The sequence below is a fragment of the Hemitrygon akajei genome, chromosome 17, assembly GCF_048418815.1.
Source record: "Hemitrygon akajei chromosome 17, sHemAka1.3, whole genome shotgun sequence".
NCBI classification, from domain to species: domain Eukaryota; kingdom Metazoa; phylum Chordata; class Chondrichthyes; order Myliobatiformes; family Dasyatidae; genus Hemitrygon; species Hemitrygon akajei.
The window spans coordinates 17,340,300-17,484,478 of NC_133140.1; positions in this window are offsets into that span (position 1 = coordinate 17,340,300).

The window sequence follows — 144,179 nt, forward strand, 5'->3', positions numbered from 1 at the left end:
GGATGGTGAATTGCTGGTACTCAGATGCTGGCTGGATCACTCTGGTGATGGAAGGTGAATCGCTGGTACTCCGATGCGGGCTGGTTCACTCTGGCGACGGAAGCTGAATTGCTGGTACTCAGATGCTGGCTGGATCACTCTGGAGAGAGAAGGTGAATTGCTGGTACTCTGATGCTGGCTGGATCACTCTGGAGAGGGAAGGTGAATTGCTGGTACTCCGATGCGGGCTGGGTCACTCTGGCGACGGAAGTTGAATTGCTGCTTCTCCGATGCGGGCTGGATCACGCTGGTGACGGAAGGTGAATTGCTGGTACTCCGATGCAGGCTGGATCACTCTGGTGACGGAAGATGAATTGCTGGTACTCCGACGCGGACTGGATCACTCTGGTAAGGGAAGGTGAATTGCTGGTACTCCGATCCGGGCTGGATAACTCTGGTGAGGGAAGGTGAACTGCTGGTACTCCGATGCGGGCTGGATCACTCTGGCGTCAGAAGGTGAATTGCTGGTACTCAGTTGCTGGCTGGATCACTCTGGAGAGAGAATGTGAATCGCTGGTACTCCGATGCGGGCTGGGTTACTCTGGCGACGGAAGGTGAATTGCTGGAACTCAGATGCTGGCTGGGTTACTCTGGCGACGGAAGGTGAATTGCTGGTACTCAGATGCTGGCTGGATCACTCTGGAGAGGGAAGGTGAATCGCTGGTACTACGATGCGGGCTGGGTCACTCTGCCGACGGAAGGTGAATTGCTGGTACTCCGATGCGGGCTGGATCACTCTGGTGATGGAAGGTGAATTCCTGGTATTCCGATGAGGGCTGGATCACTCTGCAGAGGGAAGGTGAATTGCTGGTACTCCGATGCGACCTGGATCACTCTGGTGACGGAACGTGAATTGCTGGTACTCCGATGCGGGCTGGATCACTCTGGCGACGGAAGGTGAATCGCTGGTACTCTGATGCTGGCTGGATCACTCTGGAGAGGGAAGGTGAATCGCTGGTACTCCGATGGGGGCTGGATCACTCTGGTGACGGAAGCTGAATTGCTGGTACTCTGATGCGGGCTGGGTCACTCTGGCGACGGAAGGTGAATTGCTGGTCCTCCGATGCGGGCTGGGTCACTCTGGAGAGGGAAGGTGAATTGCTGGTACTCCGATGCGGGATGGATCACTCTGGTGACGGAAGGTGAATCGCTGGTACTCCGATGCGGTCTGGATCACTCTGGTGACGGAAGGTGAATCGCTGGTACTTCGATTTGGGCTGGATCACTCTGGTGACGGAAGGTGAATCGCTGGTAGTTCGATGCGGGCTGTATCACTCTGGCGATGGGAGGATAATCGCTGGTACTCCGATGCGGGCTGGGTCACTCTGCCGACGGAAGGTGAATTGCTGGTACTCAGATGCTGGCTGGATCACTCTGGTGATGGAAGGTGAATCGCTGGTACTCCGATGCGGGCTGGGTCACTCTGGCGACGGAAGCTGAATTGCTGGTACTCAGAAGCTGGCTGGATCACTCTGGAGAGGGAAGGTGAATTGCTGGTACTCTGATGCTGGCTGGATCACTCTGGAGACGGAAGGTGAATTGCTGGTACTCCGATGCGGGCTGGGTCACTCTGGCGACGGAAGTTGAATTGCTGCTTCTCCGATGCGGGCTGGATCACGCTGGTGACGGAAGGTGAATTGCTGGTACTCCGATGCAGGCTGGATCACTCTGGTGACGGAAGATGATTTGCAAGTACTCCGATGCGGACTGGATCACTCTGGTGAGGGAAGGTGAATTGCTGGTACTCCGATGCGGGCTGGATAACTCTGGTGAGGGAAGGTGAACTGCTGGTACTCCGATGAGGGCTGGATCACTCTGGCGACAGAAGGTGAATTGCTGGTACTCAGATGCTGGCTGGATCACTCTGGAGAGAGAATGTGAATCGCTGGTACTCCGATGCGGGCTGGGTTACTCTGGCGACGGAAGGTGAATTGCTGGAACTCAGATGCTGGCTGGATCACTCTGGAGAGGGAAGGTGAATTGCTGGTACTACGATGCTGGCTGGATCACTCTGGAGAGGGAAGGTGAATTGCTGGTACTCCGATGCGGGCTGGATCACTCTGGCAACAGAAGGTGAATTGCTGGTACTCAGATTCTGGCTGGATCACTCTGGTGATGGAAGGTGAATCGCTGGTACTCCGATGCGGGCTGGGTCACTCTGGCGACGGAAGTTGAATTGCTGCTTCTCCGATGCGGGCTGGATCACGCTGGTGACGGAAGGTGAATTGCTGGTACTCCGATGCAGGCTGGATCACTCTGGTGACGGAAGATGATTTGCAAGTACTCCGATGCGGACTGGATCACTCTGGTGAGGGAAGGTGAATTGCTGGTACTCCGATGCGGGCTGGATAACTCTGGTGAGGGAAGGTGAACTGCTGGTACTCCGATGAGGGCTGGATCACTCTGGCGACAGAAGGTGAATTGCTGGTACTCAGATGCTGGCTGGATCACTCTGGAGAGAGAATGTGAATCGCTGGTACTCCGATGCGGGCTGGGTTACTCTGGCGACGGAAGGTGAATTGCTGGAACTCAGATGCTGGCTGGATCACTCTGGAGAGGGAAGGTGAATTGCTGGTACTACGATGCTGGCTGGATCACTCTGGAGAGGGAAGGTGAATTGCTGGTACTCCGATGCGGGCTGGATCACTCTGGCAACAGAAGGTGAATTGCTGGTACTCAGATTCTGGCTGGATCACTCTGGTGATGGAAGGTGAATCGCTGGTACTCCGATGCGGGCTGGGTCACTCTGGCGACGGAAGCTGAATTGCTGGTACTCAGATGCTGGCTGGATCACTCTGGAGAGGGAAGGTGAATTCCTGGTACTCTGATGCTGGCTGGATCACTCTGGAGAGGGAAGGTGAATTGCTGGTACTCCGATGCGGGCTGGGTCACTCTGGCGACGGAAGTTGAATTGCTGGTTCTCCGATGCGTGCTGGATCACGCTGGTGACGGAAGGTGTATTGCTGGTACTCCGATGCGGGCTGTATCACTCTGGTGAGGGAAGGTGAATTGCTGGTACTCCGATGCGGGCTGGATCACTCTGGCGACAGAAGGTGAATTGCTGGTACTCAGATGCTGGCTGGATCACTCAGGAGAGAGAATGTGAATCGCTGGTACTCCGATGCGGGCTGGGTTACTCTGGCGACGGAAGGTGAATTGCTGGAACTCAGATGCTGGCTGGATCACTCTGGAGAGGGAAGGTGAATTGCTGGTACTACGATGCTGTCTGGATCACTCTGGAGAGGGAAGTTGAATTGCTGGTACTCCGATGCGGGCTGGATCACTCTGGCAACAGAAGGTGAATTGCTGGTACTCTGATGCTGGCTGGATCACTCTGGAGAGGGAAGGTGAATTGCTGGTACTCCGATGCGGGCTGGGTCACTCTGGCGACGGAAGTTGAATTGCTGCTTCTCCGATGCGGGCTGGATCACGCTGGTGACGGAAGGTGAATTGCTGGTACTCCGATGCAGGCTGGATCACTCTGGTGACGCAAGATGAATTGCTGGTACTCCGATGCGGACTGGATCACTCTGGTGAGGGAAGGTGAATTGCTGGTACTCCGATCCGGGCTGGATAACTCTGGTGAGGGAAGGTGAGCTGCTGGTACGCGGATGCGGGCTGGATCACTCTGGCGTCAGAAGGTGAATTGCTGGTACTCAGTTGCTGGCTGGATCACTCTGGAGAGAGAATGTGAATCGCTGGTACTCCGATGCGGGCTGGGTTACTCTGGCGACGGAAGGTGAATTGCTGGAACTCAGATGCTGGCTGGATCACTCTGGAGAGGGAAGGTGAATTGCTGGTACTACGATGCTGGCTGGATCACTCTGGAGAGGGAAGGTGAATTGCTGGTACTCCGATGCGGGCTGGATCACTCTGGCAACAGAAGGTGAATTGCTGGTACTCAGATTCTGACTGGATCACTCTGGTGATGGAAGGTGAATCGCTGGTACTCCGATGCGGGCTGGATCACTCTGGTGACGGAAGGTGAATCGCTGGTAGTTCGATGCGGGCTGTATCACTCTCGCGATGGAAGGTTAATCGCTGGTACTCCGATGCGGGCTGGGTCACTCTGGCGACGGAAGCTGAATTGCTGGTACTCAGATGCTGGCTGGATCACTCTGGAGAGGGAAGGTGAATTGCTGGTACTCTGATGCTGGCTGGATCACTCTGGAGAGGGAAGGTGAATTGCTGGTACTCCGATGCGGGCTGGGTCACTCTGGCGACGGAAGTTGAATTGCTGCTTCTCCGATGCGGGCTGGATCACGCTGGTGACGGAAGGTGAATTGCTGGTACTCCGATGCAGGCTGGATCACTCTGGTGACGGAAGATGAATTGCTGGTACTCCGATGCGGACTGGATCACTCTGGTGAGGGAAGGTGAATTGCTGGTACTCCGATGCGGGCTGGATAACTCTGGTGAGGGAAGGTGAACTGCTGGTACTCCGATGCGGGCTGGATCACTCTGGCGACAGAAGGTGAATTGCTGGTACTCAGATGCTGGCTGGATCACTCAGGAGAGAGAATGTGAATCGCTGGTACTCCGATGCGTGCTGGGTTACTCTGGCGACGGAAGGTGAATTGCTGGAACTCAGATGCTGGCTGGATCACTCTGGAGAGGGAAGGTGAATTGCTGGTACTACGATGCTGTCTGGATCACTCTGGAGAGGGAAGGTGAATTGCTGGTACTCCGATGCGGGCTGGATCACTCTGGCAACAGAAGGTGAATTGCTGGTAGTCAGATTCTGGCTGGATCACTCTGGTGATGGAAGGTGAATCGCTGGTACTCCGATGCGGGCTGGGTCACTCTGGCGACGGAAGCTGAATTGCTGGTACTCAGATGCTGGCTGGATCACTCTGGAGAGGGAAGGTTAATTGCTGGTACTCCGATGAGGGCTGGGTCACTCTTGTGACGGAAGGTGAATTGCTGGTACTCCGATGCTGGCTGGATCACTCTGGAGAAGGAAGGTGAATTGCTGGTACTCCGATGCGGGCTGGGTCACTCTGGCGACGGAAGGTGAATTGCTGGTTCACCGATGCGGGCTGGATCACTCTGGTGACGGAAGGTGAATTGCTGGTACTCCGATGCGGGCTGTATCACTCTGGTGAGGGAAGGTGAATTGCTGGTACTCCGATGCGGGCTGGATAACTCTGGTGCGGGAAGGTGAACTGCTGGTACTCCGATGCTGGCTGGATCACTCTGTAGAGGGAAGGTGAATCGCTGGTACTCCTATGCGGGCTGGATCACTCTGGCGACGGAAGGTGAATTGCTGGTACTCAGATGCTGGCTGGATCACTCTGGAGAGGGAAGGTGAATCGCTGGTACTCCGATGCGGGCTGGGTTACTCTGGCGACGGAAGGTGAATTGCTGGTACTCAGATGCTGGCTGGATCACTCTGGAGAGGGAAGGTGAATCGCTGGTACTACGATGCGGGCTGGGTCACTCTGCCGACGGAAGGTGAATTGCTGGTACTCCGATGCGGGCTGGATCACTCTGGTGATGGAAGGTGAATTCCTGGTATTCCGATGCGGGCTGGATCACTCTGCAGAGGGAAGGTGAATTGCTGGTACTTCGATGCGACCTGGATCACTCTGGTGACGGAACGTGAATTGCTGGTACTCCGATGCGGGCTGGATCACTCTGGCGACGGAAGGTGAATCGCTGGTACTCCGATGCGGGCTGGATAACTCTGGTGAGTGAAGGTGAACTGCTGGTACTCCGATGCGGGCTGGATCACTCTGGTACGGAAGCTGAATTGCTGGTACTTCGATGCGACCTGGATCACTCTGGTGACGGAACGTGAATCGCTGGTACTCCGATGCGGGCTGGGTCACTCTGGCGACGGAAGCTGAATTGCTGGTACTCAGATGCTGGCTGGATCACTCTGGAGAGAGAAGGTGAATTGCTGGTACTCTGATGCTGGCTGGATCACTCTGGAGAGGGAAGGTGAATTGCTGGTACTCCGATGCGGGCTGGGTCACTCTGGCGACGGAAGTTGAATTGCTGCTTCTCCGATGCGGGCTGGATCACGCTGGTGACGGAAGGTGAATTGCTGGTACTCCGATGCAGGCTGGATCACTCTGGTGACGGAAGATGAATTGCTGGTACTCCGACGCGGACTGGATCACTCTGGTAAGGGAAGGTGAATTGCTGGTACTCCGATCCGGGCTGGATAACTCTGGTGAGGGAAGGTGAACTGCTGGTACTCCGATGCGGGCTGGATCACTCTGGCGTCAGAAGGTGAATTGCTGGTACTCAGTTGCTGGCTGGATCACTCTGGAGAGAGAATGTGAATCGCTGGTACTCCGATGCGGGCTGGGTTACTCTGGCGACGGAAGGTGAATTGCTGGAACTCAGATGCTGGCTGGATCACTCTGGAGAGGGAAGGTGAATTGCTGGTACTACGATGCTGGCTGGATCACTCTGGAGAGGGAAGGTGAATTGCTGGTACTCCGATGCGGGCTGGGTCACTCTGGCGACGGAAGGTGAATTGCTGGTTCACCGATGCGGGCTGGATCACTCTGGTGACGGAAGGTGAATTGCTGGTACTCCGATGCGGGCTGTATCACTCTGGTGAGGGAAGGTGAATTGCTGGTACTCCGATGCGGGCTGGATAACTCTGGTGCGGGAAGGTGAACTGCTGGTACTCAGATGCTGGCTGGATCACTCTGGAGAGGGAAGGTGAATCGCTGGTACTCCGATGCGGGCTGTATCACTCTCGCGATGGAAGGTTAATCGCTGGTACTCCGATGCGGGCTGGGTCACTCTGCCGACGGAAGGTGAATTGCTGGTACTCAGATGCTGGCTGGATCACTCTGGTGATGGAAGGTGAATCGCTGGTACTCCAATGCGGGCTGGGTCACTCTGGCGACGGAAGCTGAATTGCTGGTACTCAGCTGCTGGCTGGATCACTCTGGAGAGGGAAGGTGAATTGCTGGTACTCTGATGCTGGCTGGATCACTCTGGAGAGGGAAGGTGAATTGCTGGTACTCCGATGCGGGCTGGGTCACTCTGGCGAAGGAAGTTGAATTGCTGCTTCTCCGATGCGGGCTGGATCACGCTGGTGACGGAAGGTGAATTGCTGGTACTCCGATGCAGGCTGGATCACTCTGGTGACGGAAGATGAATTGCTGGTACTCCGATGCGGACTGGATCACTCTGGTGAGGGAAGGTGAATTGCTGGTACTCCGATGCGGGCTGGATAACTCTGGTGAGGGAAGGTGAACTGCTGGTACTCCGATGCGGGCTGGATCACTCTGGCGACAGAAGGTGAATTGCTGGTACTCAGATGCTGGCTGGATCACTCAGGAGAGAGAATGTGAATCGCTGGTACTCCGATGCGGGCTGGGTTACTCTGGCGACGGAAGGTGAATTGCTGGAACTCAGATGCTGGCTGGATCACTCTGGAGAGGGAAGGTGAATTGCTGGTACTACGATGCTGTCTGGATCACTCTGGAGAGGGAAGGTGAATTGCTGGTACTCCGATGCGGGCTGGATCACTCTGGCAACAGAAGGTGAATTGCTGGTACTCAGATTCTGGCTGGATCACTCTGGTGATGGAAGGTGAATCGCTGGTACTCCGATGCGGGCTGGGTCACTCTGGCGACGGAAGCTGAATTGCTGGTACTCAGATGCTGGCTGGATCACTCTGGAGAGGGAAGGTTAATTGCTGGTACTCCGATGCGGGCTGGGTCACTCTTGTGACGGAAGGTGAATTGCTGGTACTCCGATGCTGGCTGGATCACTCTGGAGAAGGAAGGTGAATTGCTGGTACTCCGATGCGGGCTGGGTCACTCTGGCGACGGAAGGTGAATTGCTGGTTCACCGATGCGGGCTGGATCACTCTGGTGACGGAAGGTGAATTGCTGGTACTCCGATGCGGGCTGGATCACTCTCGTGACGGAAGGTGTATTGCTGGTACTCCGATGCGGGCTGTATCACTCTGGTGAGGGAAGGTGAATTGCTGGTACTCCGATGCGGGCTGGATAACTCTGGTGCGGGAAGGTGAACTGCTGGTACTCCGATGCTGGCTGGATCACTCTGGAGAGGGAAGGTGAATCGCTGGTACTCCTATGCGGGCTGGATCACTCTGGCGACGGAAGGTGAATTGCTGGTACTCAGATGCTGGCTGGATCACTCTGGAGAGGGAAGGTGAATCGCTGGTACTCCGATGCGGGCTGGGTTACTCTGGCGACGGAAGGTGAATTGCTGGTACTCAGATGCTGGCTGGATCACTCTGGAGAGGGAAGGTGAATCGCTGGTACTACGATGCGGGCTGGGTCACTCTGCCGACGGAAGGTGAATTGCTGGTACTCCGATGCGGGCTGGATCACTCTGGTGATGGAAGGTGAATTCCTGGTATTCCGATGCGGGCTGGATCACTCTGCAGAGGGAAGGTGAATTGCTGGTACTCCGATGCGACCTGGATCACTCTGGTGACGGAACGTGAATTGCTGGTACTCCGATGCGGGCTGGATCACTCTGGCGACGGAAGGTGAATCGCTGGTACTCTGATGCAGGCTGGATCACTCTGGAGAGGGAAGGTGAATCGCTGGTACTCCGATGGGGGCTGGATCACTCTGGTGACGGAAGCTGAATTGCTGGTACTCTGATGCGGGCTGGGTCACTCTGGCGACGGAAGGTGAATTGCTGGTACTCCGATGCGGGATGGATCACTCTGGTGACGGAAGGTGAATCGCTGGTACTCCGATGCGGTCTGGATCACTCTGGTGACGGAAGGTGAATCGCTGGTATTTCGATTTGGGCTGGATCACTCTGGTGACGGAAGGTGAATCGCTGGTAGTTCGATGCGGGCTGTATCACTCTGGCGATGGAAGGATAATCGCTGGTACTCCGATGCGGGCTGGGTCACTCTGCCGACGGAAGATGAATTGCTGGTACTCAGATGCTGGCTGGATCACTCTGGAGAGGGAAGGTGAATCGCTGGTACTACGATGCGGGCTGGGTCACTCTGCCGACGGAAGGTGAATTGCTGGTACTCCGATGCGGGCTGGATCACTCTGGTGATGGAAGGTGAATTCCTGGTATTCCGATGCGGGCTGGATCACTCTGCAGAGGGAAGGTGAATTGCTGGTACTTCGATGCGACCTGGATCACTCTGGTGACGGAACGTGAATTGCTGGTACTCCGATGCGGGCTGGATCACTCTGGCGACGGAAGGTGAATCGCTGGTACTCCGATGAGGGCTGGATAACTCTGGTGAGGGAAGGTGAACTGCTGGAACTCCGATGCGGGCTGGATCACTCTGGTACGGAAGCTGAATCGCTGGTACTCCGATGCGGGCTGGATCACTCTGCCGACGGAAGGTGAATTGCTGGTACTCAGATGCTGGCTGGATCAATCTGGACAGGGAAGGTGAATCGCTGGTACTCCGATGCAGGCTGGATCACTCTGGTGACGGAAGGTGAATTGCTGGTAGTTCGATGCGGGCTGTATCACTCTGGCGATGGAAGGTTAATCGCTGGTACTCCGATGCGGGCTGGGTCACTCTGCCGACGGAAGGTGAATTGCTGGTACTCAGATGCTGGCTGGATCACTCTGGTGATGGAAGGTGAATCGCTGGTACTCCGATGCGGGCTGGGTCACTCTGGCGACGGAAGCTGAATTGCTGGTACTCAGATGCTGGCTGGATCACTCTGGAGAGCGAAGGTGAATTGCTGGTACTCTGATGCTGGCTGGATCACTCTGGAGAGGGAAGGTGAATTGCTGGTACTCCGATGCGGGCTGGGTCACTCTGGCGACGGAAGTTGAATTGCTGCTTCTCCGATGCGGGCTGGATCACGCTGGTGACGGAAGGTGAATTGCTGGTACTCCGATGCAGGCTGGATCACTCTGGTGACGGAAGATGAATTGCTGGTACTCCGATGCGGACTGGATCACTCTGGTGAGGGAAGGTGAATTGCTGGTACTCCGATCCGGGCTGGATAACTCTGGTGAGGGAAGGTGAACTGCTGGTACGCGGATGCGGGCTGGATCACTCTGGCGTCAGAAGGTGAATTGCTGGTACTCAGTTGCTGGCTGGATCACTCTGGAGAGAGAATGTGAATCGCTGGTACTCCGATGTGGGCTGGGTTACTCTGGCGACGGAAGGTGAATTGATGGAACTCAGATGCTGGCTGGATCACTCTGGAGAGGGAAGGTGAATTGCTGGTACTACGATGCTGTCTGGATCACTCTGGAGAGGGAAGGTGAATTGCTGGTACTCCGATGCGGGCTGGGTTACTCTGGCGACGGAAGGTGAATTGCTGGAACTCAGATGCTGGCTGGATCACTCTGGAGAGGGAAGGTGAATTGCTGGTACTACGATGCTGTCTGGATCACTCTGGAGAGGGAAGGTGAATTGCTGGTACTCCGATGCGGGCTGGATCACTCTGGCAACAGAAGGTGAATTGCTGGTACTCAGATTCTGGCTGGATCACTCTGGTGATGGAAGGTGAATCGCTGGTACTCCGATGCGGGCTGGGTCACTCTGGCGACGGAAGCTGAATTGCTGGTACTCAGATGCTGGCTGGATCACTCTGGAGAGGGAAGGTTAATTGCTGGTACTCCGATGCGGGCTGGGTCACTCTTGTGACGGAAGGTGAATTGCTGGTACTCCGATGCTGGCTGGATCACTCTGGAGAAGGAAGGTGAATTGCTGGTACTCCGATGCGGGCTGGGTCACTCTGGCGACGGAAGGTGAATTGCTGGTTCACCGATGCGGGCTGGATCACTCTGGTGACGGAAGGTGAATTGCTGGTACTCCGATGCGGGCTGGATCACTCTCGTGACGGAAGGTGTATTGCTGGTACTCCGATGCGGGCTGTATCACTCTGGTGAGGGAAGGTGAATTGCTGGTACTCCGATGCGGGCTGGATAACTCTGGTGCGGGAAGGTGAACTGCTGGTACTCCGATGCTGGCTGGATCACTCTGGAGAGGGAAGGTGAATCGCTGGTACTCCTATGCGGGCTGGATCACTCTGGCGACGGAAGGTGAATTGCTGGTACTCAGATGCTGGCTGGATCACTCTGGAGAGGGAAGGTGAATCGCTGGTACTCCGATGCGGGCTGGGTTACTCTGGCGACGGAAGGTGAATTGCTGGTACTCAGATGCTGGCTGGATCACTCTGGAGAGGGAAGGTGAATCGCTGGTACTACGATGCGGGCTGGGTCACTCTGCCGACGGAAGGTGAATTGCTGGTACTCCGATGCGGGCTGGATCACTCTGGTGATGGAAGGTGAATTCCTGGTATTCCGATGCGGGCTGGATCACTCTGCAGAGGGAAGGTGAATTGCTGGTACTCCGATGCGACCTGGATCACTCTGGTGACGGAACGTGAATTGCTGGTACTCCGATGCGGGCTGGATCACTCTGGCGACGGAAGGTGAATCGCTGGTACTCTGATGCAGGCTGGATCACTCTGGAGTGGGAAGGTGAATCGCTGGTACTCCGATGGGGGCTGGATCACTCTGGTGACGGAAGCTGAATTGCTGGTACTCTGATGCGGGCTGGGTCACTCTGGCGACGGAAGGTGAATTGCTGGTCCTCCGATGCGGGCTGGGTCACTCTGGAGAGGGAAGGTGAATTGCTGGTACTCCGATGCGGGATGGATCACTCTGGTGACGGAAGGTGAATCGCTGGTACTCCGATGCGGTCTGGATCACTCTGGTGACGGAAGGTGAATCGCTGGTATTTCGATTTGGGCTGGATCACTCTGGTGACGGAAGGTGAATCGCTGGTAGTTCGATGCGGGCTGTATCACTCTGGCGATGGAAGGATAATCGCTGGTACTCCGATGCGGGCTGGGTCACTCTGCCGACGGAAGATGAATTGCTGGTACTCAGATGCTGGCTGGATCACTCTGGAGAGGGAAGGTGAATCGCTGGTACTACGATGCGGGCTGGGTCACTCTGCCGACGGAAGGTGAATTGCTGGTACTCCGATGCGGGCTGGATCACTCTGGTGATGGAAGGTGAATTCCTGGTATTCCGATGCGGGCTGGATCACTCTGCAGAGGGAAGGTGAATTGCTGGTACTTCGATGCGACCTGGATCACTCTGGTGACGGAACGTGAATTGCTGGTACTCCGATGCGGGCTGGATCACTCTGGCGACGGAAGGTGAATCGCTGGTACTCCGATGAGGGCTGGATAACTCTGGTGAGGGAAGGTGAACTGCTGGAACTCCGATGCGGGCTGGATCACTCTGGTACGGAAGCTGAATCGCTGGTACTCCGATGCGGGCTGGATCACTCTGCCGACGGAAGGTGAATTGCTGGTACTCAGATGCTGGCTGGATCAATCTGGAGAGGGAAGGTGAATCGCTGGTACTCCGATGCAGGCTGGATCACTCTGGTGACGGAAGGTGAATTGCTGGTAGTTCGATGCGGGCTGTATCACTCTGGCGATGGAAGGTTAATCGCTGGTACTCCGATGCGGGCTGGGTCACTCTGCCGACGGAAGGTGAATTGCTGGTACTCAGATGCTGGCTGGATCACTCTGGTGATGGAAGGTGAATCGCTGGTACTCCGATGCGGGCTGGGTCACTCTGGCGACGGAAGCTGAATTGCTGGTACTCAGATGCTGGCTGGATCACTCTGGAGAGAGAAGGTGAATTGCTGGTACTCTGATGCTGGCTGGATCACTCTGGAGAGGGAAGGTGAATTGCTGGTACTCCGATGCGGGCTGCTTCACTCTGGCGACGGAAGTTGAATTGCTGCTTCTCCGATGCGGGCTGGATCACGCTGGTGACGGAAGGTGAATTGCTGGTACTCCGATGCAGGCTGGATCACTCTGGTGACGGAAGATGAATTGCTGGTACTCCGATGCGGACTGGATCACTCTGGTGAGGGAAGGTGAATTGCTGGTACTCCGATCCGGGCTGGATAACTCTGGTGAGGGAAGGTGAACTGCTGGTACGCGGATGCGGGCTGGATCACTCTGGCGTCAGAAAGTGAATTGCTGGTACTCAGTTGCTGGCTGGATCACTCTGGAGAGAGAATGTGAATCGCTGGTACTCCGATGTGGGCTGGGTTACTCTGGCGACGGAAGGTGAATTGCTGGAACTCAGATGCTGGCTGGATCACTCTGGAGAGGGAAGGTGAATTGCTGGTACTACGATGCTGGCTGGATCACTCTGGAGAGGGAAGTTGAATTGCTGGTACTCCGATGCGGGCTGGATCACTCTGGCAACAGAAGGTGAATTGCTGGTACTCAGATTCTGGCTGGATCACTCTGGTGATGGAAGGTGAATCGCTGGTACTCCGATGCGGGCTGGATCCCTCTGGTGACGGAAGGTGAATCGCTGGTAGTTCGATGCGGGCTGTATCACTCTGGCGATGGAAGGTTAATCGCTGGTACTCCGATGCGGGCTGGGTCACTCTGCCGACGGAAGGTGAATTGCTGGTACTCAGATGCTGGCTGGATCACTCTGGTGATGGAAGGTGAATCGCTGGTACTCCAATGCGGGCTGGGTCACTCTGGCGACGGAAGCTGAATTGCTGGTACTCAGATGCTGGCTGGATCACTCTGGAGAGGGAAGGTGAATTGCTGGTACTCTGATGCTGGCTGGATCACTCTGGAGAGGGAAGGTGAATTGCTGGTACTCCGATGCGGGCTGGGTCACTCTGGCGACGGAAGTTGAATTGCTGCTTCTCCGATGCGGGCTGGATCACGCTGGTGACGGAAGGTGAATTGCTGGTACTCCGATGCAGGCTGGATCACTCTGGTGACGGAAGATGAATTGCTGGTACTCCGATGCGGACTGGATCACTCTGGTGAGGGAAGGTGAATTGCTGGTACTCCGATGCGGGCTGGATAACTCTGGTGAGGGAAGGTGAACTGCTGGTACTCCGATGCGGGCTGGATCACTCTGGCGACAGAAGGTGAATTGCTGGTACTTCAATGCTGGCTGGATCACTCAGGAGAGAGAATGTGAATCGCTGGTACTCCGATGCGGGCTGGGTTACTCTGGCGACGGAAGGTGAATTGCTGGAACTCAGATGCTGGCTGGATCACTCTGGAGAGGGAAGGTGAATTGCTGGTACTACGATGCTGTCTGGATCACTCTGGAGAGGGAAGGTGAATTGCTGGTACTCCGATGCGGGCTGGATCACTCTGGCAACAGAAGGTGAATTGCTGGTACTCAGATTCTGGCTGGATCACTCTGGTGATGGAAGGTGAATCGCTGGTACTCCGATGCGGGCTGGGTCACTCTGGCGACGGAAGCTGAATTGCTGGTACTCAGATGCTGGCTGGATCACTCTGGAGAGGGAAGGTTAATTGCTGGTACTCCGATGCGGGCTGGGTCACTCTTGTGACGGAAGGTGAATTGCTGGTACTCCGATTCTGGCTGGATCACTCTGGAGAAGGAAGGTGAATTGCTGGTACTCCGATGCGGGCTGGATCACTCTGGCGACGGAAGGTGAATTGCTGGTTCACCGATGCGGGCTGGATCACTCTGGTGACGGAAGGTGAATTGCTGGTACTCCGATGCGGGCTGGATCACTCTCGTGACGGAAGGTGTATTGCTGGTACTCCGATGCGGGCTGTATCACTCTGGTGAGGGAAGGTGAATTGCTGGTACTCCGATGCGGGCTGGATAACTCTGGTGCGGGAAGGTGAACTGCTGGTACTCCGATGCTGGCTGCATCACTCTAGAGAGGGAAGTTGAATCGCTGGTACTCCTATGCGGGCTGGATCACTCTGGCGACGGAAGGTGAATTGCTGGTACTCAGATGCTGGCTGGATCACTCTGGAGAGGGAAGGTGAATCGCTGGTACTCCGATGCGGGCTGGGTTACTCTGGCGACGGAAGGTGAATTGCTGGTACTCAGATGCTGGCTGGATCACTCTGGAGAGGGAAGGTGAATCGCTGGTACTACGATGCGGGCTGGGTCACTCTGCCGACGGAAGGTGAATTGCTGGTACTCCGATGCGGGCTGGATCACTCTGGTGATGGAAGGTGAATTCCTGGTATTCCGATGCGGGCTGGATCACTCTGCAGAGGGAAGGTGAATTGCTGGTACTCCGATGCGACCTGGATCACTCTGGTGACGGAACGTGAATTGCTGGTACTCCGATGCGGGCTGGATCACTCTGGCGACGGAAGGTGAATCGCTGGTACTCTGATGCAGGCTGGATCACTCTGGAGAGGGAAGGTGAATCGCTGGTACTCCGATGGGGGCTGGATCACTCTGGTGACGGAAGGTGAATTGCTGGTACTCTGATGCGGGCTGGGTCACTCTGGCGACGGAAGGTGAATTGCTGGTCCTCCGATGCGGGCTGGGTCACTCTGGAGAGGGAAGGTGAATTGCTGGTACTCCGATGCGGGATGGATCACTCTGGTGACGGAAGGTGAATCGCTGGTACTCCGATGCGGTCTGGATCACTCTGGTGACGGAAGGTGAATCGCTGGTATTTCGATTTGGGCTGGATCACTCTGGTGACGGAAGGTGAATCGCTGGTAGTTCGATGCGGGCTGTATCACTCTGGCGATGGAAGGATAATCGCTGGTACTCCGATGCGGGCTGGGTCACTCTGCCGACGGAAGATGAATTGCTGGTACTCAGATGCTGGCTGGATCACTCTGGTGACGGAACGTGAATTGCTGGTACTCCGATGCGGGCTGGATCACTCTGGCGACGGAAGGTGAATCGCTGGTACTCCGATGCGGGCTGGATAACTCTGGTGAGGGAAGGTGAACTGCTGGTACTCCGATGCGGGCTGGATCACTCTGGTACGGAAGCTGAATCGCTGGTACTCCGATGCGGGCTGGATCACTCTGCTGACGGAAGGTGAATTGCTGGTACTCAGATGCTGGCTGGATCACTCTGGAAAGGGAAGGTGAATCGCTGGTACTCCGATGCAGGCTGGATCACTCTGGTGACGGAAGGTGAATTGCTGGTAGTTCGATGCGGGCTGTATCACTCTGGCGATGGAAGGTTAATCGCTGGTACTCCGATGCGGGCTGGGTCACTCTGCCGACGGAAGGTGAATTGCTGGTACTCAGATGCTGGCTGGATCACTCTGGTGATGGAAGGTGAATCGCTGGTACTCCGATGCGGGCTGGGTCACTCTGGCGACGGAAGCTGAATTGCTGGTACTCAGATGCTGGCTGGATCACTCTGGAGAGAGAAGGTGAATTGCTGGTACTCTGATGCTGGCTGGATCACTCTGGAGAGGGAAGGTGAATTGCTGGTACTCCGATGCGGGCTGGGTCACTCTGGCGACGGAAGTTGAATTGCTGCTTCTCCGATGCGGGCTGGATCACTCTGGTGACGGAAGGTGAATTGCTGGTACTCCGATGCAGGCTGGATCACTCTGGTGACGGAAGATGAATTGCTGGTACTCCGATGCGGACTGGATCACTCTGGTGAGGGAAGGTGAATTGCTGGTACTCCGATCCGGGCTGGATAACTCTGGTGAGGGAAGGTGAGCTGCTGGTACGCGGATGCGGGCTGGATCACTCTGGCGTCAGAAGGTGAATTGCTGGTACTCAGTTGCTGGCTGGATCACTCTGGAGAGAGAATGTGAATCGCTGGTACTCCGATGCGGGCTGGGTTACTCTGGCGACGGAAGGTGAATTGCTGGAACTCAGATGCTGGCTGGATCACTCTGGAGAGGGAAGGTGAATTGCTGGTACTACGATGCTGGCTGGATCACTCTGGAGAGGGAAGGTGAATTGCTGGTACTCCGATGCGGGCTGGATCACTCTGGCAACAGAAGGTGAATTGCTGGTACTCAGATTCTGGCTGGATCACTCTGGTGATGGAAGGTGAATCGCTGGTACTCCGATGCGGGCTGGATCACTCTGGTGACGGAAGGTGAATCGCTGGTAGTTCGATGCGGGCTGTATCACTCTGGCGATGGAAGGTTAATCGCTGGTACTCCGATGCGGGCTGGGTCACTCTGCCGACGGAAGGTGAATTGCTGGTACTCAGATGCTGGCTGGATCACTCTGGTGATGGAAGGTGAATCGCTGGTACTCCAATGCGGGCTGGGTCACTCTGGCGACGGAAGCTGAATTGCTGGTACTCAGATGCTGGCTGGATCACTCTGGAGAGGGAAGGTGAATTGCTGGTACTCTGATGCTGGCTGGATCACTCTGGAGAGGGAAGGTGAATCGCTGGTACTACGATGCGGGCTGGGTCACTCTGCCGACGGAAGGTGAATTGCTGGTACTCCGATGCGGGCTGGATCACTCTGGTGATGGAAGGTGAATTCCTGGTATTCCGATGCGGGCTGGTTCACTCTGCAGAGGGAAGGTGAATTGCTGGTACTCCGATGCGACCTGGATCACTCTGGTGACGGAACGTGAATTGCTGGTACTCCGATGCGGGCTGGATCACTCTGGCGACGGAAGGTGAATCGCTGGTACTCTGATGCAGGCTGGATCACTCTGGAGAGGGAAGGTGAATCGCTGGTACTCCGATGGGGGCTGGATCACTCTGGTGACGGAAGCTGAATTGCTGGTACTCTGATGCGGGCTGGGTCACTCTGGCGACGGAAGGTGAATTGCTGGTCCTCCGATGCGGGCTGGGTCACTCTGGAGAGGGAAGGTGAATTGCTGGTACTCCGATGCGGGATGGATCACTCTGGTGACGGAAGGTGAATCGCTGGTACTCCGATGCGGTCTGGATCACTCTGGTGACGGAAGGTGAATCGCTGGTATTTCGATTTGGGCTGGATCACTCTGATGACGGAAGGTGAATCGCTGGTAGTTCGATGCGGGCTGTATCACTCTGGCGATGGAAGGATAATCGCTGGTACTCCGATGCGGGCTGGGTCACTCTGCCGACGGAAGATGAATTGCTGGTACTCAGATGCTGGCTGGATCACTCTGGTGACGGAACGTGAATTGCTGGTACTCCGATGCGGGCTGGATCACTCTGGCGACGGAAGGTGAATCGCTGGTACTCCGATGCGGGCTGGATAACTCTGGTGAGGGAAGGTGAACTGCTGGTACTCCGATGCGGGCTGGATCACTCTGGTACGGAAGCTGAATCGCTGGTACTCCGATGCGGGCTGGATCACTCTGCCGACGGAAGGTGAATTGCTGGTACTCAGATGCTGGCTGGATCACTCTGGAGAGGGAAGGTGAATCGCTGGTACTCCGATGCAGGCTGGATCACTCTGGTGACGGAAGGTGAATTGCTGGTAGTTCGATGCGGGCTGTATCACTCTGGCGATGGAAGGTTAATCGCTGGTACTCCGATGCGGGCTGGGTCACTCTGCCGACGGAAGGTGAATTGCTGGTACTCAGATGCTGGCTGGATCACTCTGGTGATGGAAGGTGAATCGCTGGTACTCCGATGCGGGCTGGGTCACTCTGGCGACGGCAGCTGAATTGCTGGTACTCAGATGCTGGCTGGATCACTCTGGAGAGAGAAGGTGAATTGCTGGTACTCTGATGCTGGCTGGATCACTCTGGAGAGGGAAGGTGAACTGCTGGTACTCCGATGCGGGCTGGATCACTCTGGCGACAGAAGGTGAATTGCTGGTACTCAGATGCTGGCTGGATCACTCAGGAGAGAGAATGTGAATCGCTGGTACTCCGATGCGGGCTGGGTTACTCTGGCGACGGAAGGTGAATTGCTGGAACTCAGATGCTGGCTGGATCACTCTGGAGAGGGAAGGTGAATTGCTGGTACTACGATGCTGTCTGGATCACTCTGGAGAGGGAAGGTGAATTGCTGGTACTCCGATGCGGGCTGGATCACTCTGGCAACAGAAGGTGAATTGCTGGTACTCAGATTCTGGCTGGATCACTCTGGTGATGGAAGGTGAATCGCTGGTACTCCGATGCGGGCTGGGTCACTCTGGCGACGGAAGCTGAATTGCTGGTACTCAGATGCTGGCTGGATCACTCTGGAGAGGGAAGGTTAATTGCTGGTACTCCGATGCGGGCTGGGTCACTCTTGTGACGGAAGGTGAATTGCTGGTACTCCGATGCTGGCTGGATCACTCTGGAGAAGGAAGGTGAATTGCTGGTACTCCGATGCGGGCTGGATCACTCTGGCGACGGAAGGTGAATTGCTGGTTCACCGATGCGGGCTGGATCACTCTGGTGACGGAAGGTGAATTGCTGGTACTCCGATGCGGGCTGGATCACTCTCGTGACGGAAGGTGTATTGCTGGTACTCCGATGCGGGCTGTATCACTCTGGTGAGGGAAGGTGAATTGCTGGTACTCCGATGCGGGCTGGATAACTCTGGTGCGGGAAGGTGAACTGCTGGTACTCCGATGCTGGCTGCATCACTCTAGAGAGGGAAGGTGAATCGCTGGTACTCCTATGCGGGCTGGATCACTCTGGCGACGGAAGGTGAATTGCTGGTACTCAGATGCTGGCTGGATCACTCTGGAGAGGGAAGGTGAATCGCTGGTACTCCGATGCGGGCTGGGTTACTCTGGCGACGGAAGGTGAATTGCTGGTACTCAGATGCTGGCTGGATCACTCTGGAGAGGGAAGGTGAATCGCTGGTACTACGATGCGGGCTGGGTCACTCTGCCGACGGAAGGTGAATTGCTGGTACTCCGATGCGGGCTGGATCACTCTGGTGATGGAAGGTGAATTCCTGGTATTCCGATGCGGGCTGGATCACTCTGCAGAGGGAAGGTGAATTGCTGGTACTCCGATGCGACCTGGATCACTCTGGTGACGGAACGTGAATTGCTGGTACTCCGATGCGGGCTGGATCACTCTGGCGACGGAAGGTGAATCGCTGGTACTCTGATGCAGGCTGGATCACTCTGGAGAGGGAAGGTGAATCGCTGGTACTCCGATGGGGGCTGGATCACTCTGGTGACGGAAGGTGAATTGCTGGTACTCTGATGCGGGCTGGGTCACTCTGGCGACGGAAGGTGAATTGCTGGTCCTCCGATGCGGGCTGGGTCACTCTGGAGAGGGAAGGTGAATTGCTGGTACTCCGATGCGGGATGGATCACTCTGGTGACGGAAGGTGAATCGCTGGTACTCCGATGCGGTCTGGATCACTCTGGTGACGGAAGGTGAATCGCTGGTATTTCGATTTGGGCTGGATCACTCTGGTGACGGAAGGTGAATCGCTGGTAGTTCGATGCGGGCTGTATCACTCTGGCGATGGAAGGATAATCGCTGGTACTCCGATGCGGGCTGGGTCACTCTGCCGACGGAAGATGAATTGCTGGTACTCAGATGCTGGCTGGATCACTCTGGTGACGGAACGTGAATTGCTGGTACTCCGATGCGGGCTGGATCACTCTGGCGACGGAAGGTGAATCGCTGGTACTCCGATGCGGGCTGGATAACTCTGGTGAGGGAAGGTGAACTGCTGGTACTCCGATGCGGGCTGGATCACTCTGGTACGGAAGCTGAATCGCTGGTACTCCGATGCGGGCTGGATCACTCTGCCGACGGAAGGTGAATTGCTGGTACTCAGATGCTGGCTGGATCACTCTGGAGAGGGAAGGTGAATCGCTGGTACTCTGATGCAGGCTGGATCACTCTGGTGACGGAAGGTGAATTGCTGGTAGTTCGATGCGGGCTGTATCACTCTGGCGATGGAAGGTTAATCGCTGGTACTCCGATGCGGGCTGGGTCACTCTGCCGACGGAAGGTGAATTGCTGGTACTCAGATGCTGGCTGGATCACTCTGGTGATGGAAGGTGAATCGCTGGTACTCCGATGCGGGCTGGGTCACTCTGGCGACGGAAGCTGAATTGCTGGTACTCAGATGCTGGCTGGATCACTCTGGAGAGAGAAGGTGAATTGCTGGTACTCTGATGCTGGCTGGATCACTCTGGAGAGGGAAGGTGAATTGCTGGTACTCCGATGCGGGCTGGGTCACTCTGGCGACGGAAGTTGAATTGCTGCTTCTCCGATGCGGGCTGGATCACGCTGGTGACGGAAGGTGAATTGCTGGTACTCCGATGCAGGCTGGATCACTCTGGTGACGGAAGATGAATTGCTGGTACTCCGATGCGGACTGGATCACTCTGGTGAGGGAAGGTGAATTGCTGGTACTCCGATCCGGGCTGGATAACTCTGGTGAGGGAAGGTGAGCTGCTGGTACGCGGATGCGGGCTGGATCACTCTGGCGTCAGAAGGTGAATTGCTGGTACTCAGTTGCTGGCTGGATCACTCTGGAGAGAGAATGTGAATCGCTGGTACTCCGATGCGGGCTGGGTTACTCTGGCGACGGAAGGTGAATTGCTGGAACTCAGATGCTGGCTGGATCACTCTGGAGAGGGAAGGTGAATTGCTGGTACTACGATGCTGGCTGGATCACTCTGGAGAGGGAAGGTGAATTGCTGGTACTCCGATGCGGGCTGGATCACTCTGGCAACAGAAGGTGAATTGCTGGTACTCAGATTCTGGCTGGATCACTCTGGTGATGGAAGGTGAATCGCTGGTACTCCGATGCGGGCTGGATCACTCTGGTGACGGAAGGTGAATCGCTGGTAGTTCGATGCGGGCTGTATCACTCTGGCGATGGAAGGTTAATCGCTGGTACTCCGATGCGGGCTGGGTCACTCTGCCGACGGAAGGTGAATTGCTGGTACTCAGATGCTGGCTGGATCACTCTGGTGATGGAAGGTGAATCGCTGGTACTCCAATGCGGGCTGGGTCACTCTGGCGACGGAAGCTGAATTGCTGGTACTCAGATGCTGGCTGGATCACTCTGGAGAGGGAAGGTGAATTGCTGGTACTCTGATGCTGGCTGGATCACTCTGGAGAGGGAAGGTGAATCGCTGGTACTACGATGCGGGCTGGGTCACTCTGCCGACGGAAGGTGAATTGCTGGTACTCCGATGCGGGCTGGATCACTCTGGTGATGGAAGGTGAATTCCTGGTATTCCGATGCGGGCTGGATCACTCTGCAGAGGGAAGGTGAATTGCTGGTACTCCGATGCGACCTGGATCACTCTGGTGACGGAACGTGAATTGCTGGTACTCCGATGCGGGCTGGATCACTCTGGCGACGGAAGGTGACTCGCTGGTACTCTGATGCAGGCTGGATCACTCTGGAGAGGGAAGGTGAATCGCTGGTACTCCGATGGGGGCTGGATCACTCTGGTGACGGAAGCTGAATTGCTGGTACTCTGATGCGGGCTGGGTCACTCTGGCGACGGAAGGTGAATTGCTGGTCCTCCGATGCGGGCTGGGTCACTCTGGAGAGGGAAGGTGAATTGCTGGTACTCCGATGCGGGATGGATCACTCTGGTGACGGAAGGTGAATTGCTGGTACTCCGATGCGGTCTGGATCACTCTGGTGACGGAAGGTGAATCGCTGGTATTTCGATTTGGGCTGGATCACTCTGGTGACGGAAGGTGAATCGCTGGTAGTTCGATGCGGGCTGTATCACTCTGGCGATGGAAGGATAATCGCTGGTACTCCGATGCGGGCTGGGTCACTCTGCCGACGGAAGATGAATTGCTGGTACTCAGATGCTGGCTGGATCACTCTGGTGACGGAACGTGAATTGCTGGTACTCCGATGCGGGCTGGATCACTCTGGCGACGGAAGGTGAATCGCTGGTACTCCGATGCGGGCTGGATAACTCTGGTGAGGGAAGGTGAACTGCTGGTACTCCGATGCGGGCTGGATCACTCTGGTACGGAAGCTGAATCGCTGGTACTCCGATGCGGGCTGGATCACTCTGCCGACGGAAGGTGAATTGCTGGTACTCAGATGCTGGCTGGATCACTCTGGAGAGGGAAGGTGAATCGCTGGTACTCCGATGCAGGCTGGATCACTCTGGTGACGGAAGGTGAATTGCTGGTAGTTCGATGCGGGCTGTATCACTCTGGCGATGGAAGGTTAATCGCTGGTACTCCGATGCGGGCTGGGTCACTCTGCCGACGGAAGGTGAATTGCTGGTACTCAGATGCTGGCTGGATCACTCTGGTGATGGAAGGTGAATCGCTGGTACTCCGATGCGGGCTGGGTCACTCTGGCGACGGCAGCTGAATTGCTGGTACTCAGATGCTGGCTGGATCACTCTGGAGAGAGAAGGTGAATTGCTGGTACTCTGATGCTGGCTGGATCACTCTGGAGAGGGAAGGTGAATTGCTGGTACTCCGATGCGGGCTGGGTCACTCTGGCGACGGAAGTTGAATTGCTGCTTCTCCGATGCGGGCTGGATCACGCTGGTGACGGAAGGTGAATTGCTGGTACTCCGATGCAGGCTGGATCACTCTGGTGACGGAAGATGAATTGCTGGTACTCCGATGCGGACTGGATCACTCTGGTGAGGGAAGGTGAATTGCTGGTACTCCGATCCGGGCTGGATAACTCTGGTGAGGGAAGGTGAGCTGCTGGTACGCGGATGCGGGCTGGATCACTCTGGCGTCAGAAGGTGAATTGCTGGTACTCAGTTGCTGGCTGGATCACTCTGGAGAGAGAATGTGAATCGCTGGTACTCCGATGCGGGCTGGGTTACTCTGGCGACGGAAGGTGAATTGCTGGAACTCAGATGCTGGCTGGATCACTCTGGAGAGGGAAGGTGAATTGCTGGTACTACGATGCTGGCTGGATCACTCTGGAGAGGGAAGGTGAATTGCTGGTACTCCGATGCGGGCTGGATCACTCTGGCAACAGAAGGTGAATTGCTGGTACTCAGATTCTGGCTGGATCACTCTGGTGATGGAAGGTGAATCGCTGGTACTCCGATGCGGGCTGGATCACTCTGGTGACGGAAGGTGAATCGCTGGTAGTTCGATGCGGGCTGTATCACTCTGGCGATGGAAGGTTAATCGCTGGTACTCCGATGTGGGCTGGGTCACTCTGCCGACGGAAGGTGAATTGCTGGTACTCAGATGCTGGCTGGATCACTCTGGTGATGGAAGGTGAATCGCTGGTACTCCAATGCGGGCTGGGTCACTCTGGCGACGGAAGCTGAATTGCTGGTACTCAGATGCTGGCTGGATCACTCTGGAGAGGGAAGGTGAATTGCTGGTACTCTGATGCTGGCTGGATCACTCTGGAGAGGGAAGGTGAATTGCTGGTACTCCGATGCTGGCTGGGTCACTCTGGCGACGGAAGTTGTATTGCTGCTTCTCCGATGCGGGCTGGATCACGCTGGTGACGGAAGGTGAATTGCTGGTACTCCGATGCAGGCTGGATCACTCTGGTGACGGAAGATGAATTGCTGGTACTCCGATGCGGACTGGATCACTCTGGTGAGGGAAGGTGAATTGCTGGTACTCCGATGCGGGCTGGATAACTCTGGTGAGGGAAGGTGAACTGCTGGTACTCCGATGCGGGCTGGATCACTCTGGCGACAGAAGGTGAATTGCTGGTACTCAGATGCTGGCTGGATCACTCAGGAGAGAGAATGTGAATCGCTGGTACTCCGATGCGGGCTGGGTTACTCTGGCGACGGAAGGTGAATTGCTGGAACTCCGATGCGGGCTGGATCACTCTGGTGATGGAAGGTGAATTCCTGGTATTACGATGCGGGCTGGATCACTCTGCAGAGGGAAGGTGAATTGCTGGTACTCCGATGCGACCTGGATCACTCTGGTGACGGAACGTGAATTGCTGGTACTCCGATGCGGGCTCGATCACTCTGGCGACGGAAGGTGAATCGCTGGTACTCTGATGCAGGCTGGATCACTCTGGAGAGGGAAGGTGAATCGCTGGTACTCCGATGGGGGCTGGATCACTCTGGTGACGGAAGCTGAATTGCTGGTACTCTGATGCGGGCTGGGTCACTCTGGCGACGGAAGGTGAATTGCTGGTCCTCCGATGCGGGCTGGGTCACTCTGGAGAGGGAAGGTGAATTGCTGGTACTCCGATGCGGGATGGATCACTCTGGTGACGGAAGGTGAATCGCTGGTACTCCGATGCGGTCTGGATCACTCTGGTGACGGAAGGTGAATCGCTGGTATTTCGATTTGGGCTGGATCACTCTGGTGACGGAAGGTGAATCGCTGGTAGTTCGATGCGGGCTGTATCACTCTGGCGATGGAAGGATAATCGCTGGTACTCCGATGCGGGCTGGGTCACTCTGCCGACGGAAGATGAATTGCTGGTACTCAGATGCTGGCTGGATCACTCTGGTGATGGAAGGTGAATCGCTGGTACTCCGATGCGGGCTGGGTCACTCTGGCGACGGAAGCTGAATTGCTGGTACTCAGAAGCTGGCTGGATCACTCTGGAGAGGGAAGGTGAATTGCTGGTACTCTGATGCTGGCTGGATCACTCTGGAGAGGGAAGGTGAATTGCTGGTACTCCGATGCGGGCTGGGTCACTCTGGCGACGGAAGTTGAATTGCTGCTTCTCCGATGCGGGCTGGATCACGCTGGTGACGGAAGGTGAATTGCTGGTACTCCGATGCAGGCTGGATCACTCTGGTGACGGAAGATGATTTGCAAGTACTCCGATGCGGACTGGATCACTCTGGTGAGGGAAGGTGAATTGCTGGTACTCCGATGCGGGCTGGATAACTCTGGTGAGGGAAGGTGAACTGCTGGTACTCCGATGCGGGCTGGATCACTCTGGCGACAGAAGGTGAATTGCTGGTACTCAGATGCTGGCTGGATCACTCTGGAGAGAGAATGTGAATCGCTGGTACTCCGATGCGGGCTGGGTTACTCTGGCGACGGAAGGTGAATTGCTGGAACTCAGATGCTGGCTGGATCACTCTGGAGAGGGAAGGTGAATTGCTGGTACTACGATGCAGGCTGGATCACTCTGGAGAGGGAAGGTGAATTGCTGGTACTCCGATGCGGGCTGGATCACTCTGGCAACAGAAGGTGAATTGCTGGTACTCAGCTTCTGGCTGGATCACTCTGGTGATGGAAGGTGAATCGCTGGTACTCCGATGCGGGCTGGGTCACTCTGGCGACGGAAGCTGAATTGCTGGTACTCAGATGCTGGCTGCATCACTCTGGAGAGGGAAGGTGAATTCCTGGTACTCTGATGCTGGCTGGATCACTCTGGAGAGGGAAGGTGAATTGCTGGTACTCCGATGCGGGCTGGGTCACTCTGGCGACGGAAGTTGAATTGCTGGTTCTCCGATGCGGGCTGGATCACGCTGGTGACGGAAGGTGTATTGCTGGTACTCCGATGCGGGCTGTATCACTCTGGTGAGGGAAGGTGAATTGCTGGTACTCCGATGCGGGCTGGATCACTCTGGCGACAGAAGGTGAATTGCTGGTACTCAGATGCTGGCTGGATCACTCAGGAGAGAGAATGTGAATCGCTGGTACTCCGATGCGGGCTGGGTTACTCTGGCGACGGAAGGTGAATTGCTGGAACTCAGATGCTGGCTGGATCACTCTGGAGAGGGAAGGTGAATTGCTGGTACTACGATGCTGTCTGGATCACTCTGGAGAGGGAAGGTGAATTGCTGGTACTCCGATGCGGGCTGGATCACTCTGGCAACAGAAGGTGAATTGCTGGTACTCAGATGCTGGCTGGATCACTCTGGAGAGAGAAGGTGAATTGCTGGTACTCTGATGCTGGCTGGATAACTCTGGAGAGGGAAGGTGAATTGCTGGTACTCCGATGCGGGCTGGGTCACTCTGGCGACGGAAGTTGAATTGCTGCTTCTCCGATGCGGGCTGGATCACGCTGGTGACGGAAGGTGAATTGCTGGTACTCCGATGCAGGCTGGATCACTCTGGTGACGGAAGATGAATTGCTGGTACTCCGATGCGGACTGGATCACTCTGGTGAGGGAAGGTGAATTGCTGGTACTCCGATCCGGGCTGGATAACTCTGGTGAGGGAAGGTGAACTGCTGGTACTCCGATGCGGGCTGGATCACTCTGGCGTCAGAAGGTGAATTGCTGGTACTCAGTTGCTGGCTGGATCACTCTGGAGAGAGAATGTGAATCGCTGGTACTCCGATGCGGGCTGGGTTACTCTGGCGACGGAAGGTGAATTGCTGGAACTCAGATGCTGGCTGGATCACTCTGGAGAGGGAAGGTGAATTGCTGGTACTACGATGCTGGCTGGATCACTCTGGAGAGGGAAGGTGAATTGCTGGTACTCCGATGCGGGCTGGATCAATCTGGCAACAGAAGGTGAATTGCTGGTACTCAGAGTCTGGCTGGATCACTCTGGTGATGGAAGGTGAATCGCTGGTACTCCGATGCGGGCTGGATCACTCTGGTGACGGAAGGTGAATCGCTGGTAGTTCGATGCGGGCTGTATCACTCTCGCGATGGAAGGTTAATCGCTGGTACTCCGATGCGGGCTGGGTCACTCTGCCGACAGAAGGTGAATTGCTGGTACTCAGATGCTGGCTGGATCACTCTGGTGATGGAAGGTGAATCGCTGGTACTCCAATGCGGGCTGGGTCACTCTGGTGAAGGAAGCTGAATTGCTGGTACTCAGAAGCTGGCTGGCTCACTCTGGAGAGGGAAGGTGAATTGCTGGTACTGTGATGCTGGCTGGATCACTCTGGAGAGGGAAGGTGAATTGCTGGTACTCCGATGCGGGCTGGGTCACTCTGGCGACGGAAGTTGAATTGCTGCTTCTCCGATGCGGGCTGGATCACGCTGGTGACGGAAGGTGAATTGCTGGTACTCCGATGCAGGCTGGATCACTCTGGTGACGGAAGATGAATTGCTGGTACTCCGATGCGGACTGGATCACTCTGGTGAGGGAAGGCGAATTGCTGGTACTCCGATGCGGGCTGGATAACTCTGGTGAGGGAAGGTGAACTGCTGGTACTCCGATGCGGGCTGGATCACTCTGGCGACAGAAGGTGAATTGCTGGTACTCAGATGCTGGCTGGATCACTCAGGAGAGAGAATGTGAATCGCTGGTACTCCGATGCGTGCTGGGTTACTCTGGCGACGGAAGGTGAATTGCTGGAACTCAGATGCTGGCTGGATCACTCTGGAGAGGGAAGGTGAATTGCTGGTACTACGATGCTGTCTGGATCACTCTGGAGAGGGAAGGTGAATTGCTGGTACTCCGATGCGGGCTGGATCACTCTGGCAACAGAAGGTGAATTGCTGGTAGTCAGATTCTGGCTGGATCACTCTGGTGATGGAAGGTGAATCGCTGGTACTCCGATGCGGGCTGGGTCACTCTGGCGACGGAAGCTGAATTGCTGGTACTCAGATGCTGGCTGGATCACTCTGGAGAGGGAAGGTTAATTGCTGGTACTCCGATGAGGGCTGGGTCACTCTGGTGACGGAAGGTGAATTGCTGGTACTCCGATGCGGGCTGTATCACTCTGGTGAGGGAAGGTGAATTGCTGGTACTCCGATGCTGGCTGGATCACTCTGGAGAAGGAAGGTGAATTGCTGGTACTCCGATGCGGGCTGGGTCACTCTGGCGACGGAAGGTGAATTGCTGGTTCACCGATGCGGGCTGGATCACTCTGGTGACGGAAGGTGAATTGCTGGTACTCCGATGCGGGCTGTATCACTCTGGTGAGGGAAGGTGAATTGCTGGTACTCCGATGCGGGCTGGATAACTCTGGTGCGGGAAGGTGAACTGCTGGTACTCCGATGCTGGCTGGATCACTCTGGAGAGGGAAGGTGAATCGCTGGTACTCCTATGCGGGCTGGATCACTCTGGCGACGGAAGGTGAATTGCTGGTACTCAGATGCTGGCTGGATCACTCTGGAGAGGGAAGGTGAATCGCTGGTACTCCGATGCGGGCTGGGTTACTCTGGCGACGGAAGGTGAATTGCTGGTACTCAGATGCTGGCTGGATCACTCTGGAGAGGGAAGGTGAATCGCTGGTACTACGATGCGGGCTGGGTCACTCTGCCGACGGAAGGTGAATTGCTGGTACTCCGATGCGGGCTGGATCACTCTGGTGATGGAAGGTGAATTCCTGGTATTCCGATGCGGGCTGGATCACTCTGCAGAGGGAAGGTGAATTGCTGGTACTTCGATGCGACCTGGATCACTCTGGTGACGGAACGTGAATTGCTGGTACTCCGATGCGGGCTGGATCACTCTGGCGACGGAAGGTGAATCGCTGGTACTCTGATGCTGGCTGGATCACTCTGGAGAGGGAAGGTGAATCGCTGGTACTCCGATGGGGGCTGGATCACTCTGGTGACGGAAGCTGAATTGCTGGTACTCTGATGCGGGCTGGGTCACTCTGGCGACGGAAGGTGAATTGCTGGTCCTCCGATGCGGGCTGGGTCACTCTGGAGAGGGAAGGTGAATTGCTGGTACTCCGATGCGGGATGGATCACTCTGGTGACGGAAGGTGAATCGATGGTACTCCGATGCGGTCTGGATCACTCTGGTGACGGAAGGTGAATCGCTGGTACTTCGATTTGGGCTGGATCACTCTGGTGACGGAAGGTGAATTGCTGGTACTCCGATGCGGGCTGGGTCACTCTTGTGACGGAAGGTGAATTGCTGGTACTCCGATGCTGGCTGGATCACTCTGGAGAGGGAAGGTGAATTGCTGGTTCTCCGATGCGGGCTGGATCACGCTGGTGACGGAAGGTGAATTGCTGGTACTCCGATGCGGGCTGGATCACTCTCGTGACGGAAGATGAATTGCTGGTACTCCGATGCGGACTGGATCACTCTGGCGACGGAAGGTGAATTGCTGGAACTCAGATGCTGGCTGGATCACTCTGGAGAGGGAAGGTGAATTGCTGGTACTACGATGCTGGCTGAATCACTCTGGAGAGGGAAGGTGAATTGCTGGTACTCCGATGCGGGCTGGATCACTCTGGCAACAGAAGGTGAATTGCTGGTACTCAGATTCTGGCTGGATCACTCTGGTGATGGAAGGTGAATCGCTGGTACTCCGATGCGGGCTGGGTCACTCTGGCGACGGAAGCTGAATTGCTGGTACTCAGATGCTGGCTGGATCACTCTGGAGAGGGAAGGTGAATTCCTGGTACTCTGATGATGGCTGGATCACTCTGGAGAGGGAAGGTGAATTGCTGGTACTCCGATGCGGGCTGGGTCACTCTGGCGACGGAAGTTGAATTGCTGGTTCTCCGATGCGGGCTGGATCACGCTAAGTGACGGAAGGTGAATTGCTGGTACTCCGATGCGGGCTGGATCACTCTGGTGACGGAAGATGAATTGCTGGTACTCCGATGCGGACTGGATCACTCTGGTGAGGGAAGGTGAATTGCTGGTACTCCGATGCGGGCTGGATCACTCTGGTGATGGAAGGTGAATTGCTGGTATTCCGATGCTAGGTGGATCACTCTGCAGAGGGAAGGTGAATCGCTGGTACTCCGATGCGGGCTGGATCACTCTGGCGACGGTAGGTGAATTGCTGGTACTCAGATGCTGGCTGGATCACTCTGGAGAGGGAAGGTGAATTGCTGGTACTCCGATGCGGGCTGGGTCACTCTTGTGACGGAAGGTGAATTGCTGGTACTCCGATGCTGGCTGGATCACGCTGGTGAGGGAAGGTGAATTGCTGGTACACCGATGCGGGCTGGATCACTCTGGTGATGGAAGGTGAATTGCTGGTATTCCGATGCTGGGTGGATCACTCTGGAGAGGGAAGGTGAATCGCTGGTACTCCGATGCGGGCTGGATCACTCTGGCGACGGTAGGTGAATTGCTGGTACTCAGATGCTGGCTGGATCACTCTGGAGAGGGAAGGTGAATTGCTGGTACTCCGATGCGGGCTGGGTCACTCTTGTGACGGAAGGTGAATTGCTGGTACTCCGATGCTGGCTGGATCACTCTGGAGAGGGAAGGTGAATTGCTGGTACTCTGATGCGGGCTGGGTCACTCTGGTGACGCAAGGTGAATTGCTGGTACTCCGATGCGGGCTGGATCACTCTCGTGACGGAAGGTGTATTGCTGGTACTCCGATGCGGGCTGGATCACTCTGGTGAGGGAAGGTGAATTGCTGGTACTCCGATGCGGGCTGGATAACTCTGGTGAGGGAAGGTGAACTGCTGGTACTCCTATGCGGGCTGGATCACTCTGGCGACGGAAGGTGAATTGCTGGTACTCAGATGCTGGCTGGATCACTCTGGAGAGGGAAGGTGAATCGCTGGTACTCCGATGCGGGCTGGGTCACTCTGCCGACGGAAGATGAATTGCTGGTAATCCGATGCGGGCTGGATCACTCTGGTGATGGAAGGTGAATTCCTGGTATTCCGAGGCGGGCTGGATCACTCTGGAGAGGGAAGGTGAATTGCTGGTACTCCGATGCGACCTGGATCACTCTGGTGACGGAACGTGAATTGCTGTTACTCCGATGCGGGCTGGATCACTCTGGCGACGGAAGGTGAATCGCTGGTACTCTGATGCTGGCTGGATCACTCTGGAGAGGGGAGGTGAATAGCTGGTAGTTCGATGCGGGCTGTATCACTCTGGTTATGGAAGGTTAATCGCTGGTACTCCGATGCGGGCTGGGTCACTCTGCCGACGGAAGGTGAATTGCTGGTACTCAGATGCTGGCTGGATCACTCTGGTGATGGAAGGTGAATCGCTGGTACTCCGATGCGGGCTGGGTCACTCTGGCGACGGAAGCTGAATTGCTGGTACTCAGATGCTGGCTGGATCACTCTGGAGAAGGAAGGTGAATTGCTGGTACTCTGATGCTGGCTGGATCACTCTGGAGAGGGAAGGTGAATTGCTGGTACTCCGATGCGGGCTGATTCACTCTGGCGACGGAAGTTGAATTGCTGCTTCTCCGATGCGGGCTGGATCACTCTGGTGACGGAAGTTGAAATGCTGGTACTCCGATGCAGACTGGATCACTCTGGTGAGGGAAGGTGAATTGCTGGTACTCCGCTGCGGGCTGGATAACTCTGGTGAGGGAAGGTGAACTGCTGGTACTCCGATGCGGGCTGGATCACTCTGGCGACAGAAGGTGAATTGCTGGTACTCAGATGCTGGCTGGATCACTCTGGAGAGAGAATGTGAATCGCTGGTACTCCGATGCGGGCTGGGTTACTCTGGCGAGGGAAGGTGAATTGCTGGAACTCAGATGCTGGCTGGATCACTCTGGAGAGGTAAGGTGAATTGCTGGTACTACGATGCTGGCTGGATCACTCTGGAGAGGGAAGGTGAATTGCTGGTACTCCGATGCGGGCTGGATCACTCTGGCAACAGAAGGTGAATTGCTGGTACTCAGATTCTGGCTGGATCACTCTGGTGATGGAAGGTGAATCGCTGGTACTCCGATGCGGGCTGGGTCACTCTGGCGACGGAAGCTGAATTGCTGGTACTCAGATGCTGGCTGGATCACTCTGGAGAGGGAAGGTGAATTCCTGGTATTCTGATGATGGCTGGATCACTCTGGAGAGGGAAGGTGAATTGCTGGTACTCCGATGAGGGCTGGGTCACTCTGGCGACGGAAGTTGAATTGCTGGTTCTCCGATGCGGGCTGGATCACGCTAGTGACGGAAGGTGAATTGCTGGTACTCAGATGCTGGCTGGATCACTCTGGTGACGGAAGATGAATTGCTGGTACTCCGATGCGGACTGGATCACTCTGGTGAGGGAAGGTGAATTGCTGGTACTCCAATGCGGGCTGGATCACTCTGGTGATGGAAGGTGAATTGCTGGTATTCCGATGCTGGGTGGATCACTCTGGAGAGGGAAGGTGAATCGCTGGTACTCCGATGCGGGCTGGATCACTCTGGCGACGGTAGGTGAATTGCTGGTACTCAGATGCTGGCTGGATCACTCTGGAGAGGGAAGGTGAATTGCTGGTACTCCGATGCGGGCTGGATCACTCTCGTGACGGAAGGTGTATTGCTGGTACTCCGATGCGGGCTGGATCACTCTGGTGAGGGAAGGTGAATTTCTGGTACTCCGATGCGGGCTGGATAACTCTGGTGAGGGAAGGTGAACTGCTGGTACTCCGATGCTGGCTGGATCACTCTGGAGAGGGAAGGTGAATCGCTGGTACTCCTATGCGGGCTGGATCGCTCTGGCGACGGAAGGTGAATTGCTGGTACTCAGATGCTGGCTGGATCACTCTGGAGAGGGAAGGTGAATCGCTGGTACTCCGATGCGGGCTGGGTTACTCTGGCGACGGAAGGTGAATTGCTGGTACTCAGATGCTGGCTGGATCACTCTGGAGAGGGAAGGTGAATCGCTGGTACTCCGAGGCGGGCTGGGTCACTCTGCCGACGGAAGGTGAATCGCTGGTACTCCGATGCGGGCTGGGTCACTCTGGCGACGGAAGCTGAATTGCTGGTACTCAGATGCTGGCTGCATCACTCTGGAGAGGGAAGGTGAATTCCTGGTACTCTGATGCTGGCTGGATCACTCTGGAGAGGGAAGGTGAATTGCTGGTACTCCGATGCGGGCTGGGTCACTCTGGCGACGGAAGTTGAATTGCTGGTTCTCCGATGCGGGCTGGATCACGCTGGTGACGGAAGGTGTATTGCTGGTACTCCGATGCGGGCTGTATCACTCTGGTGAGGGAAGGTGAATTGCTGGTACTCCGATGCGGGCTGGATCACTCTGGCGACAGAAGGTGAATTGCTGGTACTCAGATGCTGGCTGGATCACTCAGGAGAGAGAATGTGAATCGCTGGTACTCCGATGCGGGCTGGGTTACTCTGGCGACGGAAGGTGAATTGCTGGAACTCAGATGCTGGCTGGATCACTCTGGAGAGGGAAGGTGAATTGCTGGTACTACGATGCTGTCTGGATCACTTTGGAGAGGGAAGGTGAATTGCTGGTACTCCGATGCGGGCTGGATCACTCTGGCAACAGAAGGTGAATTGCTGGTACTCAGATGCTGGCTGGATCACTCTGGAGAGAGAAGGTGAATTGCTGGTACTCTGATGCTGGCTGGATCACTCTGGAGAGGGAAGGTGAATTGCTGGTACTCCGATGCGGGCTGGGTCACTCTGGCGACGGAAGTTGAATTGCTGCTTCTCCGATGCGGGCTGGATCACGCTGGTGACGGAAGGTGAATTGCTGGTACTCCGATGCAGGCTGGATCACTCTGGTGACGGAAGATGAATTGCTGGTACTCCGATGCGGACTGGATCACTCTGGTGAGGGAAGGTGAATTGCTGGTACTCCGATCCGGGCTGGATAACTCTGGTGAGGGAAGGTGAACTGCTGGTACTCCGATGCGGGCTGGATCACTCTGGCGTCAGAAGGTGAATTGCTGGTACTCAGTTGCTGGCTGGATCACTCTGGAGAGAGAATGTGAATCGCTGGTACTCCGATGCGGGCTGGGTTACTCTGGCGACGGAAGGTGAATTGCTGGAACTCAGATGCTGGCTGGATCACTCTGGAGAGGGAAGGTGAATTGCTGGTACTACGATGCTGGCTGGATCACTCTGGAGAGGGAAGGTGAATTGCTGGTACTCCGATGCGGGCTGGATCAATCTGGCAACAGAAGGTGAATTGCTGGTACTCAGATTCTGGCTGGATCACTCTGGTGATGGAAGGTGAATCGCTGGTACTCCGATGCGGGCTGGATCACTCTGGTGACGGAAGGTGAATCGCTGGTAGTTCGATGCGGGCTGTATCACTCTCGCGATGGAAGGTTAATCGCTGGTACTCCGATGCGGGCTGGGTCACTCTGCCGACAGAAGGTGAATTGCTGGTACTCAGATGCTGGCTGGATCACTCTGGTGATGGAAGGTGAATCGCTGGTACTCCAATGCGGGCTGGGTCACTCTGGTGAAGGAAGCTGAATTGCTGGTACTCAGAAGCTGGCTGGCTCACTCTGGAGAGGGAAGGTGAATTGCTGGTACTGTGATGCTGGCTGGATCACTCTGGAGAGGGAAGGTGAATTGCTGGTACTCCGATGCGGGCTGGGTCACTCTGGCGACGGAAGTTGAATTGCTGCTTCTCCGATGCGGGCTGGATCACGCTGGTGACGGAAGGTGAATTGCTGGTACTCCGATGCAGGCTGGATCACTCTGGTGACGGAAGATGAATTGCTGGTACTCCGATGCGGACTGGATCACTCTGGTGAGGGAAGGCGAATTGCTGGTACTCCGATGCGGGCTGGATAACTCTGGTGAGGGAAGGTGAACTGCTGGTACTCCGATGCGGGCTGGATCACTCTGGCGACAGAAGGTGAATTGCTGGTACTCAGATGCTGGCTGGATCACTCAGGAGAGAGAATGTGAATCGCTGGTACTCCGATGCGTGCTGGGTTACTCTGGCGACGGAAGGTGAATTGCTGGAACTCAGATGCTGGCTGGATCACTCTGGAGAGGGAAGGTGAATTGCTGGTACTACGATGCTGTCTGGATCACTCTGGAGAGGGAAGGTGAATTGCTGGTACTCCGATGCGGGCTGGATCACTCTGGCAACAGAAGGTGAATTGCTGGTAGTCAGATTCTGGCTGGATCACTCTGGTGATGGAAGGTGAATCGCTGGTACTCCGATGCGGGCTGGGTCACTCTGGCGACGGAAGCTGAATTGCTGGTACTCAGATGCTGGCTGGATCACTCTGGAGAGGGAAGGTTAATTGCTGGTACTCCGATGAGGGCTGGGTCACTCTGGCGACGGAAGGTGAATTGCTGGTTCACCGATGCGGGCTGGATCACTCTGGTGACGGAAGGTGAATTGCTGGTACTCCGATGCGGGCTGTATCACTCTGGTGAGGGAAGGTGAATTGCTGGTACTCCGATGCTGGCTGGATCACTCTGGAGAAGGAAGGTGAATTGCTGGTACTCCGATGCGGGCTGGGTCACTCTGGCGACGGAAGGTGAATTGCTGGTTCACCGATGCGGGCTGGATCACTCTGGTGACGGAAGGTGAATTGCTGGTACTCCGATGCGGGCTGTATCACTCTGGTGAGGGAAGGTGAATTGCTGGTACTCCGATGCGGGCTGGATAACTCTGGTGCGGGAAGGTGAACTGCTGGTACTCCGATGCTGGCTGGATCACTCTGGAGAGGGAAGGTGAATCGCTGGTACTCCTATGCGGGCTGGATCACTCTGGCGACGGAAGGTGAATTGCTGGTACTCAGATGCTGGTTGGATCACTCTGGAGAGGGAAGGTGAATCGCTGGTACTCCGATGCGGGCTGGGTTACTCTGGCGACGGAAGGTGAATTGCTGGTACTCAGATGCTGGCTGGATCACTCTGGAGAGGGAAGGTGAATCGCTGGTACTACGATGCGGGCTGGGTCACTCTGCCGACGGAAGGTGAATTGCTGGTACTCCGATGCGGGCTGGATCACTCTGGTGATGGAAGGTGAATTCCTGGTATTCCGATGCGGGCTGGATCACTCTGCAGAGGGAAGGTGAATTGCTGGTACTTCGATGCGACCTGGATCACTCTGGTGACGGAACGTGAATTGCTGGTACTCCGATGCGGGCTGGATCACTCTGGCGACGGAAGGTGAATCGCTGGTACTCTGATGCTGGCTGGATCACTCTGGAGAGGGAAGGTGAATTGCTGGTTCTCCGATGCGGGCTGGATCACGCTGGTGACGGAAGGTGAATTGCTGGTACTCCGATGCGGGCTGGATCACTCTCGTGACGGAAGATGAATTGCTGGTACTCCGATGCGGACTGGATCACTCTGGCGACGGAAGGTGAATTGCTGGAACTCAGATGCTGGCTGGATCACTCTGGAGAGGGAAGGTGAATTGCTGGTACTACAATGCTGGCTGAATCACTCTGGAGAGGGAAGGTGAATTGCTGGTACTCCGATGCGGGCTGGATCACTCTGGCAACAGAAGGTGAATTGCTGGTACTCAGATTCTGGCTGGATCACTCTGGTGATGGAAGGTGAATCGCTGGTACTCCGATGCGGGCTGGGTCACTCTGGCGACGGAAGCTGAATTGCTGGTACTCAGATGCTGGCTGGATCACTCTGGAGAGGGAAGGTGAATTCCTGGTACTCTGATGATGGCTGGATCACTCTGGAGAGGGAAGGTGAATTGCTGGTACTCCGATGCGGGCTGGGTCACTCTGGCGACGGAAGTTGAATTGCTGGTTCTCCGATGCGGGCTGGATCACGCTAAGTGACGGAAGGTGAATTGCTGGTACTCCGATGCGGGCTGGATCACTCTGGTGACGGAAGATGAATTGCTGGTACTCCGATGCGGACTGGATCACTCTGGTGAGGGAAGGTGAATTGCTGGTACTCCGATGCGGGCTGGATCACTCTGGTGATGGAAGGTGAATTGCTGGTACTCCGATGCGGACTGGATCACTCTGGTGAGGGAAGGTGAATTGCTGGTACTCCAATGCGGGCTGGATCACTCTGGTGATGGAAGGTGAATTGCTGGTATTCCGATGCTGGGTGGATCACTCTGGAGAGGGAAGGTGAATCGCTGGTACTCCGATGCGGGCTGGATCACTCTGGCGACGGTAGGTGAATTGCTGGTACTCAGATGCTGGCTGGATCACTCTGGAGAGGGAAGGTGAATTGCTGGTACTCCGATGCGGGCTGGGTCACTCTTGTGACGGAAGGTGAATTGCTGGTACTCCGATGCTGGCTGGATCACTCTGGAGAGGGAAGGTGAATTGCTGGTACTCCGATGCGGGCTGGGTCACTCTGGCGACGGAAGGTGAATTGCTGGTTCACCGATGCGGGCTGGATCACTCTGGTGACGGAAGGTGAATTGCTGGTACTCCGATGCGGGCTGGATCACTCTCGTGACGGAAGGTGTATTGCTGGTACTCCGATGCGGGCTGGATCACTCTGGTGAGGGAAGGTGAATTTCTGGTACTCCGATGCGGGCTGGATAACTCTGGTGAGGGAAGGTGAACTGCTGGTACTCCGATGCTGGCTGGATCACTCTGGAGAGGGAAGGTGAATCGCTGGTACTCCTATGCGGGCTGGATCGCTCTGGCGACGGAAGGTGAATTGCTGGTACTCAGATGCTGGCTGGATCACTCTGGAGAGGGAAGGTGAATCGCTGGTACTCCGATGCGGGCTGGGTTACTCTGGCGACGGAAGGTGAATTGCTGGTACTCAGATGCTGGCTGGATCACTCTGGAGAGGGAAGGTGAATCGCTGGTACTCCGAGGCGGGCTGGGTCACTCTGCCGACGGAAGGTGAATCGCTGGTACTCCGATGCGGGCTGGGTCACTCTGGCGACGGAAGCTGAATTGCTGGTACTCAGATGCTGGCTGCATCACTCTGGAGAGGGAAGGTGAATTCCTGGTACTCTGATGCTGGCTGGATCACTCTGGAGAGGGAAGGTGAATTGCTGGTACTCCGATGCGGGCTGGGTCACTCTGGCGACGGAAGTTGAATTGCTGGTTCTCCGATGCGGGCTGGATCACGCTGGTGACGGAAGGTGTATTGCTGGTACTCCGATGCGGGCTGTATCACTCTGGTGAGGGAAGGTGAATTGCTGGTACTCCGATGCGGGCTGGATCACTCTGGCGACAGAAGGTGAATTGCTGGTACTCAGATGCTGGCTGGATCACTCAGGAGAGAGAATGTGAATCGCTGGTACTCCGATGCGGGCTGGGTTACTCTGGCGACGGAAGGTGAATTGCTGGAACTCAGATGCTGGCTGGATCACTCTGGAGAGGGAAGGTGAATTGCTGGTACTACGATGCTGTCTGGATCACTCTGGAGAGGGAAGGTGAATTGCTGGTACTCCGATGCGGGCTGGATCACTCTGGCAACAGAAGGTGAATTGCTGGTACTCAGATGCTGGCTGGATCACTCTGGAGAGAGAAGGTGAATTGCTGGTACTCTGATGCTGGCTGGATCACTCTGGAGAGGGAAGGTGAATTGCTGGTACTCCGATGCGGGCTGGGTCACTCTGGCGACGGAAGTTGAATTGCTGCTTCTCCGATGCGGGCTGGATCACGCTGGTGACGGAAGGTGAATTGCTGGTACTCCGATGCAGGCTGGATCACTCTGGTGACGGAAGATGAATTGCTGGTACTCCGATGCGGACTGGATCACTCTGGTGAGGGAAGGTGAATTGCTGGTACTCCGATCCGGGCTGGATAACTCTGGTGAGGGAAGGTGAACTGCTGGTACTCCGATGCGGGCTGGATCACTCTGGCGTCAGAAGGTGAATTGCTGGTACTCAGTTGCTGGCTGGATCACTCTGGAGAGAGAATGTGAATCGCTGGTACTCCGATGCGGGCTGGGTTACTCTGGCGACGGAAGGTGAATTGCTGGAACTCAGATGCTGGCTGGATCACTCTGGAGAGGGAAGGTGAATTGCTGGTACTACGATGCTGGCTGGATCACTCTGGAGAGGGAAGGTGAATTGCTGGTACTCCGATGCGGGCTGGATCAATCTGGCAACAGAAGGTGAATTGCTGGTACTCAGATTCTGGCTGGATCACTCTGGTGATGGAAGGTGAATCGCTGGTACTCCGATGCGGGCTGGATCACTCTGGTGACGGAAGGTGAATCGCTGGTAGTTCGATGCGGGCTGTATCACTCTCGCGATGGAAGGTTAATCGCTGGTACTCCGATGCGGGCTGGGTCACTCTGCCGACAGAAGGTGAATTGCTGGTACTCAGATGCTGGCTGGATCACTCTGGTGATGGAAGGTGAATCGCTGGTACTCCAATGCGGGCTGGGTCACTCTGGTGAAGGAAGCTGAATTGCTGGTACTCAGAAGCTGGCTGGCTCACTCTGGAGAGGGAAGGTGAATTGCTGGTACTGTGATGCTGGCTGGATCACTCTGGAGAGGGAAGGTGAATTGCTGGTACTCCGATGCGGGCTGGGTCACTCTGGCGACGGAAGTTGAATTGCTGCTTCTCCGATGCGGGCTGGATCACGCTGGTGACGGAAGGTGAATTGCTGGTACTCCGATGCAGGCTGGATCACTCTGGTGACGGAAGATGAATTGCTGGTACTCCGATGCGGACTGGATCACTCTGGTGAGGGAAGGCGAATTGCTGGTACTCCGATGCGGGCTGGATAACTCTGGTGAGGGAAGGTGAACTGCTGGTACTCCGATGCGGGCTGGATCACTCTGGCGACAGAAGGTGAATTGCTGGTACTCAGATGCTGGCTGGATCACTCAGGAGAGAGAATGTGAATCGCTGGTACTCCGATGCGTGCTGGGTTACTCTGGCGACGGAAGGTGAATTGCTGGAACTCAGATGCTGGCTGGATCACTCTGGAGAGGGAAGGTGAATTGCTGGTACTACGATGCTGTCTGGATCACTCTGGAGAGGGAAGGTGAATTGCTGGTACTCCGATGCGGGCTGGATCACTCTGGCAACAGAAGGTGAATTGCTGGTAGTCAGATTCTGGCTGGATCACTCTGGTGATGGAAGGTGAATCGCTGGTACTCCGATGCGGGCTGGGTCACTCTGGCGACGGAAGCTGAATTGCTGGTACTCAGATGCTGGCTGGATCACTCTGGAGAGGGAAGGTTAATTGCTGGTACTCCGATGAGGGCTGGGTCACTCTGGCGACGGAAGGTGAATTGCTGGTTCACCGATGCGGGCTGGATCACTCTGGTGACGGAAGGTGAATTGCTGGTACTCCGATGCGGGCTGTATCACTCTGGTGAGGGAAGGTGAATTGCTGGTACTCCGATGCTGGCTGGATCACTCTGGAGAAGGAAGGTGAATTGCTGGTACTCCGATGCGGGCTGGGTCACTCTGGCGACGGAAGGTGAATTGCTGGTTCACCGATGCGGGCTGGATCACTCTGGTGACGGAAGGTGAATTGCTGGTACTCCGATGCGGGCTGTATCACTCTGGTGAGGGAAGGTGAATTGCTGGTACTCCGATGCGGGCTGGATAACTCTGGTGCGGGAAGGTGAACTGCTGGTACTCCGATGCTGGCTGGATCACTCTGGAGAGGGAAGGTGAATCGCTGGTACTCCTATGCGGGCTGGATCACTCTGGCGACGGAAGGTGAATTGCTGGTACTCAGATGCTGGTTGGATCACTCTGGAGAGGGAAGGTGAATCGCTGGTACTCCGATGCGGGCTGGGTTACTCTGGCGACGGAAGGTGAATTGCTGGTACTCAGATGCTGGCTGGATCACTCTGGAGAGGGAAGGTGAATCGCTGGTACTACGATGCGGGCTGGGTCACTCTGCCGACGGAAGGTGAATTGCTGGTACTCCGATGCGGGCTGGATCACTCTGGTGATGGAAGGTGAATTCCTGGTATTCCGATGCGGGCTGGATCACTCTGCAGAGGGAAGGTGAATTGCTGGTACTTCGATGCGACCTGGATCACTCTGGTGACGGAACGTGAATTGCTGGTACTCCGATGCGGGCTGGATCACTCTGGCGACGGAAGGTGAATCGCTGGTACTCTGATGCTGGCTGGATCACTCTGGAGAGGGAAGGTGAATTGCTGGTTCTCCGATGCGGGCTGGATCACGCTGGTGACGGAAGGTGAATTGCTGGTACTCCGATGCGGGCTGGATCACTCTCGTGACGGAAGATGAATTGCTGGTACTCCGATGCGGACTGGATCACTCTGGCGACGGAAGGTGAATTGCTGGAACTCAGATGCTGGCTGGATCACTCTGGAGAGGGAAGGTGAATTGCTGGTACTACAATGCTGGCTGAATCACTCTGGAGAGGGAAGGTGAATTGCTGGTACTCCGATGCGGGCTGGATCACTCTGGCAACAGAAGGTGAATTGCTGGTACTCAGATTCTGGCTGGATCACTCTGGTGATGGAAGGTGAATCGCTGGTACTCCGATGCGGGCTGGGTCACTCTGGCGACGGAAGCTGAATTGCTGGTACTCAGATGCTGGCTGGATCACTCTGGAGAGGGAAGGTGAATTCCTGGTACTCTGATGATGGCTGGATCACTCTGGAGAGGGAAGGTGAATTGCTGGTACTCCGATGCGGGCTGGGTCACTCTGGCGACGGAAGTTGAATTGCTGGTTCTCCGATGCGGGCTGGATCACGCTAAGTGACGGAAGGTGAATTGCTGGTACTCCGATGCGGGCTGGATCACTCTGGTGACGGAAGATGAATTGCTGGTACTCCGATGCGGACTGGATCACTCTGGTGAGGGAAGGTGAATTGCTGGTACTCCGATGCGGGCTGGATCACTCTGGTGATGGAAGGTGAATTGCTGGTATTCCGATGCTAGGTGGATCACTCTGCAGAGGGAAGGTGAATCGCTGGTACTCCGATGCGGGCTGGATCACTCTGGCGACGGTAGGTGAATTGCTGGTACTCAGATGCTGGCTGGATCACTCTGGAGAGGGAAGGTGAATTGCTGGTACTCCGATGCGGGCTGGGTCACTCTTGTGACGGAAGGTGAATTGCTGGTACTCCGATGCTGGCTGGATCACGCTGGTGAGGGAAGGTGAATTGCTGGTACACCGATGCGGGCTGGATCACTCTGGTGATGGAAGGTGAATTGCTGGTATTCCGATGCTGGGTGGATCACTCTGGAGAGGGAAGGTGAATCGCTGGTACTCCGATGCGGGCTGGATCACTCTGGCGACGGTAGGTGAATTGCTGGTACTCAGATGCAGGCTGGATCACTCTGGAGAGGGAAGGTGAATTGCTGGTACTCCGATGCGGGCTGGGTCACTCTTGTGACGGAAGGTGAATTGCTGGTACTCCGATGCTGGCTGGATCACTCTGGAGAGGGAAGGTGAATTGCTGGTACTCCGATGCGGGCTGGGTCACTCTGGCGACGGAAGGTGAATTGCTGGTTCACCGATGCGGGCTGCATCACTCTGGTGACGCAAGGTGAATTGTTGGTACTCCGATGCGGGCTGGATCACTCTCGTGACGGAAGGTGTATTGCTGGTACTCCGATGCGGGCTGGATCACTCTGGTGAGGGAAGGTGAATTGCTGGTACTCCGATGCGGGCTGGATAACTCTGGTGAGGGAAGGTGAACTGCTGGTACTCCTATGCAGGCTGGATCACTCTGGCGACGGAAGGTGAATTGCTGGTACTCAGATGCTGGCTGGATCACTCTGGAGAGGGAAGGTGAATCGCTGGTACTCCGATGCGGGCTGGGTCACTCTGCCGACGGAAGATGAATTGCTGGTAATCCGATGCGGGCTGGATCACTCTGGTGATGGAAGGTGAATTCCTGGTATTCCGAGGCGGGCTGGATCACTCTGGAGAGGGAAGGTGAATTGCTGGTACTCCGATGCGACCTGGATCACTCTGGTGACGGAACGTGAATTGCTGTTACTCCGATGCGGGCTGGATCACTCTGGCGACGGAAGGTGAATCGCTGGTACTCTGATGCTGGCTGGATCACTCTGGAGAGGGGAGGTGAATAGCTGGTAGTTCGATGCGGGCTGTATCACTCTGGTTATGGAAGGTTAATCGCTGGTACTCCGATGCGGGCTGGGTCACTCTGCCGACGGAAGGTGAATTGCTGGTACTCAGATGCTGGCTGGATCACTCTGGTGATGGAAGGTGAATCGCTGGTACACCGATGCGGGCTGGGTCACTCTGGCGACGGAAGCTGAATTGCTGGTACTCAGATGCTGGCTGGATCACTCTGGAGAAGGAAGGTGAATTGCTGGTACTCTGATGCTGGCTGGATCACTCTGGAGAGGGAAGGTGAATTGCTGGTACTCCGATGAGGGCTGGTTCACTCTGGCGACGGAAGTTGAATTGCTGCTTCTCCGATGCGGGCTGGATCACTCTGGTGACGGAAGTTGAATTGCTGGTACTCCGATGCAGACTGGATCACTCTGGTGAGGGAAGGTGAATTGCTGGTACTCCGCTGCGGGCTGGATAACTCTGGTGAGGGAAGGTGAACTGCTGGTACTCCGATGCGGGCTGGATCACTCTGGCGACAGAAGGTGAATTGCTGGTACTCAGATGCTGGCTGGATCACTCTGGAGAGAGAATGTGAATCGCTGGTACTCCGATGCGGGCTGGGTTACTCTGGCGAGGGAAGGTGAATTGCTGGAACTCAGATGCTGGCTGGATCACTCTGGAGAGGTAAGGTGAATTGCTGGTACTACGATGCTGGCTGGATCACTCTGGAGAGGGAAGGTGAATTGCTGGTACTCCGATGCGGGCTGGATCACTCTGGCAACAGAAGGTGAATTGCTGGTACTCAGATTCTGGCTGGATCACTCTGGTGATGGAAGGTGAATCGCTGGTACTCCGATGCGGGCTGGGTCACTCTGGCGACGGAAGCTGAATTGCTGGTACTCAGATGCTGGCTGGATCACTCTGGAGAGGGAAGGTGAATTCCTGGTACTCTGATGATGGCTGGATCACTCTGGAGAGGGAAGGTGAATTGCTGGTACTCCGATGAGGGCTGGGTCACTCTGGCGACGGAAGTTGAATTGCTGGTTCTCCGATGCGGGCTGGATCACGCTAGTGACGGAAGGTGAATTGCTGGTACTCCGATGCGGGCTGGATCACTCTGGTGACGGAAGATGAATTGCTGGTACTCCGATGCGGACTGGATCACTCTGGTGAGGGAAGGTGAATTGCTGGTACTCCAATGCGGGCTGGATCACTCTGGTGATGGAAGGTGAATTGCTGGTATTCCGATGCTGGGTGGATCACTCTGGAGAGGGAAGGTGAATCGCTGGTACTCCGATGCGGGCTGGATCACTCTGGCGACGGTAGGTGAATTGCTGGTACTCAGATGCTGGCTGGATCACTCTGGAGAGGGAAGGTGAATTGCTGGTACTCCGATGCGGGCTGGGTCACTCTTGTGACGGAAGGTGAATTGCTGGTACTCCGATGCTGGCTGGATCACTCTGGAGAGGGAAGGTGAATTGCTGGTACTCCGATGCGGGCTGGGTCACTCTGGCGACGGAAGGTGAATTGCTGGTTCACCGATGCGGGCTGGATCACTCTGGTGACGGAAGGTGAATTGCTGGTACTCCGATGCGGGCTGGATCACTCTCATGACGGAAGGTGTATTGCTGGTACTCCGATGCGGGCTGGATCACTCTGGTGAGGGAAGGTGAATTTCTGGTACTCCGATGCGGGCTGGATAACTCTGGTGAGGGAAGGTGAACTGCTGGTACTCCGATGCTGGCTGGATCACTCTGGAGAGGGAAGGTGAATCGCTGGTACTCCTATGCGGGCTGGATCGCTCTGGCGACGGAAGGTGAATTGCTGGTACTCAGATGCTGGCTGGATCACTCTGGAGAGGGAAGGTGAATCGCTGGTACTCCGATGCGGGCTGGGTTACTCTGGCGACGGAAGGTGAATTGCTGGTACTCAGATGCTGGCTGGATCACTCTGGAGAGGGAAGGTGAATCGCTGGTACTCCGAGGCGGGCTGGGTCACTCTGCCGACGGAAGGTGAATTGCTGGTACTCCGATGCGGGCTGGATCACTCTGGTGATGGAAGGTGAATTCCTGGTATTCCGATGCGGGCTGGATCACTCTGGAGAGGGAAGGTGAATTGCTGGTACTCCGATGCGACCTGGATCACTCTGGTGACGGAACGTGAATTGCTTGTACTCCGATGCGGGCTGGATCACTCTAGCGACGGAAGGTGAATCGCTGGTACTCTGATGCTGGCTGAATCACTCTGGAGAGGGAAGGTGAATCGCTGGTACTCCGATGGGGGCTGGATCACTCTGGTGACGGAAGGTGAATTGCTGGTACTCTGATGCGGGCTGGGTCACTCTGGCGACGGAAGGTGAATTGCTGGTCCTCCGATGCGGGCTGGGTCACTCTGGAGAGGGAAGGTGAATTGCTGGTAGTCCGATGCGGGCTGGATCACTCTGGTGACGGAAGGTGAATCGCTGGTACTCCGATGCGGGCTGGATCACTCTGGTGACGGAAGGTGAATCGCTGGTACTTCGATTCGGGCTGGATCACTCTGGTGACGGAAGGTGAATCGCTGGTAGTTCGATGCGGGCTGTATCACTCTGGCGATGGAAGGTGAATCGCTGGTACTCCGATGCGGGCTGGATCACTCTGGTGATGGAAGGTGTATTGCTGGTACTCCGATGCGGGCTGGGTCACTCTGGCGACGGAAGGTGAATCGCTGGTAGTCCGATGCGGGCTGGATAACTCTGGTGAGGGAAGGTGAACTGCTGGTACTCCGATGCGGGCTGGATCACTCTGGTACGGAAGCTGAATCGCTGGTACTCCGATGCGGGCTGGATCACTCTGCCGACGGAAGGTGAATTGCTGGTACTCAGATGCTGGCTGGATCACTCTGGAGAGGGAAGGTGAATCGCTGGTACTCCGATGCAGGCTGGGTCACTGTGGCAACGGAAGCTGAATTGCTGGTACTCAGATGCTGGCTGAATCACTCTGGAGAGGGAAGGTGAATTGCTGGTACTCCGATGCGGGCTGGGTCACTCTGGCGATGGAAGGTGAATTGCTGGTACTCCGATGCTGGCTGGATCACTCTGGAGAGGGAAGATGAATTGCTGGTACTCCGATGCGGGCTGGGTCACTCTGGCGACGGAAGGTGAATTGCTGGTACTCAGATGCTGGCTGGATCAATCTGGAGAGAGAATGTGAATCGCTGGTACTCCGATGCGGGCTGGGTTACTCTGGCGACGGAAGGTGAATTGCTGGTACTCAGGTGCTGGCTGGATCACTCTGGAGAGGGAAGGTGAATTGCTGGTACTCCGATGCTGGCTGGATCACTCTGGAGAGGGAAGGTGAATTGCTGGTACTCCGATGCGGGCTGGATCACTCTGGAGAGGGAATGTGAATCGCTGGTACTCCGATGCGGGCTGGGTCACTCTGCCGACTGAAGGTGAATTGCTGGTACTCAGATGCGGGCTGGATCACTCTGGTGACGGAAGGTGAATTGCTGGTACTCCGATGCGGGCTGGATCACTCTGGTGACGGAAGATGAATTGCTGGTACTCCGATGCGGACTGGGTTACTCTGGCGACGGAAGGTGAATTGCTGGTACTCAGATGCTGGCTGGATCACTCTGGAGAGGGAAGGTGAATTGCTGGTACTCCGATGCGGGCTGGATCACTCTGGAAAGGGAATGTGAATCGCTGGTACTCCGATGCGGGCTGGGTCACTCTGCCGACGGAAGGTGAATTGCTGGTACTCAGATGCTGGCTGGATCACTCTGGAGAGGGAAGGTGAATCGCTGGTACTTCGATTCGGGCTGGATCACACTGGTGACGGACGGTGAATCGCTGGTAGTTTGATGCGGGCTGTATCACTCTGGCGATGGAAGGTGAATCGCTGGTACTCCGATGCGGGCTGTATCACTCTGGACAGGGAAGGTGAATTGCTGGTACTCCAATGCGGGCTGGGTCACTCTGGCGACGGAAGGTGAACTGCTGGTACTCCGATGCGGGCTGGATCACTCTGGTACGGAAGCTGAATCGCTGGTACTCCGATGCGGGCTGGATCACTCTGCCGACGGAAGGTGAATTGCTGGTACTCAGATGCTGGCTGGATCACTCTGGAGAGGGAAGGTGAATTCCTGGTACTCTGATGCTGGCTGGATCACTCTGGAGAGGGAAGGTGAATTGCTGGTACTCCGATGCGGGCTGGGTCACTCTGGCGACGGAAGTTGAATTGCTGGTTCTCCGATGCGGGCTGGATCACGCTGGTGACGGAAGGTGAATTGCTGGTACTCCGATGCGGGCTGGATCACTCTGGTGATGGAAGATGAATTGCTGGTACTCCGATGCGGACTGGATCACTCTGGTGAGGGAAGGTGAATCGCTGGTACTCCGATGCGGGCTGGATCACTCTGGCGACGGTAGGTGAATTGCTGGTACTCAGATGCTCGCTGGATCACTCTGGAGAGGGAAGGTGAATTGCTGGTACTCCGATGCGGGCTGGGTCACTCTTGTGACGGAAGGTGAATTGCTGGTACTCCGATGCGGGCTGGATAACTCTGGTGAGGGAAGGTGAACTGCTGGTACTCCGATGCGGGCTGGATCACTCTGGTACGGAGGCTGAATCGCTGGTACTCCGATGCGGACTGGGTTACTCTGGCGACGGAAGGTGAATTGCTGGTACTCAGATGCTGGCTGGATCACTCTGGAGAGGGAAGGTGAATCGCTGGTACTCCGATGCAGGCTGGGTCACTGTGGCAACGGAAGCTGAATTGCTGGTACTCAGATGCTGGCTGGATCACTCTGGAGAGGGAAGGTGAATTGCTGGTACTCCGATGCGGGCTGGGTCACTCTGGCGACGGAAGGTGAATTTCTGGTACTCCGATGCTGGCTGGATCACTCTGGAGAGGGAAGATGAATTGCTGGTACTCCGATGCGGGCTGGGTCAATCTTGTGACGGAAGGTGAATTGCTGGTATTCCGATGCTGGGTGGAACACTCTGGAGAGGGAAGGTGAATCGCTGGTACTCCGATGCGGGCTGGATCACTCTGGCGACGGTAGGTGAATTGCTGGTACTCAGATGCTCGCTGGAACACTCTGGAGAGGGAAGGTGAATTGCTGGTACTCCGATGCGGGCTGGGTCACTCTTGTGACGGAAGGTGAATTGCTGGTACTCCGATGCTGGCTGGATCACTCTGGAGAGGGAAGGTGAATTGCTGGTACTCCGATGCGGGCTGGGTCACTCTGGCGACGGAAGGTGAATTGCTGGTTCACCGATGCGGGCTGGATCACTCTGGTGACGGAAGGTGAATTGCTGGTACTCCGATGCGGGCTGGATCACTCTCGTGACGGAAGATGTATTGCTGGTACTCCGATACGGGCTGGATCACTCTGGTGAGGGAAGGTGAATTGCTGGTCCTCCGATGCGGGCTGGATAACTCTGGTGAGGGAAGGTGAACTGCTGGTACTCCGATGCTGGCTGGATCACTCTGGAGAGGGAAGGTGAATCGCTGGTACTCCTATGCGGGCTGGATCACTCTGGCGACGGAAGGTGAATTGCTGGTACTCAGATGCTGGCTGGATCACTCTGGAGAGGGAAGGTGAATCGCTGGTACTCCGATGCGGGCTGGGTTACTCTGGCGACGGAAGGTGAATTGCTGGTACTCAGATGCTGGCTGGATCACTCTGGAGAGGGAAGGTGAATCGCTGGTACTCCGATGCGGGCTGGGTCACTCTGCCGACGGAAGGTGAATTGCTGGTACTCCGATGCGGGCTGGATCACTCTGGTGATGGAAGGTGAATTCCTGGTATTCCGATGCGGGCTGGATCACTCTGGAGAGGGAAGGTGAATTGCTGGTACTCCGATGCGACCTGGATCACTCTGGTGACGGAACGTGAATTGCTGGTACTCCGATGCGGGCTGGATCACTCTGGCGACGGAAGGTGAATCGCTGGTACTCTGATGCTGGCTGGATCACTCTGGAGAGGGAAGGTGAATCGCTGGTACTCCGATGGGGGCTGGATCACTCTGGTGACGGAAGGTGAATTGCTGGTACTCTGATGCGGCCTGGGTCACTCTGGCGACGGAAGGTGAATTGCTGGTCCTCCGATGCGGGCTGGGTCACTCTGGAGAGGGAAGGTGAATTGCTGGTAGTCCGATGCGGGCTGGATCACTCTGGTGACGGAAGGTGAATCGCTGGTACTCCAATGCGGGCTGGATCACTCTGGTGACGGAAGGTGAATCGCTGGTACTTCGATTCGGGTTGGATCACTCTGGTGACGGAAGGTGAATCGCTGGTAGTTCGATGCGGGCTGTATCACTCTGGCGATGGAAGGTGAATCGCTGGTACTCCGATGCGGGCTGGATCACTCTGGTGATGGAAGGTGTATTGCTGGTACTCCGATGCGGGCTGGATAACTCTGGTGAGGGAAGGTGAACTGCTGGTACTCCGATGCGGGCTGGATCACTCTGGTACGGAGGCTGAATCGCTGGTACTCCGATGCGGACTGGGTTACTCTGGCGACGGAAGGTGAATTGCTGGTACTCAGATGCTGGCTGGATCACTCTGGAGAGGGAAGGTGAATCGCTGGTACTCCGATGCAGGCTGGGTCACTGTGGCAACGGAAGCTGAATTGCTGGTACTCAGATGCTGGCTGGATCACTCTGGAGAGGGAAGGTGAATTGCTGGTACTCCGATGCGGGCTGGGTCACTCTGGCGACGGAAGGTGAATTTCTGGTACTCCGATGCTGGCTGGATCACTCTGGAGAGGGAAGATGAATTGCTGGTACTCCGATGCGGGCTGGGTCAATCTGGCGACGGAAGGTGAATTGCTGGTACTCAGATGCTGGCTGGATCAATCTGGAGAGAGAATGTGAATCGCTAGTACTCCGATGAGGGCTGGGTTACTCTGGCGACGGAAGGTGAATTGCTGGTACTCAGGTGCTGGCTGGATCACTCTGGAGAGGGAAGGTGAATTGCTGGTACTCCGATGCTGGCTGGATCACTCTGGAGAAGGAAGGTGAATTGCTGGTACTCCGATGCGGGCTGGATCACTCTGGAGAGGGAATGTGAATCGCTGGTACTCCGATGCGGGCTGGGTCACTCTGCCGACGGAAGGTGAATTGCTGGTACTCCGATGCGGGCTGGATCACTCTGGTGACGGAAGATGAATTGCTGGTACTCCGATGCGGACTGGGTTACTCTGGCGACGGAAGGTGAATTGCTGGTACTCAGATGCTGGCTGGATCACTCTGGAGAGGGAAGGTGAATTGCTGGTACTCCGATGCGGGCTGGATCACTCTGGAGAGGGAATGTGAATCGCTGGTACTCCGATGCGGGCTGGGTCATTCTGGCGATGCAAGATGAATTGCTGGTACTCAGATGCTGGCTGGATCACTCTGGTGATGGAAGGTGAATCGCTAGTACTCCGATGCGGGCTGGGTCACTCTGCCGACGGAAGTTGAATTGCTGGTACTCAGATGCTGGCTGGATCACTCTGGAGAGTGAAGGTGAATCGCTGGTACTTCGATTCGGGCTGGATCACTCTGGTGACGGAAGGTGAATCGCTGGTAGTTCGATGCGGGCTGTATCACTCTGGCGATGGAAGGTGAATCGCTGGTACTCCGATGCGGGCTGGATCACTCTGGTGATGGAAGGTGTATTGCTGGTACTCCGATGCGGGCTGGGTCACTCTGGCGACGGAAGGTGAATCGCTGGTACTCCGATGCGGGCTGGATAACTCTGGTGAGGGAAGGTGAACTGCTGGTACTCCGATGCGGGCTGGATCACTCTGGTACGGAAGCTGAATCGCTGGTACTCCGATGCGGGCTGGATCACTCTGCCGACGGAAGGTGAATTGCTGGTACTCCGATGCTGGCTGGATCACTCTGGATAGGGAAGATGAATTGCTGGTACTCTGATGCGGGCTGGGTCACTCTGGCGACGGACGGTGAATTGCTGGTACTCAGATGCTGGCTGGATCAATCTGGAGAGAGAATGTGAATCGCTGGTACTCCGATGCGGGCTGGGTTACTCTGCCGACGGAAGATGAATTGCTGGTACTCCGATGCGGACTGGGTTACTCTGGCGACGGAAGGTGAATTGCTGGTACTCAGATGCTGGCTGGATCACTCTGGAGAGGGAAGGTGAATTGCTGGTACTCCGATGCGGGCTGGATCACTCTGGAGAGGGAATGTGAATCGCTGGTACTCCGATGCGGGCTGGGTCACTCTGGCGATGGAAGATGAATTGCTGGTACTCAGATGCTGGCTGGATCACTCTGGTGACGGAAGGTGAATCGCTGGTACTCCGATGCGGGCTGGATCACTCTAGTGACGGAAGGTGAATCGCTGGTAGTTCGATGCGGGCTGTATCACTCTGGAGATGGAAGGTGAATCGCTGGTACTCCGATGCGGGCTGGATCACTCTGGTGATGGAAGGTGTATTGCTGTTACTCCGATGCGGGCTGGGTCACTCTGGCGACGGAAGGTGAATCGCTGGTACACCGATGCGGGCTGGATAACTCTGGTGAGGGAAGGTGAACTGCTGGTACTCCGATGCGGGCTGGATCACTCTGGTACGGAAGCTGAATCGCTGGTACTCCGATGCGGGCTGGATCACTCTGCCGACGGAAGGTGAATTGCTGGTACTCAGATGCTGGCTGGATCACTCTGGAGAGGGAAGGTGAATTGCTGGTACTCCGATGCGGGCTGGGTCACTCTGGAGAGGGAAGGTGAATTGCTGGTAGTCCGATGCGGGCTGGATCACTCTGGTGACGGAAGGTGAATCGCTGGTACTCCAATGCGGGCTGGATCACTCTGGTGACGGAAGGTGAATCGCTGGTACTTCGATTCGGGTTGGATCACTCTGGTGACGGAAGGTGAATCGCTGGTAGTTCGATGCGGGCTGTATCACTCTGGCGATGGAAGGTGAATCGCTGGTACTCCGATGCGGGCTGGATCACTCTGGTGATGGAAGGTGTATTGCTGGTACTCCGATGCGGGCTGGATAACTCTGGTGAGGGAAGGTGAACTGCTGGTACTCCGATGCTGGCTGGATCACTCTGGAGAGGGAAGGTGAATCGCTGGTACTCCTATGCGGGCTGGATCGCTCTGGCGACGGAAGGTGAATTGCTGGTACTCAGATGCTGGCTGGATCACTCTGGAGAGGGAAGGTGAATCGCTGGTACTCCGATGCGGGCTGGGTTACTCTGGCGACGGAAGGTGAATTGCTGGTACTCAGATGCTGGCTGGATCACTCTGGAGAGGGAAGGTGAATCGCTGGTACTCCGAGGCGGGCTGGGTCACTCTGCCGACGGAAGGTGAATTGCTGGTACTCCGATGCGGGCTGGATCACTCTGGTGATGGAAGGTGAATTCCTGGTATTCCGATGCGGGCTGGATCACTCTGGAGAGGGAAGGTGAATTGCTGGTACTCCGATGCGACCTGGATCACTCTGGTGACGGAACGTGAATTGCTTGTACTCCGATGCGGGCTGGATCACTCTAGCGACGGAAGGTGAATCGCTGGTACTCTGATGCTGGCTGAATCACTCTGGAGAGGGAAGGTGAATCGCTGGTACTCCGATGGGGGCTGGATCACTCTGGTGACGGAAGGTGAATTGCTGGTACTCTGATGCGGGCTGGGTCACTCTGGCGACGGAAGGTGAATTGCTGGTCCTCCGATGCGGGCTGGGTCACTCTGGAGAGGGAAGGTGAATTGCTGGTAGTCCGATGCGGGCTGGATCACTCTGGTGACGGAAGGTGAATCGCTGGTACTCCGATGCGGGCTGGATCACTCTGGTGACGGAAGGTGAATCGCTGGTACTTCGATTCGGGCTGGATCACTCTGGTGACGGAAGGTGAATCGCTGGTAGTTCGATGCGGACTGTATCACTCTGGCGATGGAAGGTGAATCGCTGGTACTCCGATGCGGGCTGGATCACTCTGGTGATGGAAGGTGTATTGCTGGTACTCCGATGCGGGCTGGGTCACTCTGGCGACGGAAGGTGAATCGCTGGTAGTCCGATGCGGGCTGGATAACTCTGGTGAGGGAAGGTGAACTGCTGGTACTCCGATGCGGGCTGGATCACTCTGGTACGGAAGCTGAATCGCTGGTACTCCGATGCGGGCTGGATCACTCTGCCGACGGAAGGTGAATTGCTGGTACTCAGATGCTGGCTGGATCACTCTGGAGAGGGAAGGTGAATCGCTGGTACTCCGATGCAGGCTGGGTCACTGTGGCAACGGAAGCTGAATTGCTGGTACTCAGATGCTGGCTGAATCACTCTGGAGAGGGAAGGTGAATTGCTGGTACTCCGATGCGGGCTGGGTCACTCTGGCGATGGAAGGTGAATTGCTGGTACTCCGATGCTGGCTGGATCACTCTGGAGAGGGAAGATGAATTGCTGGTACTCCGATGCGGGCTGGGTCACTCTGGCGACGGAAGGTGAATTGCTGGTACTCAGATGCTGGCTGGATCAATCTGGAGAGAGAATGTGAATCGCTGGTACTCCGATGCGGGCTGGGTTACTCTGGCGACGGAAGGTGAATTGCTGGTACTCAGGTGCTGGCTGGATCACTCTGGAAAGGGAAGGTGAATTGCTGGTACTCCGATGCTGGCTGGATCACTCTGGAGAGGGAAGGTGAATTGCTGGTACTCCGATGCGGGCTGGATCACTCTGGAGAGGGAATGTGAATCGCTGGTACTCCGATGCGGGCTGGGTCACTCTGCCGACTGAAGGTGAATTGCTGGTACTCAGATGCGGGCTGGATCACTCTGGTGACGGAAGGTGAATTGCTGGTACTCCGATGCGGGCTGGATCACTCTGGTGACGGAAGATGAATTGCTGGTACTCCGATGCGGACTGGGTTACTCTGGCGACGGAAGGTGAATTGCTGGTACTCAGATGCTGGCTGGATCACTCTGGAGAGGGAAGGTGAATTGCTGGTACTCCGATGCGGGCTGGATCACTCTGGAAAGGGAATGTGAATCGCTGGTACTCCGATGCGGGCTGGGTCACTCTGCCGACGGAAGGTGAATTGCTGGTACTCAGATGCTGGCTGGATCACTCTGGAGAGGGAAGGTGAATCGCTGGTACTTCGATTCGGGCTGGATCACACTGGTGACGGACGGTGAATCGCTGGTAGTTTGATGAGGGCTGTATCACTCTGGCGATGGAAGGTGAATCGCTGGTACTCCGATGCGGGCTGTATCACTCTGGACAGGGAAGGTGAATTGCTGGTACTCCAATGCGGGCTGGGTCACTCTGGCGACGGAAGGTGAACTGCTGGTACTCCGATGCGGGCTGGATCACTCTGGTACGGAAGCTGAATCGCTGGTACTCCGATGCGGGCTGGATCACTCTGCCGACGGAAGGTGAATTGCTGGTACTCAGATGCTGGCTGGATCACTCTGGAGAGGGAAGGTGAATTCCTGGTACTCTGATGCTGGCTGGATCACTCTGGAGAGGGAAGGTGAATTGCTGGTACTCCGATGCGGGCTGGGTCACTCTGGCGACGGAAGTTGAATTGCTGGTTCTCCGATGCGGGCTGGATCACGCTGGTGACGGAAGGTGAATTGCTGGTACTCCGATGCGGGCTGGATCACTCTGGTGATGGAAGATGAATTGCTGGTACTCCGATGCGGACTGGATCACTCTGGTGAGGGAAGGTGAATTGCTGGTACTCCGATGCGGGCTGGATCAATCTGGTGATGGAAGGTGAATTGCTGGTATTCCGATGCTGGGTGGAACACTCTGGAGAGGGAAGGTGAATCGCTGGTACTCCGATGCGGGCTGGATCACTCTGGCGACGGTAGGTGAATTGCTGGTACTCAGATGCTCGCTGGATCACTCTGGAGAGGGAAGGTGAATTGCTGGTACTCCGATGCGGGCTGGGTCACTCTTGTGACGGAAGGTGAATTGCTGGTACTCCGATGCTGGCTGGATCACTCTGGAGAGGGAAGGTGAATTGCTGGTACTCCGATGCGGGCTGGGTCACTCTGGCGACGGAAGGTGAATTGCTGGTTCACCGATGCGGGCTGGATCACTCTGGTGACGGAAGGTGAATTGCTGGTACTCCGATGCGGGCTGGATCACTCTCGTGACGGAAGGTGTATTGCTGGTACTCCGATGCGGGCTGGATCACTCTGGTGAGGGAAGGTGAATTGCTGGTCCTCCGATGCGGGCTGGATAACTCTGGTGAGGGAAGGTGAACTGCTGGTACTCCGATGCTGGCTGGATCACTCTGGAGAGGGAAGGTGAATCGCTGGTACTCCTATGCGGGCTGGATCACTCTGGCGACGGAAGGTGAATTGCTGGTACTCAGATGCTGGCTGGATCACTCTGGAGAGGGAAGGTGAATCGCTGGTACTCCGATGCGGGCTGGGTTACTCTGGCGACGGAAGGTGAATTGTTGGTACTCAGATGCTGGCTGGATCACTCTGGAGAGGGAAGGTGAATCGCTGGTACTCCGATGCGCGCTGGGTCACTCTGCCGACGGAAGGTGAATTGCTGGTACTCCGATGCGGGCTGGATCACTCTGGTGATGGAAGGTGAATTCCTGGTATTCCGATGCGGGCTGGATCACTCTGGAGAGGGAAGGTGAATTGCTGGTACTCCGATGCAACCTGCATCACTCTGGTGACGGAACGTGAATTGCTGGTACTCCGATGCGGGCTGGATCACTCTGGCGACGGAAGGTGAATCGCTGGTACTCTGATGCTGGCTGGATCACTCTGGAGAGGGAAGGTGAATCGCTGGTACTCCGATGGGGGCTGGATCACTCTGGTGACGGAAGGTGAATTGCTGGTACTCTGATGCGGCCTGGGTCACTCTGGCGACGGAAGGTGAATTGCTGGTCCTCCGATGCGGGCTGGGTCACTCTGGAGAGGGAAGGTGAATTGCTGGTAGTCCGATGCGGGCTGGATCACTCTGGTGACGGAAGGTGAATCGCTGGTACTCCAATGCGGGCTGGATCACTCTGGTGACGGAAGGTGAATCGCTGGTACTTCGATTCGGGTTGGATCACTCTGGTGACGGAAGGTGAATCGCTGGTAGTTCGATGCGGGCTGTATCACTCTGGCGATGGAAGGTGAATCGCTGGTACTCCGATGCGGGCTGGATCACTCTGGTGATGGAAGGTGTATTGCTGGTACTCCGATGCGGGCTGGATAACTCTGGTGAGGGAAGGTGAACTGCTGGTACTCCGATGCGGGCTGGATCACTCTGGTACGGAGGCTGAATCGCTGGTACTCCGATGCGGACTGGTTTACTCTGGCGACGGAAGGTGAATTGCTGGTACTCAGATGCTGGCTGGATCACTCTGGAGAGGGAAGGTGAATCGCTGGTACTCCGATGCAGGCTGGGTCACTGTGGCAACGGAAGCTGAATTGCTGGTACTCAGATGCTGGCTGGATCACTCTGGAGAGGGAAGGTGAATTGCTGGTACTCCGATGCGGGCTGGGTCACTCTGGCGACGGAAGGTGAATTTCTGGTACTCCGATGCTGGCTGGATCACTCTGGAGAGGGAAGATGAATTGCTGGTACTCCGATGCGGGCTGGGTCAATCTGGCGACGGACGGTGAATTGCTGGTACTCAGATGCTGGCTGGATCAATCTGGAGAGAGAATGTGAATCGCTAGTACTCCGATGAGGGCTGGGTTACTCTGGCGACGGAAGGTGAATTGCTGGTACTCAGGTGCTGGCTGGATCACTCTGGAGAGGGAAGGTGAATTGCTGGTACTCCGATGCTGGCTGGATCACTCTGGAGAAGGAAGGTGAATTGCTGGTACTCCGATGCGGGCTGGATCACTCTGGAGAGGGAATGTGAATCGCTGGTACTCCGATGCGGGCTGGGTCACTCTGCCGACGGAAGGTGAATTGCTGGTACTCCGATGCGGGCTGGATCACTCTGGTGACGGAAGATGAATTGCTGGTACTCCGATGCGGACTGGGTTACTCTGGCGACGGAAGGTGAATTGCTGGTACTCAGATGCTGGCTGGATCACTCTGGAGAGGGAAGGTGAATTGCTGGTACTCCGATGCGGGCTGGATCACTCTGGAGAGGGAATGTGAATCGCTGGTACTCCGATGCGGGCTGGGTCACTCTGGCGATGCAAGATGAATTGCTGGTACTCAGATGCTGGCTGGATCACTCTGGTGATGGAAGGTGAATCGCTAGTACTCCGATGCGGGCTGGGTCACTCTGCCGACGGAAGGTGAATTGCTGGTACTCAGATGCTGGCTGGATCACTCTGGAGAGTGAAGGTGAATCGCTGGTACTTCGATTCGGGCTGGATCACTCTGGTGACGGAAGGTGAATCGCTGGTAGTTCGATGCGGGCTGTATCACTCTGGCGATGGAAGGTGAATCGCTGGTACTCCGATGCGGGCTGGATCACTCTGGTGATGGAAGGTGTATTGCTGGTACTCCGATGCGGGCTGGGTCACTCTGGCGACGGAAGGTGAATCGCTGGTACTCCGATGCGGGCTGGATAACTCTGGTGCGGGAAGGTGAACTGCTGGTACTCCGATGCGGGCTGGATCACTCTGGTACGGAAGCTGAATCGCTGGTACTCCGATGCGGGCTGGATCACTCTGCCGACGGAAGGTGAATTGCTGGTACTCCGATGCTGGCTGGATCACTCTGGAGAGGGAAGATGAATTGCTGGTACTCTGATGCGGGCTGGGTCACTCTGGCGACGGAAGGTGAATTGCTGGTACTCAGATGCTGGCTGGATCAATCTGGAGAGAGAATGTGAATCGCTGGTACTCCGATGCGGGCTGGGTTACTCTGCCGACGGAAGATGAATTGCTGGTACTCCGATGCGGACTGGGTTACTCTGGCGACGGAAGGTGAATTGCTGGTACTCAGATGCTGGCTGGATCACTCTGGAGAGGGAAGGTGAATTGCTGGTACTCCGATGCGGGCTGGATCACTCTGGAGAGGGAATGTGAATCGCTGGTACTCCGATGCGGGCTGGGTCACTCTGGCGATGGAAGATGAATTGCTGGTACTCAGATGCTGGCTGGATCACTCTGGTGACGGAAGGTGAATCGCTGGTACTCCGATGCGGGCTGGATCACTCTAGTGACGGAAGGTGAATCGCTGGTAGTTCGATGCGGGCTGTATCACTCTGGAGATGGAAGGTGAATCGCTGGTACTCCGATGCGGGCTGGATCACTCTGGTGATGGAAGGTGTATTGCTGTTACTCCGATGCGGGCTGGGTCACTCTGGCGACGGAAGGTGAATCGCTGGTACTCCGATGCGGGCTGGATAACTCTGGTGAGGGAAGGTGAACTGCTGGTACTCCGATGCGGGCTGGATCACTCTGGTACGGAAGCTGAATCGCTGGTACTCCGATGCGGGCTGGATCACTCTGCCGACGGAAGGTGAATTGCTGGTACTCAGATGCTGGCTGGATCACTCTGGAGAGGGAAGGTGAATTGCTGGTACTCCGATGCGGGCTGGGTCACTCTGGAGAGGGAAGGTGAATTGCTGGTAGTCCGATGCGGGCTGGATCACTCTGGTGACGGAAGGTGAATCGCTGGTACTCCAATGCGGGCTGGATCACTCTGGTGACGGAAGGTGAATCGCTGGTACTTCGATTCGGGTTGGATCACTCTGGTGACGGAAGGTGAATCGCTGGTAGTTCGATGCGGGCTGTATCACTCTGGCGATGGAAGGTGAATCGCTGGTACTCCGATGCGGGCTGGATCACTCTGGTGATGGAAGGTGTATTGCTGGTACTCCGATGCGGGCTGGATAACTCTGGTGAGGGAAGGTGAACTGCTGGTACTCCGATGCGGGCTGGATCACTCTGGTACGGAGGCTGAATCGCTGGTACTCCGATGCGGACTGGGTTACTCTGGCGACGGAAGGTGAATTGCTGGTACTCAGATGCTGGCTGGATCACTCTGGAGAGGGAAGGTGAATCTCTGGTACTCCGATGCAGGCTGGGTCACTGTGGCAACGGAAGCTGAATTGCTGGTACTCAGATGCTGGCTGGATCACTCTGGAGAGGGAAGGTGAATTGCTGGTACTCCGATGCGGGCTGGGTCACTCTGGCGACGGAAGGTGAATTTCTGGTACTCCGATGCTGGCTGGATCACTCTGGAGAGGGAAGATGAATTGCTGGTACTCCGATGCGGGCTGGGTCAATCTGGCGACGGAAGGTGAATTGCTGGTACTCAGATGCTGGCTGGATCAATCTGGAGAGAGAATGTGAATCGCTAGTACTCCGATGAGGGCTGGGTTACTCTGGCGACGGAAGGTGAATTGCTGGTACTCAGGTGCTGGCTGGATCACTCTGGAGAGGGAAGGTGAATTGCTGGTACTCCGATGCTGGCTGGATCACTCTGGAGAAGGAAGGTGAATTGCTGGTACTCCGATACGGGCTGGATCACTCTGGAGAGGGAATGTGAATCGCTGGTACTCCGATGCGGGCTGGGTCACTCTGCCGACGGAAGGTGAATTGCTGGTACTCCGATGCGGGCTGGATCACTCTGGTGACGGAAGATGAATTGCTGGTACTCCGATGCGGACTGGGTTACTCTGGCGACGGAAGGTGAATTGCTGGTACTCAGATGCTGGCTGGATCACTCTGGAGAGGGAAGGTGAATTGCTGGTACTCCGATGCGGGCTGGATCACTCTGGAGAGGGAATGTGAATCGCTGGTACTCCGATGCGGGCTGGGTCACTCTGGCGATGCAAGATGAATTGCTGGTACTCAGATGCTGGCTGGATCACTCTGGTGATGGAAGGTGAATCGCTGGTACTCCGATGCGGGCTGGGTCACTCTGCCGACGGAAGGTGAATTGCTGGTACTCAGATGCTGGCTGGATCACTCTGGAGAGTGAAGGTGAATCGCTGGTACTTCGATTCGGGCTGGATCACTCTGGTGACGGAAGGTGAATCGCTGGTAGTTCGATGCGGGCTGTATCACTCTGGCGATGGAAGGTGAATCGCTGGTACTCCGATGCGGGCTGGATCACTCTGGTGATGGAAGGTGTATTGCTGGTACTCCGATGCGGGCTGGGTCACTCTGGCGACGGAAGGTGAATCGCTGGTACTCCGATGCGGGCTGGATAACTCTGGTGAGGGAAGGTGAACTGCTGGTACTCCGATGCGGGCTGGATCACTCTGGTACGGAAGCTGAATCGCTGGTACTCCGATGCGGGCTGGATCACTCTGCCGACGGAAGGTGAATTGCTGGTACTCAGATGCTGGCTGGATCACTCTGGAGAGGGAAGGTGAATCGCTGGTACTCCGATGCAGGCTGGGTCACTGTAGCAACGGAAGCTGAATTGCTGGTACTCAGATGCTGGCTGGATCACTCTGGAGAGGGAAGGTGAATTGCTGGTACTCCGATGCGGGCTGGGTCACTCTGGCGACGGAAGGTGAATTGCTGGTACTCCGATGCTGGCTGGATCAATCTGGAGAGAGAATGTGAATCGCTGGTACTCCGATGCGGGCTGGGTTACTCTGGCGACGGAAGGTGAATTGCTGGTACTCAGATGCTGGCTGGATCACTCTGGAGAGGGAAGGTGAATTGCTGGTACTCCGATGCGGGCTGGTTCACTCTGGAGAGGGAATGTGAATCGCTGGTACTCCGATGCGGGCTGGGTCACTCTGGCGATGGAAGATGAATTGCTGGTACTCAGATGCTGGCTGGATCACTCTGGTGATGGAAGGTGAATCGCTGGTACTCCGATGCGGGCTGGGTCACTCTGCCGACGGAAGGTGAATTGCTGGTACTCAGATGCTGGCTGGATCACTCTGGAGAGGGAAGGTGAATCGCTGGTACTCCGATGCGGGCTGGATCACTCTGGTGACGGAAGGTGAATTACTGGTACTCCGATGCGGGCTGGATCACTCTGGTGACGGAAGATGAATTGCTGGTACTCCGATGCGGACTGGATCACTCTGGTGAGGGAAGGTGAATTGCTGGTACTCCTATGCGGGCTGGATAACTCTGGTGAGGGAAGGTGAACTGCTGGTACTCCGATGCGGGCTGGATCACTCTGGTGATGGAAGGTGAATTGCTGGTATTCCGATGCTGGGTGGATCACTCTGGAGAGGGAAGGTGAATCGCTGGTACTGCGATGCGGGCTGGATCACTCTGGCGACGGAAGGTGAATTGCTGGTACTCAGATGCTGGCTGGATCACTCTGGAGAGGGAAGGTGAATTGCTGGTACTCCGATGCTGGCTGGACCACTCTGGAGAGGGAAGGCGAATTGCTGGTACTCCGATGCGGGCTGGGTCACTCTGGCGACGTAAGTTGAATTGCTGGTTCACCGATGCGTGCTGGATCACTCTGGTGACGGAAGGTGAATTGCTGGTACTCCGATGAGGGCTGGATCACTCTCGTGACGGAAGGTGTATTGCTGGTACTCCGATGCGGGCTGGATCACTCTGGAGAGGGAATGTGAATCGCTGGTACTCCGATGCGGGCTGGGTCACTCTGCCGACGGAAGGTGAATTGCTGGTACTCCGATGCGGGCTGGATCACTCTGGTGACGGAAGATGAATTGCTGGTACTCCGATGCGGACTGGGTTACTCTGGCGACGGAAGGTGAATTGCTGGTACTCAGATGCTGGCTGGATCACTCTGGAGAGGGAAGGTGAATTGCTGGTACTCCGATGCGGGCTGGATCACTCTGGAGAGGGAATGTGAATCGCTGGTACTCCGATGCGGGCTGGGTCACTCTGGCGATGCAAGATGAATTGCTGGTACTCAGATGCTGGCTGGATCACTCTGGTGATGGAAGGTGAATCGCTGGTACTCCGATGCGGGCTGGGTCACTCTGCCGACGGAAGGTGAATTGCTGGTACTCAGATGCTGGCTGGATCACTCTGGAGAGTGAAGGTGAATCGCTGGTACTTCGATTCGGGCTGGATCACTCTGGTGACGGAAGGTGAATCGCTGGTAGTTCGATGCGGGCTGTATCACTCTGGCGATGGAAGGTGAATCGCTGGTACTCCGATGCGGGCTGGATCACTCTGGTGATGGAAGGTGTATTGCTGGTACTCCGATGCGGGCTGGGTCACTCTGGCGACGGAAGGTGAATCGCTGGTACTCCGATGCGGGCTGGATAACTCTGGTGAGGGAAGGTGAACTGCTGGTACTCCGATGCGGGCTGGATCACTCTGGTACGGAAGCTGAATCGCTGGTACTCCGATGCGGGCTGGATCACTCTGCCGACGGAAGGTGAATTGCTGGTACTCAGATGCTGGCTGGATCACTCTGGAGAGGGAAGTTGAATCGCTGGTACTCCGATGCAGGCTGGGTCACTGTGGCAACGGAAGCTGAATTGCTGGTACTCAGATGCTGGCTGGATCACTCTGGAGAGGGAAGGTGAATTGCTGGTACTCCGATGCGGGCTGGGTCACTCTGGCGACGGAAGGTGAATTGCTGGTACTCCGATGCTGGCTGGATCACTCTGGAGAGGGAAGATGAATTGCTGGTACTCTGATGCGGGCTGGGTCACTCTGGCGACGGAAGGTGAATTGCTGGTACTCAGATGCTGGCTGGATCAATCTGGAGAGAGAATGTGAATCGCTGGTACTCCGATGCGGGCTGGGTTACTCTGCCGACGGAAGATGAATTGCTGGTACTCCGATGCGGACTGGGTCACTCTGGCGACGGAAGGTGAATTGCTGGTACTCAGATGCTGGCTGGATCACTCTGGAGAGGGAAGGTGAATTGCTGGTACTCCGATGCGGGCTGGATCACTCTGGAGAGGGAATGTGAATCGCTGGTACTCCGATGCGGGCTGGGTCACTCTGGCGATGGAAGATGAATTGCTGGTACTCAGATGCTGGCTGGATCACTCTGGTGACGGAAGGTGAATCGCTGGTACTCCGATGCGGGCTGGATCACTCTAGTGACGGAAGGTGAATCGCTGGTAGTTCGATGCGGGCTGTATCACTCTGGAGATGGAAGGTGAATCGCTGGTACTCCGATGCGGGCTGGATCACTCTGGTGATGGAAGGTGTATTGCTGTTACTCCGATGCGGGCTGGGTCACTCTGGCGACGGAAGGTGAATCGCTGGTACTCCGATGCGGGCTGGATAACTCTGGTGAGGGAAGGTGAACTGCTGGTACTCCGATGCGGGCTGGATCACTCTGGTACGGAAGCTGAATCGCTGGTACTCCGATGCGGGCTGGATCACTCTGCCGACGGAAGGTGAATTGCTGGTACTCAGATGCTGGCTGGATCACTCTGGAGAGGGAAGGTGAATCGCTGGTACTCCGATGCAGGCTGGGTCACTGTAGCAACGGAAGCTGAATTGCTGGTACTCAGATGCTGGCTGGATCACTCTGGAGAGGGAAGGTGAATTGCTGGTACTCCGATGCGGGCTGGGTCACTCTGGCGACGGAAGGTGAATTGCTGGTACTCCGATGCTGGCTGGATCAATCTGGAGAGAGAATGTGAATCGCTGGTACTCCGATGCGGGCTGGGTTACTCTGGCGACGGAAGGTGAATTGCTGGTACTCAGGTGCTGGCTGGATCACTCTGGAGAGGGAAGGTGAATTGCTGGTACTCCGATGCTGGCTGGATCACTCTGGAGAGGGAAGGTGAATTGCTGGTACTCCGATGCGGGCTGGATCACTCTGGAGAGGGAATGTGAATTGCTGGTACTCCGATGCGGACTGGGTTACTCTGGCGACGGAAGGTGAATTGCTGGTACTCAGATGCTGGCTGGATCACTCTGGAGAGGGAAGGTGAATTGCTGGTACTCCGATGCGGGCTGGTTCACTCTGGAGAGGGAATGTGAATCGCTGGTACTCCGATGCGGGCTGGGTCACTCTGGCGATGGAAGATGAATTGCTGGTACTCAGATGCTGGCTGGATCACTCTGGTGATGGAAGGTGAATCGCTGGTACTCCGATGCGGGCTGGGTCACTCTGCCGACGGAAGGTGAATTGCTGGTACTCAGATGCTGGCTGGATCACTCTGGAGAGGGAAGGTGAATCGCTGGTACTCCGATGCGGGCTGGATCACTCTGGTGACGGAAGGTGAATTACTGGTACTCCGATGCGGGCTGGATCACTCTGGTGACGGAAGATGAATTGCTGGTACTCCGATGCGGACTGGATCACTCTGGTGAGGGAAGGTGAATTGCTGGTACTCCTATGCGGGCTGGATAACTCTGGTGAGGGAAGGTGAACTGCTGGTACTCCGATGCGGGCTGGATCACTCTGGTGATGGAAGGTGAATTGCTGGTATTCCGATGCTGGGTGGATCACTCTGGAGAGGGAAGGTGAATCGCTGGTACTGCGATGCGGGCTGGATCACTCTGGCGACGGAAGGTGAATTGCTGGTACTCAGATGCTGGCTGGATCACTCTGGAGAGGGAAGGTGAATTGCTGGTACTCCGATGCTGGCTGGACCACTCTGGAGAGGGAAGGCGAATTGCTGGTACTCCGATGCGGGCTGGGTCACTCTGGCGACGTAAGTTGAATTGCTGGTTCACCGATGCGGGCTGGATCACTCTGGTGACGGAAGGTGAATTGCTGGTACTCCGATGAGGGCTGGATCACTCTCGTGACGGAAGGTGTATTGCTGGTACTCCGATGCGGGCTGGATCACTCTGGAGAGGGAATGTGAATCGCTGGTACTCCGATGCGGGCTGGGTCACTCTGCCGACGGAAGGTGAATTGCTGGTACTCCGATGCGGGCTGGATCACTCTGGTGACGGAAGATGAATTGCTGGTACTCCGATGCGGACTGGGTTACTCTGGCGACGGAAGGTGAATTGCTGGTACTCAGATGCTGGCTGGATCACTCTGGAGAGGGAAGGTGAATTGCTGGTACTCCGATGCGGGCTGGATCACTCTGGAGAGGGAATGTGAATCGCTGGTACTCCGATGCGGGCTGGGTCACTCTGGCGATGCAAGATGAATTGCTGGTACTCAGATGCTGGCTGGATCACTCTGGTGATGGAAGGTGAATCGCTGGTACTCCGATGCGGGCTGGGTCACTCTGCCGACGGAAGGTGAATTGCTGGTACTCAGATGCTGGCTGGATCACTCTGGAGAGTGAAGGTGAATCGCTGGTACATCGATTCGGGCTGGATCACTCTGGTGACGGAAGGTGAATCGCTGGTACTCCGATGCGGGCTGGATCACTCTGGTGATGGAAGGTGTATTGCTGGTACTCCGATGCGGGCTGGGTCACTCTGGCGACGGAAGGTGAATCGCTGGTACTCCGATGCGGGCTGGATAACTCTGGTGAGGGAAGGTGAACTGCTGGTACTCCGATGCGGGCTGGATCACTCTGGTACGGAAGCTGAATCGCTGGTACTCCGATGCGGGCTGGATCACTCTGCCGACGGAAGGTGAATTGCTGGTACTCAGATGCTGGCTGGATCACTCTGGAGAGGGAAGTTGAATCGCTGGTACTCCGATGCAGGCTGGGTCACTGTGGCAACGGAAGCTGAATTGCTGGTACTCAGATGCTGGCTGGATCACTCTGGAGAGGGAAGGTGAATTGCTGGTACTCCGATGCGGGCTGGGTCACTCTGGCGACGGAAGGTGAATTGCTGGTACTCCGATGCTGGCTGGATCACTCTGGAGAGGGAAGATGAATTGCTGGTACTCTGATGCGGGCTGGGTCACTCTGGCGACGGAAGGTGAATTGCTGGTACTCAGATGCTGGCTGGATCAATCTGGAGAGAGAATGTGAATCGCTGGTACTCCGATGCGGGCTGGGTTACTCTGCCGACGGAAGATGAATTGCTGGTACTCCGATGCGGACTGGGTTACTCTGGCGACGGAAGGTGAATTGCTGGTACTCAGATGCTGGCTGGATCACTCTGGAGAGGGAAGGTGAATTGCTGGTACTCCGATGCGGGCTGGATCACTCTGGAGAGGGAATGTGAATCGCTGGTACTCCGATGCGGGCTGGGTCACTCTGGCGATGGAAGATGAATTGCTGGTACTCAGATGCTGGCTGGATCACTCTGGTGACGGAAGGTGAATCGCTGGTACTCCGATGCGGGCTGGATCACTCTGCCGACGGAAGGTGAATTGCTGGTACTCCGATGCTGGCTGGATCACTCTGGAGAGGGAAGATGAATTGCTGGTACTCTGATGCGGGCTGGGTCACTCTGGCGACGGAAGGTGAATTGCTGGTACTCAGATGCTGGCTGGATCAATCTGGAGAGAGAATGTGAATCGCTGGTACTCCGATGCGGGCTGGGTTACTCTGCCGACGGAAGATGAATTGCTGGTACTCCGATGCGGACTGGGTTACTCTGGCGACGGAAGGTGAATTGCTGGTACTCAGATGCTGGCTGGATCACTCTGGAGAGGGAAGGTGAATTGCTGGTACTCCGATGCGGGCTGGATCACTCTGGAGAGGGAATGTGAATCGCTGGTACTCCGATGCGGACTGGGTCACTCTGGCGATGGAAGATGAATTGCTGGTACTCAGATGCTGGCTGGATCACTCTGGTGACGGAAGGTGAATCGCTGGTACTCCGATGCGGGCTGGATCACTCTAGTGACGGAAGGTGAATCGCTGGTAGTTCGATGCGGGCTGTATCACTCTGGAGATGGAAGGTGAATCGCTGGTACTCCGATGCGGGCTGGATCACTCTGGTGATGGAAGGTGTATTGCTGTTACTCCGATGCGGGCTGGGTCACTCTGGCGACGGAAGGTGAATCGCTGGTACTCCGATGCGGGCTGGATAACTCTGCCGACGGAAGGTGAACTGCTGGTACTCCGATGCGGGCTGGATCACTCTGGTACGGAAGCTGAATCGCTGGTACTCCGATGCGGGCTGGATCACTCTGCCGACGGAAGGTGAATTGCTGGTACTCAGATGCTGGCTGGATCACTCTGGAGAGGGAAGGTGAATTGCTGGTACTCCGATGCGGGCTGGGTCACTCTGGAGAGGGAAGGTGAATTGCTGGTAGTCCGATGCGGGCTGGATCACTCTGGTGACGGAAGGTGAATCGCTGGTACTCCAATGCGGGCTGGATCACTCTGGTGACGGAAGGTGAATCGCTGGTACTTCGATTCGGGTTGGATCACTCTGGTGACGGAAGGTGAATCGCTGGTAGTTCGATGCGGGCTGTATCACTCTGGCGATGGAAGGTGAATCGCTGGTACTCCGATGCGGGCTGGATCACTCTGGTGATGGAAGGTGTATTGCTGGTACTCCGATGCGGGCTGGATAACTCTGGTGAGGGAAGGTGAACTGCTGGTACTCCGATGCGGGCTGGATCACTCTGGTACGGAGGCTGAATCGCTGGTACTCCGATGCGGACTGGGTTACTCTGGCGACGGAAGGTGAATTGCTGGTACTCAGATGCTGGCTGGATCACTCTGGAGAGGGAAGGTGAATCGCTGGTACTCCGATGCAGGCTGGGTCACTGTGGCAACGGAAGCTGAATTGCTGGTACTCAGATGCTGGCTGGATCACTCTGGAGAGGGAAGGTGAATTGCTGGTACTCCGATGCGGGCTGGGTCACTCTGGCGACGGAAGGTGAATTTCTGGTACTCCGATGCTGGCTGGATCACTCTGGAGAGGGAAGATGAATTGCTGGTACTCCGATGCGGGCTGGGTCAATCTGGCGACGGAAGGTGAATTGCTGGTACTCAGATGCTGGCTGGATCAATCTGGAGAGAGAATGTGAATCGCTAGTACTCCGATGAGGGCTGGGTTACTCTGGCGACGGAAGGTGAATTGCTGGTACTCAGGTGCTGGCTGGATCACTCTGGAGAGGGAAGGTGAATTGCTGGTACTCCGATGCTGGCTGGATCACTCTGGAGAAGGAAGGTGAATTGCTGGTACTCCGATACGGGCTGGATCACTCTGGAGAGGGAATGTGAATCGCTGGTACTCCGATGCGGGCTGGGTCACTCTGCCGACGGAAGGTGAATTGCTGGTACTCCGATGCGGGCTGGATCACTCTGGTGACGGAAGATGAATTGCTGGTACTCCGATGCGGACTGGGTTACTCTGGCGACGGAAGGTGAATTGCTGGTACTCAGATGCTGGCTGGATCACTCTGGAGAGGGAAGGTGAATTGCTGGTACTCCGATGCGGGCTGGATCACTCTGGAGAGGGAATGTGAATCGCTGGTACTCCGATGCGGGCTGGGTCACTCTGGCGATGCAAGATGAATTGCTGGTACTCAGATGCTGGCTGGATCACTCTGGTGATGGAAGGTGAATCGCTGGTACTCCGATGCGGGCTGGGTCACTCTGCCGACGGAAGGTGAATTGCTGGTACTCAGATGCTGGCTGGATCACTCTGGAGAGTGAAGGTGAATCGCTGGTACTTCGATTCGGGCTGGATCACTCTGGTGACGGAAGGTGAATCGCTGGTAGTTCGATGCGGGCTGTATCACTCTGGCGATGGAAGGTGAATCGCTGGTACTCCGATGCGGGCTGGATCACTCTGGTGATGGAAGGTGTATTGCTGGTACTCCGATGCGGGCTGGGTCACTCTGGCGACGGAAGGTGAATCGCTGGTACTCCGATGCGGGCTGGATAACTCTGGTGAGGGAAGGTGAACTGCTGGTACTCCGATGCGGGCTGGATCACTCTGGTACGGAAGCTGAATCGCTGGTACTCCGATGCGGGCTGGATCACTCTGCCGACGGAAGGTGAATTGCTGGTACTCAGATGCTGGCTGGATCACTCTGGAGAGGGAAGGTGAATCGCTGGTACTCCGATGCAGGCTGGGTCACTGTAGCAACGGAAGCTGAATTGCTGGTACTCAGATGCTGGCTGGATCACTCTGGAGAGGGAAGGTGAATTGCTGGTACTCCGATGCGGGCTGGGTCACTCTGGCGACGGAAGGTGAATTGCTGGTACTCCGATGCTGGCTGGATCAATCTGGAGAGAGAATGTGAATCGCTGGTACTCCGATGCGGGCTGGGTTACTCTGGCGACGGAAGGTGAATTGCTGGTACTCAGGTGCTGGCTGGATCACTCTGGAGAGGGAAGGTGAATTGCTGGTACTCCGATGCTGGCTGGATCACTCTGGAGAGGGAAGGTGAATTGCTGGTACTCCGATGCGGGCTGGATCACTCTGGAGAGGGAATGTGAATTGCTGGTACTCCGATGCGGACTGGGTTACTCTGGCGACGGAAGGTGAATTGCTGGTACTCAGATGCTGGCTGGATCACTCTGGAGAGGGAAGGTGAATTGCTGGTACTCCGATGCGGGCTGGTTCACTCTGGAGAGGGAATGTGAATCGCTGGTACTCCGATGCGGGCTGGGTCACTCTGGCGATGGAAGATGAATTGCTGGTACTCAGATGCTGGCTGGATCACTCTGGTGATGGAAGGTGAATCGCTGGTACTCCGATGCGGGCTGGGTCACTCTGCCGACGGAAGGTGAATTGCTGGTACTCAGATGCTGGCTGGATCACTCTGGAGAGGGAAGGTGAATCGCTGGTACTCCGATGCGGGCTGGATCACTCTGGTGACGGAAGGTGAATTACTGGTACTCCGATGCGGGCTGGATCACTCTGGTGACGGAAGATGAATTGCTGGTACTCCGATGCGGACTGGATCACTCTGGTGAGGGAAGGTGAATTGCTGGTACTCCTATGCGGGCTGGATAACTCTGGTGAGGGAAGGTGAACTGCTGGTACTCCGATGCGGGCTGGATCACTCTGGTGATGGAAGGTGAATTGCTGGTATTCCGATGCTGGGTGGATCACTCTGGAGAGGGAAGGTGAATCGCTGGTACTGCGATGCGGGCTGGATCACTCTGGCGACGGAAGGTGAATTGCTGGTACTCAGATGCTGGCTGGATCACTCTGGAGAGGGAAGGTGAATTGCTGGTACTCCGATGCTGGCTGGACCACTCTGGAGAGGGAAGGCGAATTGCTGGTACTCCGATGCGGGCTGGGTCACTCTGGCGACGTAAGTTGAATTGCTGGTACTCAGATGCTGGCTGGATCAATCTGGAGAGAGAATGTGAATCGCTGGTACTCCGATGCGGGCTGGGTTACTCTGCCGACGGAAGATGAATTGCTGGTACTCCGATGCGGACTGGGTTACTCTGGCGACGGAAGGTGAATTGCTGGTACTCAGATGCTGGCTGGATCACTCTGGAGAGGGAAGGTGAATTGCTGGTACTCCGATGCGGGCTGGATCACTCTGGAGAGGGAATGTGAATCGCTGGTACTCCGATGCGGGCTGGGTCACTCTGGCGATGGAAGATGAATTGCTGGTACTCAGATGCTGGCTGGATCACTCTGGTGACGGAAGGTGAATCGCTGGTACTCCGATGCGGGCTGGATCACTCTGCCGACGGAAGGTGAATTGCTGGTACTCCGATGCTGGCTGGATCACTCTGGAGAGGGAAGATGAATTGCTGGTACTCTGATGCGGGCTGGGTCACTCTGGCGACGGAAGGTGAATTGCTGGTACTCAGATGCTGGCTGGATCAATCTGGAGAGAGAATGTGAATCGCTGGTACTCCGATGCGGGCTGGGTTACTCTGCCGACGGAAGATGAATTGCTGGTACTCCGATGCGGACTGGGTTACTCTGGCGACGGAAGGTGAATTGCTGGTACTCAGATGCTGGCTGGATCACTCTGGAGAGGGAAGGTGAATTGCTGGTACTCCGATGCGGGCTGGATCACTCTGGAGAGGGAATGTGAATCGCTGGTACTCCGATGCGGACTGGGTCACTCTGGCGATGGAAGATGAATTGCTGGTACTCAGATGCTGGCTGGATCACTCTGGTGACGGAAGGTGAATCGCTGGTACTCCGATGCGGGCTGGATCACTCTAGTGACGGAAGGTGAATCGCTGGTAGTTCGATGCGGGCTGTATCACTCTGGAGATGGAAGGTGAATCGCTGGTACTCCGATGCGGGCTGGATCACTCTGGTGATGGAAGGTGTATTGCTGTTACTCCGATGCGGGCTGGGTCACTCTGGCGACGGAAGGTGAATCGCTGGTACTCCGATGCGGGCTGGATAACTCTGGTGAGGGAAGGTGAACTGCTGGTACTCCGATGCGGGCTGGATCACTCTGGTACGGAAGCTGAATCGCTGGTACTCCGATGCGGGCTGGATCACTCTGCCGACGGAAGGTGAATTGCTGGTACTCAGATGCTGGCTGGATCACTCTGGAGAGGGAAGGTGAATTGCTGGTACTCCGATGCGGGCTGGGTCACTCTGGAGAGGGAAGGTGAATTGCTGGTAGTCCGATGCGGGCTGGATCACTCTGGTGACGGAAGGTGAATCGCTGGTACTCCAATGCGGGCTGGATCACTCTGGTGACGGAAGGTGAATCGCTGGTACTTCGATTCGGGTTGGATCACTCTGGTGACGGAAGGTGAATCGCTGGTAGTTCGATGCGGGCTGTATCACTCTGGCGATGGAAGGTGAATCGCTGGTACTCCGATGCGGGCTGGATCACTCTGGTGATGGAAGGTGTATTGCTGGTACTCCGATGCGGGCTGGATAACTCTGGTGAGGGAAGGTGAACTGCTGGTACTCCGATGCGGGCTGGATCACTCTGGTACGGAGGCTGAATCGCTGGTACTCCGATGCGGACTGGGTTACTCTGGCGACGGAAGGTGAATTGCTGGTACTCAGATGCTGGCTGGATCACTCTGGAGAGGGAAGGTGAATCGCTGGTACTCCGATGCAGGCTGGGTCACTGTGGCAACGGAAGCTGAATTGCTGGTACTCAGATGCTGGCTGGATCACTCTGGAGAGGGAAGGTGAATTGCTGGTACTCCGATGCGGGCTGGGTCACTCTGGCGACGGAAGGTGAATTTCTGGTACTCCGATGCTGGCTGGATCACTCTGGAGAGGGAAGATGAATTGCTGGTACTCCGATGCGGGCTGGGTCAATCTGGCGACGGAAGGTGAATTGCTGGTACTCAGATGCTGGCTGGATCAATCTGGAGAGAGAATGTGAATCGCTAGTACTCCGATGAGGGCTGGGTTACTCTGGCGACGGAAGGTGAATTGCTGGTACTCAGGTGCTGGCTGGATCACTCTGGAGAGGGAAGGTGAATTGCTGGTACTCCGATGCTGGCTGGATCACTCTGGAGAAGGAAGGTGAATTGCTGGTACTCCGATACGGGCTGGATCACTCTGGAGAGGGAATGTGAATCGCTGGTACTCCGATGCGGGCTGGGTCACTCTGCCGACGGAAGGTGAATTGCTGGTACTCCGATGCGGGCTGGATCACTCTGGTGACGGAAGATGAATTGCTGGTACTCCGATGCGGACTGGGTTACTCTGGCGACGGAAGGTGAATTGCTGGTACTCAGATGCTGGCTGGATCACTCTGGAGAGGGAAGGTGAATTGCTGGTACTCCGATGCGGGCTGGATCACTCTGGAGAGGGAATGTGAATCGCTGGTACTCCGATGCGGGCTGGGTCACTCTGGCGATGCAAGATGAATTGCTGGTACTCAGATGCTGGCTGGATCACTCTGGTGATGGAAGGTGAATCGCTGGTACTCCGATGCGGGCTGGGTCACTCTGCCGACGGAAGGTGAATTGCTGGTACTCAGATGCTGGCTGGATCACTCTGGAGAGTGAAGGTGAATCGCTGGTACTTCGATTCGGGCTGGATCACTCTGGTGACGGAAGGTGAATCGCTGGTAGTTCGATGCGGGCTGTATCACTCTGGCGATGGAAGGTGAATCGCTGGTACTCCGATGCGGGCTGGATCACTCTGGTGATGGAAGGTGTATTGCTGGTACTCCGATGCGGGCTGGGTCACTCTGGCGACGGAAGGTGAATCGCTGGTACTCCGATGCGGGCTGGATAACTCTGGTGAGGGAAGGTGAACTGCTGGTACTCCGATGCGGGCTGGATCACTCTGGTACGGAAGCTGAATCGCTGGTACTCCGATGCGGGCTGGATCACTCTGCCGACGGAAGGTGAATTGCTGGTACTCAGATGCTGGCTGGATCACTCTGGAGAGGGAAGGTGAATCGCTGGTACTCCGATGCAGGCTGGGTCACTGTAGCAACGGAAGCTGAATTGCTGGTACTCAGATGCTGGCTGGATCACTCTGGAGAGGGAAGGTGAATTGCTGGTACTCCGATGCGGGCTGGGTCACTCTGGCGACGGAAGGTGAATTGCTGGTACTCCGATGCTGGCTGGATCAATCTGGAGAGAGAATGTGAATCGCTGGTACTCCGATGCGGGCTGGGTTACTCTGGCGACGGAAGGTGAATTGCTGGTACTCAGGTGCTGGCTGGATCACTCTGGAGAGGGAAGGTGAATTGCTGGTACTCCGATGCTGGCTGGATCACTCTGGAGAGGGAAGGTGAATTGCTGGTACTCCGATGCGGGCTGGATCACTCTGGAGAGGGAATGTGAATTGCTGGTACTCCGATGCGGACTGGGTTACTCTGGCGACGGAAGGTGAATTGCTGGTACTCAGATGCTGGCTGGATCACTCTGGAGAGGGAAGGTGAATTGCTGGTACTCCGATGCGGGCTGGTTCACTCTGGAGAGGGAATGTGAATCGCTGGTACTCCGATGCGGGCTGGGTCACTCTGGCGATGGAAGATGAATTGCTGGTACTCAGATGCTGGCTGGATCACTCTGGTGATGGAAGGTGAATCGCTGGTACTCCGATGCGGGCTGGGTCACTCTGCCGACGGAAGGTGAATTGCTGGTACTCAGATGCTGGCTGGATCACTCTGGAGAGGGAAGGTGAATCGCTGGTACTCCGATGCGGGCTGGATCACTCTGGTGACGGAAGGTGAATTACTGGTACTCCGATGCGGGCTGGATCACTCTGGTGACGGAAGATGAATTGCTGGTACTCCGATGCGGACTGGATCACTCTGGTGAGGGAAGGTGAATTGCTGGTACTCCTATGCGGGCTGGATAACTCTGGTGAGGGAAGGTGAACTGCTGGTACTCCGATGCGGGCTGGATCACTCTGGTGATGGAAGGTGAATTGCTGGTATTCCGATGCTGGGTGGATCACTCTGGAGAGGGAAGGTGAATCGCTGGTACTGCGATGCGGGCTGGATCACTCTGGCGACGGAAGGTGAATTGCTGGTACTCAGATGCTGGCTGGATCACTCTGGAGAGGGAAGGTGAATTGCTGGTACTCCGATGCTGGCTGGACCACTCTGGAGAGGGAAGGCGAATTGCTGGTACTCCGATGCGGGCTGGGTCACTCTGGCGACGTAAGTTGAATTGCTGGTTCACCGATGCGGGCTGGATCACTCTGGTGACGGAAGGTGAATTGCTGGTACTCCGATGAGGGCTGGATCACTCTCGTGACGGAAGGTGTATTGCTGGTACTCCGATGCGGGCTGGATCACTCTGGAGAGGGAATGTGAATCGCTGGTACTCCGATGCGGGCTGGGTCACTCTGCCGACGGAAGGTGAATTGCTGGTACTCCGATGCGGGCTGGATCACTCTGGTGACGGAAGATGAATTGCTGGTACTCCGATGCGGACTGGGTTACTCTGGCGACGGAAGGTGAATTGCTGGTACTCAGATGCTGGCTGGATCACTCTGGAGAGGGAAGGTGAATTGCTGGTACTCCGATGCGGGCTGGATCACTCTGGAGAGGGAATGTGAATCGCTGGTACTCCGATGCGGGCTGGGTCACTCTGGCGATGCAAGATGAATTGCTGGTACTCAGATGCTGGCTGGATCACTCTGGTGATGGAAGGTGAATCGCTGGTACTCCGATGCGGGCTGGGTCACTCTGCCGACGGAAGGTGAATTGCTGGTACTCAGATGCTGGCTGGATCACTCTGGAGAGTGAAGGTGAATCGCTGGTACTTCGATTCGGGCTGGATCACTCTGGTGACGGAAGGTGAATCGCTGGTACTCCGATGCGGGCTGGATCACTCTGGTGATGGAAGGTGTATTGCTGGTACTCCGATGCGGGCTGGGTCACTCTGGCGACGGAAGGTGAATCGCTGGTACTCCGATGCGGGCTGGATAACTCTGGTGAGGGAAGGTGAACTGCTGGTACTCCGATGCGGGCTGGATCACTCTGGTACGGAAGCTGAATCGCTGGTACTCCGATGCGGGCTGGATCACTCTGCCGACGGAAGGTGAATTGCTGGTACTCAGATGCTGGCTGGATCACTCTGGAGAGGGAAGTTGAATCGCTGGTACTCCGATGCAGGCTGGGTCACTGTGGCAACGGAAGCTGAATTGCTGGTACTCAGATGCTGGCTGGATCACTCTGGAGAGGGAAGGTGAATTGCTGGTACTCCGATGCGGGCTGGGTCACTCTGGCGACGGAAGGTGAATTGCTGGTACTCCGATGCTGGCTGGATCACTCTGGAGAGGGAAGATGAATTGCTGGTACTCTGATGCGGGCTGGGTCACTCTGGCGACGGAAGGTGAATTGCTGGTACTCAGATGCTGGCTGGATCAATCTGGAGAGAGAATGTGAATCGCTGGTACTCCGATGCGGGCTGGGTTACTCTGCCGACGGAAGATGAATTGCTGGTACTCCGATGCGGACTGGGTTACTCTGGCGACGGAAGGTGAATTGCTGGTACTCAGATGCTGGCTGGATCACTCTGGAGAGGGAAGGTGAATTGCTGGTACTCCGATGCGGGCTGGATCACTCTGGAGAGGGAATGTGAATCGCTGGTACTCCGATGCGGGCTGGGTCACTCTGGCGATGGAAGATGAATTGCTGGTACTCAGATGCTGGCTGGATCACTCTGGTGACGGAAGGTGAATCGCTGGTACTCCGATGCGGGCTGGATCACTCTGCCGACGGAAGGTGAATTGCTGGTACTCCAATGCTGGCTGGATCACTCTGGAGAGGGAAGATGAATTGCTGGTACTCTGATGCGGGCTGGGTCACTCTGGCGACGGAAGGTGAATTGCTGGTACTCAGATGCTGGCTGGATCAATCTGGAGAGAGAATGTGAATCGCTGGTACTCCGATGCGGGCTGGGTTACTCTGCCGACGGAAGATGAATTGCTGGTACTCCGATGCGGACTGGGTTACTCTGGCGACGGAAGGTGAATTGCTGGTACTCAGATGCTGGCTGGATCACTCTGGAGAGGGAAGGTGAATTGCTGGTACTCCGATGCGGGCTGGATCACTCTGGAGAGGGAATGTGAATCGCTGGTACTCCGATGCGGACTGGGTCACTCTGGCGATGGAAGATGAATTGCTGGTACTCAGATGCTGGCTGGATCACTCTGGTGACGGAAGGTGAATCGCTGGTACTCCGATGCGGGCTGGATCACTCTAGTGACGGAAGGTGAATCGCTGGTAGTTCGATGCGGGCTGTATCACTCTGGAGATGGAAGGTGAATCGCTGGTACTCCGATGCGGGCTGGATCACTCTGGTGATGGAAGGTGTATTGCTGTTACTCCGATGCGGGCTGGGTCACTCTGGCGACGGAAGGTGAATCGCTGGTACTCCGATGCGGGCTGGATAACTCTGGTGAGGGAAGGTGAACTGCTGGTACTCCGATGCGGGCTGGATCACTCTGGTACGGAAGCTGAATCGCTGGTACTCCGATGCGGGCTGGATCACTCTGCCGACGGAAGGTGAATTGCTGGTACTCAGATGCTGGCTGGATCACTCTGGAGAGGGAAGGTGAATTGCTGGTACTCCGATGCGGGCTGGGTCACTCTGGAGAGGGAAGGTGAATTGCTGGTAGTCCGATGCGGGCTGGATCACTCTGGTGACGGAAGGTGAATCGCTGGTACTCCAATGCGGGCTGGATCACTCTGGTGACGGAAGGTGAATCGCTGGTACTTCGATTCGGGTTGGATCACTCTGGTGACGGAAGGTGAATCGCTGGTAGTTCGATGCGGGCTGTATCACTCTGGCGATGGAAGGTGAATCGCTGGTACTCCGATGCGGGCTGGATCACTCTGGTGATGGAAGGTGTATTGCTGGTACTCCGATGCGGGCTGGATAACTCTGGTGAGGGAAGGTGAACTGCTGGTACTCCGATGCGGGCTGGATCACTCTGGTACGGAGGCTGAATCGCTGGTACTCCGATGCGGACTGGGTTACTCTGGCGACGGAAGGTGAATTGCTGGTACTCAGATGCTGGCTGGATCACTCTGGAGAGGGAAGGTGAATCGCTGGTACTCCGATGCAGGCTGGGTCACTGTGGCAACGGAAGCTGAATTGCTGGTACTCAGATGCTGGCTGGATCACTCTGGAGAGGGAAGGTGAATTGCTGGTACTCCGATGCGGGCTGGGTCACTCTGGCGACGGAAGGTGAATTTCTGGTACTCCGATGCTGGCTGGATCACTCTGGAGAGGGAAGATGAATTGCTGGTACTCCGATGCGGGCTGGGTCAATCTGGCGACGGAAGGTGAATTGCTGGTACTCAGATGCTGGCTGGATCAATCTGGAGAGAGAATGTGAATCGCTAGTACTCCGATGAGGGCTGGGTTACTCTGGCGACGGAAGGTGAATTGCTGGTACTCAGGTGCTGGCTGGATCACTCTGGAGAGGGAAGGTGAATTGCTGGTACTCCGATGCTGGCTGGATCACTCTGGAGAAGGAAGGTGAATTGCTGGTACTCCGATACGGGCTGGATCACTCTGGAGAGGGAATGTGAATCGCTGGTACTCCGATGCGGGCTGGGTCACTCTGCCGACGGAAGGTGAATTGCTGGTACTCCGATGCGGGCTGGATCACTCTGGTGACGGAAGATGAATTGCTGGTACTCCGATGCGGACTGGGTTACTCTGGCGACGGAAGGTGAATTGCTGGTACTCAGATGCTGGCTGGATCACTCTGGAGAGGGAAGGTGAATTGCTGGTACTCCGATGCGGGCTGGATCACTCTGGAGAGGGAATGTGAATCGCTGGTACTCCGATGCGGGCTGGGTCACTCTGGCGATGCAAGATGAATTGCTGGTACTCAGATGCTGGCTGGATCACTCTGGTGATGGAAGGTGAATCGCTGGTACTCCGATGCGGGCTGGGTCACTCTGCCGACGGAAGGTGAATTGCTGGTACTCAGATGCTGGCTGGATCACTCTGGAGAGTGAAGGTGAATCGCTGGTACTTCGATTCGGGCTGGATCACTCTGGTGACGGAAGGTGAATCGCTGGTAGTTCGATGCGGGCTGTATCACTCTGGCGATGGAAGGTGAATCGCTGGTACTCCGATGCGGGCTGGATCACTCTGGTGATGGAAGGTGTATTGCTGGTACTCCGATGCGGGCTGGGTCACTCTGGCGACGGAAGGTGAATCGCTGGTACTCCGATGCGGGCTGGATAACTCTGGTGAGGGAAGGTGAACTGCTGGTACTCCGATGCGGGCTGGATCACTCTGGTACGGAAGCTGAATCGCTGGTACTCCGATGCGGGCTGGATCACTCTGCCGACGGAAGGTGAATTGCTGGTACTCAGATGCTGGCTGGATCACTCTGGAGAGGGAAGGTGAATCGCTGGTACTCCGATGCAGGCTGGGTCACTGTAGCAACGGAAGCTGAATTGCTGGTACTCAGATGCTGGCTGGATCACTCTGGAGAGGGAAGGTGAATTGCTGGTACTCCGATGCGGGCTGGGTCACTCTGGCGACGGAAGGTGAATTGCTGGTACTCCGATGCTGGCTGGATCAATCTGGAGAGAGAATGTGAATCGCTGGTACTCCGATGCGGGCTGGGTTACTCTGGCGACGGAAGGTGAATTGCTGGTACTCAGGTGCTGGCTGGATCACTCTGGAGAGGGAAGGTGAATTGCTGGTACTCCGATGCTGGCTGGATCACTCTGGAGAGGGAAGGTGAATTGCTGGTACTCCGATGCGGGCTGGATCACTCTGGAGAGGGAATGTGAATTGCTGGTACTCCGATGCGGACTGGGTTACTCTGGCGACGGAAGGTGAATTGCTGGTACTCAGATGCTGGCTGGATCACTCTGGAGAGGGAAGGTGAATTGCTGGTACTCCGATGCGGGCTGGTTCACTCTGGAGAGGGAATGTGAATCGCTGGTACTCCGATGCGGGCTGGGTCACTCTGGCGATGGAAGATGAATTGCTGGTACTCAGATGCTGGCTGGATCACTCTGGTGATGGAAGGTGAATCGCTGGTACTCCGATGCGGGCTGGGTCACTCTGCCGACGGAAGGTGAATTGCTGGTACTCAGATGCTGGCTGGATCACTCTGGAGAGGGAAGGTGAATCGCTGGTACTCCGATGCGGGCTGGATCACTCTGGTGACGGAAGGTGAATTACTGGTACTCCGATGCGGGCTGGATCACTCTGGTGACGGAAGATGAATTGCTGGTACTCCGATGCGGACTGGATCACTCTGGTGAGGGAAGGTGAATTGCTGGTACTCCTATGCGGGCTGGATAACTCTGGTGAGGGAAGGTGAACTGCTGGTACTCCGATGCGGGCTGGATCACTCTGGTGATGGAAGGTGAATTGCTGGTATTCCGATGCTGGGTGGATCACTCTGGAGAGGGAAGGTGAATCGCTGGTACTGCGATGCGGGCTGGATCACTCTGGCGACGGAAGGTGAATTGCTGGTACTCAGATGCTGGCTGGATCACTCTGGAGAGGGAAGGTGAATTGCTGGTACTCCGATGCTGGCTGGACCACTCTGGAGAGGGAAGGCGAATTGCTGGTACTCCGATGCGGGCTGGGTCACTCTGGCGACGTAAGTTGAATTGCTGGTTCACCGATGCGGGCTGGATCACTCTGGTGACGGAAGGTGAATTGCTGGTACTCCGATGAGGGCTGGATCACTCTCGTGACGGAAGGTGTATTGCTGGTACTCCGATGCGGGCTGGATCACTCTGGAGAGGGAATGTGAATCGCTGGTACTCCGATGCGGGCTGGGTCACTCTGCCGACGGAAGGTGAATTGCTGGTACTCCGATGCGGGCTGGATCACTCTGGTGACGGAAGATGAATTGCTGGTACTCCGATGCGGACTGGGTTACTCTGGCGACGGAAGGTGAATTGCTGGTACTCAGATGCTGGCTGGATCACTCTGGAGAGGGAAGGTGAATTGCTGGTACTCCGATGCGGGCTGGATCACTCTGGAGAGGGAATGTGAATCGCTGGTACTCCGATGCGGGCTGGGTCACTCTGGCGATGCAAGATGAATTGCTGGTACTCAGATGCTGGCTGGATCACTCTGGTGATGGAAGGTGAATCGCTGGTACTCCGATGCGGGCTGGGTCACTCTGCCGACGGAAGGTGAATTGCTGGTACTCAGATGCTGGCTGGATCACTCTGGAGAGTGAAGGTGAATCGCTGGTACTTCGATTCGGGCTGGATCACTCTGGTGACGGAAGGTGAATCGCTGGTAGTTCGATGCGGGCTGTATCACTCTGGCGATGGAAGGTGAATCGCTGGTACTCCGATGCGGGCTGGATCACTCTGGTGATGGAAGGTGTATTGCTGGTACTCCGATGCGGGCTGGGTCACTCTGGCGACGGAAGGTGAATCGCTGGTACTCCGATGCGGGCTGGATAACTCTGGTGAGGGAAGGTGAACTGCTGGTACTCCGATGCGGGCTGGATCACTCTGGTACGGAAGCTGAATCGCTGGTACTCCGATGCGGGCTGGATCACTCTGCCGACGGAAGGTGAATTGCTGGTACTCAGATGCTGGCTGGATCACTCTGGAGAGGGAAGTTGAATCGCTGGTACTCCGATGCAGGCTGGGTCACTGTGGCAACGGAAGCTGAATTGCTGGTACTCAGATGCTGGCTGGATCACTCTGGAGAGGGAAGGTGAATTGCTGGTACTCCGATGCGGGCTGGGTCACTCTGGCGACGGAAGGTGAATTGCTGGTACTCCGATGCTGGCTGGATCACTCTGGAGAGGGAAGATGAATTGCTGGTACTCTGATGCGGGCTGGGTCACTCTGGCGACGGAAGGTGAATTGCTGGTACTCAGATGCTGGCTGGATCAATCTGGAGAGAGAATGTGAATCGCTGGTACTCCGATGCGGGCTGGGTTACTCTGCCGACGGAAGATGAATTGCTGGTACTCCGATGCGGACTGGGTTACTCTGGCGACGGAAGGTGAATTGCTGGTACTCAGATGCTGGCTGGATCACTCTGGAGAGGGAAGGTGAATTGCTGGTACTCCGATGCGGGCTGGATCACTCTGGAGAGGGAATGTGAATCGCTGGTACTCCGATGCGGGCTGGGTCACTCTGGCGATGGAAGATGAATTGCTGGTACTCAGATGCTGGCTGGATCACTCTGGTGACGGAAGGTGAATCGCTGGTACTCCGATGCGGGCTGGATCACTCTAGTGACGGAAGGTGAATCGCTGGTAGTTCGATGCGGGCTGTATCACTCTGGAGATGGAAGGTGAATCGCTGGTACTCCGATGCGGGCTGGATCACTCTGGTGATGGAAGGTGTATTGCTGTTACTCCGATGCGGGCTGGGTCACTCTGGCGACGGAAGGTGAATCGCTGGTACTCCGATGCGGGCTGGATAACTCTGGTGAGGGAAGGTGAACTGCTGGTACTCCGATGCGGGCTGGATCACTCTGGTACGGAAGCTGAATCGCTGGTACTCCGATGCGGGCTGGATCACTCTGCCGACGGAAGGTGAATTGCTGGTACTCAGATGCTGGCTGGATCACTCTGGAGAGGGAAGGTGAATCGCTGGTACTCCGATGCAGGCTGGGTCACTGTAGCAACGGAAGCTGAATTGCTGGTACTCAGATGCTGGCTGGATCACTCTGGAGAGGGAAGGTGAATTGCTGGTACTCCGATGCGGGCTGGGTCACTCTGGCGACGGAAGGTGAATTGCTGGTACTCCGATGCTGGCTGGATCAATCTGGAGAGAGAATGTGAATCGCTGGTACTCCGATGCGGGCTGGGTTACTCTGGCGACGGAAGGTGAATTGCTGGTACTCAGGTGCTGGCTGGATCACTCTGGAGAGGGAAGGTGAATTGCTGGTACTCCGATGCTGGCTGGATCACTCTGGAGAGGGAAGGTGAATTGCTGGTACTCCGATGCGGGCTGGATCACTCTGGAGAGGGAATGTGAATTGCTGGTACTCCGATGCGGACTGGGTTACTCTGGCGACGGAAGGTGAATTGCTGGTACTCAGATGCTGGCTGGATCACTCTGGAGAGGGAAGGTGAATTGCTGGTACTCCGATGCGGGCTGGTTCACTCTGGAGAGGGAATGTGAATCGCTGGTACTCCGATGCGGGCTGGGTCACTCTGGCGATGGAAGATGAATTGCTGGTACTCAGATGCTGGCTGGATCACTCTGGTGATGGAAGGTGAATCGCTGGTACTCCGATGCGGGCTGGGTCACTCTGCCGACGGAAGGTGAATTGCTGGTACTCAGATGCTGGCTGGATCACTCTGGAGAGGGAAGGTGAATCGCTGGTACTCCGATGCGGGCTGGATCACTCTGGTGACGGAAGGTGAATTACTGGTACTCCGATGCGGGCTGGATCACTCTGGTGACGGAAGATGAATTGCTGGTACTCCGATGCGGACTGGATCACTCTGGTGAGGGAAGGTGAATTGCTGGTTCACCGATGCGGGCTGGATCACTCTGGTGACGGAAGGTGAACTGCTGGTACTCCGATGCGGGCTGGATCACTCTGGTGATGGAAGGTGAATTGCTGGTATTCCGATGCTGGGTGGATCACTCTGGAGAGGGAAGGTGAATCGCTGGTACTGCGATGCGGGCTGGATCACTCTGGCGACGGAAGGTGAATTGCTGGTACTCAGATGCTGGCTGGATCACTCTGGAGAGGGAAGGTGAATTGCTGGTACTCCGATGCTGGCTGGACCACTCTGGAGAGGGAAGGCGAATTGCTGGTACTCCGATGCGGGCTGGGTCACTCTGGCGACGTAAGTTGAATTGCTGGTTCACCGATGCGGGCTGGATCACTCTGGTGACGGAAGGTGAATTGCTGGTACTCCGATGAGGGCTGGATCACTCTCGTGACGGAAGGTGTATTGCTGGTACTCCGATGCGGGCTGGATCACTCTGGAGAGGGAATGTGAATCGCTGGTACTCCGATGCGGGCTGGGTCACTCTGCCGACGGAAGGTGAATTGCTGGTACTCCGATGCGGGCTGGATCACTCTGGTGACGGAAGATGAATTGCTGGTACTCCGATGCGGACTGGGTTACTCTGGCGACGGAAGGTGAATTGCTGGTACTCAGATGCTGGCTGGATCACTCTGGAGAGGGAAGGTGAATTGCTGGTACTCCGATGCGGGCTGGATCACTCTGGAGAGGGAATGTGAATCGCTGGTACTCCGATGCGGGCTGGGTCACTCTGGCGATGCAAGATGAATTGCTGGTACTCAGATGCTGGCTGGATCACTCTGGTGATGGAAGGTGAATCGCTGGTACACCGATGCGGGCTGGGTCACTCTGCCGACGGAAGGTGAATTGCTGGTACTCAGATGCTGGCTGGATCACTCTGGAGAGTGAAGGTGAATCGCTGGTACTTCGATTCGGGCTGGATCACTCTGGTGACGGAAGGTGAATCGCTGGTAGTTCGATGCGGGCTGTATCACTCTGGCGATGGAAGGTGAATCGCTGGTACTCCGATGCGGGCTGGATCACTCTGGTGATGGAAGGTGTATTGCTGGTACTCCGATGCGGGCTGGGTCACTCTGGCGACGGAAGGTGAATCGCTGGTACTCCGATGCGGGCTGGATAACTCTGGTGAGGGAAGGTGAACTGCTGGTACTCCGATGCGGGCTGGATCACTCTGGTACGGAAGCTGAATCGCTGGTACTCCGATGCGGGCTGGATCACTCTGCCGACGGAAGGTGAATTGCTGGTACTCAGATGCTGGCTGGATCACTCTGGAGAGGGAAGTTGAATCGCTGGTACTCCGATGCAGGCTGGGTCACTGTGGCAACGGAAGCTGAATTGCTGGTACTCAGATGCTGGCTGGATCACTCTGGAGAGGGAAGGTGAATTGCTGGTACTCCGATGCGGGCTGGGTCACTCTGGCGACGGAAGGTGAATTGCTGGTACTCCGATGCTGGCTGGATCACACTGGAGAGGGAAGATGAATTGCTGGTACTCTGATGCGGGCTGGGTCACTCTGGCGACGGAAGGTGAATTGCTGGTACTCAGATGCTGGCTGGATCAATCTGGAGAGAGAATGTGAATCGCTGGTACTCCGATGCGGGCTGGGTTACTCTGCCGACGGAAGATGAATTGCTGGTACTCCGATGCGGACTGGGTTACTCTGGCGACGGAAGGTGAATTGCTGGTACTCAGATGCTGGCTGGATCACTCTGGAGAGGGAAGGTGAATTGCTGGTACTCCGATGCGGGCTGGATCACTCTGGAGAGGGAATGTGAATCGCTGGTACTCCGATGCGGGCTGGGTCACTCTGGCGATGGAAGATGAATTGCTGGTACTCAGATGCTGGCTGGATCACTCTGGTGACGGAAGGTGAATCGCTGGTACTCCGATGCGGGCTGGATCACTCTAGTGACGGAAGGTGAATCGCTGGTAGTTCGATGCGGGCTGTATCACTCTGGAGATGGAAGGTGAATCGCTGGTACTCCGATGCGGGCTGGATCACTCTGCCGACGGAAGATGAATTGCTGGTACTCCGATGCGGACTGGGTTACTCTGGCGACGGAAGGTGAATTGCTGGTACTCAGATGCTGGCTGGATCACTCTGGAGAGGGAAGGTGAATTGCTGGTACTCCGATGCGGGCTGGATCACTCTGGAGAGGGAATGTGAATCGCTGGTACTCCGATGCGGGCTGGGTCACTCTGGCGATGGAAGATGAATTGCTGGTACTCAGATGCTGGCTGGATCACTCTGGTGACGGAAGGTGAATCGCTGGTACTCCGATGCGGGCTGGATCACTCTAGTGACGGAAGGTGAATCGCTGGTAGTTCGATGCGGGCTGTATCACTCTGGAGATGGAAGGTGAATCGCTGGTACTCCGATGCGGGCTGGATCACTCTGGTGATGGAAGGTGTATTGCTGTTACTCCGATGCGGGCTGGGTCACTCTGGCGACGGAAGGTGAATCGCTGGTACTCCGATGCGGGCTGGATAACTCTGGTGAGGGAAGGTGAACTGCTGGTACTCCGATGCGGGCTGGATCACTCTGGTACGGAAGCTGAATCGCTGGTACTCCGATGCGGGCTGGATCACTCTGCCGACGGAAGGTGAATTGCTGGTACTCAGATGCTGGCTGGATCACTCTGGAGAGGGAAGGTGAATCGCTGGTACTCCGATGCAGGCTGGGTCACTGTAGCAACGGAAGCTGAATTGCTGGTACTCAGATGCTGGCTGGATCACTCTGGAGAGGGAAGGTGAATTGCTGGTACTCCGATGCGGGCTGGGTCACTCTGGCGACGGAAGGTGAATTGCTGGTACTCCGATGCTGGCTGGATCAATCTGGAGAGAGAATGTGAATCGCTGGTACTCCGATGCGGGCTGGGTTACTCTGGCGACGGAAGGTGAATTGCTGGTACTCAGGTGCTGGCTGGATCACTCTGGAGAGGGAAGGTGAATTGCTGGTACTCCGATGCTGGCTGGATCACTCTGGAGAGGGAAGGTGAATTGCTGGTACTCCGATGCGGGCTGGATCACTCTGGAGAGGGAATGTGAATTGCTGGTACTCCGATGCGGACTGGGTTACTCTGGCGACGGAAGGTGAATTGCTGGTACTCAGATGCTGGCTGGATCACTCTGGAGAGGGAAGGTGAATTGCTGGTACTCCGATGCGGGCTGGTTCACTCTGGAGAGGGAATGTGAATCGCTGGTACTCCGATGCGGGCTGGGTCACTCTGGCGATGGAAGATGAATTGCTGGTACTCAGATTCTGGCTGGATCACTCTGGTGATGGAAGGTGAATCGCTGGTACTCCGATGCGGGCTGGGTCACTCTGCCGACGGAAGGTGAATTGCTGGTACTCAGATGCTGGCTGGATCACTCTGGAGAGGGAAGGTGAATCGCTGGTACTCCGATGCGGGCTGGATCACTCTGGTGACGGAAGGTGAATTACTGGTACTCCGATGCGGGCTGGATCACTCTGGTGACGGAAGATGAATTGCTGGTACTCCGATGCGGACTGGATCACTCTGGTGAGGGAAGGTGAATTGCTGGTACTCCTATGCGGGCTGGATAACTCTGGTGAGGGAAGGTGAACTGCTGGTACTCCGATGCGGGCTGGATCACTCTGGTGATGGAAGGTGAATTGCTGGTATTCCGATGCTGGGTGGATCACTCTGGAGAGGGAAGGTGAATCGCTGGTACTGCGATGCGGGCTGGATCACTCTGGCGACGGAAGGTGAATTGCTGGTACTCAGATGCTGGCTGGATCACTCTGGAGAGGGAAGGTGAATTGCTGGTACTCCGATGCTGGCTGGACCACTCTGGAGAGGGAAGGCGAATTGCTGGTACTCCGATGCGGGCTGGGTCACTCTGGCGACGTAAGTTGAATTGCTGGTTCACCGATGCGGGCTGGATCACTCTGGTGACGGAAGGTGAATTGCTGGTACTCCGATGAGGGCTGGATCACTCTCGTGACGGAAGGTGTATTGCTGGTACTCCGATGCGGGCTGGATCACTCTGGTGAGGGAAGATGAATTGCTGGTATTCCGATGCGGGCTGGATAACTCTGGTGAGGGAAGGTGAACTGCTGGTACTCCGATGCTGGCTGGATCACTCTGGAGAGGGAAGGTGAATCGCTGGTACTGCTATGCGGGCTGAATCACTCTGGCGACGGAAGGTGAATTGCTGGTACTCAGATGCTGGCTGGATCACTCTGGAGAGGGAAGGTGAATCGCTGGTACTCCGATGCGGGCTGGGTTACTCTGGCGACGGAAGGTGAATTGCTGGTACTCAGATGCTGGCTGGATCACTCTGGAGAGGGAAGGTGAATCGCTGGTACTCCGATGCGGGCTGGGTCACTCTGCCGACGGAAGGTGAATTGCTGGTTCACCGATGCGGGCTGGATCACTCTGGTGACGGAAGGTGAATTGCTGGTACTCCGATGCGGGCTGGATCACTCTCGTGACGGAAGGTGTATTGCTGGTACTCCGATGCGGGCTGGATCACTCTGGTGAGGGAAGTTGAATTGCTGGTACTCCGATGCGGGCTGGATCACTCTGGTGATGGAAGGTGAATTGCTGGTATTCCGATGCTGGGTGGATCACTCCTGTGACGGAAGGTGAATTGCTGGTACTCCGATGCTGGCTGGATCACTCTGGAGAGGGAAGGCGAATTGCTGGTACTCCGATGCGGGCTGGGTCACTCTGGCGACGGAAGGTGAATTGCTGGTTCACCGATGCGGGCTGGATCACTCTGGTGACGGAAGGTGAATTGCTGGTACTCCGATGAGGGCTGGATCACTCTCGTGACGGAAGGTGTATTTCTGGTACTCCGATGCGGGCTGGATCACTCTGGTGAGGGAAGGTGAATTGCTGGTACTCCGATGCGGGCTGGATAACTCTGGTGAGGGAAGGTGAACTGCTGGAACTCCAATGCTGGCTGGATCACTCTGGAGAGGGAAGGTGAATCGCTGGTACTGCTATGCGGGCTGGATCACTCTGGCGACGGAAGGTGAATTGCTGGTACTCAGATGCTGGCTGGATCACTCTGGAGAGGGAAGGTGAATCGCTGGTACTCCGATGCGGGCTGGGTTACTCTGGCGACGGAAGGTGAATTGCTGGTACTCAGATGCTGGCTGGATCACTCTGGAGAGGGAAGGTGAATCGCTGGTACTCCGATGCGGGCTGGGTCACTCTGCCGATGGAAGGTGAATTGCTGGTTCACCGATGCGGGCTGGATCACTCTGGTGACGGAAGGTGAATTGCTGGTACTCCGATGCGGGCTGGATCACTCTCGTGACGGAAGGTGTATTGCTGGTACTCCGATGCGGGCTGGATCACTCTGGTGAGGGAAGGTGAATTGCTGGTACTCCGATGCGGGCTGGATCACTCTGGTGATGGAAGGTGAATTGCTGGTATTCCGATGCTGGGTGGATCACTCTGGAGAGGGAAGGTGAATCGCTGGTACTCCGATGCGGGCTGGATCACTCTTGTGACGGAAGGTGAATTGCTGGTACTCCGATGCTGGCTGGATCACTCTGGAGAGGGAAGGTGAATTGCTGGTACTCCGATGCGGGCTGGATCACTCTGGTGACGGAAGGTGAATTGCTGGTACTCAGATGCTGGCTGGATCACTCTGGAGAGGGAAGGTGAATTGCTGGTACTCCGATGCGGGCTGGGTCACTCTTGTGACGGAAGGTGAATTGCTGGTACTCCGATGCTGGTTGGATCACTCTGGAGAGGGAAGGCGAATTGCTGGTACTCCGATGCGGGCTGGGTCACTCTGGCGACGGAAGGTGAATTGCTGGTTCACCGATGCGGGCTGGATCACTTTGGTGACGGAAGGTGAATTGCTGGTACTCCGATGAGGGCTGGATCACTCTCGTGACGGAAGGTGTATTTCTGGTACTCCGATGCGGGCTGGATCACTCTGGTGAGGGAAGGTGAATTGCTGGTACTCCGATGCGGGCTGGATAACTCTGGTGAGGGAAGGTGAACTGCTGGAACTCCGATGCTGGCTGGATCACTCTGGAGAGGGAAGGTGAATCGCTGGTACTGCTATGCGGGCTGGATCACTCTGGCGACGGAAGGTGAATTGCTGGTACTCAGATGCTGGCTGGATCACTCTGGAGAGGGAAGGTGAATCGCTGGTACTCCGATGCGGGCTGGGTTACTCTGGCGACGGAAGGTGAATTGCTGGTACTCAGATGCTGGCTGGATCACTCTGGAGAGGGAAGGTGAATCGCTGGTACTCCGATGCGGGCTGGGTCACTCTGCCGACGGAAGGTGAATTGCTGGTACTCCGATGCGGGCTGGATCACTCTGGTGATGGAAGGTGAATTCCTGGTATTCCGATGCGGGCTGGATCACTCTGGAGAGGGAAGGTGAATTGCTGGTACTCCGATGCGACCTGGATCACTCTGGTGATGGAACTTGAATTGCTGGTACTCCGATGCGGGCTGGATCACTCTGGCGACGGAAGGTGAATCGCTGGTACTCCGATGCGGGCTGGATCACTCTGGCGACGGAAGGTGAATTGCTGGTACTCAGATGCTGGCTGGATCACTCTGGAGAGGGAAGGTGAATTGCTGGTACTCCGATGCGGGCTGGGTCACTCTTGTGACGGAAGGTGAATTGCTGGTACTCCGATGCTGGCTGGACCACTCTGGAGAGGGAAGGCGAATTGCTGGTACTCCGATGCGGGCTGGGTCACTCTGGCGACGGAAGGTGAATTGCTGGTTCACCGATGCGGGCTGGATCACTCTGGTGACGGAAGGTGAATTGCTGGTACTCCGATGCGGGCTGGATCACTCTGGTGAGGGAAGATGAATTGCTGGTACTCCGATGCGGGCTGGATAACTCTGGTGAGGGAAGGTGAACTGCTGGTACTCAGATGCTGGCTGGATCACTCTGGAGAGGGAAGGTGAATTGCTGGTACTCCGATGCGGGCTGGATCACTCTGGAGAGGGAAGGTGAATTGCTGGTACTCCGATGCTGGCTGGATCACTCTGGAGAGGGAATGTGAATCGCTGGTACTCCGATGCGGGCTGGGTCACTCTGGCGATGCAAGATGAATTGCTGGTACTCAGATGCTGGCTGGATCACTCTGGTGATGGAAGGTGAATCGCTGGTACTCCGATGCGGGCTGGGTCACTCTGCCGACGGAAGGAGAATTGCTGGTACTCAGACGCTGGCTGGATCACTCTGGAGAGGGAAGGTGAATCGCTGGTACTTCGATTCGGGCTGGATCACTCTGGTGACGGAAGGTGAATCGCTGGTAGTTCGATGCGGGCTGTATCACTCTGGCGATGGAAGGTGAATCGCTGGTACTTCGATTCGGGCTGGATCACTCTGGTGAGGGAAGGTGAACTGCTGGTACTCCGATGCGGGCTGGATCACTCTGGTACGGAAGCTGAATCGCTGGTACTCCGATGCGGGCTGGATCACTCTGGTGACGGAAGGTGAATTGCTGGTACTCCGATGAGGGCTGGATCACTCTCGTGACGGAAGGTGTATTTCTGGTACTCCGATGCGGGCTGGATCACTCTGGTGAGGGAAGGTGAATTGCTGCTACTCCGATGCGGGCTGGATAACTCTGGTGAGGGAAGGTGAACTGCTGGAACTCCGATGCTGGCTGGATCACTCTGGAGAGGGAAGGTGAATCGCTGGTACTGCTATGCGGGCTGGATCACTCTGGCGACGGAAGGTGAATTGCTGGTACTCAGATGCTGGCTGGATCACTCTGGAGAGGGAAGGTGAATCGCTGGTACTCCGATGCGGGCTGGTTTACTCTGGCGACGGAAGGTGAATTGCTGGTACTCAGATGCTGGCTGGATCACTCTGGAGAGGGAAGGTGAATCGCTGGTACTCCGATGCGGGCTGGGTCACTCTGCCGACGGAAGGTGAATTGCTGGTACTCCGATGCGGGCTGGATCACTCTGGTGATGGAAGGTGAATTCCTGGTATTCCGATGCGGGCTGGATCACTCTGGAGAGGGAAGGTGAATTGCTGGTACTCCGATGCGACCTGGATCACTCTGGTGATGGAACTTGAATTGCTGGTACTCCGATGCGGGCTGGATCACTCTGGCGACGGAAGGTGAATCGCTGGTACTCTGATGCTGGCCGGATCACTCTGGAGAGGGAAGGTGAATTGCTGGTACTCCGATGCGGGCTGGATCACTCTGGCGACGGAAGGTGAATTGCTGGTACTCAGATGCTGGCTGGATCACTCTGGAGAGGGAAGGCGAATTGCTGGTACTCCGATGCGGGCTGGGTCACTCTGGCGACGGAAGGTGAATTGCTGGTTCACCGATGCGGGCTGGATCACTCTGGTGACGGAAGGTGAATTGCTGGTACTCCGATGCGGGCTGGATCACTCTGGTGAGGGAAGATGAATTGCTGGTACTCCGATGCGGGCTGGATAACTCTGGTGAGGGAAGGTGAACTGCTGGTACTCAGATGCTGTCTGGATCACTCTGGAGAGGGAAGGTGAATTGCTGGTACTCCGATGCGGGCTGGGTCACTCTTGTGACGGAAGGTGAATTGCTGGTACTCCGATGCTGGTTGGATCACTCTGGAGAGGGAAGGCGAATTGCTGGTACTCCGATGCGGGCTGGGTCACTCTGGCGACGGAAGGTGAATTGCTGGTTCACCGATGCGGGCTGGATCACTCTGGTGACGGAAGGTGAATTGCTGGTACTCCGATGAGGGCTGGATCACTCTCGTGACGGAAGGTGTATTTCTGGTACTCCGATGCGGGCTGGATCACTCTGGTGAGGGAAGGTGAATTGCTGGTACTCCGATGCGGGCTGGATAACTCTGGTGAGGGAAGGTGAACTGCTGGAACTCCGATGCTGGCTGGATCACTCTGGAGAGGGAAGGTGAATCGCTGGTACTGCTATGCGGGCTGGATCACTCTGGCGACGGAAGGTGAATTGCTGGTACTCAGATGCTGGCTGGATCACTCTGGAGAGGGAAGGTGAATCGCTGGTACTCCGATGCGGGCTGGGTTACTCTGGCGATGGAAGGTGAATTGCTGGTACTCAGATGCTGGCTGGATCACTCTGGAGAGGGAAGGTGAATCGCTGGTACTCCGATGCGGGCTGGGTCACTCTGCCGACGGAAGGTGAATTGCTGGTACTCCGATGCGGGCTGGATCACTCTGGTGATGGAAGGTGAATTCCTGGTATTCCGATGCGGGCTGGATCACTCTGGAGAGGGAAGGTGAATTGCTGGTACTCCGATGCGACCTGGATCACTCGGGTGATGGAACTTGAATTGCTGGTACTCCGATGCGGGCTGGATCACTCTGGCGACGGAAGGTGAATCGCTGGTACTCCGATGCGGGCTGGATCACTCTGGCGACGGAAGGTGAATTGCTGGTACTCAGATGCTGGCTGGATCACTCTGGAGAGGGAAGGTGAATTGCTGGTACTCCGATGCGGGCTGGGTCACTCTTGTGACGGAAGGTGAATTGCTGGTACTCCGATGCTGGCTGGACCACTCTGGAGAGGGAAGGCGAATTGCTGGTACTCCGATGCGGGCTGGGTCACTCTGGCGACGGAAGGTGAATTGCTGGTTCACCGATGCGGGCTGGATCACTCTGGTGACGGAAGGTGAATTGCTGGTACTCCGATGCGGGCTGGATCACTCTGGTGAGGGAAGATGAATTGCTGGTACTCCGATGCGGGCTGGATAACTCTGGTGAGGGAAGGTGAACTGCTGGTACTCAGATGCTGGCTGGATCACTCTGGAGAGGGAAGGTGAATTGCTGGTACTCCGATGCGGGCTGGATCACTCTGGAGAGGGAAGGTGAATTGCTGGTACTCCGATGCTGGCTGGATCACTCTGGAGAGGGAATGTGAATCGCTGGTACTCCGATGCGGGCTGGGTCACTCTGGCGATGCAAGATGAATTGCTGGTACTCAGATGCTGGCTGGATCACTCTGGTGATGGAAGGTGAATCGCTGGTACTCCGATGCGGGCTGGGTCACTCTTCCGACGGAAGGTGAATTGCTGGTACTCAGATGCTGGCTGGATCACTCTGGAGAGGGAAGGTGAATCGCTGGTACTTCGATTCGGGCTGGATCACTCTGGTGACGGAAGGTGAATCGCTGGTAGTTCGATGCGGGCTGTATCACTCTGGCGATGGAAGGTGAATCGCTGGTACTTCGATTCGGGCTGGATCACTCTGGTGAGGGAAGGTGAACTGCTGGTACTCCGATGCGGGCTGGATCACTCTGGTACGGAAGCTGAATCGCTGGTACTCCGATGCGGGCTGGATCACTCTGGTGACGGAAGGTGAATTGCTGGTACTCCGATGAGGGCTGGATCACTCTCGTGACGGAAGGTGTATTTCTGGTACTCCGATGCGGGCTGGATCACTCTGGTGAGGGAAGGTGAATTGCTGGTACTCCGATGCGGGCTGGATAACTCTGGTGAGGGAAGGTGAACTGCTGGAACTCCGATGCTGGCTGGATCACTCTGGAGAGGGAAGGTGAATCGCTGGTACTGCTATGCGGGCTGGATCACTCTGGCGACGGAAGGTGAATTGCTGGTACTCAGATGCTGGCTGGATCACTCTGGAGAGGGAAGGTGAATCGCTGGTACTCCGATGCGGGCTGGGTTACTCTGGCGACGGAAGGTGAATTGCTGGTACTCAGATGCTGGCTGGATCACTCTGGAGAGGGAAGGTGAATCGCTGGTACTCCGATGCGGGCTAGGTCACTCTGCCGACGGAAGGTGAATTGCTGGTACTCCGATGCGGGCTGGATCACTCTGGTGATGGAAGGTGAATTCCTGGTATTCCGATGCGGGCTGGATCACTCTGGAGAGGGAAGGTGAATTGCTGGTACTCCGATGCGACCTGGATCACTCTGGTGATGGAACTTGAATTGCTGGTACTCCGATGCGGGCTGGATCACTCTGGCGACGGAAGGTGAATCGCTGGTACTCTGATGCTGGCCGGATCACTCTGGAGAGGGAAGGTGAATTGCTGGTACTCCGATGCGGGCTGGATCACTCTGGCGACGGAAGGTGAATTGCTGGTACTCAGATGCTGGCTGGATCACTCTGGAGAGGGAAGGCGAATTGCTGGTACTCCGATGCGGGCTGGGTCACTCTGGCGACGGAATGTGAATTGCTGGTTCACCGATGCGGGCTGGATCACTCTGGTGACGGAAGGTGAATTGCTGGTACTCCGATGCGGGCTGGATCACTCTGGTGAGGGAAGATGAATTGCTGGTACTCCGATGCGGGCTGGATAACTCTGGTGAGGGAAGGTGAACTGCTGGTACTCAGATGCTGTCTGGATCACTCTGGAGAGGGAAGGTGAATTGCTGGTACTCCGATGCGGGCTGGATCACTCTGGAGAGGGAAGGTGAATTGCTGGTACTCCGATGCTGGCTGGATCACTCTGGAGAGGGAATGTGAATCGCTGGTACTCCGATGCGGGCTGGGTCACTCTGGCGATGCAAGATGAATTGCTGGTACTCAGATGCTGGCTGGATCACTCTGGTGATGGAAGGTGAATCGCTGGTACTCCGATGCGGGCTGGGTCACTCTGCCGACGGAAGGTGAATTGCTGGTACTCAGATGCTGGCTGGATCGCTCTGGAGAGGGAAGGTGAATCGCTGGTACTTCGATTCGGGCTGGATCACTCTGGTGACGGAAGGTGAATCGCTGGTAGTTCGATGCGGGCTGTATCACTCTGGCGATGGAAGGTGAATCGCTGGTACTCCGATGCGGGCTGGATCACTCTGGTGATGGAAGGTGTATTGCTGGTACTCTGATGCGGGCTGGGTCACTCTGGCGACGGAAGGTGAATCGCTGGTACTCCGATGCGGGCTGGATAACTCTGGTGAGGGAAGGTGAACTGCTGGTACTCCGATGCGGGCTGGATCACTCTGGTACGGAAGCTGAATCGCTGGTACTCCGATGCGGGCTGGATCACTCTGCCGACGGAAGGTGAATTGCTGGTACTCAGATCCTGGCTGGATCACTCTGGAGAGGGAAGTTGAATCGCTGGTACTCCGATGCAGGCTGGGTCACTGTGGCAACGGAAGCTGAATTGCTGGTACTCAGATGCTGGCTGGATCACTCTGGAGAGGGAAGGTGAATTGCTGGTACTCCGATGCGGGCTGGGTCACTCTGGCGACGGAAGGTGAATTGCTGGTACTCCGATGCTGGCTGGATCACTCTGGAGAGGGAAGATGAATTGCTGGTACTCTGATGCGGGCTGGGTCACTCTGGCGACGGAAGGTGAATTGCTGGTACTCAGATGCTGGCTGGATCAATCTGGAGAGAGAATGTGAATCGCTGGTACTCCGATGCGGGCTGTGTTACTCTGGCGACGGAAGGTGAATTGCTGGTACTCAGGTGCTGGCTGGATCACTCTGGAGAGGGAAGGTGAATTGCTGGTACTCCGATGCTGGCTGGATCACTCTGGAGAGGGAAGGTGAATTGCTGGTACTCCGATGCGGGCTGGATCACTCTGGAGAGGGAATGTGAATCGCTGGTACTCCGATGCGGGCTGGGTCACTCTGCCGACGGAAGGTGAATTGCTGGTACTCAGATGCGGGCTGGATCACGCTGGTGACGGAAGGTGAATTGCTGGTACTCCGATGCGGGCTGGATCACTCTGGTGACGGAAGATGAATTGCTGGTACTCCGATGCGGACTGGGTTACTCTGGCGACGGAAGGTGAATTGCTGGTACTCAGATGCTGGCTGGATCACTCTGGAGAGGGAAGGTGAATTGCTGGTACTCCGATGTGGGCTGGATCACTCTGGAGAGGGAATGTGAATCGCTGGTACTCCGATGCGGGCTGGGTCACTCTGGCGATGGAAGATGAATTGCTGGTACTCAGATGCTGGCTGGATCACACTGGTGATGGAAGGTGAATCGCTGGTACTCCGATGCGGGCTGGGTCACTCTGGAGAGGGAATGTGAATCGCTGGTACTCCGATGCGGGCTGGGTCACTCTGGCGATGGAAGATGAATTGCTGGTACTCAGATGCTGGCTGGATCACACTGGTGATGGAAGGTGAATCGCTGGTACTCCGATGCGGGCTGGGTCACTCTGCCGACGGAAGGTGAATTGCTGGTACTCAGATGCTGGCTGGATCACTCTGGAGAGGGAAGGTGAATCGCTGGTACTCCGATGCGGGCTGGATCACTCTGGTGACGGAAGGTGAATCGCTGGTAGTTCGATGCGGGCTGTATCACTCTGGAGATGGAAGGTGAATCGCTGGTACTCCGATGCGGGCTGGATCACTCTGGTGATGGAAGGTGTATTGCTGGTACTCCGATGCGGGCTGGGTCACTCTGGCGACGGAAGGTGAATCGCTGGTACTCCGATGCGGGCTGGATAACTCTGGTGAGGGAAGGTGAACTGCTGGTACTCCGATGCGGGCTGGATCACTCTGGTACGGAAGCTGAATCGCTGGTACTCCGATGCGGGCTGGATCACTCTGCCGACGGAAGGTGAATTGCTGGTACTCAGATGCTGGCTGGATCACTCTGGAGAGGGAAGGTGAATCGCTGGTACTCCGATGCAGGCTGGGTCACTGTGGCAACGGAAGCTGAATTGCTGGTACTCAGATGCTGGCTGGATAACTCTGGTGAGGGAAGGTGAACTGCTGGAACTCCGATGCTGGCTGGATCACTCTGGAGAGGGAAGGTGAATCGCTGGTACTGCTATGCGGGCTGGATCACTCTGGCGACGGAAGGTGAATTGCTGGTACTCAGATGCTGGCTGGATCACTCTGGAGAGGGAAGGTGAATCGCTGGTACTCCGATGCGGGCTGGGTTACTCTGGCGACGGAATGTGAATTGCTGGTACTCAGATGCTGGCTGGATCACTCTGGAGAGGGAAGGTGAATCGCTGGTACTCCGATGCGGGCTGGGTCACTCTGCCGACGGAAGGTGAATTGCTGGTACTCCGATGCGGGCTGGATCACTCTGGTGATGGAAGGTGAATTGCTGGTACTCCGATGCGGACTGGGTTACTCTGGCGACGGATGGTGAATTGCTGGTACTCAGATGCTGGCTGGATCACTCTGGAGAGGGAAGGTGAATTGCTGGTACTCCGATGTGGGCTGGATCACTCTGGAGAGGGAATGTGAATCGCTGGTACTCCGATGCGGGCTGGGTCACTCTGGCGATGGAAGATGAATTGCTGGTACTCAGATGCTGGCTGGATCACACTGGTGATGGAAGGTGAATCGCTGGTACTCCGATGCGGGCTGGGTCACTCTGGAGAGGGAATGTGAATCGCTGGTACTCCGATGCGGGCTGGGTCACTCTGGCGATGGAAGATGAATTGCTGGTACTCAGATGCTGGCTGGATCACACTGGTGATGGAAGGTGAATCGCTGGTACTCCGATGCGGGCTGGGTCACTCTGCCGACGGAAGGTGAATTGCTGGTACTCAGATGCTGGCTGGATCACTCTGGAGAGGGAAGGTGAATCGCTGGTACTCCGATGCGGGCTGGATCACTCTGGTGACGGAAGGTGAATCGCTGGTAGTTCGATGCGGGCTGTATCACTCTGGAGATGGAAGGTGAATCGCTGGTACTCCGATGCGGGCTGGATCACTCTGGTGATGGAAGGTGTATTGCTGGTACTCCGATGCGGGCTGGGTCACTCTGGCGACGGAAGGTGAATCGCTGGTACTCCGATGCGGGCTGGATAACTCTGGTGAGGGAAGGTGAACTGCTGGTACTCCGATGCGGGCTGGATCACTCTGGTACGGAAGCTGAATCGCTGGTACTCCGATGCGGGCTGGTTCACTCTGCCGACGGAAGGTGAATTGCTGGTACTCAGATGCTGGCTGGATCACTCTGGAGAGGGAAGGTGAATCGCTGGTACTCCGATGCAGGCTGGGTCACTGTGGCAACGGAAGCTGAATTGCTGGTACTCAGATGCTGGCTGGATAACTCTGGTGAGGGAAGGTGAACTGCTGGAACTCCGATGCTGGCTGGGTCACTCTGCCGACGGAAGGTGAATTGCTGGTACTCCGATGCGGGCTGGGTCACTCTGCCGACGGAAGGTGAATTGCTGGTACTCAGATGCGGGCTGGATCACGCTGGTGACGGAAGGTGAATTGCTGGTACTCCGATGCGGGCTGGATCACTCTGGTGACGGAAGATGAATTGCTGGTACTCCGATGCGGACTGGGTTACTCTGGCGACGGAAGGTGAATTGCTGGTACTCAGATGCTGGCTGGATCACTCTGGAGAGGGAAGGTGAATTGCTGGTACTCCGATGTGGGCTGGATCACTCTGGAGAGGGAATGTGAATCGCTGGTACTCCGATGCGGGCTGGGTCACTCTGGCGATGGAAGATGAATTGCTGGTACTCAGATGCTGGCTGGATCACACTGGTGATGGAAGGTGAATCGCTGGTACTCCGATGCGGGCTGGGTCACTCTGCCGACGGAAGGTGAATTGCTGGTACTCAGATGCTGGCTGGATCACTCTGGAGAGGGAAGGTGAATCGCTGGTACTCCGATGCGGGCTGGATCACTCTGGTGACGGAAGGTGAATCGCTGGTAGTTCGATGCGGGCTGTATCACTCTGGAGATGGAAGGTGAATCGCTGGTACTCCGATGCGGGCTGGATCACTCTGGTGATGGAAGGTGTATTGCTGGTACTCCGATGCGGGCTGGGTCACTCTGGCGACGGAAGGTGAATCGCTGGTACTCCGATGCGGGCTGGATAACTCTGGTGAGGGAAGGTGAACTGCTGGTACTCCGATGCGGGCTGGATCACTCTGGTACGGAAGCTGAATCGCTGGTACTCCGATGCGGGCTGGATCACTCTGCCGACGGAAGGTGAATTGCTGGTACTCAGATGCTGGCTGGATCACTCTGGAGAGGGAAGGTGAATCGCTGGTACTCCGATGCAGGCTGGGTCACTGTGGCAACGGAAGCTGAATTGCTGGTACTCAGATTCTGGCTGGATAACTCTGGTGAGGGAAGGTGAACTGCTGGAACTCCGATGCTGGCTGGATCACTCTGGAGAGGGAAGGTGAATCGCTGGTACTGCTATGCGGGCTGGATCACTCTGGCGACGGAAGGTGAATTGCTGGTACTCAGATGCTGGCTGGATCACTCTGGAGAGGGAAGGTGAATCGCTGGTACTCCGATGCGGGCTGGGTTACTCTGGCGACGGAATGTGAATTGCTGGTACTCAGATGCTGGCTGGATCACTCTGGAGAGGGAAGGTGAATCGCTGGTACTCCGATGCGGGCTGGGTCACTCTGCCGACGGAAGGTGAATTGCTGGTACTCCGATGCGGGCTGGATCACTCTGGTGATGAAAGGTGAATTCCTGGTATTCCGATGCGGGCTGGATCAATCTGGAGAGGGAAGGTGAATTGCTGGTTCTCCGATGCGACCTGGATCACTCTGGTGATGGAACTTGAATTGCTGGTACTCCGATGCGGGCTGGATCACTCCGGCGACGGAAGGTGAATCGCTGGTACTCTGATGCTGGCCGGATCACTCTGGAGAGGGAAGGTGAATCGCTGGTACTCCGATGGGGGCTGGATCACTCTGGTGACGGAAGGTGAATTGCTGGTACTCTGATGCGGGCTGGGTCACTCTGGCGACGGAAGGTGTATTGCTGGTCCTCCGATGCGGGCTGGGTCACTCTGGAGAGGGAAGGTGAATTGCTGGTACTCCGATGCGGGCTGGATTACTCTGGTGACGGAAGGTGAATCGCTGGTACTCCGATGCGGGCTGGATCACTCTGGTGACGGAAGGTGAATCGCTGGTAGTTCGATGCGGGCTGTATCACTCTGGCGATGGAAGGTGAATCGCTGGTACTCTGATGCTGGCTGGATCACTCTGGAGAGGGAAGGTGAATCGCTGGTACTCCGATGGGGGCTGGATCACTCTGGTGACGGAAGGTGAATTGCTGGTACTCTGATGCGGGCTGGGTCACTCTGGCGACGGAAGGTGAATTGCTGGTCCTCCGATGCGGGCTGGGTCACTCTGGAGAGGGAAGGTGAATTGCTTGTACTCCGTTGCGGGCTGGATCACTCTGCTGACGGAAGGTGAATCGCTGGTACTCCGATGCGGGCTGGATCACTCTGGTGATGGAAGGTGAATCGCTGTTAGTTCGATGCGGGCTGTATCACTCTGGCGATGGAAGGTGAATCGCTGGAACTCCGATGCGTGCTGGATCACTCTGGTGATGGAAGGTGTATTGCTGGAACTCCGATGCGGGCTGGGTCACTCTGGCGACGGAAGGTGAATCGCTGGTACTCCGATGCGGGCTGGTTCACTCTGGCGATGGAAGATGAATTGCTGGTACTCAGATGCTGGCTGGATCACTCTGGTGATGGAAGGTGAATCGCTGGTACTCCGATGCGGGCTGGATCACTCTGGAGAGGGAAGGTGAATCGCTGGTACTCCGATGCGGGCTGGATCACTCTGGTGACGTAAGGTGAATTACTGGTACTCCGATGCGGGCTGGATCACTCTGGTGACGGAAGATGATTTGCTGGTACTCCGATGCGGACTGGATCACTCTGGTGAGGGAAGGTGAATTGCTGGTACTCCTATGCGGGCTGGATAACTCTGGTGAGGGAAGGTGAACTGCTGGTACTCCGATGCGGGCTGGATCACTCTGGTGATGGAAGGTGAATTGCTGGTATTTCGATGCTGGGTGGATCACTCTGGAGAGGGAAGGTGAATCGCTGGTACTCCGATGCGGGCTGGATCACTCTGGCGACGGAAGGTGAATTGCTGGTACTCAGATGCTGGCTGGATCACTCTGGAGAGGGAAGGTGAATTGCTGGTACTCCGATGCGGGCTGGGTCACTCTTGTGACGGAAGGTGAATTGCTGGTACTCCGATGCTGGCTGGATCACTCTGGAGAGGGAAGGCGAATTGCTGGTACTCCGATGCGGGCTGGGTCACTCTGGCGACGGAAGGTGAATTGCTGGTTCACCGATGCGGGCTGGATTACTCTGGTGACGGAAGGTGAATTGCTGGTACTCCGATGCGGGCTGGATCACTCTGGTGAGGGAAGGTGAATTGCTGGTACTCCGATGCGGGCTGGATAACTCTGGTGAGGGAAGGTGAACTGCTGGTACTCCGATGCTGGCTGGATCACTCTGGAGGGGGAAGGTGAATCGCTGGTACTGCTATGCGGGCTGGATCACTCTGGCGACGGAAGGTGAATTGCTGGTACTCAGATGCTGGCTGGATCACTCTGGAGAGGGAAGGTGAATCGCTGGTACTCCGATGCGGGCTGGGTTACTCTGGCGACGGAAGGTGAATTGCTGGTACTCAGATGCTGGCTGGATCACTCTGGAGAGGGAAGGTGAATTGCTGGTACTCCGATGCGGGCTGGATTACTCTGGTGACGGAAGGTGAATCGCTGGTACTCCGATGCGGGCTGGATCACTCTGGTGACGGAAGGTGAATCGCTGGTAGTTCGATGCGGGCTGTATCACTCTGGCGATGGAAGGTGAATCGCTGGTACTCTGATGCTGGCTGGATCACTCTGGAGAGGGAAGGTGAATCGCTGGTACTCCGATGGGGGCTGGATCACTCTGGTGACGGAAGGTGAATTGCTGGTACTCTGATGCGGGCTGGGTCACTCTGGCGACGGAAGGTGAATTGCTGGTCCTCCGATGCGGGCTGTGTCACTCTGGAGAGGGAAGGTGAATTGCTGGTACTCCGATGCGGGCTGGATCACTCTGGTGACGGAAGGTGAATCGCTGGTACTCCGATGCGGGCTGGATCACTCTGGTGACGGAAGGTGAATCGCTGTTAGTTCGATGCGGGCTGTATCACTCTTGCGATGGAAGGTGAATCGCTGGTACTCCGATGCGTGCTGGATCACTCTGGTGATGGAAGGTGTATTGCTGGTACTCCGATGCTGGCTGGGTCACTCTGGCGACAGAAGGTGAATCGCTGGTACTCCGATGCGGGCTGGATCACGCTGGTGATGGAAGGTGAATTGCTGGTACTCCGATGCGGGCTGGGTCACTCTGGAGAGGGAAGGTGAATCGCTGGTACTCAGATGCTGGCTGGATCACTCTGGAGAGGGAAGGTGAATCGCTGGTACTCCGATGCGGGCTGGGTCACTCTCCCGACGGAAGGTGAATTGCTGGTACTCCGATGCGGGCTGGATCACTCTGGTGATGAAAGGTGAATTCCTGGTATTCCGATGCGGGCTGGATCACTCTGGAGAGGGAAGGTGAATTGCTGGTACTCCGATGCGACCTGGATCACTCTGGTGACGGAACGTGAATTGCTGGTACTCCGATGCGGGCTGGATCACTCTGGCGACGGAAGGTGAATCGCTGGTACTCTGATGCTGGCTGGATCACTCTGGAGAGGGAAGGTGAATCGCTGGTACTCCGATGGGGGCTGGATCACTCTGGTGACGGAAGGTGAATTGCTGGTACTCTGATGCGGGCTGGGTCACTCTGGCGACGGAAGGTGAATTGCTGGTCCTCCGATGCGGGCTGGGTCACTCTGGAGAGGGAAGGTGAATTGCTGGTACTCCGATGCGGGCTGGATCACTCTGGTGACGGAAGGTGAATCGCTGGTACTCCGATGCGGGCTGGATCACTCTGGTGAGGGAAGGTGTATTGCTGTTACTCCGATGCGGGCTGGATCACTCTGGTGATGGAAGGTGAATCGCTGGTACTCCGATGCGGGCTGGATCACTCTGGTGACGGAAGGTGAATCGCTGGTACTCCGATGCGGGCTGGATCACTCTGGCGACAGAAGGTGAATTGCTGGTACTCAGATGCTGGCTGGATCACTCTTGAGAGGGAATGTGAATCGCTGGTACTCCGATGCGGGCTGGGTCACTCTGCCGACGGAAGGTGAATTGCTGGTACTCAGATGCTGGCTGGATCACTCTGGAGAGGGAAGGTAAATCGCTGGTACTCCGATGCGGGCTGGATCACTCTGGGAACAGAAGGTGAATTGCTGGTACTCAGATGCTGGCTGGATCATTCTGGAGAGAGAATGTGAATCGCTGGTACTCCGATGCGGGCTGGGTCACTGTGCCGACGGAAGGTGAATTGCTGGTACTCAGATGCTGGCTGGATCACTCTGGAGAGAGAAGGTGAATCGCTGGTACTCCGATGCCGGCTGGATCACTCTGGCAACAGAAGGTGAATTGCTGGTACGCAGATGCTGGCTGGATCACTCTGGAGAGGGAAGGTGAATCCCTGGTACTCCGATGCGGGCTGGATCACTCTGGCGACAGAAGGTGAATTGCTGGTACTCAGATGCTGGCTGGATCACTCTGGAGAGAGAATGTGAATCGCTGGTACTCCGATGCGGGCTGGGTTACTCTGGCGACGGAAGGTGAATTGCTGGTACTCAGATGCTGGCTGGATCACTCTGTAGAGGGAAGGTGAATTGCTGGTACTCCGATGCTGGCTGGATCACTCTGGAGTGGGAAGGTGAATTGCTGGTACTCCGATGCGGGCTGGATCACTCTGGTGATGGAAGGTGAATTCCTGGTATTCCGATGCGGGCTGGATCACTCTGGAGAGGGAAGGTGAATTGCTGGTACTCCGATGCGGGCTGGATCACTCTGGTGATGGAAGGTGTATTGCTGGTACTCCGATGCGGGCTCTGTCACTCTGGCGACGGAAGGTGAATTGCTGGTACTCAGATGCTGGCTGGATCACTCTGGTGACGGAAGGTGAATCGCTGGTACTCCGATGCGGGCTGGATCACTCTGGCGACGGAAGGTGAATTGCTGGTACTCCGATGCGGGCTGGATCACTCTGGTGACGGAAGGTGAATCGCTGGTACTCAGATGCTGGCTGGATCACTCTGGAGAGAGAATGTGAATCGCTGGTACTCCGATGCGGGCTGGGTCACTGTGCCGACGGAAGGTGAATTGCTGGTACTCAGATGCTGGCTGGATCACTCTGGAGAGGGAAGGTGAATCGCTGGTACTCCGATGCGGGCTGGATCACTCTGGCGACAGAAGGTGAATTGCTGGTACTCAGATGCTGGCTGGATCACTCTGGAGAGAGAATGTGAATCGCTGGTACTCCGATGCGGGCTGGGTTACTCTGGCGACGGAAGGTGAATTGCTGGTACTCCGATGCTGGCTGGATCACTCTGGCGACGGAAGGTGAATTGCTGGTACTCCGATGCGGGCTGGATCACTCTGGTGACGGAAGGTGAATAGCTGGTACTCCGATGCAGGCTGGATCACTCTGGCGACGGAAGGTGAATTGCTGCTACTCCGATTCGGGCTGGATCACTCTGGTGACGGAAGGTGAATCGCTGGTAGTTCGATGCGGGCTGTATCACTCTGGCGATGGAAGGTGAATCGCTGGTACTCCGATGCGGGCTGGATAACTCTGGTGATGGAAGGTGAATCGCTGGTACTCCGATGCGGGCTGGATCACTCTGGTGACGGAAGGTGTATCGCTGGTACTCCGATGCGGGCTGGATCACTCTGGTGACGGAAGGTGTATCGCTGGTACTCCGATGCGGGCTGGATAACTCTGGTGATGGAAGGTGAATCGCTGGTACTCCGATGCGGGCTGGATCACTCTGGTGACGGAAGGTGAATCGCTGGTACTCCGATGCTGGCTGGATCATTCTTGAGAGGGAATGTGAATCGCTGGTACTCAGATGCTGGCTGGATCACTCTGGAGAGGGAAGGTGAATCGCTGGTACTCCGATGCGGGCTGGATCACTCTGGCAACAGAAGGTGAATTGCTGGTACTCAGATGCTGGCTGGATCACTCTGGAGAGGGAAGGTGAATCGCTGGTACTCCGATGCGGGCTGGATCACTCTGGTGATGGAAGGTGAATTCCTGGTATTCCGATGCGGGCTGGATCACTCTGGAGAGGGAAGGTGAATTGCTGGTACTCCGATGCGGGCTGGATCACTCTGGCAACGGAAGGTGAATTGCTGGTACTCCGATGCGAGCTGGATCACTCTGGTGACGGAAGGTGAATTGCTGGTACTCCGATTCGGGCTGGATCACTCTGGCGACGGAACATGAATTGCTGGTACTCAGATGCTGGCTGGATCACTCTGGAGAGGGAAGGTGAATCGCTGGTACTCCGATGCGGGCTGGATCACTCTGGCAACAGAAGGTGAATTGCTGGTACTCAGATGCTGGCTGGATCACTCTGGAGAGGGAAGGTGAATCGCTGGTACTCCGATGCGGGCTGGATCACTCTGGTGATGGAAGGTGAATTCCTGGTATTCCGATGCGGGCTGGATCACTCTGGAGAGGGAAGGTGAATTGCTGGTACTCCGATGCGGGCTGGATCACTCTGGCAACGGAAGGTGAATTGCTGGTACTCCGATGCGAGCTGGATCACTCTGGTGACGGAAGGTGAATTGCTGGTACTCCGATTCGGGCTGGATCACTCTGGCGACGGAACATGAATTGCTGGTACTCAGATGCTGGCTGGATCACTCTGGAGAGGGAAGGTGAATCGCTGGTACTCCGATGCGGGCTGGGTCACTCTGGCGACGGAAGCTGAATTGCTGGTACTCAGATCCTGGCTGGATCACTCTGGAGAGGGAAGGTGAATTGCTGGTACTCCGATGCGGGCTGGGTCACTCTGGCGACGGAAGGTGAATTGCTGGTACTCAGATCCTGGCTGGATCACTCTGGAGAGGGAAGGTGAATCGCTGGTACTCCGATGCGGGCTGGGTCACTCTGGTGACGGAAGGTGAATTGCTGGTACTCCGATGCGGGCAGGATCACTCTGGTGATGGAAGGTGAATTGCTGGTACTCCGATGCGGGCTGGATCACTCTGGTGAAGGAAGGTGAACTCCTGGTATTCCGATGCGGGCTGGATCACTCTGGCTTTTGTTACGTATTCAGGCAACAATAAATATAGATGAGTTAGGCAAGGGTTTTTATAACAAATAACACGTTTATTAAACACTGAAAACAAACCCCCTCAAAAGTAAACAAACCCAAACGTAGCCGGAACTCAGCTGCTGTGCGACACATTCACAGTTCTTAATAGCGCTGCAATTGAAACAGTTCTTAAAGCGGTATTGAAAAAAAACAGTTCTTAAAGCGGTATGCCGAAAGTAAACAGTTCTTTAAAGCGGTATGCCGAAAGTTCAACAGCTCACAGTCCTTTTAAAAGGAGAGATTTTTAAAAGCGATTTAAATTCTCTTCCACGTCGTTGTCCTTCGATTCCCCGGCGTCGAACTTTCCCACGAAGAATTTTATGAAATATAACGGCTTAAAGGTACTGACCTCTCTTCCACACTATTCTCAATCTCCCGCTATCCCAGCGGAGATTAACACGAGAAGAGTCAACGAAATCCTTCCGAATGAGGATCAAATAAGGTCGAGACCAATCCACCGTCGAAAATCGATTCTCCTCGATTTTTATCTTCCAAACTTTTATCTTCACTCACCACAGTAAAGAAACTGTTGGCAACGACCTTTTAAACTTTAGGCATTTTATAAAACTTCATTTTTCAACTAAACTGCGTCATCACATTAAATCACGCAGGGACATGAAGTCAGCTTGGCAAATCCCGCCACGAACTGCCCCACCTGACAGGGTGGGTCTTCCTTTTATACCCTGTAAAAAAAACCTGTCACATGACCTCTACTGGCGGGAAAATGACATCACTCCACCATCACAAGACCATTACTTCATGTCCAGTATAACTTCAACCCCAGTCACGTGATAAGGGTACCACTGTCACGTGTCACGGTACGTAACACCTCCCTCCAAAAGAAACATTTTTGGTCTTACAAGAACAAAAATTTTAACAATTACTTACAAAAAAAACCAAATGTATAAATTATGACATACACAATATACAATACAGTAGGAGTGTTACAATAAAAAAAACCACTCCAAAAAAAAATTACATTGTACATTCAACATCGAGATAGACAATCAGCAACCACATTATCTTTACCTTTAATATGAGTTATCACAATATTGTACTCTTGTAACATCAAACTCCAATTTAACAATCTTCTGTTTTTGTTTTTCATCTTACTCAGAAATACTAACGGATTATGATCAGTGTAAACAATAAGTGGTTTTTGAGTTGTACCAACATATACCTCAAAATATTACAAAGCTAAAACAAGAGATAACAATTCTTTCTCTATTGTTGAATAGTTTCTTTGATGCTTATTAAATTTCTTAGAAAAGTAAGCTACTGGATGATCAACCTCATCACCCTCATTCCTTTGCATCAATACTGCTCCCGCAGCTTCATCACTAGCATCTACAGCTAATGAAAAAGGTTTTCCAAAGTCAGGTGCCTTAAGCACAGGTTGTTGACATATCATTGTTTTCAATGTTTCAAATGCTTCCTGACAAGGCACTGTCCACACAAACTTCACATTCTTCTGCAGAAGGTTAGTTAATGGAAGGGCAACACTAGCAAAATTCTTACAAAATTTTCGATAATATCCTACCATTCCCAAAAACCTTCTGAGAGTTTTTTTCCCCGTCGGAGTGGGAATCTCTAAAATTGCCTGAACTTTTGCCTGAACAGGAGCTACCTTACCTTGACCTACAACATAACCAAGGTAAGTCACAGTGGCATGTCCAAATTCACTCTTGGCTAAATTAATAGTCAAGTTAGCTTTTGAAAGCTTTTCAAACAATTTCTCCACCGCAATTATGTGTGCTTCCCAAGTATCATTTCCTGTCACTAAATCATCAATATAAGCATCAGTATCTTTCAATCCCTGAATCACAGAATTAATCATCCTCTGGAAAGTACCTGGGGCATTCTTCATCCCAAATGGAAGAACATTATACTCATATAACCCAGATGGAGTTACAAATGCAGAAATCTCTCTACCTCTGTCCGTTAATGGAACACACCAATACCCTTTCAATAAATCAATCTTTGTAAGGAACTTTGCTTTTCCAACCTTATCTACACAATCATCTACTCTAGGAATTGGATATGCATCTGTTTTCGTTACAGCATTCACCTTCCTATAGTCTGTACAAAACCTAATACTACCATCAGGTTTTGGCACCATAACACATGGCGAACTCCAATTCGAGTTAGAATGTCTAATAATATCATTCTCTAACATGTATTCAATTTCTTTCTCAGCAAGTTCACATTTTTCCATGTTCATCCTATATGGATGTTGTTTAATAGGTTTGGCATCTCCAACATCTACATCATGTGAAGCTATAGTAGTCCTTCTCGGAACATCTGGAAACAAATCCTTATACTTAAAAATCAATTCCTTCATCTGTTGTTTCTGCTCTAGCTGTAAATGTGCTAATTTCTCATCCATATTTTCCAGAATGGTCGAATTAGGTAACCTAACAGAAACAATGTTAGATTTAGAATGAAAGTCAGATGAATTATCTATCATGTTCCCAGTTAAATCAAACTCATTCTCACTAACCACAACAGTCACAGTATCAAACTGTTTCTCAAAATATGGTTTAATCATATTTACGTGGCAAAGTTGTGTTGACCTTCTACGATCTGGAGTTTTTATTACGTAATCCACATCATTGATTCTAGACACAATTTCATAAAGACCATGAAATCTAGCTTGTAAAGGATTTGTCTGCACTGGGAAAAGAACCAATACCTTATCTCCAGGCTTAAACATCCTCAACCTAGCTTCTTTATCATACCAAGTTTTCATTTTCTCCTGAGCCAACTTTAAATTTTCCCTGGCTAAACTACAAGCTTTATGTAACCTGTCCTTAAATTTCAAAACATAGTCCAACAAATTAGTATGCACTTCCTTACTAATCCACTGTTCCTTCAATAAAGCTAAAGGTCCTCTAACTCTATGCCCAAACACAAGTTCAAATGGACTAAAACCTAAAGAGTCCTGTACCGATTCCCTTACTGCAAATAAAAGTAGGTTTATACTCTCATCCCAGTCACTTTCATTTTCCACACAATATGTCCTAATCATATTCTTGAGAGTAGAATGAAACCTCTCCAAGGCACCTTGCGATTCTGGATGGTATGCAGACGAAGTGATTTGCTTAGCTCCCAATTTATAAACTATCTGTTGAAACAATCCAGACATAAAATTACTGCCTTGATCAGTTTGTATTTCCTTAGGCAATCCAAAATAAGTAAAGAATTTTATAAGAGCCTTCGTCACAGTTTTAGCTTTTATATTCCTAAGTGGTACTGCCTCTGGAAACCTAGACGAAGTACACATGATAGTCAACAAATACTGATAACCAGTTTTTGTCTTTGGTAATGGACCAACACAATCTACAATAACTTTAGAAAACGGTTCACCAAATGCTGGAATAGGTTGTAATGGAGCTACTGGTGTAACCTGATTTGGTTTACCCACAATTTGACAAGTATGGCACGTCTTACAAAACATTGCCACATCTTTTCTTAGACCAGGCCAGTAAAAATGTTTTAAAATCTTGTCCACAGTTTTCCTTACCCCTTGATGTCCACCTAAAGGCACACTATGAGCTAAAGTCAAAATCTCATTCCGATAAACTTTAGGAACAACTACCTGATAAACAACATTCCATTCCTCACTTGCAGGAATTGTAGGCGACCTCCACTTCCTCATCAACACTCCTTTTTCCAAGTAATATCCTACTGACACCTTCTCAATTTCACTACCTAGTAAAGCTTGTTCCCTTAATTTTATAATCTCAGGATCTCTATTCTGCTCTGCTATCATCTCCTTCCGAGACAGAGATAAATCTTCATAGTCAGACTTACTCCCAAAATCTTGTTCAAACAACGAAGGTAAGAAAGTCTCTGACACATCCTCAAAACTCGAATCCTGAGTTGAACAGTCATGAGTAACAACCTCATTCTGCACATCAATTTTTTTAGCCATAGCTCTAGTCACAACACAGGAAGAATCTGTGTTAGAATTCACCTCTGGTTCCTCTGACTCCATTGTCAAATGCACTTCAGGAAAAACTTGTCCACCTGCCAAGTCATTACCTAACAATAAAGAAATACCCTTCACAGGTAAGCTATGCTGTAATCCTACTTTAACAAATCCTGTAACTAACCCTGACTTTAAATTTACTTCATGTAAATGTACAGGCATAAAATCACTTCCAACACCTCTTATGTAATTTACCTCACCAGTATCACTCTCTTCATTAAACTTCAACACACTATCTAACATCAGTGATTGAGAAGCTCCAGTATCCCTAAGGATTTTTATTGGCACCAGAGTAGATCCTTCTTTCAAGGATACAAACCCTTCAGTTATAAAATGATCATATCCCTTTCTAACTTGGTCAGACTCTAACAAATCCTCATTTGTGTTTACCAAACCCTGTAACTTTACAGGTGCTTCAGTATGTTGCACACAAGCATCTGGAACTGCTTCCTTCTCTTTCTTTTTCAATTTGAAACAGTTAGCTATTACATGGCCAGGCTTCTTACAATAGTTACAAATAAGACCAAACTGTCTTTCCTTCACAGGTTTTCCTTCCTCCTTACCTTTCTCATTAACCTCTGATTTAATTTCTGATTTATCTTGAGTCTCCATATTATTTTTCCTCTTAAAAATTCTACCCTGAGGAAATTTATTCTTATGGATTAAAACATACTCATCAGCTAATCTAGCACAGTCCTGCAATTTATCAGTATCCCTCTCATTTAAGTAGGTCCTTACTTCAACAGGAATGCTTCTTTTAAATTCCTCCATTAAAATCAGCTCTTTCAATGACTCATAGTCCTCATTTACATTTTTAGAAGAAACCCATCTCTCAAAACACATAGCTTTATCATAGGCAAATTCCACATGTCTTTTCCACAGACTTTTTCAAACTCCTGAATCTTTCCCTATATGCTTCTGGGACCAATTCATATGCTTTGAGAATATTCGTTTTCACAATATCATAATCTAATGCTTGCACAGCAGTTAAAGCTGTGTAAACTTGCTGTGCTTTGCCTTTAATCACACTCTGTAACAACACTGACCATTTATCTTTCGGCCAGTCTGACATCCGAGCAATAGTTTCAAAATGTTGAAAATATCTTTCCACTTCTGTTTCACTAAATGGAGGGACCAATTTAATTTCTTGGCTAGCAACAAACGGTTTTTTAGAATCAGAAGACTGATTCCCAGACCTTAATTTCGCCATTGCATATTCAAAATCTCTCTGCTTCTGTTCAATTTCCAATTTACACCGCTCTAACATCATTTGTTCGATTTGCAACTGCATCTCCAGATTACTTATTGGAAATAATTCTAAAATCGATTCATCAAAATCACCCGAAGCCACAAAACGTGATGCGATTTTTCTCTGTATTACAGCTTTTGATGTAGTCGCCAAAATACCTTTAAGTTGCAATCTATTAGCAATCTCAGATACTTCAGTTTTTTTCGCCTTCGCTAACAAATCCGCGTCTGGTGAATCCAGAAACTCATCAATATTCATCGTTGCCGAATACCACTCACAAGCCAATCAAACAAAAGAATCGAGTAATCCCCGTTACCAAAACACCGATTCAAAATTCAAAAAGCATTTTAAACTCAAAGGATCCAAATCCTGGACGAGCCCCCATAATTATGTTACGTATTCAGGCAACAATAAATATAGATGAGTTAGGCAAGGGTTTTTATAACAAATAACACGTTTATTAAACACTGAAAACAAACCCCCTCAAAAGTAAACAAACCCAAACGTAACCGGAACTCAGCTGCTGTGCGACACATTCACAGTTCTTAATAGCGCTGCAATTCAAACAGTTCTTAAAGCGGTATTGAAAAAAAACAGTTCTTTAAAGCGGTATGCCGAAAGTTCAACAGCTCACAGTCCTTTTAAAAGGAGAGATTTTTAAAAGCGATTTAAATTCTCTTCCACGTCGTTGTCCTTCGATTCCCCGGCGTCGAACTTTCCCACGAAGAATTTTATGAAATATAACGGCTTAAAGGTACTGACCTCTCTTCCACACTATTCTCAATCTCCTGCTATCCCAGCGGAGATTAACACGAGAAGAGTCAACGAAATCCTTCCGATTGAGGATCAAATAAGGTCGAGACCAATCCACCGTCGAAAATCGATTCTCCTCGATTTTTATCTTCCAAACTTTTATCTTCACTCACCACAGTAAAGAAACTGTTGGCAACGACCTTTTAAACTTTAGGCATTTTATAAAACTTCATTTTTCAACTAAACTGCGTCATCACATTAAATCACGCAGGGACATGAAGTCAGCTTGGCAAATCCCGCCACGAACTGCCCCACCTGACAGGGTGGGTCTTCCTTTTATACCCTGTAAAAAAAAACCTGTCACATGACCTCTACTGGCGGGAAAATGACATCACTCCACCATCACAAGACCATTACCTCATGTCCAGTATAACTTCAACCCCAGTCACGTGACAAGGGTACCACTGTCACGTGTCACGGGTACGTAACACTTGTCGTAGCGGTGCCGGCGACTTGCGAAGGCTTCTTAACACTCTCGCCCCGAACGGCTAAAGCCAGGGGCTTATAAGCTGCCGGTTCGGGTCGAGAGTAGATCACCTTAATTGCCAAGCTCAAGGGACACATGAAACGGAATTAGAAGGGAACAAAGAGTCAATGGTCCAGATCATAACGCAACCTAACTAAATTTAAAGGGAAACCGATCCGGACCATGACAACTTACTCAGACAGATGCTTACAATATTACTCAAATATTGCTAAAATACTAAACACGTAACACTCTTCCCTGCTTAAATATTAACTCCATCTCAATAGCGAATGTATCTCAATTTATTTATATATACATACACACACAGTGCCTTGTAAAAGTATTCTGTCTCCAACCCTTTGTTCACATAACTGAGTACTGCGAGCAGAGGTTTTAATCAATTTAACTGAGAATTTTTATTTATGAATCTCATGTTCCTTTTTTCACAGTAAAGCCCAAAAAAGCATGGAAATTTAAAAGCATGAAAAACTACAAATACAAAAACTGAAAAGACAGCAGTTCAAAAGTATTCATTCCCCTTTGCTCAGTATTTATTTAAACCGCCTCTTGTACCGCCAGTAGTCTTTTTGGATCAGTCTCCATTAGCTTCGTACAATGTGATGGAGCAAGATTTACCCATTCTGCCTTGCAAAATTGCTGAAGCAGTGCCAGGTTAATTGGGGAGCAGCAGTGGGTACCGATCTCGAAGTCTTGCCAGAGATGTTCGATCAGGTTAAGGTCAGAACTCAGACTGGGCCACTCAAGGACATCAATTTTCTTCATTTGAAGCCATTACATGGTTGTCCTTTTGAAAGACAAACTTACTCTGTATCTTAGATTTTCTGGATTATTTTATTTTAGATTATTTTAGATGTCATGCAACAAGTTTTTTACACAAAGATTGCTGGGTGCCCGAAGAGTCGGATGCAATGGTTCAATGGTTCAATTAAATATCAGAGAATCTATACAGTATACAACCTGAAGTTCTTACTTTTCAGAGACATTCCTGAAACCTGAAACCCCCCCCAAAGAATGAATGACAGAAACATGAGAACCCCAAAGCCCCCCCATCCTCCCATGCACAAGCATCAACCCTCCCTCTCTGCTTCCCCCCACTTGCTCTAGCAAAAGCTCCAACCCCTCTCCCCACCACGCAAGCAATAACAAAGCCCCCTGAGAGACCATGATCTAAGAGTCCATCAATAATCTACTGATCATGCCAATACTTTGGCATCTCAGACAGGCGAGGGAGAGAGAGAGAGACATTGCTCCTGCATCAGACGAGAGTGGGAGACCAGCAGCTCACTGTTTCAATGTTACAATCTGTCACGTCGCTTCTCTGAGACCCCAATTCGAGGCCAGATGGCTCTCACTCACCCTCTAAAGAGAGAGAGAGAGGAACACATGAGTGCAGGAGCCTTCTTCTAATAGTGGTGATACACTCAGCCTGCTGTCTCGGTGTTTCTTTCAGACTCCCACAACATCCCATTCAGTGACATTGGCAAGGAACTGGGTCATCCACAGGGTCACACCACGAGGGCACACATCTTCCAGGCCATATTGAAACTTCAGGCTGCATGGCGAGTCTCAGAACGAGAACCCACTGTCCATGGAGTACTGTAGTTTGAGCTGCAACTGTAGGTCACGGACTCCGTCACGACCCCAGCCACCCAGAAAAGTAAAGAGACGTGAAACACGAGAAAAGAAGAAGAAGCTCTTTTGCCAACAAACTGGAAGAAGTCACCTGGGTCTGCAAAAACCTCTGGTGGTATCTTTTCTAGCTGTTTAGATGTTTAGATAATTGGGAGGGAATGGAAGGATATGGACATTATGTAGGCAGAAGGGATTAGATTAGTTGGCCATTTGATTACCAATGTAATCGTTTCAACACAACATATTTGGGCTGAAGGGTTGTTTTGGAGCTGGATTTGTCTATGTTCTTAACAGTCTCTAGAGTTTACAGAAAATGATATGAGAAACAAAAAGAAATCCAGTGAGCAGCAGTTCTGTGAGAAAAACTCTTTGTTATTAAGAGAGGTCAGAGGAGAATGGCCAGACAGGTTTAAGCTGACAGGAAGGTGACAGTAACTCAAATAACAACATGTTACAACAATGGAGTGCAGAGGAACATCTCTGAATGCATAACACGTCGAACCTTGAAGTGGATGGACTGCAACCAGAAGACCGTGAATACCCACTCAGTGGTTCCTTTGCTAGGTACAAGATGTACATCGAGTCTGCTAATTTATTTTGCCTCTCAACCCCATTTTCCTACCTTCTCCCTGTAACCTTTGATGCCCTTACTAATCAAGAACCTATCACATTCTGCTTTAACTATACCCAGTGGATTGGCCTCCACAGCCGTGTGTGGCAACAAATTCCACAGATTCACCACCCATCTCCTAGAATAGCCTGGGCAATGACCTAGTGTGGCCTGTTCTGTATTGGTGGGGGCCAATGTAGATTGGGTGACTGCTTCATTGAGCATCTTTGCTCCTCACATCACTAAAGGTGGAATGATTTCCCAGTGGCCACTGATTTTAGTTCTACTTCCCATTCTCATTCTGACATGTCAGTCCATGACCTCCTCTCCTGCCCCGATGAGTCTCCTCTCAGGCTTGAGCAAAACCTCATATACCATCATGGTAGCCCCCAACCGGACAGCATGAACATCGATTTTTCCAACTTCCTGTAATTCCTCCTCCTTCCCTTCCTCGCCTTTTCCATTCTCCTTTGTGGCTCCCTTCTCACCCCTTCTCACCTGCCCATCACCTCCCTCAGAGTCCCTTCCCTCCCCCCTTCCCTTTCTGCCATGGTTTTCACTCCAGCTCCCCCCCTCCCTAACCCACCCACCTTCCCCCCCCCCCTTTCCTGGTTTCACCTATCATCTGCCAGCTTGTACTCTTTCCCCTTTCCCCAGCTTCTTAATCTGACCTCCATCCCCTTCCTATCAGTCATAGTGAAGGGTCTTGGCCCAAAACGTAGATTGTTTCTTCTCTTCCTTAGATGCTGCCTGACCCACTGAGTTCCTCCAGCATTTTGTCGGTTGCTCTGGATTTCCAGCATCTCTTGTGTTAATGACAGAGGAGCATTTTCACTGCCTGCAGGGGACCAGGATTTGACAATAACCTGCCTCCATCCCCGGCACCTTACGAAGAGTTTCCTTCCAGGAGGGTAGATTGTGATTTTGTTTCAGACAGAGGCTGGTGATATCAATGGAGACCCTTGACGAGGGAACCTGAAGATTTATGCCCAGAGAACAATTTAAAGAGCCATTGTAAAGCAGTAAATCCTGTCAGGGTTATTTCCTGTCGCATCAACTGTGTATGTCGGTGTAGAGAAGGATGCAAATGTCCTTGAATTGTTTCCTCCTGAGCAACTGCACAATAGAGGACTCATTAGTTCCCGAGGTCACAAACCAGGATAGACACCAATTGCTGCTGGCAGATCACCAGCCCTTTGGTCTGTCTGAAATCTGTTGATCTGTCAGCACTTTGAAATGTCCATGGAGGAATGCTGCAGAGTGGCACATTCCAGGCTGCAGGGGCACACGCTGAGCAACACACTGAAGCGTGGTGCAGCCACCACAACGACCCCAGTGTAGGGTTCTTCAGCTACCGCACAGGAAGTGGCCGGATTTGGTGGGGAAGCCCCTCAATTATTGTATAGTGTACCCCCCCACCCCCGGGGCAACAGTGCTATTGGTTTTAAGCAATGTAATAGAACAGAAGCCATTAACTATGAATGTAAGAATGAAAGGCATTACATGGTTTATTTTATTTATTTATTAGAGATGCAGTGCAGAACGGACCCTTCCAGCCATTGAGCCATGCTGCCGGCGACCGAACCCTAGTATAATCACAGGACAATCTGCCATCACCAATAAACCGGCTAACCGATATATCCACGGACTGAGGAAGGAAACCAGGTTACCTGGATGAAACCCACGTAGTCACGGGCAGAACATATAAAGTCCTCACAGACAGCATCAAAAATGAACTCTGAATTCTGACGCTCTGAGCTGTACTAGCACTGCGTAGCTGCCACACTACCTTCGTGCTCTTATTATCAGAATCAGAATCAGGTTTATTATCACCGGTATATGACATGAAATTTGTTAATTTAGCAGCGGCAGTTCAATGCAATACATAATCTAGCAGACAGAGAAATAATTACAAACTAATTACATACAACAAGTGTATGGGACATTGGAAAAAAGTTGAATTTCCCCATGGGGATGAATAAAGTATCTATCTATCTATCTATCTATCTATCTATCTATCTAAATAATAATAGATAAAACACAATAATAAATAAACAAGTAAATCAATTATGTATATTGAATAGATTATTAAAAATGTGCAAAAACAGAAATACTGTATATTAAAAAAAGTGAGGTAGTGTCCAAATCTTCAATGTCCATTTAGGAATAAGATGGCAGAAGGGAAGAAGCTTTTCCTGAAATCGCTGAGTGTGTGCTTTCAGGCTGCTGTACCTCCTACCTGATGGTAACCGTGAGAAAAGGTCATGCCCTGGGTGCTGGAAGTCCTTAATAATGGACGCTGCCTTTCTGAGACCACTCCCTAAAGATGTCCTGGGAGGCTAGTACTTTGTAGGCTAGTACCCAAGATGGAGCTGACTAGATTTACAACCTTCTGCAGCTTCTTTCGGTCCTGTTAGTAGCCCCTCCATACCAGACGGTGATAATCATTTTGCTTATTATGAATAGTTTATTTTGATAAAACATATCACTGTGTTTGAGAATGTCATCTGGTCTGTTTTTTAACATTCCTTAAAAAAGGAATATCTGGATGTTTTCCTCATCCAGAGGGAGGGGTGGGGGTTCAACCATTCAGATCCTGTGTGAGTTCTTGAACAGAGGAGCTTGTGGTCAGTGTGCCCGCTTATAGTTCAGATCTATTCCTGAGTGCAGAGTGCAGAGATCCCGTTCAGCTACTGGAAGATTAAAGAAGATGATTAAAGATTGGCTTTATTTGTCAATGTACATCAAAACATTCAGTGAAATGCATTGTTTTGCATCAAAGCAAATGATCAAAGATTGTGCTGGGCAGCCTGGAAGATTCGCCATGCTCTCGGCACCAACAAAGCAGACCCACAACTTACTAACCCGAACAATATACTGCATCTTTGGAATGTAGGAGGAAAACTGAGCACCCACTGGGAGAAACTACAAATTCCTCACAGACAGTGGCGGGGATTGAAGACTGATCTTACAGCTGGCTGCTGTAAAGCACTGCACTAACCACTATGCTACCATGCTGCCCTATAGTACGATACGGAAACAGCTGCGATCTCTCAACCATTGGTATGTTCTTGTCAATGGAAGTTAGACTGGCCTCTCCTCCTTACTGTGCTCCCTATCTACTTAACTTAGTAAGACGACACGTTGGCACAGTGGGTAGAATCACTCCAGAGAGCCAGGTTCAATCCTGACCTCGATGCTCTCTGTGTTAGGTTTACACGCTCTTCCTGTGACCACATGGGCTTCCCACAGGTGCGCTGGTTTCCTCCCACATCCCAAGGTTAATTGTCCCTGTACATTGACCCAGTGTGTAGGTGCGTATGAAATACTGGAGGGTGTTGATAGGATGCATCTATGTTCTGTCCACCAGAAGAAGTGGGCCACACTCAGGTTGGAGGAACAACACCTTATATTCCTTCTGGGTAGCCTCCAACCTAATGGCATGAACATAGGTTTCTTGAATTCCACTCCCCTTTCACCATTCTCCATCCCCTTTTCCCTCTCTCACCTCATCTTCTCATCCACCCATCTGGTGCTCTTCACCCCTTTTTCTTCCTTCCATGGCCTTCTGTCCTTTCCTATCAGACACCCCCTTCTCCAACCCTGTATCTCTTTCACTAATCAACTTCCGAACTCTTTATCTCATTCCTCTCCCTTCAGGTTTCACCTATAACCTGGTGGTTCTCTCTCCCCTCCCCCCATCTTTAAAATCTACTCGTCAGCTTTTCTTCTCCAGTCCCGCTGAAGGGTCTCAGCCCGAAACATCAACTGTACTTTTTTCCATAGATGCTGCCTGCCCTGTTGAGTTCCTCTAACATTTTGTGTGTGTTGCTTGCATTTCCAGCCTCTGCAGACTTTCTCTTGTTTCTGATTAGAGAAAATTGATGACTGACTGAGTGTATGAGGAGGTCAGAGGTAAGTTCTATCCACAGAGAGTGGTGAGTGTGTAGAACACCAAGGCACAGGTGGTGGTAGAGGCAGATATATTTGGGGCATATAAGATTGATCTTAGAGTAGCTTAACAGGTCGGTACAACATTGTGGACTGTGTTCTAAATGGGTGATGATGAAGAGGCTGATAGGAGCGAGATGAATCGGCAGGTTGAGGCTCAACAGCAGCCTCACACTAGCATCAGCAAGAATAAGGAACTGATTGTTGGGTTTCACAAAGGGAAAGTCAGGAGAAGACACTCATTGAGGGGTCAGGGGTGGAAAGGGTGAGCTGCTTTAAGTTCCTGGTGTCAATATCTCAAATAATCTATCTTGGGCTCAACACATCATGAAGAATACAGACCAATGGCTCTGTTCATTAGCAGTTTAGGGAGATTTGCTAAAGAGACAAGCAAAGATGATAAGAGAGGATAAGACGTGAAAGAATAGGACCTATCAAGTGTGACAGTGGGAAAGTGTGTATAGAACCAGAGGAAATAGCAGAGGTCTTACTTCAGTGGTTGGTAAGTTGATGGAGAAGATCCTGAGAGGCAGGATTTATGAACATTTGGAGAGGTATAATATGATTAGGAATAGTCAGCATGGCTTTGTCAAGGGCAGGTCGTGCCTTACGAGCCTGATTGAATTTTTTGGGGACGTGACTAAACACATTGATGAAGGAAGAGCAGTAGATGCAGTGTATATGGATTTCAGCAAGGCATTTGATAAGATACCCCATGCAAGGCTTATTGGGAAAGTAAGAAGGCATGGGATCCAAGGGGACATTGCTTTGTGGATCCAGCACTGGCTTGCCCACAGAAGGCAAGGTGTGGTTGTAGATGGGTCATATTCTGCATGGAGTTCAGTCACTAGTGTGGTGCCTCACAGATCTGTTCACAGATTATCCACCGACATCTACTACAAACCCACTAACTCCCACAGCTACCTAGACTATTCCTCCTCCCACCCTGTCTCCTGCAAAAATGCTATCCCTTTCTCTCAATTCCTCCGCCTCCACCGCATCTGCTCTCAGGATGAGGCCTTTCGTTCTAGGACAAAGGAGATGTCTTCCTATTTTAAAGAAAGGGGCTTCCCTTCGTCCACTATCAACTCTGCCCTCCATCGTGTCTCCCGTATTTCACGTACCTCTGCCCTCACCCCATCCCCCCCGCCAGCCCACCAGGGATAGAGTCCCCCTGGTCCTCACCTATCACCCTACCAGCCTACAGATCCAACGTATAATCCTCCGTAACTTCCGCCACCTCCTACGTGATCCCACCACCAACCACATCTTCCCCTCCACCCCACTCTCGGCTTTCCGCAGGGATCGCTCCCTACGCGACTCCCTTGTCCATTCATCCCCCCCATCCCTCCCCATGGACCTCCCTCTGGGCACTCATCCCTGCAAATAGAAGAAGTGCTACACCTGCCCCCACACTTCTTCCCTCACCACCATCCCAGGCCCCAGACAGTCCTTTCAGGTGAGGCACCACTTCACCTGCGAGTCAACTGGGGTGATATGCTGTATCCGGTGCTCCCAATGTGGCCATTTATATATTGGGGAGACCCGCCGCAGACTGGGAGACCGTTTCGCCGAACACCGGCGCCCGGTCCTCCAGCAGTGGCAGGATCTCCCTGTGGCCACACACTTCAATTCCACAGACCACTTCCACTCTGACATGTCTGTCCATGGCCTCCTCTACTATCAAGATGAGGCCACACGCAGGTCGATGGACCTTATCTCCCGCCTAGGTAGCCTCCTTCCTGCCGGCATGAACATCCAACTCACTGACCTCCGTTGAAACCCCTGCCCCCCCCCCCTTACCCCATCCCTATCTATTATTTTAGTCTGGTTCTCTTTCTCTTTTTCCCCCCTCACTATAATCTCTCCCCCCAGCCCTACCTTTCTTTCTCTTTTATTTCCCATAATTCTCCACCTTCCCCCTAGCCCATTTCCCTCCAGCCTATCACTTCCCAGCTCTCTACTTTATCCCTCCCCCCACTTCTTATCCCCCCTCGACCATCCCATCTTACTTCACTCCTGATGAAGGGTTTCAGCCCGAAACGTCATCACTACCTCCTATAGATGCTCCTATAGATCGTCACTACCTATAGATGCTGTCTGGCCTGCTGAGTTCTGCCAGCATTTTGTGTTTTTTATTTATTTCCAGCATCTGCAGATTCACTCGTGTTGCCTTTGAGTGAACTCAGCCTTTTCTCCTTGAGGATGAGAGGTGACCTGATGGAGGTGTATAAGATGACGAGAGGTATTGATTGTGTGGATAGAACCATAGAACCATAGAACATTACAGCACAGAAACAGGCCTTTTGGCCCTTCTTGGCTGTGCTGAACCATTTTTCTGCCTAGTCCCACTGACCTGCACCTGGACCATATCCCTCCATACACCTCTCATCCATGTACCTGTCCAATACCTCACACTTGTCTGTATTAAACTACATCTGCCATTTATCAGCGCATTTTTCCAGCTGGTCCAAATCCCTCTGCAAGCTTTGAAAACCTTCCTCACTGTCCACTACACCTCCAATCTTTGTATCATCAGCTGATCAGCAAATTTGCTGATCCAATTTACCACATTATCATCCAGATCATTGATATAGATGTCAAATAACAATGGACCCAGCACTGATCCCTGTGGCACACCACTAGTCACAGGCCTCCACTACCACTCTCTGACTTCTCCCATTGAGCTAATGTCTAATCCAATTTACTACCTCACCATGTATTCCTAGCAACTGAATCTTCCTAACCAACCTCCCATGCGAGACCTTGTCAAAGGCCTTACTGAAGTCCATGTAGACAACATCCACTGCCTTCCCTTCATCCACTTTCCTCATAACCTCCTCGAAAAACTCTAATAGATTTGTTAAACATGACCTACCACGCACAAAGCCATGTTGACTCTCCCTAGTAAGTCCCTTTCTATCTAAGTACTTGTAGATCCTATCTCGTAGTACTCCTTCCAATAATTTATCTACTACTGACGTCAAACTTACCAGCCTATAATTTCCTGGATTACTTTTAGAGCCTTTTTTAAACAACGGAACAACATGAGCTATCCTCCAATCCTCCGGCACCTCACTCGCAGATACTGACATTTTAAATATATCTGCCAGGGCCCCTCAGTCTCCTTCAAGGTCTGAGGGAATACCCTGTCAGGTCCTGGGGATTTATCTAGTCTGATTTGTCTCAAGATAGCAAGCACCTCCTCTTCTTCAATCTGTATAGGTTCCATGACCTCACTCCTTGTTTGCCTTACTTCCATTGACTCCATGCCAGTTTCCTTAGAAAATATAGACACAAAAAACCCATTTAAGAACTTCCCCATTTCTTTTGGTTCCATACATAACTGACCACTCTGATCTTCAAGAGGACCAATTTTATCCCTTACTATCCTTTTGCTCTTAATATACAGTAGATAGTCAGAGGCTTTTTCCCTGGGCTGAAATGGTTGCCACAAGAGGACACAGGTTTATGGTGTTGGGGAGTAGGTACAGAGGAGATGTCAGGGGTAAGTTTTTTATGTAGAGAGTGGTGAGTGTGTGGAATGGGCTGCTGGCAACGGTGGTGGAGGCGGATATGATAGGGTCTTTTAAGAGACATTTGGATAGGTACATGGAGCTTAGTGAAATAGAGGGCTATAGGTAATTTCTAAGGTAGGGACATGTTCGGCACAACTTTGTGGGCTGAAGGGCCTGTATTATGCTGTAGGTTTTCTATGTTTCAAATTTCCATATATGTATGGTGGTGAGGTGCATACTGACTGTATCACAGATTGGTCTGAATCCAATGCACAGGGTCATGGGAGGTTGTAGACTCAGTCAGCTCCATCACAAGCACAAACCTTCACCCCCCCACCCCCCACCCCCCATCAAGGACATCTGCAAGAGGCAGTGCCTAAAAAAGGCAGCATCCATCATTACAGATCCTCACCCATCTGGGCCATGTTAGGGAGATTGAGCAGATTTACAGGAAGCACGGTCACAAATAAGCAGCATCCACCATCAATGATTCCCACCATCCAGGCTATGCTCCCTTCTCATTACTCCATCAGGCAGGAAGTACAGGAGACTCAGGTCCCACATTACTAAGTTCAGGAACAGTTATTACCCTACAAACATCAGCCTCCTGAACTGGAGTGGATAACTTCACTCACCTCAACACTGAATTGATTCCACACCTATGGACTTAATTTTAAGAAGTCTATAACTCATGTTCTCAATATTATTTATCATATATATTTTTTGAATATTGTGAATGATTAACAACTGTCCCTACAAGCACATAGCATCAGATGAGCAGCATTCACAAGAAAAAGTGAGACTTCAAGCTTCTGTAATTCCTTCCCAATGGCAACTGCAAAGAGATGGCATGTCCCAGATGCTGGAGATCTTTGGTGAGGGGTGTTGCTTTCTTAAGGCATACAAGGTTGAATGAGGTGATTTTTTAAGGGAAATAAGCCAATAGTAATGAAATATGTTTTGAAGTTGGTGTTGTGTTGAAAACAAGGCCACAGTTTGTACATATCAGGGTTTCATGAGCAGCAACATAATTAAAACACTGATAATTTGTTTTAGTTGAAAGTGCTTTGCTTTCCTCCCACATCTCAAAGGTGAGGGATTGTCACAGTTACTTCTCCCAAGCCATCAGGGTGAACAACACCTCCACCCATTAACCCACCCCACCACTCCAGGCTTCATAAACCCTGCTGCTACCTAGAGTTCTTCCTGCCTTGTCACCTGATCATTTTCTGTCAAAGTCTCCTTATGTACTGATACACCTGCACCCAGCATCACTGTATGTACATACAATCATTCTGTGTACTGTATATAAGCTAATTTTATGTATATACAGCCACACTCAACAGTTGAATATACCCTTCCCAGACTTCCAGCCGGGTACAGGTATCGATTATAACCAACATTTCGGTGACAAACTCTGCCATCTTCTTCAGAGATGATTCCTGGGCATGTCTAGTCCAGTGGTATTTTTACCCTGGCAGTCCGTCCCTCCTGATTGGTTTCTGCTCGCCTATCTTGTTTACAATCAAATTCCAGTTCTCACTCAGAGTGAGGCTGTTGTCTTTGTTAAAATTCTTTTCCTTTAGTTTTATTTCAATGGCTTCCTTTAGTTTATTCGTCATATATACCAGGAAAGCACTAGAAGATTCAAGATTCAAGATTCAAAAACTTTATTGTCATTCTAACCGTACATCAGCTCTGCAGGGCAGAATGAGACAGCGTTTCCCAGGAGCAGTGCAATCATAACATAACAAACGCAATACTAAATAATAAACATAACAATAAATAGTAAAACACAACAGCCACATGTCAGTTAAAAACAAGTTATAAGTGTCCAGTGCAAGTTAAAAGTGTCCAAAGCAGAGTCAGGTAGAGCAGCTATTTAGCAGTCTGACTGCCTGTGGGAGGAAACTGTTTAGTAGCCTTGTGGTTTTAGTTTTGATGCTCCTGTAACGTTTACCTGATGGCAGAAGAACAAACAGTTCATGGAGAGGGTGTGAGGGGTCTTTAATGATGTACCGTGTCTTCTGGAGGCATCGACTCTAAAAGAGATCTTGGACAGAAGGTAGGGAGACACCAATAACCTCTGCTCCCCTAACCACCCTCTGCAAGGCTTTTTTGTTGGCAGCACTGCAGCTGGAGTGCCAGGTTGTGATGCAAAAGGTCAGCACACTCTCAACCACGCCGCTGTAGAATGTGGTTAAGATGTTAGTGGGGAGTGATGCTTGTTTAAGCTTCCTCAGAAAGTGCAATCTCTGCTGGGCTTGTTTCACAATCCCAGTGGTGTTCCTGGACCAGGTGAGATTGTCCGAGATCTGCACCCCAAGTAACTTGATGTTTTCCACTCTCTCCACTATGGAGCCGCTGATGCTCAGGGGTGTGTGCTCAGGCTGAGATCGTCTGAAATCAACGATCATCTCCTTGGTTTTGGTGACATTAAGCATCAAGTTGTTGTCACTGCACCAGCTCTCTAGGTGTTTAACCTCCTTCCTGTACATTGTTTCATCATTTTGCTGATGAACCCCACCACTGTGGTATCATCAGCAAATTTAATGATCAGGTTCTCCTTGAATCTGGCTGCACAGTCATGTGTTATCAGTGTAAACAACAATGGGCTAAGCACACAGTCTTGTGGGGATCCAGTGCTCAGTGTGATGGAGTCAGAGATGTTCCTGCCAACATGGACTGACTGTGGTCTCTCTGTCAAGAAATCCAGAATCCAGTGACACAAGGCAGTGTTAAGGCCAAGAAGCGACAGTTTCTCCACTAGTCTCTGCGGGATGATGGTATTGAACGCTGAACTGAAATCAATGTACAGGATTCTGGCATAGGTGTCTTTGTTGTCCAAGTAGAGAGAGAACTGTGTGCAGTGTGGTGGATATTGCGTCCTCTGTAGAACCTTTCTTTTTAACACTCAACAGTTAATTGTACATTGTATTTTATAGGATTGCTTTTATATTACAGTTATTATGATTTTTATGCATATTGTGTTTTTTTAACACTGCATAGGATCTGGAGTAAGAACTCTCATGGTCCCAGAACACATTCTACACAATCAAGAAAGCTCACCAACTTCTCCACTTTCTGAGGAGGCTGAAGGAAGAGAGCTGGGCTATGCACCAACGTTCCCTCGAATCTGTAATGAAGTCTGCACTAAAATCTTGTGCTGTGCAATTTTTTTGCTCAGTGACAACAACATGTATCCACTGAATAATTTCTTCAATAAAAACAGTATAAATAAGCCAGTTCTAAAATCTGCAGACAAATCATCACAAACTCCACATTGTCAACACCGTCCACATCAGAAACTGGAAAAGGAAATGAGATTGTGTATGATCATGAAATATTCTTAACATGTCAGCGAGGTAGCAGGTGACAACCTTTTTGTGCGCAGTTTAAATTCCTTTGTGCGCTAGTGGGAAAAGATGCGTGCACGTGCAAACCTTAGAAGGAACAGTACTATGCACATCTGTAGTTATGTCCTACAGATGTGCAATATAGAGCACCCTAGCATCCTGTATCAGTGAGTGGCACAGAAATTGCTCTGTGGCAGACTGGAAGGCTCTACATTGGGTAGTTGAAGCTGCCCAGTGCATCCCCAGTGTCAACCTACCCACCATCAAGGACATATATACAGAAATGTGCTGGAAAAGCTCCAGCAATAACCCCACCCTGCTCACGGACTGCTTGTCATACTCCCATCAGGGTGGTCTATGTGGTATCTATGCCAGGACCACCAGACTCAAAAACAGTTACTTTCCCCAAGCAATAAGGCTGATCAACACCTCCACCCACTGATCCACCCCTCCACACTCCCAGCCACCACTGCTTTATCATTTCCTGTCAGTCACATTATGTACAGACACTCCTGTGCCTAGTGTCACTTCATGGATAAACAATCAATCTATGTATTTATATTTATTGTTTTTTATTATTGTGATCTTCACCTTATTGTGCTTTTTATGTGCTTCATTGGATCCAGAATAACAATTATTTTGTTCTCCTTTATACTTGTGTACTGGAAATGACATCAAGCACTCTTGAATCTTGAATCATTTTGTTCTCCTTTACACTCGTGTTGTGAAGAATGAAAGTAAATCTATTTTGAATGTTGAATCTTGAAGATGCTGCCAGAGCCACTGATTTGCCCAGCTATCTCTGGATTGACAGGTCGTGGTTAATTGCCCCTGGTGTGTAGATGAGAGGATGAATTTGGGTATTTGGAGGGAATAAATGATGGGATTAATGGGGGGCGGGTGAGTGTATACAGTTGGACGATTATCAGTACTGAGTCGCTGGACTGAAGGATCTGTTTCTGAACTCTGTCTTTCTTTGGTTCCAGAAATATTACTCATGATGACATCTCTCTTGTGTTTGAAGAGCAAACACAAGGAAATCTGCAGATGCTGGAAATTCAAACAACAACACACACAAAATGCTGGTGGAACACAGCAGGCCAGGCAGCATCTATAGGAGAAGCACTGTCGACATTTCGGGCCGAGACCCTTCTTGCGTTTGAAATCAGGTTTTCAGATGTTTAACATTCAGTTGTGTGGGAAATGATTAGTTTAATTACATGTATCTGAAAAAAAGGCATCCTTTGATATTCATTGAAGGGATATGGGCTTCAGAGGCTGAGCCAGCATTTATTGCTGTCTCGAGTTGCTGAGCTGTCTTCGTGAACCACTGCAGTCCTTCAGCTGTAAGTACATGCACAGTGCTCCTTAGCAGGGAGTCCTGAGGTTTTGTCCCAGCAACAGTGAAGAAAGGCCAATATATTTCCATGGCAGGATGGTGTGTGGCTTGGAGGGACAAGGTGCACTGGGCAGATTTTGCCCTCATCCTTTTCAGTGACAGATTATCCATCAAGTTCTATTACCTTTTGTCTTTATGAATTTATTTTTATTAATTTAGAAATACAGCACGCTAACACCCCTTCTATCCCAATGAGCCCATGCCACTCAACAACACCCATGTGACCAACTAGCCTACCAACCTGTACCTCTTTGGAAAGTGTGAGGAAACCCACGTGGTCATGGGAGAATGCACAAACTCTTTACAGGCAGCAGCAGAAATGAAACCGGGTCGCTAGTGCCGTAATGGGTTTACACTAACCACTAAGCTACTGTGCCACCCCACAAAGTGGCTCTCTAGGTCATTTCAGATTCACATATAGGCGTGAGCAGGTAAAAAAGATCTATAGAACATTAGTAATATAGTAAGACCTGGACTGAGTCTGGCAATTTTATTATTGCAGTTTCACTGCTTTCCTTATACAGAGGCTATTGTTAAACCCAAAGGTGTGCAAGGAGGTGGCTGGAGTGTGGTACATTTGTAAAGGAGTACAATAAACTCTAGTCAAAGTAGCCAGTGTGGGCATTGTCAACCCTGGACTATTTCTACTTTGCTTCACTGGTTCACATTCAGGAACCCAGTCCTAATCAGCTAAATTTGCAAGGAAGGGTAAGGAACAGAGGCCCAATAGAACAGGCACCACCAACAGTACAGCATGAATTGGATATCACAGGAAGAGAAACTGAACAATATGAGACAGAGACACAATTTAAAGCAGACAGACACGGAGCAGATCAGACAGAAAACAAACAAATAAACCATACCCTTGAATAGTTACAAGGAAAGCCTGGGTAATTTGGCAATAAACAGTCACTGACAGCAGCTGTTGAAGTGAAGGAACTGATGAGGGTGGAAGCCCATCAAACAATGAAAGGGTGTATCACCTCTGGGAGCCACATTAGGAGTAACAGAACAATGTTTTAAATACATTCACACCATAGAATGTATTGGCCTTGAATGTAAAAGCTTTGTACTGTTTCTTCTTCTGGTATATATTTTAATTATGAATATAGTATATTATGAAATTTAGAAATGGTATCAAAGTCAACCTACTTGGTATCCCAGTAGGATGAGCGTGCCCTGGCAAAAGAGGATCGTGAAGATTTGACATGTTGCTTGTTAACTGGAAAATTGTGAGTTAGTCCAAAGACATCGGCACAAAGTTCTAGTCAGACGCTATGGCAGATTGAGCCCTTTGATTAGGACTAATTGCTACCCAGTGACGCAGCTGCTAAAACCACTGCCTCACGACTCCAGAGATGTCGGCTGTGTAGAGCAGTAGTTTTAAAAAATGGTCTCAGATGTCGGCTGTATAGAGCAGTAGTTTTTAAAAATGGTTATTATGCTCAGGGAGAATAAAATTACAGCTATGTGGATCCCTGCAGCACCCAGTGACCCTTTGACCTCTGTCTCAGAGGCCGACTTCAAGCTGTCTTACAAGTGTGTGAACCCTTGCAAGGCCACAGCCCGATGGAGTAGCTGGAAGTGCTCTGAAAATCTGTGCCAGGGGTGTTCAAGTACATTTTCAATCTCTCATTTCAACAGTTGGATGTTCCCACCTACTTCAAAAGGGCAACAATTATACCAGTGCCCAAGAAGAGCAGGGTGACCTGCCTCAATCGTTATCATCCAGTAGCACTTACATCTACAGTGATGATGAAGTGCTTAGAGAGGTTGGCTATGGCTAGAATTGACTCTTGTCTCAGCCAGAACATGGACCCACTGCAATTTGCCTATCGCCACAGTAGATCTCCAATGGATGTTATCTCATTGGCTCTTCACACAACCTTGGATCACCTGGACAATACTAATGCCTGTGACAGGATGCTGTTTATCTATTTCAGCTCAGCATTTAACACAATCATTCCTACAGTTCTGATGGAAAAGCTTCAGAACCTGGGCCTCTGTACCTCCCTCTGCAACTGCATCCTTATCTTCCTAACTGGAAGACCACAATCTGTACAGATTGGTAATAAAATCTCCACTTTGCTGACAATCAACACTGATGCATCTCAAGGATGTGTGCTTAGCCCACTGCTCTACTCTCTCTATACCCATGACCGTGTGGCCAGGAACAGCTCAAATGCCATGTATATATTTGCTGACAATAGAACCATTGTTGGCACAATTTCAGATGGTGGCGAGAGGACTTACAGGAGCGACGTATCAGTTAGTGGAGTGGTGTCACAGCAACCACTATCAGCATTCAGCATTCAGCATTCAGCTGACTAACACTAGGAGAATAAGAATCACAACCAGGTTTATTACTACCTCTTGCATGACATGAAAAATCTGATGTTGTTTTCCTGTGACGTCATCATCGAGAATAGCAGCTTAAGTCACTAGCTCCTCTGGAACATCGCGTATTAAACCCTGTTAACCCATCAAATATAATATTTTTCAAAAAATATTTGAACTGAAAAGAGGGGTAAGAATGGGAAAAAGGAATGGAAATAAATAAAGCGACACTGCGGAGCCTGCGTCCGAGAGGAGTGCAGCAAGCGGCTCTCCTACCCGACCGTGTGCTAGCGAGGTGGACGCTGGGCCTCGCTTAGCTGAAGTGGCGAATATCTTCGAAATCCTGAAAGAAATAATGGAGGTCCAGAAAGATATAAAGCAGCAGCTCCGTGATATTAAGTCAGAGCTCGCCAGCGTCAATCAAAAAATAGCGGTGGCAGAAACTCGAATTGAGAAGGTGGAAGATCGCGTCCAAAACGTGGAATGGATACTGAGTAAGACAATAAAAATATTACAACACCAAGAAGGTAAACTGCTTGACCTGGAGGGAAGATCACGGCGGAAAAATATCAGAATCTACAACGTTCCCGACGGAGCGGAGGGCTCATCTATGACGGAGTTTGTCGGAAAGTTACTGCAGGACGCGCTGGATCTTCCCCCGGCTATGGAGCTGGAAATCGAAAGAGCCCACTGCAGGTTAGTCCCAAAACCTACCCAGGATAGAAAGCCACGCTCAATAATAATTAAATTCCTTCAGTACAGCACCAAGGCAGAGAATCTATGAAGGGCCTAGGGTAAGAAGATAGTGTTTTTTGACCATAAATTAATATATTTCGACCAAGATTACCCCCCCCCCCCCGCAGTCCTCCAGAAACGCAAAGAATACTCTGAAGTAAAGCGAGTACTAAAGCAAAATAAGATTAGATTTCAAACTCCATACCCTGTAAACTTGGAGTGTTTTATGACAACGGGACGCGGTTGTACCAGACAGTGGAAGAGGTGACTACAGACATGAAGGCCAGAGGGTTGCCCGTCAGCATGACCAAAAAGAAGGAAAGCCTGGCTGAGGAATTATCCCGCTCCACTTGGGAAATAGTGCGAGAAACGAGAAGGCAGGAGACGGGATGAGGCCGAGAGAAATTTATCAGGAAGAGACCGGGAGTTTCCCAAAGACAGTCCTCACCCCCTTCAGAAGAGTCATAAGATTTGGCTAACTTTAAAAATGTTGAGATGCCAAACGGATGCAAAAGTACATGGTGATATAACTACCTCGAGAAATACTTATTATATTATTCGCTCACTTACTCCTTTTTCCCCACCAAAATGAGAATATATGTATATATATGTGTGCGTGTATGTATGTAATGCGTATGTGTATTTATATATATATATGTGTGTGTGTGTGTGCGCGCACGTGCGTATGTGTGTGTATGTGTATATATATATATTTGTGTGTGTGTGTGTGTGTGTGTATATATAGGAGGAATACACAGGGAAATCTTTTCTGTGAAATGGATTTGTTCACTGACTTTTATGAATACTGCAATGGGGACCCTCAACTCACAAGTAGGAGAGGTTATCCCTCACAGCTAGACATTTCCTCTAGCTCAACACAGGGTCATCTACTAGAGACCTCAGCCTTGGAATCACACGTTCATTGCCATTTTTGTTATTATTTGTGTTTCTTGGTTCTTATTTGTTCAGGGAGTAGATCAATTAAGTTTTATTCTAATTTCAATGATACATTGATGGATAAATACAGATGGCTAAGGACAAGGTAAAATTCATTTCTTTTAATGTCAATGGGCTATTAAATCCAATCAAACGTAAGAGATTTTTATCCAGAATGAAAAAAGAACAAGCCCATGTAGTATATTTACAGGAAACTCATTTAAGTGATAATGAGCATAAAAAACTAAAGAGAATGGGCTTCACTAATCTGTTTTTCTCCTCATATAAATCAGGACATAGGAGAGGAGTTGCTATTCTTATCTCAAGTAAGCTAAATTTTGAAAAAGTATTCGAAATGGGAGATAAAGAGGGCAGATATATTCTGGTAAGGGGGAATATAGATGGCAATTCAGTTACTCTATTGAAGAAATACGCACCCCCAGGAAGTGACATTGATTTCTTTCAGAAAATTACTGATATTATGCTAACGGAAACAGAAGGTCTCCTGATATGTGGGGGAGACTTAAATTTACAATTACAACCAAACTTAGACTCTTCCAATAGAAAAACCTATAAAACAAAATCTTTACATAAGAAAGTTAATACACTTTTTGAGGATGTTGGTTTAATTGATATATGGAGGGACCTTTTCCCTGACAGAAGGGATTACACTCATTATTCTGCTCCCCATTCTGTATATACAAGAATAGACTATTTCATAACATTTGGAAAAGACAAAGACAAAATAAACACCTGTGGAATTGGGACAATAGATGTAAGTGACCATGCACCTATATATTTATCTGTTGATTTTGAACTACAACCAAAGAATACTATTTGGAAACTAAATTCAAGTCTACTCAATGATCCGTACTTTAAGGAACAAATTAAAAAATAAATTGTTCTCTACTTAGAATTTAATGATAATGGAGAGGTTTCACCTCCAATTTTGTGGGATACTCTGAAGTAATGTAGTAAGTTCTTAATGTAGATTATAGGTTATTTACCTCCATCATGGCCAAATGATTAGAGGAGTTTCTACCTATACTGATACATAATGATCAGACAGGTTTTATATGACAATGCCAGACACAAGACAATATACGAAGGACACTTCACATTATGGATCATATAAAAAAAAAATCAAAGCAATAGTGATAAGCGTGGATGCTGAAAAAGCATTTGATTCGGTTAATTGGAATTTTCTTTACAGAGTTTTACATAGATTTGGTTTCCAAGACACAGTTATTAAAACTATACAGACACTATATGACAATCCTACTGCTAGGATTAAAATCAATGGATATCTATCAAATAGTCTTACCCTAGAAAGGGGCACAAGACAGGGTTGTGCATGGTCACCACTACTCTTCGTGTTATATCTGGAAGCATTAGCTCAATACATCAGACAAAATGAAGATATCAGGGGAATTACTATCAAAGGAACTTTCTAGGGTAAGACTATTTGATAAATATCCATTGATTTTAATCCTAGCAGTAGGATTGTCATATAGTGTCTGTATAGTTTTAATAACTGTGTCTTGGAAACCAAATCTATGTAAAACTCTGTAAAGAAAATTCCAATTAACCGAATCAAATGCTTGTTATGTGGATGACATTTTGATCTATCTAGGGCAACCAACATACTCTTTACCTAAATTGATGCAATCCTTTGAACAATATGGTCAATTATCAGGATACAAGATCAACATAGATAAAACCCAATTACTTTCATATTACTATAGCCCACCAAGAGAAATTGAAAGTCAATACCCTTGGGCATGGCACACAGAGTCTTTCAAATATTTGGGCATCATTATGCCAAAAGATTTGGCAAAATTATCAGAATGTAATTATTAGCCTTTATCTAAAAAATTAAGGAAGACGTGGCAAGATGGAACCTGATTCCTTTTTTCAGTCTCAGTCCAATGAGTGAGTCTATTAAAATGAATATAATGCCCAGACTGTTCTATCTCTTTCAGACCTTACCAATAGAGATTAATCAAAATCAATTCAATGAATGGAACAAGATGCCATCAAGGTATATTTGACAGGGTAAAAAGCCTAGAGTTCGTCTCAAAACTTTGCAATTAGCAAAGGAAAAGGGGGGGGGGAATGGGGCCTACCTTCTCTTAGAGATTATTATTTTGCAGCACAGTTGAGAGCTGTGATATGTTGGTGCAACCCATCATATGACGCTCAATGGAAAAACATTGAGGAGCGGGTACTTCCCATCCCCATACAAGCAATTTTGGCTGATAACAACCTGCAAAGGTACATACATACTATTGATAACCCATGGGTAAAATTGACTCTTAAAGTAGGAAAACTACTATAAAATAATATAATCTAGAGGGAGATATTGCAATTCTTAAATGGTGTGCATATGACTCGGATTTTACACCAAATAAACTGGATTTGGCTTATTTGGATTTAAGTGGATTTAAGGACTGGACAGCTAAAGGAATAACAGTTCTTTGCAACATAATGAAAGAAGGAACATTGTTCAGTTTTGAAATGCTTAAAGAGAAACACTTATTAGAAAAACAAGATTTTTATCGGTATTTACAGATGTGACAATATGTTAATAAGACGCTTAAAAATGTAACCAAGGCAAATACATGCTTGATAGAGCTCTTTAGAAAAGCATATAATTCAGATAATGGTAGTAGAATCATTTCAAGCATGTATAAGGGGTTGTCAAATCTTAAAACACATTCGACTTCATACATTAAAACAAAATGGGAGAAGGAAGGAAGGATAATTATATCTGAGGAAGAATGGACAACAATATGGAGATATCATTGGAAGTGTACCAGTTCACAGAAATGGAGGGAGTTTGGATGGAAAAACTTGATAAGATATTTTATTACACCCTCTCAGAAATCCCATTATGATAGTAACCCTGTTTGCTGGAGGAATTGTGGAAATCAAAATGCAAATCATTATCATATTTTTTGGGACTGCCCTGTTATCAAAATCTATTGGAGGGGGATACACAGTGTCCTACAAGACATCTTTAACTGTGAAATACCCTTAGAGAGTAAGACCATATATTTTGGATATGTACCTCAAGAATGGTTGAAAAAAGATAAATATTTAATGAATATACTGTTGGTGGCTGGTAAAAAGACTCTTACTAGGAAATGGTTATCACAGGAGAGCCCAACTTTAAATACATGGATGGAAATTACAATGGACGTTTATAAAATGGAGAAGATAACAACATCTGTTAATCATAAGCTGGAACAATTTGATTCATACTGGGAAAAATGGTTTAACTACATAATGCCTCATAGGCCTGATTTTATTCTCACAAATCAATGAATATGTTGTAAAAAAAAGATCACTCCCTACTTGTACATAGTTCTTTCATTTTGCTTATTTTTTCTTTCCACTCTTTTCTATAAGTGTATACCCCAGATAAATACTTTGTGGAGATTTTGTGACATATATGATTATATGATCTATATGTACAATGTCTGAAATACGTCTTATGGAAATGTTTGTTTGATGAACTTAAATAAAAAAAATAAATTACAAAAAGAAAGAAAAATCTGATGCTTTGCTGCAGCAGTACAGTGCAAAGACAAAATTACTACATGATATAAAATAAATAGATTTTGAAAAAAAAAAGGAATAGTGAGGTAGTTCATGGACTGTTCAGAAATCTGATGGTTGAGGGGAAGGAACTGTGTCTCAGTCATTGAGTATGGCTTTTCAGGCTTTTGTATCTCCTCCTGATGGGAGTAATGAGACGAGGGCATGCACCAAATGGTGAGGGTCCTTAGTGATGGATGTTTTCTTCTTGAGCCTCTTGAAGATATCCTTGTTTGTGGGGAGGATGTGTCCGTGATGGAGTTGGCTGCGTCTAAAACACCCTTTCGATCCTGTGCATCTGAGTTTCCATACCAGGTGCTGTTGCAACCAGTCAGAATGCTCTCCACCAAATACATAGATATTTGCAAATCTTTGGTTACATACTTCCTCAAACTCCTAACAAAGTAGATCGGCTAGTGTGCCTTTGTCATGTGTTGGGCCAGAAAAGATCCTCTGAGATGTTGACAGTCAGGCACTTAAACCTGCTCACCCTTTCTACCACAGATCCAACAGTGAAGACTGGGGTGTGTTCTTACATAAGGAACAGTAATGGCAAATGAGGTGAGGGGTATCTGTAAGATGTAAGGTACATGGTGTTGGGGGTGTGGGGTGTGGTGTATGGTGCTTATGATCTCCACTGGGTGTGTAAGGTGGAGCACATGTGTTGCTTGTAGGGGCTATCTGAAAGTTTAGGTAGGTAGGAAGAAATAAGATACTTGATCATTTGCAGATATGGGCTGAGAAATGGCATATCCCAGATAATTGTGGGGTGTTGCACCCTGGTAGAACAAATGCAAGGAGGGACAGTTCATTGTTACGGGCAAGATACTTTAACAGTGTTGCAGAGCAGAGAGAGACCTTGGGATCCAAGTTGAAAGTCCCTTGAAAGTGACACACAGCTTGATAAGAATGCTTGCTTTTTTTAGTTGAGGCATTGAATTCAAAAATCAGGATGCAGCTTAATAAACTCTGGTTGGGCCACATCTGGAATATTGTATACAGTTCTGTTCGTCCCACTATAGGAAGGATGCTGAGGCTTTGGAGAGGGTTCACCAGGATACTGCCTGATTTAGAGGGCATGTGCTATCACAAGAGCCTGAATAAACTTGGATTATTTTCTCTGAAATGTTAGAAACTGAGGGGAGATGTGATAGAGGTTTACAAGGTTATGGGAGGCATAGATACAGTGGACAGAGAGTATCTGTTCCCCAGGGTTGAAATGTATAATACCAGAGGCCAGGCATTGAAGGTGAGAGGGGGTAGGCTCAAGGAGAATGTGAGGGGCAAATTTTCTGCTTAGACAGTTGTGGATGCCTGGAATGCACTGCCTGGTATGGTAGTGGAGGCAAATACATTAAAGGGTTTTAACAGGCATTTAGATAGGCACATGGATGTGGGAAAGATGGAGGGATATGGACATGGTATAGGATTAGTGATTGGGTGTTTTTGATTTGGTTTTTAACTGGTTCGGCAGAACATAGAGGGCCGAATGACCTGTCCTGTGCTGTACCTTTCTATGTATACGTACTCTATCGAAGTGTATAAGAAATGCAAGAGAACTCTTTAGTAAGAAATCAGGAGGGCATGAGGTTGCCTCGTAGACAAAGTGAAGGAAAATCCTAAGCGATTCTACTGAAATAACAGGATTGTAAGGGACAAAATTGGTCCTCTGGGAGATCAGTGTGGTAATCTATGCATGGAGCCAAAAGAGATGAGGGATATCTTAAAATGGATTTTTTGTATCTGCATTTATTTGGGAGTTGGACACAGAGATGACGGAGATGAGGCAAAGTTGTAGTGAGGTCATGGACTCTGTACAGATTACAGAGGAGGAGATGTTTGCTGTCTTAGAGAAATTAGAGTGGGCAAATCCCCAGGGCCTAACAAGGCATTGCCTCAGACCCAATGGAAGGCTAGTGTAGAAATTACAAGGGGACCTAGCAGAGATATTTCAATAGTTCAATCATCCTTCGCGACAGGTGAGGTACCAGAGGACTGGAGGTTAGCTAATGTTGTTCTGCTGTTTAAGAAAGGCTCTAAAAATAAACCATGAAATTATAGGCTGGAGAGCCTGACGTCTGTAGTGGAGAAGTTATCAAAAGGTATTCTAAGGGACCAGATATATGAGCATTTGGATAGACAGGGAATAACTGGGGACAGTCAGCATGGCTTTTTATTTGGCAATTCATGTCCAGCCAATTTTACAGAAATTTTCGAAGAAATTACCAGGGATGTGGATGAAGGCAAGACAGTGCTTGTTGTCAAAATGGACTTCAGAAAGGCATTTGACAAGGTCCCTCATTGGAAGTTGGTCAAGAAAGTTCAGTTGCTCGGCATTCAAGGTTAGGTACTAAACTGGATTGGACATTCGCTTTGCAAAAGCCAGAGAGTGCCTCTCTAACAAAAGGTCTATGACTTACGGAGTGCCACAGGGATCAGTGCTGGGTTCATTGTTGTTTGCCATCTATATCGACGACCTGGAAGAAAATGTGGTTAACTTGATCTGCAAATTTGCAGATGACACCAAGATTGGCAGTGTAGTAGTCATGAAGAAAGACTATCAACGCTTACAGCAGGATCTGGACCAGCTGGAACAATAGGCAGAAAAATGGCAGATGAAATTTAGTGCAGACAAGTGTGAGGTTTTGCACTTTGGGAAGACCAATCAGGGGAGGTCTTACACAATGGATTCCTAACAGTTGAATCAGAACCAGGATCAGAATCAGGTTTATTATCACTGGCATGTGTCGTGAAATTTGTTAACTTAGCAGAAGCTGTTCGATGCAATACATAATATAGAAGAAGAAAATTAATAATATAAATAAATAAATAAATCACTTAAAGTATACATATATTAAATAGATTAAAAATAGTGCAAAATCAGAAATAAGATATATTAAAAAGGTGAAGTACTGTTCACGGGATCATTGTCCATTTAGGAATCGGATGGCAGAAGGGAAGAAGCTGTTCCTGAATCAATGAGTGTGTGCCTTCAGGCTTCTGTACCTCCTACCTGATGGTAACAGTGAGAAAAGGGCATGCCCTGGGTGCTGGAGTCCTTAATAATGGATGCTGCCTTTCTGAGACACCACTCCTTGAAGATGTCCTGGGTACTTTGTAGGCTAGTACCCAAGATGGAGCTGACTAAATTTATAACTCTCTGCAGCTTCTTTCGGTCCTGTGCAGTAGCCTCTCCATAACAGACAGTGACGCAGCCTGTCAGAATGCTCTTCAAGGTACTCTATCAAAGTTTTTGAGTGTATTTGTTGACATACCAAATCTCTTCAAAACCCTAATGAAGTTTAGACGCTATTTTGCCTTCTTTGCAGATGCTTCGATATGTTGGGACCAGGTTAGATCCTCAGAGATCTTGACACCCAGGAACTTGAAAGTGCTCACTCTCTTCACTTCTGATCCCTCTATGGGGATTGGTATGTGTTCCTTCGTCTTACCCTTCCTGAAGTCTATAATCAGCTCTTCAGCCTTACTGGTGTTGTGTGCAAGGTTGTTGCTGCGACATCACTCTACTAGTTGGCATATCTTGCTTTTGTATGTCCTCTCATCACCACCTGAGATTTTACCAACAATGGTTGTATCATCAGCAAATTTATAGATGGTATTTGAGCTATGCCTAGCCACACAGTCTTGGGTATAGAAAGATTAAAGCAGTAGGCTAAGCACACACCCCTGAGGTGCACCAGTGTTGATCATCAGCGAGAAGGATATGCTAAAAACATAGAAACATAGAAAACCTACAGCACAATACAGGTCCTTCAGCCCACAATGTTGTGCCAAACATGTCCATACCTTAGAAATTACTAGGCTTACCTATAGCCCTCTATTTTACTAAGCTCCATGTACCTTTCTAAAAGTCTCTTAAAAGACCCTATCATATCCACCTCCATCACTGTTGCCAGCAGCCCATTCCACGCATTCACCACTCGCTGTGTAAAAAAACTTACCTTTGACATCTCCTCTGTACCTACTCCCCAGCACCTTAAACCTGTGTCCTCTTGTGGCAACAATTTCAGCCCTGGGAAAAAGCCTCTGACTATCCATATGATCAACGTCTCTCATTATCTTATACACCTCTATCAGGTCACCTCTCATCCTCCGTCGCTCCAAGGAGAAAAGGCCGAGTTCACTCAACCTATTCTCATAAGGCATTCTCCCCAATCCAGGCAACATCCTTGTAAATCTCCTCTGCACCCTTTCTATGGCTTCCACATCCTTCCTGTAGTGAGGCGACTAGAACTGAGCACAGTAGTCTATGTGGGGTCTGACCAGGGTCCTATATAGCTGCAGCATTACCTCTTGGCTCCTAAATTCAATTCAACAATTGATGAAGGCTAATACACCGTATGCCTTCTTAACCACAGAGTCAACCTGCGCAGCTGCTTTGAGCGTCCTATGGACTAGGACCCCAAGATCCCTCTGATCCTCCACACTGCCAAGAGTCTTACCATTAATACTATGTTCTACCATCATATCTAACCTACCAAAATGAACCACTTCACATTTACCTGGGTTGAACTCCATCTGCCACTTCTCAGCCCAGTTTTGCATCCTATCAATGTCCCGCCTTAACCTCTGACAGCCCTCCACACAATCCACAACACCTCCAACCTCAGTGTCATCAGCAAACTTACTAACCCATCCCTCCACTTCCTCATCCAGGTCATTTATAAAAACCATGAAGAGTAAGGGTCCCAGAACAGATCCCTGAGGCATCCCACTGGTGACTGACCTCCATGCAGAATATGACCTGTCTACAACCACTCTTTGCCTTCTGTGGGCAAGCCAGTTCTGTGGGCAAGCCAGTTCTGTGGGCTAGCCACAAAGCAATGTCCCCTTGGATCCCATGCCTCCTTACTTTCTCAATAAGCCTTGTATGGGGTACCTTATCAAATGCCTTGCTGAAATCCACATACACTACATCTACTATTCTTCCTTCATCAATGTGTTTAGTCACATCCTCAAAAAATTCAATCAGGCTTGTAAGGCACGACCTGCCCTTGACAAAGCCATGCTGCTATTCCTAATCATATTATACCTCTCCAAATGTTCATAAATACTGACTCGCAGGATCTTCTCCATCAATTTACCAACCACTGAAGTAAGACTCACTGGTCTATAAATTCCTGGGCTATCTCTACTCCCTCTCTTGAATGATGGAAGAACATTCGCAACTCTCCAATCCTCCGGAACCTCTCCCATCCCCATTGATGATGTAAAGATCATTGCCAGAGGCTCAGCAATTCCCTCACTTGCCTCCCGCAGTAGCTTGGGGTACATCTCATCTTTTCCCGATGACTTATCCAACTTAATGCTTTCCAAAAGCTCCAGCACATCTTCTTTCTTAGTATCTACATGCTCAAGCTTATCAGCCTGCTGAAAGTCATCTCTGAACATTTGCCACATTTCTTCCATACATTTCCCTGAGAACATCTGTTTTCAATTTCCTGCCTGATAGCCTCATAATTCCCCTTACTCCAATTAAACGCTTTTCTAACTTGTCTGTTCCTATCTCTCTCCAATGCTATTGTAAAAGAAGACAGAATTATGATCACTAGCTCCAAAATGCTCTCCCACTGAGAGATCTGACATTTGACCAGGTTCATTTCCCAATACCAAATCAAGATCTCTACAAAGTGATCTAAATTAACTACAAATATAAAATACAAAATAATTGATTGCACCCCCTTAAATATGACACACAAAATCATCACTGGTGGAGCAAATTGGTTTTAGAAGTCACATAATTAATTAAATGGAGATCTGTTTTTGGAGACTTGTGTGCAGTCAAAGTGTTTCAATTGATTGTAGTTAAAATACACCTGTATCTGGAAGGTCCAACTGCTGGTGAGTCAGTATCCTGGCAAAAACTACACCATGAAGACAAAAGAACAATCCACTCCACGAAAATGTTAGGAGATGGATACAAGAAAATTTCCAAGTCACTGAATATCCCTTGGAGTACAGTTAAATCAATTATCAAGAAATGGAAAGAATATGGCACAGCCGTAAATCTGCCTGGAGCAGGCCATTCTCAAAAACTAAGTAACCGTGCAAGAAGGGGACGAGTAAGGGAAGCCACTGATAGACCTATGGCAACTCTAGAGGAGTTACCAGATTCAGTGGCTGAGATGGGAGAGACTGCACATACAACAACTGTTGCCCAGGTGTCTCGTGTCTCGTGTCTCGTGAGTATGGACCTCGGTGGGCATGGGGTTCATAGTCACCATGGAGTGTTCGGGGTAGGGGTCTGGTGCTTCTGCGGGCGCCAGGTTGCGGACGGAGACCGTGTCCTCCCACCCATCAGGTAAGACCACGTAGGCATACTGGGGGTTCGCATGAAGTAGGTGAACCCTCTCGACCATCGGGGAGTATTTATTGCTCCTCGCATGTTTCCGGAGCAGCACTGGCCCTGGGGACGTCAGCCAAGCCAGTAGGGTGGCCCCAGTGGCAGACTTCCTGGGAAAAGAAAGGAATCGCTCGTGAGGGGTGGCATTGGTGGACGTGCATAACAGGGAGCGGATGGAGTGGAGTGCCCAGGCACCGTTTGAGGGCACTGAAGGTGGTGGGAAGAGGGAGTTCCAACAGGGGGCGCATACGGTCGGGATCAGGGCCAATGACCCCGTTCTCCAGGACATACCCAAGGATAGCAAGTTGGGTGGTTCCGAACACACACTTGTCCCTGTTATAGGTAAGGTTAAGAGCTTTGGCTGCTTGGAAAAATCAATGGAGGTTGGTGTTGTGATCCTGCCAGTCGTGACCGCGGATGGTGATGTTATCCAGATAGGGAAATGTGGCCTTCAGTTGGCACTGGTCCACCATCCGGTCCATTTCCCTCTGGAAGACTGAGACACCATTTGTGACACCGAATGGGATGCGCAGGAAGTGATAGAGCCTGCCGCCCGCCTCGAAGGCAGTGTAGGGGCGGTCCTCCGGGTGGATGGGGAGCTGATGGTAAGCGGATTTCAGGTCTATGGTCGAGTACACCTTGTACTGAGCTATCTGATTGACCATATCCGCGATGCGGGGTAGGGTGTACGCGTCAAGCTGTGTGAACCTATTGATGGTCTGGCTATAGTCCACGACCATCCTATTTTTCTGCCCGACCACCTGGACCCTCCAAGGACTTGTGCTTGGCTCAATGATCCCCTCCCTGAGCAGCCGCTGCACCTCCGACTGAATGAAGGCCCTGTCCCCCGCACTGTACCTCCTGCTTTTAGTTGCCACAGGTTTACAGTCGGGGGTCAGGTTGGCGAACAGCGGTGGGGGAGGGATCTTGAGCGTGGAGAGGCTGCAAGTGGTGTCTGTAGCATGGTGTAGCACGGCTGTAGGCATGGTGCTGGGTGGGATGTGCGGGTCGGTGTGTGTGTGTGGTCAGTAGCGGGGTATATGACGAAGTCCCACAAAACTGAGGATTTCAACAGTGATTGGTGGGAGGGGCCCGTCATACTCCATTGTCACACTTTTCAGGTGGCTCTGGAAGTCGAACCCCAATAGCACAGGGGCACACAGTTGAGGCATGACCAGTAACGCAAAGTCCCGATATTCAGTGCCCTGCACCACCAATGTCGCTACACAACCCGCCCGGATGTCTGTGGAATGCGATCCAGAAGCTATGGTGACCTTCTGGCTTACCGGCTGTGTCACGAATCCACAGTGTTGCACTGTGTCCGGGTGAATAAAACTCTCAGAGCTGCCCGTGTCAAACAGGCAGCTAGTCCTGTGCCCCTCCACCAGGATGTCCATCATTGACCTTGCGAGCTGGTGTGGGGCGCTTTAGTCGAGGGTCACAGAGGCCAGAGTTGAAACGCCGTCTTGGTGCCCGGTAAGCACCCATGGGTCGGAGGTGGGGCGAGTTGGTGCCGACAAAGATGGCCGCCTCAATGCCTCGCACGCGCCGGGCAGGCAAGATGGTCTCCCCCATGCCTCGCACAAGGCGGGCAAGCAAGATGGCAGCGACCTAGATGGCGACCCACATGCCTCGCACGAGGCGCTGCTCGACCCCGCTCGTGGTCTGGACTTACAGGCCTTGGCGAAGTGGCCCTTCTTTCCGCAGCTGGAGCAGGTAGCTTCTCGGGCCGGGCAGCGTTTTCGGGGGTGCTTTTCGAGTCCGCAGAAGTAACACTGCACGGACTTGCGACTGGCAGCAGCCGTGGTCAACTCGCCGGTGGGTTGCGGGGACTTCGCAGACTCGCGACTAGCAGCAGCCGAGGTCGATTCACCGGCGGGTTGCGGGGTCTGCGGCGTCCACGGGGCCGGCGGGAGATCGCACGCCCAGAAAGCGTCAGCGTTGTGCAGAGCAGCCTCCAGCGTGTCGGCCAGCTCGATCGCCAAATGTAAAGTAAGATCAGTGTGTTCCAGCAGCCTTTGGCGCACGTACACTGGCCTGATCCCCGTAACGAAGGAATCTTGTACCAGGAGCGCTGCATGCTGTTCCGCCGTCAGTCCCCTGCAGTCCCAGGCCTGCACAAGTGTCTGTAGGGCCCAGAGAAACTCAGCGCTCGATTCTCCGGCCCGCTGCTGCCGTATCGCTAAGCGATGTCTTGCGTAGACAGTGTTTACCGGCCGCCGGTATTGTCTTTTGAGGGCATCCATCGCACCCCGGTAGTTCATTTGGTTTCTGATCATGGAGCAGACCCTTGCACTGACTCTGGAGAGGAGAACCCTGCGCTTTGTGGCAGGGTCGGTCGCATGAATCTCCTCCAGGTACGATTCGAAGCATGCCAGCCAGAGTTCGAAAGCGTCGCGGGCTTCCTGGGATTGTGGGTCGAGATCCAATCTGTCTGGTCGTAAGATGCTCTCCATGTTTTAAAATTGCTGCTAATAAAATTGATGCACCATCAATAACTCTCGGAGACGGGAGGCGAACGATAGGCTTTTATTAGCAGCAAACGAGACCACGACATCCTGGAGACTGAGGGAGGAGCAGTGCCTTCAATCGCCTTTATACAGGGGTCTGTGGGAGGAGCCACAGGAGCAGTCAGCAGAGGGGCGTGTCCAGACAGGTATACATAGTTTACCACAATGGGAGAGTGGCAAAGAGAAAGCCACTTTTGAAAAAAACCCTAATGAAATCTTGGCTAGAATTTGTTAGAAGGCATGTGGGAGGCACTAAAATCAGCTGGAAGTAGGTTCTATGGTCTGATGAAACCAAAATTGAGCTTAAACACAAAGTACACTGCAGATGCTGGGGTCAAAGCAACACATACAACATGCTGGAAGAACTCAGCAGGTCGGACAGCATCCGTGGAAATGAACAGTCGACGTTTTGGGTCCAGATCCTTCATCAGCACTGAAGACAGAGGGGGCAGGGGCCCTATAAAGATGGTGGGGGGAGGGTGGGAAGGAGAAGGCTGGCTGGTGCCAGGTGAAAAACCAATAAGAAGAAAGCTCAAGGGATGGGGGAGGGGAAGCAGGGAGGGGATAGGCAGGAGAGGTGAAGAAGGAATGTAAGGGGAAAGCACTATGTGTAGTAGAAGAAGGCAGAATCATGAGACAGGTGATAGGCAGCTGGAAGAGGAGGCAGAGTGAAACTGGGATGGAGAAGAGAGAGGGAAGGAATTACCAGAAGTTGGAGAATTCGATGTTCATGCCATTGAGCTTTATGCCCATCAGACTAAACATTGCACATAATCAAAAACACACCATCCCTACAGTGAATCACAGTGGTGGCTGAATCATGCTGTGGGGATGCTTCACTGCAGCAGGCCCTGGAAGGCTTGTGAAGGTAGAGGGTAAAATGAATGCAGCAAAATACAGGGAAATCCTGGAGGAAAACCTGTGCAGTCTGCAAAATAACTGCGACTTGGGGGAAGACTTGTTTTTCAGCAAGACAAGTATAAAGCCAAAGCTACCTAGGAATGGTTTAAAAGCAACAAAGTTAATGTCCTGGAGTGGCCAAATCAGAGTCCAGACCTCAATTCAATTGAGGATTTGTGTCTGGACTTGAAAAGGACTGCTCACTCACAATCTCCATGCAATCTGACAGAGCTTGAACAGTTTTGTAAAGAAGAATGGGGAGAAATTGTAGTGTCCAAATGTGCAAAACTGATAGAGACCTATCCACACAGCCTGAAGGTTGTATGTAGTTGCTGCCAAAGGTGCATCTACTAAATACTGAATTGAAGGGAATGAATAA